Source organism: Alligator mississippiensis, chromosome 1, assembly GCF_030867095.1.
Source record: "Alligator mississippiensis isolate rAllMis1 chromosome 1, rAllMis1, whole genome shotgun sequence".
Taxonomy (NCBI): Eukaryota; Metazoa; Chordata; order Crocodylia; family Alligatoridae; genus Alligator; species Alligator mississippiensis.
Window position 1 is genome coordinate 190,673,075 of NC_081824.1, and position 144,179 is coordinate 190,817,253.

Genomic DNA, 144,179 nt, shown 5'->3' on the forward strand with positions numbered 1-144,179 from the left:
GCGGAGAAGCTGTGGCTCCTTCCACAGGGCCTGCGGCAGTGCAGGTTTTGTCCTACCCCTCACTCTCGGGGCCTGCCGGGCTGTGGTTTGCAGCTTGCAGAAGTCAATAAAATTACACTGCCACAAGGGAAGGAAGAAAAACCTGGTTTCACAGAGATCTAATAACCAGGGCAAAGGACAACATGGGTTGCTGGGCTGTGGCATAAAAATTTTGGGAACCCCTGCTCTATGCTTTGGGAATTGAAAAACTTAGCTCTTTCTTTTATTAATATACAGATTTATCTCACTTTATGCTGCATGTGTGTTCCTGCAAAACGGCTCATAACTTGAATTCGCATAAAGGGAACCCATTTTACAATGTAACAAATAAGGATACATTCCAAGACCTCAACTATACTGACCCCCAGACCCATTTGTACCACTTTTACAAGACAATTTTGGTACTCACTAACAGCAGTCAGTACACACAAGCACAGGCTGGTGGTGAATGTTACCATAATGGGGATGGCAACTACAGAAACACGTGTCGCAGACAATGAGTGAGGAGCACAGATCCACACAGGAGACTATATTTTGGTGTGCATCGCTCCCACAGCGCACTGCGTAAAGCAGTTGACTGCAGGCTTCCACCACACCGATTGCATAAGAATGAATTTACCTCATATATAACGAATTTTTGATATAAAAAGTCATTGCATAAGAGCGAATTTGCATATTCAGAACCCACATAAAGCGAGGGAAACGTATATATATAAAATTTAGGTAAAAATTATATATATATAATATATAATTTTTATATATTATATATATAATGTTTACATATTATATATATTTATTGTTTATATACACATATAAATAATAAATATTTAGAAGAAATAGTATATAAAAGAAAACACACACAAATATATATAAAAGAAAGAACTAAGTTTTTTCACATTCCCGAAGCGTAGACTTTAAGAACAACGCCAGAAATCACGAAAGCGGGCAGTACATCTGATGCAGTCGGTCCCTCAAGGTGCCGTCCCCCCCTGCCTCCTGCCAGCTCTCCCCTCACAGGGCTACCTACCTCTCTCTGCTCTTGCCCTTACAGACATCAGGGCCCCATGCTTTCCGCCGCTTGTAACTTTCCTCTTCGAGCCTTGAAGTGGCGGAGAGGCGCTTACAGCTCGGCCCCGGCCCCGGCCCCGAGGAGGCGGCGGCGGCGGCGGCTGCGGCGGCGGAGCGGGCAGCCGCGCTTTGCGGTGCCGCAGTCAGGCGGTGGCGCTGCTCGCTCAGGCATGGCCCGGCCGGCGCTGGCGCGGGTGCGGGGAGGCGCTCAGCAGAGGGCGCTGCGGGCCGGGCGCGGCGGGGCTGCGGGCGAGGGAGGCTGTGGCTGGCGGAGCTGATGCTGCAAAGGCGCGCGGGTCCTGGCGGGGAGGCGGCATGAGGTGCGGGGAGCGGGACGAGCCGGCGCCGGGCCCCGCGCAGCGCTGAGCGCCTAGCACAGCCTGCCGCAGGCATGACGATGGCCGGGGGCCGGCGGGGGCTGGTGGCCCCCCAGAACACCTTCCTGGAGAACATCGTGCGCCGCTCCAATGGTGAGAGCCGGCCGAGCGGGCAGGTGCCTGGAGTGCGATGCGCCGCGCGGGGCATGGCCCGAGTGCTGCCTGCGGGGCGTCCCGCGTGTATGGCCCCCCTGGGCCGGGCCCCTCGCTGCGGGCACCCCGCCGGGCTGCCGCCTCCCTCCGCAGCCGCACGCGGGGCTCGGGCGGGACCGCTTCGCACCGCCCGCTCCTCCCTGGCGGGGAGGCAGCGCCGGCCTCGGCTGCGCGGGGCTGTCCCCGACGGCCCCCCGGCCCCTGCTCTGGGGGCAGCCCGAGGGCTGGGCTCGGCGGCCGCAGTGCCAGGGATAAGGATAGGGATAGGGTCCTCTGAGTTAGACCGCAACAAGTCTGGGGTGTGTGTGTCTGTGTGTGGGATCTCACGGTGTCATCTCACTTTTCCTTATATCCTTAAAGCAGTGTGTGTGTGTGTGTGTGTGTATGTGTGTGTTCGTGCGTGCCCGATCTGAGTGTCATCTCACTTTCCTTTGTATGTGTATGTGTGTGTGTGCATGTGTGAGATCCCAGTGTCATCTCAGTCGCCATCTCTGGAGGTGTTCAAAAGGAGGCTGGACAAGCACCTCCTTGAGCTGTTTGAGCCCAGTTACCTCCTGCCCATGACAGAGGACTGGACTTGATGATCTTACAGGTCCCTTCTGGTCCTTTGATTCTATGATTCTGTCTCACTTTCCTGTGTGTGTGTGTGAGAGAGAGAGAGAGAGAGAGAGAGAGAGAGAGAGAGAGAGAGAGAGATCTCAGTGTCATCTCACTTCCCATTATATCATCAGCCCTGTAGCACCTGCCTGAGATTCCAACTTTTGCCGATCGCTTCTGAAATAGTCATAGCATGTCCGGGTGACAATTGGTGCTCCTATGTTCCTTGCCTGACTGTGGGTTCAGCTGAACAGCTTGAATATTTTATTCGCTTGGTCTATAACGGTGCATGCCTACCCTGCCATCTGATGTAACTGAATAGTCATTTTAAAGTCAAACACAAGAACTGATGGCTGTACTCTGGGTTGGATCCTGCCTTTATTCATCCCAGTGAGCTACAGTCATCCAAGGAATTCCCACTGATTTCAAGGGGATCCAGGGGATGTGAGAAGTCAATAGATTGCCAGGAAAACTTCTGAATAATTGTTTGTTAATGATGACATGACTCAAATTCAAGATGGTCACGAGGAGAGGGTGGGAAAAAAAGAAGAATGTGGGGAGATGAGAGGTCTGTCTATCTGGCTTGAAATTTAGGGTTGTTTTTTTTTTAAATAAAGAAAAATAGTATTTGCCATTTAGTGTGCTGAGGATGGATAATATCTTCTTTTTTGAGAGTAACCGAGTATTTCTCTTGGAAATTTGTGGCAGGGACAATGCCTTGAATGTCACAATTGCATGTGAAAATGTATCAGTGATATCCAGATTCTTTCACATAGAGGCTTGCAAGTAAAACTGCTTCCTTAACAGGGCTGCAATTGTGTAGGTATTTATGTATATGCTTGAAACTAAGCAGGTATGTTTGCAGGATCTAGGCCTAAATTTTGACATTGTTTTTTGGGGCTCCTTGAGAGACTAAGAACTTGTATAATTTATATTACATAAGATCCCCATATTAAAAGAAATACAAAATTACTGAATTATTAGAACAATAATGAACTACGTTATGATAAAGCAAAGGCAGACAGTTACACTTATTTGATCTACAGTGGGAAACTCAAATGACTCTAGGGAAGGATTTTAATTTTTTTTTAATTGGAATATCTTCTTGAGGAAATAGCCTTTTGATAAAATCTCAAAGTGAAGATACTCTTGATAACATTAATGCATCTTCATGTATAATTGTGACTGTAAATAGATCATATCTCCACACAGTATTCTTAGAGAAAGACTACTGTATTCTTGCAAGAAACCACTACCCATCTTTGTGGCAAATCTTGTTTTTTTATGTAAAGATCAATTCCTACAGTCAGCCAGGGCTTCTAATATTCCAAGCTCAATTTATTTAACTTTTTTTTTCTCTAGAGACTACTTTGAGTTTTTGAACAATTTAATCATTTGAAAGAAACAAAAGAAAACAAACCAATGTCTCAGGATAGTGTCACTGGCTGATCAAGTCGGTCACTATGGAGTGGAAATTCAGCAGAATGGAAGATTTGTTTTTGGTACCTATGTTTTGGTGCTTTATTGAATCAGTGCCTAAATAGTTCCCTTGTAATTATTATTATATGTGGTGCTTTAGGTGAGCACATGGTGTGTTATGGAGCAACTGAAAAGAACAGGACCCTGCTCTCAGTTCTCTTTAGTTCGTGAAGGCTGTTAAGTAAATAGAGAACTAGATTCAGCCTCTGCACTCGGCCTCCCATAAGGAGTGGTCACAGCTTTCCAGACTAGAAGGGTCTGGGAAGGAACAGAAAATCAGGGCTACAGTCTCATTTCTGCGATGGCCTTGCTTTTAAGAGGGAAAGATGTACTGCAGTCCTTTTCAGGGTACAGCTCTCTTCCCACTTCATGGTGCATCCACTTTCCTAAGTAGCTGTGTGTGTGCACATGTGTGCATGTGTATGTATGTGTATATATAATATATATATAAAAGCTTTCGTGATATGGAGCTCATTTTATCAGATGCCATGAAAGGACTGCAGAAAGCAGAGTATAAGAAGGAGAGAGAGAAACTAGAATATAAAATACAAGCAAGGGGAAGAGTAGGCATTTCTGGGAGAGGTAAATAAACAAGCAGGAACCTACCCTGCCTGCCACTCGACTTCAGAGTAACAGGACTAGCTTTCCTAGCCAATATGAACAAAGCATGGAGGATACCCACTCGCTGTTCTCTTTCTTCCTCCTCCTCCTCCTCACCAACCTGCTTGGAGGAAGAGTACTGGGCTGCAGACTCTGCCATGCCTTCCATGCACCTTCCATCCTCTCATGATGCAGGGAGCACAGAAATGACCTTTCCTAAGGTCTGGAGATTTCCCTTTTTCCCATCTCCTTTTTTTCCTAAGTAGCCAAACAAGGCTAGGTGGCAATGTGAGCCACTATAAAGCAACAGTGTTATCTAAGCGCTCCTTAGCTGGCAGCTGTGAGCAAGTTAAGCACTGCCTATGAATTCTGAATGGATAAATATACACAAAGGTGCACTTTGGGGAGTTTGTTTCACTGAAGGTAGTGGACTTAGTCAGAGGGCTGACTTTAATGTTAATTGGTGTGATGCATATGGATCCTGCTGTACCTGAAGAAGCAGAATAAATCCCAATCTCTGCATCGGAGGTGCAATTTAATTGAGAAGAACAGATTTGTACTGTGCGCTATGCTACCTAAAATGAAAAAAGGCCACATAACAACAAAGCAATTGTCCAAAACCCTTTTTTTGGAAATGCTAATCTAAACAGATTATCAATTATGGCATTTTACCAGGAATTTAAAATGTAATTCTTTAAGCACTAGTTCATATTAGATGCAAAGCTTGAAAGCTGACCTTTCTGCATTGCAAACAGGGTATAACCACATGGGATAATTGGTGACTTACCGGGCATGCAAGTTTATGGGTTTTCATTTAGATTTGGTATCTTGTTCAACTTTGTGGCGCAGAAACTGGAACAAGACTATTGCTGACCATTGACTTGCTGCATAAGTGAATAAAGGGGCATAAGCACCTCCCTGCCCCAATATATGTCTGGCCTGAATTGCCACTACAGGTGCAGGGAAAGAAGTGGTGTGTGAACTTGACTGAGAGGGGAGGAAGGCAATGGTTCCTCTTTCCCCGTATGCCTGCTAGAAGGGCTGAGTCAGAAGGTGTTTAAAGAACTGCAGTAAATGGCTCCTTCCCCTCCCCCCATACTGGAGTATGGAGAACCAGAAAAGTCACAATCCCACCCCTGGATTGATCCTTGCATGGCTTAGCCATGTGTTACACCATACCTCTGGTGAGATGTAAAGGGTCAGGGTAGCCCTGGGACTTTAATGGCTAGATCTGCTTTGCCTTTTTTGCAACAGCAGGTCTGTTGACTGCAATAAAAGCTAGTTATGTGAGCAAACCTCCTGTTTTTCTCTCCTTGGGGATACTTTTACTACAATTAGAAAAGAAATCTGAAAGAACTAAGATGTTGTTTACAGTTCTGCTTGTAAGCAAACTGTTGTGTGTTTAATATTTAAAAGACATATTTTTGAACTAGCCATGTACAAAGAGACAAATAGACAATGTGAAAGACATTTAATTTTGATGGACAAAAATTTATTTTGGAGAGGAGAAATAAAAGGGACAGAATGCCCAGAACACCCAGTAGAATGGATGAAAAATCAGTCCATGCTATGAAATAGTGATTCCCTACACATCGAATGAAGGCACTTATGAATACTGCTAATATCATTATAATGTTTTTCTTCAGGTGACATAATATCCAGGTGCTATATAACTCAGTAAGTTGTCATCCTTATTCATGGTCAATGCATTTAATTCAAATGGTGCAGTAAATCATAGAACCAACTTTGTGATTTTTAATGTTTTATCAATAATCTAGTAAAAATACTTTAGATCAGGGGTGTCAAAGATCCAGCCCATGGAGACCCATTACCCAGCCCCCAGTGCTGCCCCTAGATCTGAGCTGACCCATATGGTGCGCACTCTGGGATCTGTGCTGTATGTGATACCCACTCTAGCTGGCCTGGGACCCCTGTTGCATGCAGTGCTCATACAGCACAGGTCCTGAACTGGTTGGTGTGGGTACTGCATGTGGCGTGTGTCCCAGACCAGCTGGCTACAGGCGGGTGTCAGGTGAAGCACAGATCCTGGACTGCCCAGGGTATATTGTGCGGATCTCAGAGTAGTTAATACAGGCGCTGGATCCAGCTGGGAATGAGGCAGGGAGGGGGAAGGGAGTCTTTGGGCCCGATCCAGCTCATGAAGCCCACAATGCTGGATGATTTTGACACTCCTGCTTTCATTTTACAGAACTGTATGCTGTAGTCTTTTAGTCTTTACTTGGGTCTTTACTTGGGCAAAACTCTCACTGACCTCAATGAGAAATGGCTTGGAATTCAAAAGAGAATATGGTCATTGTTCAGAATTTTGACAATTAATATAAATATATCATCTAGCTATTGTCCAGAAGAGAAAATCTTACAATAGTTCATATAAAAAAAATCTTAAAAATACAAGACATGGAACTAGCCAAAGAACAGATTATACAACCCCCAGACCAGTTTGAAGAGTGATCAGTGTTTAAACCACTGATTTCCACGTGTTATGCAAAGAGCAAAGGTTGACAAGGACCTTGTGCTAAAACTAATGATATCTAAAAAATACAATCTATGTATATGCTGAAAGTTAATTACCTGAATATAAACACTATGTATTAATACCTCTGAAACTCTACAACAATAACATTTCTGTGTATGTGTTTGCAATTAATATTGTCTGTTCTTCTCTATAGTGTGACATGGAAGGTGTGGAAAGTGCTGCTCCAGAGAAAGGAATTTAGCATAGCTTAATGATTGTGCTAAGATATATCAAAGGTCCTTCCAGCCCTTTCTGCTCAGAAGCATGCTTGATCCATAGTGCAGAAAAGGAGGGGAAATAGCAGAGACCCTGAGAGTCTCTCTCAGATCCATAAATGATGGAGAATTTCCAGCTCTGAATCTTCCCAACTTCTGCTGACCAGGGGTTCAAGCAGTTCTGTGATATCATTCTCCCTCCAAAACTCAAGGAAGGCTCTGCAGGGCTGAGTTTTGTATGGAGGAGAACAGCATCCAGGTAGTGAACAAGTGATCTGTGGGTAAAGGTGGGGTTAGGTTGAACATTATACCCTTCTATCTCCTTGCAGATTCCTTGGAAAAGTAAAACAGGTAGGGACACTAATATCTCTGCTGTCGCCCTCCACCATAATCTGGCCAGAGAAAGTCCATTAGAGAAATGGCGTTAGAGAACAGCATGGACAAAGAAATGAGGTGGGCTGGCAGAAGAAAGTTTTTGGAGGAAGAGGGCCTCTGCCAATCTCTTGAGATCTACATTGATCCCTAGGGATTCATTAGGTTGGGAGTTGGGTCTATGATGCATAATGTAATGGGATCTCTATAAGTGGAGCCTCAGAGATTTTGTCCCTGTTCTCACTTTTGTGGATTAGCCCTGTGGATTATATCAGAATTGAGATAACTTTTTATGTGCTAGTGCAGCACCTCAGGTAGGTTGTGGGTGGGGGATGAGCATAGTCCAACTGAGCTGTACATGTACATCCCTCAGAAGGATCCGGACTAAATTCTTACCTCATCAATCAGATATATCTCCAAACTCGCCACCACAAAATCGTCTCAATCCTCTTCTCATCAAACATCCTAACAGATTAAAGCCTGATCAGATGTGAGCCTGAATTTAGATTTTTTTTGTACAAACATTTCTTTGTAAATCCAAAGAGCAACCAAAATGTTTCTATGATTGTATGATTAATGCAAAGGGGAGAGATCTACATGTGTGATTAATTCAAAGCAATCAACTTCGGCACATAATGCATCAGAATTTATTGCTCCTGGGCATGCTATTTGAATGTATGCCTGGGATTGCAGCACATTGAGCTGGGTCAGAGCAGCCCTGGCTGGCAGGTGGCCCAGGGGGGCAGCCAGCTTGTGAGCCGGGGGCTGCTCTGATCTGGCTCAGTGTGTTGTGGAGGGGCTGCCTGGGGTATGAGGGTGCTCCAGTGTGGAGCTAACTGGCAGGCACTCCCCAAACTGAAGCACTCTGATACCCCAGCCAGCCATGACAGCATCTATATGTGCATTGCTGCACTGAAAAAACTCTGCAGCAGGATAGTACTTGTATTTACAAGTACTAACTTCCTGCGGAGTTTATTAGTTTACTGTGCCCTAACAGGGCCATGCATGTAAGTGCTGAGACATGCACTGAAGAGCTAATTAGGCAGCTCCACAGTAAACGTCTTGTGTAGTTGCACCCAGGGAAACATTTAAGCACAAACAAATAAATGTTCTACTGCACCATCAGCTGTCCTTACCTCATAGCATTGGGCCAGTGCATCTGGCCTGTAAAAGAAATTAACCAGAAGTGGAAGTGAAATGATACTATCACTTCTCCTGTTTAAAGTGAAAGAAATGCCATGGGAAAAGAGCTAAGAACAGATTTGATTTTTAAAATTCTTTCCACTTTAATAATCTGAAGTGTTCTTAGCATCACACAGAAGCAGGGGAAAAAATCTCAATGTGACAGTTTCTTTAGCAGCAGAGCGCTGCATTGAGGTCTCGCTTTCCTAAGACTTAATTACTTCTGCAAATCATGCAGGGCATGTATGAGTCTATTATGAAGTATTTATTTAAACTGGAACTCTTTAGAGCAGGAACTGTCTTTTGTTTCTGTTTGTGCTGAACTTAGTGGAATAAGGACCCATGGCTAATGACTCCTAGGTACTACTGCAATATAAGTACATAAAAATAACAACTTTTTATATTTCCATAACTAAGCTGCAGCTGTTGAAATAAATGAACAAAGTGCATTTGGGGTGCATTGTATTGTTCTGGTTTTTTTGTTAATGGGGTATGTTTGATTTCTCCCTAATTCACAAATTTCAGTAATTTGCAATGAGTCTCCCAATCTTTAATAGATACATTTCATTCCATGCAGATAAGCAGCACAAAGCCCAGGTACCAATGATGCCATATTTTGAGGAGCTGTAATGAGTGCCTGTGCCAGGTGTTGCTTGTAAGCTTCATCATGGTGTAATCCAATGAGGTTCTGCTATGTACTGAAATACACCAAGTATCTGAGATGCATAAACTGATACAATGAACAGAGTTAACCTTTAGGTGGAAAAGCAGTGAGTTATTCACTGTGGCATGGTGAGCAGGCTATATATGCCTCTTAAAGCCCATAAAGAGGCTGGAGGCTTTAAGAAGCAGACACCCAGGACTTGATTTCCCACACTTCTGTTATCTTAATTATATTGACTTCAGTGGGATTACATCATAAAACCAATGTAAAAAGAGTGGAGAGCTAGCTGGCCCACAGAATTGTTCCTTCATCTTGCATAGAGGTCCACGTATCTTCCCCACAGAGGTCAGTGAAAAGATGGTATTGGGAGCACCAGAGTCTTCAATAATGTTTTGGTCTGGGGCTAATTCCTGAAGAGGCACAGAAAGGTGCTCTGCTAATTTATTAATAGGTGCAGTAGTTGCTGATGTATTGACAGAGGAGGTAGATTTTTACCTTTGTCCATCCCTGTGCCTACATAAGGCAACACTTACATAAGGCAAAGTGAGTTTCATCCTAAACAAATGTGCATGAACAAATTTCCTGTGTGTTAAAGGCAAATGCATTAAAATAACTAAGATGCTTAAGTGCCCAATCCTGCAAGACTCTGCTCTAAACAGTCCATTCAAAGAACTCTTTTAATTACATAAGTAAGATCTTTAAGCCTATGTGTGATGGCTGTGATTAATCAAAATATTTAAGTACAGGAGACTTCAATGCTTCAAGTACTTAAAGGTGACATGCTTACATATCTTGCTGAATTGGGAACATCAGGAGAAGAAAAATAACTTTTGTTCCCATATGATCATTTTGAAGTCAATGAAAACATTCTCTAGTAAGTCAATTGGAAACAGGACAGACCCTGAATCTGCAACTTTTTTCTTCAGCCAACAGATCAATACATCAAAAACATCTATGGTAAAATAATATTTTCCCAATCTATTTTCCTAATTTGAATACCAACAATCTTGCTAGATTTTACTACTTGTGATTTCTTTTCTTCTTATTTTGAAAGGTATACCCAGGTCTCTTTAAATTAATTATATTGATAAACAGTAAGAAAAGAGAATAAATAATAAGAATGGTGGATGCCTAGTTTTAAATTAATGTTTCATAATACACACTGAGGAATGTTTGGTGAGGCTGCAGAACTACAGAAAAAGACTTGGGGGTTACAGTGGACTGTAAGTCAAATATGAGCCAGTGATATGTTCTTGTTGCAAAATAAATTAAACAGCATTCTAGACTTATTAATAGGAGGGTCACTTGCAAATCAAGAAGAGTAATCCTTCTTTTTTATTCAGCACTGGTGAGGCTTTATCTGGAAGACTGTGTCCAGGTCCAGGCCCTATGCTTCAAGCTGTGAACAGATTGGAAAGAGTCTAGCAGAGAGTGATGCGTAAATCAGGTATTAGATAAAAGCACCAAAAAGCCCGTAGTAAAGTGCCTGATCTATACAGATGTTGGGAAAGCTGGGTCCAACTAAGATGATGCCTTTTCTGGGCATGCGCTGGGCTCGGCATGGGAGCACACTGAGTTTACAGTAAAGCACCATTTTTTTTTCCACATCTGCAAGCAACCACTCTTCCATCCCTAATTTCTATGAGTCTATAAATCCAAACATTTCCACAGTGATAATTAAAGGTGTCAGTCCATTTCTGCTTTAAAACCTAGATTAAGATCGTAAAACAAATCTTAATGAAAGGTCACTGCAGAATCTTTTAATGCGTTTTAGTATAAACAAATACTAAATGAATGCTCAGTAACCCAAGTTAGTGCTCAGTAGGCCGATGGCCACCTTTTTTGTGATCCTACTGCGCAGTAGTATCATGTAATGATTTTTGCCATGCAGTGCTACTGCACAGTAGTATTGGGCTACTGCACAGTCAGCAAGCATCTTGTGTAGACGCTGTCACTGAGTATAAAGTTAGGCCTTGTCAAATGCTTTTACAGCTCTTGATGTCTGTGCCAATAGTAAATCAAATGTGTGGTGTGTTTTTAATGTCAGAAGACCAATGTAATTGGTATAACCATAAACATTCTCTTCATTCTGGTTTCTTTTTAAGATCAGAAAGGAGAAAGGGGAAAGAATCTGATCAATTAAATGGTGACATCTCGCTTCTAAGCCTTATTTTTTAAATAGTACACTGTGTGGTTTTTGCAGGTTGGCATTGGAGGATATTTTAAATGAGTGATATACAAAAAACTAGAACTCTTGTTTCCAAAATGATAACTTTTATTAGACCAACTGGAAAATGGCAAGAAAATTGTCCTTTTCTGCAAGCTTTCAGGATCAAAGTCCCTTCATCAGGCTCTGGGAAAAGTGTAGATGGTATAAGATGGTAAAAAGTCCCCATAGGTAGGAAATAAACTTCATTTTTGCACAGAGAGAGCTGAAGTCTGTCCCTCTGGGTCCATGAGAGTGTCTTTGTGAGCTGTGTTGAGTAGGTCTTTGATATGTTGATCAGGTAGAATTCCTTCCCTGGAGGTGTCAGATGGAAGTCAGGGAGGTAAAAAAACTTCCTTGTAGTTCTGCAATGAAGTTTAAAATCCAGAATCAGCTGAAATTCAGCATCTTCCATGTTTCAGGGGTGTACTTGGTAGCCATGTTGGTCTGAGACAAGAAGACATACAAAAAACTAGAACTCTTGGTTCCAAAATTATACTTTTTATTAGACCAACTGGAAAATGGCAAGAAAATTGTTCTTTTCTGCAAGTTTTTGGGATCAAAGTCCCTTTGTCAGGCTCTGGGTGATGAGTGATAACATTTAATTTCTGAAAGTTGTGTTCTGTATATCCTTTTGCTTTAATATTTTTTTTTAACTTTCAGTATAGGCATCATCTTATGAACAGATGCAGAGTAATGCTCTGTACAATACATGTGCACTTTCTCTTCCTTTCATCTATTTTTTTTCTCCACCATTTCTGTTTAAAAAGGGGGAAATGATTTGCAAAACTTTAATTTATTGTCTCAAAAAAGTCCTTTTGGACACTTGATTTGAAACAGCTATTGTATTATCCTTCTAAAGATATGTAACTGTCCAAATGGTTAGGGTTATTACTGTTGATGAGGATGAATTGCTCTGTGCAGTTTAAATTCTTCCCATTTTAGAAGCCTACTGTCAAATGTTTACTATAGCACTGCAAAATAACAAAGGTTGGCATGGAACTATTAATCTTTATGTGAACTGATGGTTGCAAGTAGCTTTCAGTCTGTGGACTTCAAGTCACTAGAAAGTTGTTGTTTTGGTAAGTGAGAAGTATGGTGAAAGACATATTTTATAATTCTTTTCAGCATGTCCTTGTAGCATGCTCTATGTGCAAATAGCAGGCTTAGAATGCAGCCTTCAGTATGTGCTGCACTGTAATCCTGCTTGCATTGTAGCAACTCTGGAAAATTAAAAACCCTTTTTGTCCTTCTGTATTGGGTATGACAATACCCTGGGGTGTCAGGGTGCTCCTAGAGATGCCCCCCTGGGTTTGTATAAGCTTACTGGTCCCGTACTCTGCTGAATGGGTATGCCCTTGTTATTCATTTTGTCCAGAAATCGTGATTTATCACAGGCACTTTGGTAAAGTAACAAGGAAACAAATGGATTTATTACAAGGAACAACAAATGGTATGAAAAAGAAGTAACCAAATGCTTTGGCAACAGCATACAGTAAAACAAAACTGACAAAATCCTTATCCTACATTCAGACTACCCCCTAGCCCTCATAAAAATCTCTGTGCAAATCTCACTGGGTCAATCTCCTCTCAGTCACAGCTAGGGGACCTCCATTTCCCCTCTCTACCCACCCCCTAATGATCACTCCCTCCAGAACCTCCACATCATCTCCTCCCACTACCTACCTTCAGAGAAACCAGAGAGTCCTCTATAGCAGGGGTGCTCATCTCCAGCCTGTGGGCCACATCTGGCCCACAGTGCCAAGTCATCCAGCCAGTTGGACTCCCCATGGGTCTGGAAACTTGATGGTGGGGGAGTAATGGCAATACTTCCCTGATGCCAAATCTCTGGACCCATGGAGAGCCCCGAGCCCTGCATGCTGGATCCAGTGCCCGATCCCAGAGTGCAGAGAAGAGAAGGGGTGGCCCCAGTCCTGGTGAGGGGGGGCAGAGGGGGGTGGTGGTGTGTCCATGAGATGCAATACTGGCAGAAGGGAGGGGGCAGTGCCAGGCCCCCAGGACCAAATCCTAGTACTTTGGGGTGGCAGGGTGGGAGGATCCAATGCCAGGCCCCTGGAACCAAATCCTGGGGGGGCAGTAAGGGGTGGTGCTGGGTCTCAGGGCCCAATCCAGCCCACAGATAGGTCCTGTGCCACTCATCTGGCCCATGAGGCTAAAAGACTGAGCACCATTGCTCTGGAGTGTTTCTGCCTGTGAATCCATGACACTGGTTAGCTTATTATATGAACCTTAACCTGTAGACAGAATTTAACCATATCTACAAGGTTATCCAATGCATTGTTCTATCTATAGAATCAGGCTGTATTTAAAAAAAAAGAAAAGGGTATGCCTACGATGCAGAATGCAGTGCTGTGCAGAAAGATACTAGGGCTACATTCCTCTCAGAAGTGGGGTACATTAGTCTGGGTGGAGCACTGCACTGATGTGTGTGGGCATGTGCACATTTGGAATGGTTTCAAAGGGAGAGGGAGTGAGTCTTGCTCAAAACTGCACAGCAGCAACTGTGTTTTAGCAGTTTTGTGTGGACAAGCCAAGAAGAATACAAATGCAGTGACACAGCTCCATCTTTAACCCTGCTTCATGCAGAGTTACCCCTGAGTTTATGATGAGGTAAATACCTGCTCTATGGGAATAGTTAATACAAGAACTGAGCATGAACTCTGCCTGAACGTAAAATGTTGAGACAGGTATATTTGTAATGGGGTAGCTTATGTCTGTATTGTATTCCCAACCACAAACAAGCACCCCTGTCCCCCTCAGCCCCACCAGATTAAAAAATCATTATGCAGATTGTAAATTCAGTTGCTCACAAATTTGGAAATGTCAGAATTAAGGTTGTCCAGATGATTTCAATTTTGTTTCATTCTGCTTATACTTTATGATGCAGCCTTTAATGATGTGATTGGTACATAACATTTTTTTCCATGGCATTGCTTCTTATTTTCAGCAAAGCAGTTGCAGTGTTTTGTAACACACAGTATATCTCCAGGGACATGGAAAGCATGTTACACTTCTGATGCTGATTGTGACATGCCACCTGTGCGGTTCAGTGCCCTGCTAATATAACACACTAGCTAAGGGCACAGTCCTGTTTCACTTTACATAGCTAAACAGTCGTTACCCATCTGTGTAACTGCCATTTTTGTCAGTTATGCACAGTCTTTGAACCACACTTCATGGCTACTGATCATGTGCAGTAGGCTGTGCTCTGGGTAGGCAGGTACATGGCTTATGTCTATATACATGTACTGAAGCCTAAATCCTGAATCTCTGAATTTCTGGCCTGGTGATAAAGAGGAGGAAGTGGGAAACCCAGGTTCCTCTTTATAAGATCTTCTCTGACTCCCCAGTGTTGTGCTTCAATCATGAGGTCCAGATGAGGCATTATCCAGGCCTTTCCTGCCCTCATCCTGAAGCTGAACCACTGCACCTCGTATATAATGCTCATTGGATAAAATGGATGGAGAGCAGTAGGGAAGCTTCAAAATGATTGTTGGAGAGAATATTAACCTGTGGCCAGGTGGGAACGCTATGCCGGGATGTTGGTGAAACATAGGTTCAGATCCCCTCTGGGTAAAGGAGGGGGGCTCAGAATTTAGATTTTCTACTTCCTGAGTGAATGTTGAAAACACCAGCAGCTGTGGGCTAAAACATAGGAGGGTCCTCATCCATTGCTGGGTGCAGTTTTGTGACTTTGTGTAGCCCAATTATTTGCGTATGCAATCTTGTACCTGCCTGGCCAGAGCTCAGCCTACTGCATGTGCTTGGTAGCTGTGTGTATGCTTATGTGGAGTAGGATTGCAAACTGTGCCTAAGTCCCAACAAATGGCATTATGTGGCTGAGTGAAATACAGTCACACCATAGGTGTCTGCATCCCCTTTCTGGCCTTTGGATAGAAATGGAGACTGCTATTGTTATGTAATGGAGTTATGTTTCATTATATAGCAATAGTCAGATTTTGGTTTTAGTACTGAAAGTCCAAGTTCAAGCTCTTCTGAAGGTCCATGCAGGGTTGCAATAGGCCACTGTTCCTATGTAGAGATATGACATGACATTCACATACTGCCTGATAAATGCTGGTACTAGTCTATCCTCAGGTACTAGTAAATTAATTTATGTTCTGTGAGGGACTGTTGGAGGTGTTAACAGACACTGAAAGAAGTACTCTGTACTCTGTACAATGTGGTGGGTGGGCGGGCCTGATTCTTCACTCACTTTGGTGAAACTTGTGAATAGCTTCATTGGTGTGAGTTGGGGTGGCAGTTGCATCAGGCCACAGACCCAACCTTACAGATCAGCTAAAGGTCAGGGGAGACAGAGCCCATATGTTGGCTTGTAGTATTGTGGTGGGTAGGGGTGCATGAGTTGGATCATAGGGAAAGCTAGTATAGATGTGGAGTAGGAATGTGCATGTGGGGTAGGATTAGCACAGGCAGGAGTGGAGAGGAGGGGTGTCCATTCCTTGAGTTTTCTTTCTCAAGGAAGTGACTTCACTGAAGCCTTTTTATTTTTCCTCTTAAATAATTGGTAGGATCAGTTGTGAATCTTTGTGGTGCTTCTGATTCTTTGGCATATTGATCTACTGAAAATGGGGACAGTTTAAATGAGATGATGTATAGGGGCAGCAGGGTGGATCAATTCAATTGTATCAACCTGAGAGGGAGAGCTTGGTTTCTCCTGGGAGCCAGAGGCTGTAGCTGACCTTCTAAAAACTGTCCATTCCACTCACCCTTTCTTTTCCCCATGGGATCATTACTCACTGACACAGTTACTATTTGGAAAGGATTTTTTCTATGCATGGTTGCTGTGTAAATGATTTTGCCAAATACTCCTGGGGGTGGGAAAAACAAACATAAAACATTTAAATGTTTTCAAGGGATTCAAAATGCATTCTTTCTGTCCCACCCTGCCTCAAACCTATTATGACTTGGTGTATTTTAAATTAATATTTCAAAGCGGTCTCGCCTTTGTGCATATAAGAGCTGGTGCATATACTTCTTAAGTAACCAATGTCGGATTCTCCCTCCCTTCCATAAACCCAGCATGGGGTAGCATAGCAATACCATAATGGCTCATCTTCTCTTGGTCATATGCACAGGGGGCATGGCCAGCAGGGGAATAAATGCGGTTGGAGTGCTCCTTCAACCAGTTGCGTTTATGGTGCCTAACAGTGCAAATGGCACCTGCCAGGAATTACAACAGCTTGTACTGCTCTAAGATGCTCTGCAGGTTCAGCTGGATTGGTTCCCAGCCAGCTCTAGGATTAGGAATGGGGGAATGGAAGGGTGTGGTTTAAAGACCCATTTGCACGTGGCTCCAAATTTAGGCTGAGAGCTAGATTGGGATCTGACTTGTTGAAATCAGAGTGCTCCATTTAACAGACCTCACTGATGCAAAGTGCTGACTTCGTGAAGGAACATCTTGAGAAGCTGGATACCTTCAAGTCAGCCGGCCCTGACAATCTTCACCCCAGGGTACTCAAGGAGCTGGCGAGCATCATAGCCCAGCCTCTAGCGCAGATCTTTGAAAACTCTTGGCGCTCTGGTGTAGTGCCCGAAGACTGGAAGAAGGCCAATGTGGTGCCTATCTTCAAGAAAGGGAGGAAAGTGGATCCGGCTAACTATAGGCCCATCAGCCTGATTTCTATCCCGGGGAAGATCTTAGAAAAGTTTATTAAGGAGGCCATCCTTAATGGACTGGCCGACGCCAACATCTTAAGGGATAGCCAGCACGGGTTTGTTGCGGGTAGGTCTTGCTTGACCAATCTCATTTCCTTCTACGACCAGGTGACCTATCACCTGGACAAGGGAGATGAGATTGATGTCATATATCTTGACTTCAGAAAAGCCTTCGATCTGGTGTCCCATGATCGTCTCTTGGAGAAACTGGCCAATTGTTGCCTGGGGTCCTCCATGATCCACTGGCTGGAAAATTGGCTCCGGGGTCAGACCCAGAGGGTAGTAATTGATGGAAGTCACTCATCGTGGTGTCCTGTGACCAGTGGGGTCCCCCAAGGCTCTGTCCTTGGACCCATACTGTTCAACATCTTCATTAATGATGTGGACACTGGAGTCAGAAGCGGACTGGCCAAGTTTGCCGATGACACCAAACTTTGGGGCAAAGCATCCACACCAGAAGACAGGCGGATGATCCAGGCTGACCTGGACAGGCTCAGCAAGTGGGCGGATGAGAATCTGATGGTGTTCAACGCCGATAAATGCAAGGTTCTCCACTTTGGGAAAAAAAACCCGCAGCATCCTTATAGGCTCGGCAGTGCTATGTTGGTTAGCACTATGGAAGAAAGAGACTTGGGGGTCATCATTGACCACAAGATGAACATGAGCCTGCAATGCGATGCTGCGGCTAGTAAAGTGACCAAAACGCTGGCTTGCATCCATAGATGCTTCTCAAGCAAATCCCGGGACGTCATTCTCCCCCTGTACTCGGCCTTAGTGAGGCCGCAGCTGGAGTACTGTGTCCAGTTTTGGGCTCCACAATTCAAAAATTATGTGGAGAAGCTTGAGAGAGTCCAGAGAAGAGCCACGTGCATGATCAGAGGTCAGGGAAGCAGACCCTACGATGACAGGCTGAGAGCCCTGGGGCTCTTTAGCCTGGAAAAGCGCAGGCTCAGGGGTGATCTGATGGCCACCTACAAGTTTATCAGGGGTGACCACCAGTATCTGGGGGAACGTTTGTTCACCAGAGCGCCCCAAGGGATGACAAGGTCGAATGGTCACAAACTACTGCAAGATCGTTTCAGGCTGGACATAAGGAAGAATTTCTTTACTGTCCGAGCCCCCAAGGTCTGGAACAGCCTGCCACTGGAGGTTGTTCAAGCGCCTTCATTGAACACCTTCAAGATGAAACTGGATGCTTATCTTGCTGGGATCCTATGACCCCAGCTGACTTCCTGCCCTTTGGGTGGGGGGCTGGACTCGATGATCTTCCGAGGTCCCTTCCAGCCCTAATGTCTATGAAATCTATGAGATAAAAGTACTTACCCATCTCACAGACACATTGTGAGAGTGAATACTTTAAAGATTGTGAGGTACTCAACCATGAAGATTCATAGATTCATAGATGTTAGGGTCGGAAGGGACCTCAATAGATCATCGAGTCCGACCCCCTGCATAGGCAGGAAAGAGTGCTGGGTCTAGCTGACCCCAGCTAGATGCTTATCTAACCCCCTCTTGAAGACCCCCAGGGTAGGGGAGAGCACCACCTCCCTTGGGAGCCCGTTCCAGACCTTGGTCACTCTAACTGTGAAGAAGTTCTTCCTAATGTCCAATCTAAATCTGCTCTCTGCTAGCTTGTGGCCATTATTTTTTGTAACCCCCAGGGGCACCTTGGTGAATAAAAACTCACCAATTCCCTTCTGTGCCCCATGATGAACTTATATGCAGCCATAAGGTCGCCTCTCAACCTTCTCTTGCAGAGGCTGAAAAGGTCCAGTTTCTCTAGTCTCTCCTCATAGGGCTTGGTCTGCAGGCCCTTAACCATACACGTGGCCCTTCTCTGGACCCTCTCCAGGTTATCCGCATCCCTCTTGAAGTGCGGCGCCCAGAATTGCATGCAGTACTCCAACTGCGGTCTGACCAGCGCCCGATAGAGGGGAAGTATCACCTCCTTGGATCTATTCGTCATGCATCTGCTGATGCACGATAAAGTGCCATTGGCTTTTCTGATGGCTTCGTCACACTGCCGACTCATGTTCATCTTGGAGTCCACTAGGACTCCAAGATCCCTTTCCACTTCCGTGCCACCCAGCAGGTCATTCCCTAGGCTGTAGGTGTGCTGGACATTTTTCCTCCCTAGGTGCAGCACTTTGTATTTCTCCTTGTTGAACTGCATTCTGTTGTTTTCTGACTTCTTTCAATCTACGGGCATTCTTCTGATCAAAAATACATTGTGGTTGTTTAAAACAGTAATTTTTTCTTTTCTGCTATGACAATTGTGGTGGCCATATAATAATCTGTAATATATTAAGTTCTAAGAAGCATTTCTACACTAGCTGTAAGGTTTTCTGTTAATTGTATTATACTAATTAAACAAAAATATTAATTACTTAATTGTCCAAAAAGCTATCTGGCCAATTAATAAAAATTATACGGATTCCAGGGTATTGCTAACAAGATCCTAATTAAACAAGTCACTTTAAAAATCAAGGATGATGGGTGTCAGTTAAGTACTTAAAATGACTATAGAAAAGATGTTCTGTAACTGGAATCCTGAATGTACCTGGAACAGTCTGTGTTTAGATGCAAGTGGAGAGTCATCATTTAAGTTAGTAAAAGAATCCTTTGCACAGCTCAGCTCTGGGGTTAGAATTTACCTCTTGGGACAGGGTAGATGGCAGCCAATATTCATGGAAAAATCATCAAAATAATTGAGGCCAGGGCAGAACGTGACCTGAAATTTCTTCCATTGTTGCTTTTCATGTTTCTTGATGGCAAGATGGAATGCAGCATTCAAAGTAAACCAAACAACCCCTCTTCTCTTCCCTTTTCCCCAGCAAACCCTACAGGGACTTGATTCAGCAATGAAAAGAATGACTTATTTATTCATAGTGAGGGGTAAAGTATACATATTGTTTCTGGGACAAGACACTCAGACAAAAAACCATGAGACTTAAAATAGTTTGTAAGAAACAAAGCAGTTAAAATGTCTGTATGTATATAGGTAATAGCTATATTACTGGTATATTTTGCTCTGAGGGGTATATAAGGATGCTTTTCATATTGTGAGTGGGAATGTGCAGTAGAACTGGATGCCTGAAGATGTACTCTGTTTAAACCCCTTCATCCTTTCTACCAAAGATTTTGAAGAGAGCTCTTTTTGTGGCTTAAATTCTTTACAATTTATAGTTAAATAGTCTTGTTTGTGTCTTTCACTTGCAAGAATCACTGGTGAAAGCCATACATATTTGATCAGCCAGAGTGTGCAGCAAATACAGAAAATTAGCTAGCATTGTGGACTCTTACGGGGTTTGTACATGACACGGGGGTTTAATTCTCCCCATATTGAAGCAGTGGGCAGAGCAGTCCCTTAGCTGCAGGGGGGGGAAGGAAGGGAGGGAGGGGCGCTGGTGCTTCCCTCTATGGCAGCCCCCTGTCCAGGTGTCACCCACCACAGGCACCTATCTCAGGTGGTCCTGGGGGGGCACTGCAGCCGTGGAGGGAAGCACTGGGTCCCTTTGAAGCTCAGGCAGGTAGGCTCTGAGGGGAAAACAAAATGATCAGGCTTGCCACTCTCCCCCCCCCCACTGTTCTGTGGAGCCTGCCTTCCTGGGCTGCCTACAGGGGCTGCATGCACAGCCCCTGAGTTGCCTGGGGCCCGGTGCTTCCCTCCGCAGCTGTAGGGTTTAAGAACTAAAACTCCTCGGAGGTGTTTTACTTTGCAGTAACCCAAAGTCATCTGCTGTGGCCCAAAGTCATGTAAGGCGCATTATGCCACCGAAAGTGCTACAGAGGCTGAAATTAACGTGCAATATACTGCTGAATGTGCAAACAGCAATGCATTTAACCCGCTTTAAACCTGCTTTAAAGTGTTATCTACAAATGCCCTTAAAAATAACCTTCTGTATCACTGAGGGTGAAACTCAGGTGGAGGTTTTTAAATAGTTTTCAAAGAGCTGGTGGGCCTGATTCTCAGCTTCCTTGTTTATGTAATCACTTGCAGCTGTCAGAGGAGAGCCTACAATGTCAGCTATTTAGTGGCCCCATACAAGTAATAGTATTTTGTTCTCAGTCTGGATTGGTGTACCCGGCTGCACAAGATCCATGTCAGTGGAGATCCTGCCTTTGTGTGCAAGAAGCAGTAGGCTCAGTGTTTGAATGTAGTATCATTTTATGCACTAGCAATGCACAAAGTTCACGTGAGCATCAAGGCTTGAATCCTGATTGCTTTATTCTGCAGGTGGGAAATTGACCCTGCCATGGATGCACAACAGAAGGTACCATGTTCAGACCATGGGTGACAATGAGTGGGGCTCAGTGTCCTGCCTGCCATTGAAAGGGTGTTGGCAGCAGTGATGGGTGCTGAGTTTACATTAATAAAAAATAACCGATCCCCAATGTGTTCATAGATTTCATAGACATTAGGGCTGGAAGGGACCTCGGAAGATCATCGAGTCCAACCCCCTGCCCCAGGGGCAGGAAGTCAGCTAGGGTCAAAGGATACCAGCAAGATAAGCATCCAAACATTTCTTAAAAGAGTCCAGAGTAGGTGCTTGCACCACCTTTGGAGGGAGTGTTGACTGAGTGGTGCTTAGATGTTTCTGTGTAGGGCTGGATTTCAGTGGCAGGGAGGAACAGCTGTGTTAAAAACCATACTCTGGCACTAGGGTGGGACTAATTTCTTCTCCCCTGCCTTTCATTTGTATAGAGCTCCATCACTCAGGTTTTAGGTAGGGAACTCAAATTTAAATCATGTTGACTTCTTCCATAGGAATACACTGAGTAAAGTGAGCAGGCTTGGGTCCCAAAGTGGATAGAACCAGGAAGTGCAGACACAGACCTATCTAATATCTAACTGATGTGTTCTTTCAAACAGATACTAATTTTGTCTTGGGCAATGCCCAGATAGTGGATTGGCCCATTGTGTACAGCAATGATGGATTTTGCAAGCTATCAGGCTATCACAGAGCAGAAGTTATGCAAAAGAGCAGCACCTGCAGGTATTTGAGAGCGGATTTACTTTCTACTAAATAACTTGTAATAGTATGTTGTTGCTTGAAGAGGGTGGGGGAGGTTGAGAATCCAATCTGTTTATTCCAGTTTTCTCTTTAATCTCCCCAGGCTGTATCTGTCAGTTATGCTTAGCAGGTGAAACAATATGACAAAATCTGACAAGGGCAATTTTTGGTTAAACCTTTTTCACACTGTAAACAAATGGCTTAGTTTATTCCTCCAGTATCTTACTTGAATTCTTTGGTTTGTTTGCAGTTTTATGTATGGAGAGCTGACAGACAAAGATACAATTGACAAGGTCCGGCAAACATTTGAAAACTACGAGATGAACTCCTTTGAAATCTTGATGTACAAAAAAAACAGTAAGTTGCATCTTTAAAAAAAAATGTACATGTTACATATGCTTCCAGTTTGTCAGCCTGAGAGATGGCAGTCCTTGCTTTAATATTAAGCCTCAGTCCTGCACCTTGATCCATAAGAGCAGACACTTGTGTCCTATGAAGACCCACTGATGTTGTGGACACAGGAGTCTGCCCATATGCATCAGACTGCAAAAGTGAAGACTTCTTGCTTTAAAAGTCTTTAAAAGACTTTAGCACAAATAATCCTCCACTTATTATTTTGCCTTTTGAATTCCAACTCAATTCCAATTCAGGTGTTGTACTGAGTGAATATTATTACATGGATTAATATATTATACAGTTGCCAAACTGAAAAAAAAACATAAATCATTTTGGGTTGACAGAAAATGAAATATTTTTCAGTTTTTCCTCATTGTGACAGGGTGCTTGGTGCACCAGTCACTTTAAGAGCAGAGGCTGCCTGAGAAGCAGCTTGCAGGTGGCAGGGAGGCAGGGACTGATTAGGGGGTCAGCTGGGCTTGAGGTACATAAGCCCTGACTGGTGCTGTGAGAAGAGGTCCTGGCAGTAGGGCTCTTGATAACTGCTGAGCTGCAGTTAAGCAGCACTGAGCCTAGCAACAGACTGGGCCTGGGACTAGGAGCATGTGAGCCCATAGCATGAAGAGGGATGGCAGAGAGTGGAGGACCAGGGTGCCCAAAGCTCAGGTAACAAAGAGCAGCACCTGAAAAGGGCAAACCGGTCCTTGGAACAGATAGGCCAGAGGACAGGGACAGTGGCACGAGAGGGCTGGTGGTGAATAACTCCTGGTGGTTGTAGAAGGTACGGAGGTCCCGACTGGCCCAGCAAGAGAGAGAAGTCAGAAGAATAGAGGGCCTGAGCCCATTGGAGGGCAGAGTGTGGGGTCAGAACAGGCCTTGGAAGAGATAGTCCTGGGGTCCCTGGGGAGGATGGAGCCCATGAAACTCCAAAAATTTGTCCGTGTATTACTTTGTGATGGCGATACAGTTGTTCCTACATACCAACCCTCTGATGACTTCAGCTTGGTCCCAGAAGTCCCCTTTTTTTAAAAGATGAGTTTTGCAGCTTGTTTATGGATTGAACAATGCAAGCTCAAGTGAAATAGTAAAAGGAAGCAGCTCTTGGTGAAGGATCACTTGCATAGACCATCCTGATACCAGCTACTTCTCATTTAAATACAAGGGGTCCCAACCCAAGCACCTCTGCTGACTGTATTAGAAGATTACCTCTTTACTCACTGTACAGGTTGCTTCTACGTCATTTTCCTAAATGTGTCTAGCCAATTTGTCTCAGCCTTGATATTGAGGGGCCATTTCTAAAATCAGGTTTCCTAGCATATTAGGTCCTTTGTCTTCCTGCTGAGCTTGCCAAGTAGTACCAGTTGCATATGGCTATCCAAAAGAAGCAAAGACATTTCACATGGGCTACTGAAGGATAATAAAGTCTCTGCCTGTCAGTACCAATCCACAGGCCTGCTTTGTCCCTTGTTTTCAGAATATAGGCTGTTTCGGTGAAGTCAGGATACATCTCATTGGCTTTGTCCTCATTTTGAGAGAGAACATTCCTACCCCAGCTTATTTTCCTTTCTTCTGTCTCTGCTTTTATTTTGTGCATATTATAATGCAGTCTGAGGCACCATTACCTCTGAGACTGCTCTATTGCTTGGGGCTTTCCTGGAGCACAACTTTACTAATCCCTATAATGAGAAGCTGTGTACACCTCTTGAATAGCATATAGTCTCTCTGATTGCATCTCCCTGACAGTGTCTTCTGCTTCTAGTGTTTACCTGTGTCTTGCAGTTTATTACTATTACTAGTCTAATTCTACAGGGACAAATGCAACTGACCTCCATGCCTCCAAAGCCAAGTAAATAAGATGTTTTCATGGGATCTAAGGGTGGCCAGAGGAAGAAATCCTCTCAGCTAACCAGGGATTTGGCACAGCATAGCTATGCAGCTGCTACCCTGTCACTGGTAGAGCATATGGGCTGTGGTAGCATAGTTTCATAGTTTTTTAGCGGCTGGAAGGGACCTTGGGTTTCTCTGTGTCCCTCATGCATGTTTAAAGCAAAGTACTGTAAGAGGGAGCAAGGGCTCCTGTTACTTTAAAATGAAAAGGGCAGTAGGGCAAGATCTGCAATCTGGTGTAGGCAGCTGAGCAAAGGCCTGCTGCTAGAAAGTAAGCAGCCTGTAGATGACAAGGGATAGGAGCTACAAAACTGTGTGGTTATCCTGAAGTCAGCTGCCCTACAATAAGCTGTAAAGGGGCAGAACTCCAAGAAGTCAGATAAGTACAGACTGCTGAGCAGCTGGATTGGCTGCAGCAGAAGGGAGTAGGGTTATTAGTGGGCAAAGGAGAAACCCCTGTGCCTGGTTTAGAGAATCAAGTTCTGGTAGAAAGAGAGATAAGTCTAGCTCTAGGACCAGAGAAGGCAGACTGGCCCTGACCTCTTCAGAGAGAGGAGCTCCTGGGGCATGAGGCTGTTGGAGCTAGACCTATAGTCAGCCCAGAGAGCTAGAAGGAGACAGCTAAAAGGAGAGTAGGAATTGCTGTGGGATAGTGACCCAGAACAGGGTTGAAGTGTTTTAGTTTGAAACAGTTTGTTTGTGCTTCTGTTTCTGACTGGAGGTTTAGGTGTGTCTACATATGGTCAGTTGTGGGTCACAGGTTGGGTGCCTGGGAGGCATTCCCTGTTATACAGGGATGAGGCCAAGATACAGCTGTGCAAGGGTCAGGGACCTGGTGGACTAAGCCAAATGGCAGCAACAGCTCTGCATAGGTCAGAATGGAATAAGGCAGAACCTGTGAGGCATGGGTCTGGCTATGGGGGGGAAGTGAGGGCCAGGATTGGTGCCCCTCAGGTACAATTAGGGCCAGGAGGGCATGGGCAATGCTTACAAAGTGCAGAATATTTTTAAGTAGCAGACTGAGCAGCTGGTGATATAAGTAGGACCAAGGGTCTGGCTAAGGGATTTAAGTGCAACACCACCAGGGTCATCCTGGGACTCTGGGTCAGCTTCCTAAAGTAATGTAGCAATTGTGTGACAGGAAAAGCAGTGAGGGGGTACCCTTAGGAGCTGGAGTGGGCAGGTTTGAATGGGCCACCAGGAGAAGCCACAGTCACCCTCAAGGGTCTGTCCTGCTATAGGTATGTAGGCGGTGGAGAACGCTCCAGGCACTCCCCTGTCTTGAGTTGCAAGGCTCTAAGAAAAGACATTACGGAATAGAGGACCCTGAGCAAAAAAGGCCCCAAAGTTGTCATGTCATGGTCCTGTCACCTACTAGGACTTTTATATTGTAGGACAAGGACCATCCAGAGAGGAGGCAGCAACTGGTAAACAAAAAGTGATTTGTAAGCAGTTTTACCATGTGCTTAATTCTTGTGATATTAAGTAAAATACATATCTCAGTGGTCAGTCACTGGTGCTGCTTGCTCTTTATAAGCCAGTTAAATATGGTTTCTTCATGCATCTCCACTATACTCAAATGTATTATTACAAGGCTGTGCATTTTTTCAACTCACTGAAGTGTCACTATATTAGAGATACTAAAACCATTGGTGTTAGGGAGACCTTGCCTGATGATATACAATTGGAACCAAGCAATAACATAAAGGATTCTCAAGCATTTTCAAAACATCAACTGTATTCTTAAAGTGGCACCCTGTCTTTACCTTTATTGGCATGAAGACCAACCCTCTTTCTTCTCACATATGGTCCCATTGCAGTACTATGCCCAAACAAGCAACTGCTGTAACAAAGTCAATATGAGATAAAGCTGGAATAAAAGCTGGTTAAAAATGGCAAAGATTTTTCATTAAAAAGTTCAATGTTTTTTCAATCTATAGGATTCAAAAATGACCTTTAAATTTTTCATGAAGTACTTAGCTTTGAAATTTTTAATTGTTTTGGCTTCTCCCTGTTTTGTCTCTTTTTCCTTGCTTCCTTCTCCACCCCTCCCTCCCACACACTTTTTTCAAGTTAGATACTAAACTAGTAAGTGGAAGGAATAATATCAGACATAATATGAAAAACAACACAGCTTTGATTTACATTTTGCTGAATAAACAGAGCATTTTATAAAAATGAACCTTTTTGAAAAAAATGATCATCTCTGTATTTAATATAATTTTAGCAATTTTAAAATGTAAGGTATCAGGTGAGAGCAAGTGCAGGTAAACGAGACCTTCACAGTCATTGAAGGGGAACTGGAATTTAATCAGCAGGTTAACTTTCATCTTATACTTGGTAGCTTTGTGAACGGCAATCAGCCTTTTGTTAGCTATCAGTTTAGGGGGGTATTTTATGGGAGCCAGAGCAGACACACACAGTCAATAGCTGAAGTCATTTAATAACTTAACCAGAGCTGGTATACATCTTCTGATACAGTTGTCTAAACAACAGTGACCTGTTTGTTAATAGTTACTCTGCACTTTAGAAGGTCCATAATTTTACTGGTCTAGCATGTCTGAGAGTCCTAAACTGGTTTACAGCAATGACTTAGTCTGTTTTACCCTATGGAGTTGGCACACACAAGTCTACTCTAAAACATTGCAAGAGTGTTACTTTTCACAGAACTTGAAATTAAGATTCAGAGAGGAGCTCACAGAGCGGTATGTCAGCCCCTTAATTTCACAGCAGATATGTGAAGATTGCTACTGGTTATTTGAAGTATGTCTTCATAGGGCTGCAACTGCTGGAATTCTTCAGGCAAAGCAGAAGCAATTAGAATGATCAAATTTCCAGAGACCAAACAATCCCCAGAGTTTCATTGGTGGACCCCTTGACCTCAGTGAGGGTACATGAATGTCTCTGAGAGGAGACCGCAAAGAAGACTTTCCTAAATTTTGAATTTTGAGCAACACCACACAGGCTTACAGTAATTTCAAGGGAGAGCTGGAATTCCATTATTTTATTATAAGTTAATTTGCAACACTGCTAGGAATATTTTGCACAAGGAAATGTAAAGCAGTGCCAGATTGCACTGCAATCGGTGGACCTATGCCGACTTGCTCCTGCTGAGGATTTGGCCCAATATATTAAAAAAATTGCCTGTGTTCTTGGTAACACCTTAGATTATTAAAACTGACAGAGCTTTAAAAGCCTAATTTACTCCTCACTCTTTGTAGTAGTAGTTTTCTTTTTACATTTCTTATCCTGAAGAATGAAAATGAACACACAAATTACATCTGTAATATCTAGTTAGTTTTGTTTCCTTGTTCCCACTTATTAACAGTGGCATAGAGTTTCAGTTACTAACAGAGAAGAAGTGGGTTTCTTTTAAATATAGTGGCTTCTATTGCAATTGAAGCAACTATGTATGGTATTAAGTTTGTAAAAATGTGATTTTCCCAACCCTAACTCTTGTTGGAATTTGAAAAGGCAGTGTTTGCTTAAAATCTGAAAACCTTTTTTTACTTATTACACAAAGGTACCGCAGTGAAGAGATACTAAAGTAGTAAAAACTGAACCAGGCTCTAAAGAACAAAGACATAACTGCCTCCAGGCTTAAATATTGGTACTGAATGAGAGAGAGACTGTCCAACTAAAACAATAACCTTTCCGTTTCATACTGTCAGGTTCTTCAGTTGCAGCTGGACACTTCCTAGTCTTTGGCATGTGAAGGAATATGGGTGTATTACAGAAATTTATAAACAAATATTCACGTCCTCCAGCTGCACTTGGTCTCAGCAATGACATTCCACCACTGACAAATCACAGTGATGCATTTGGAAGAGTTGGATGTCTCGCAGACATAGTAGCCTCTTAGGGGAGTCTCTTAGTGAGGTTTTTGTGCCAGCCCTGGTCTGGCCAAGCGATGGGGCACAGGGTCCATGCTGATGTGATCCCAGGTGGCGTCAATGCACTGTAAAGTGGTTCAGATGAGTCACAGTTGATACTGTAGCTTGTGTAATGAAATGATGGCTGCAGAGGCTACTTCTCAGATCTACCCTGTAGCTGAGCAGCAGATTTCACTTGCTGGATTCTATGCTTTTCACTTGCATGCAGCCTGATGGCTCTGGTTGGGTACAGGTAGAGTGGATTTTTATCAGTAATGCCCATCTGCTTATTTCACTTATTGATGTTGTTTTTGCCAGCATACATCTTTCAGTGTACAAGTCTAGGCACTTAGATGGTACACCAAAGAAAGCCCATAATAGTGACCTGCAATTATACTCTCCCTATCCATTTTACTGGTCAAAATTCACTTAGGCCTTGAGCTTGCACTTTGCACATGATGAACTTCATCCATTTGATTTCTTTAAAACTACTTGTATCAACAGAAGACCATAAGAAGTGCCACACTGGGCCAGACTCATGGTCCATGTAGCCCAGTATCCTGTCCTCAGCAATGGCAGAGGTGGATGATATAGAGCAGGGGTGGGCAAAATACGGCCTACAGGCCGGATCTGGCTCATGAGACCATTCTATCTGGCCTGCGGGGCCCCCCCAAAATTTAGAAAATTAATTTTGAAGCCCTAGCAGGGCTTCTAGCCTGGAACCATGAGGCTGCACCATGCTGGAACTTCAGGTGGGGGGTAAGGGGGGGGCCGGGTGGGACCCTGGGCAGGGAAGGAGCCTGGGGAAAAGCTGAATGCAGGGAAAAGTGGCCCTTTGCCCACCCTGTGGCCTGTGCTCCCTGCTGCAGCCACTCGCAGCTGGCACGGGGTTGTTCTGAGCAGGCACGGGCAGCCCCATGCGGGCTGCGAGCGGCTACAGTGTGGGGTGCCGGGCGTGGAGTGGGCGAGGGGCCACTTTTCCTCCCTGCACTCAGCACTGGCTTGTAACCCATCCACGCAGCCAGCCTGGGCTTTGCACTGGCTCCAGGCTTGCCCATTGGGGCTGTGTGTGGTGGCAGCAGCTGCGGCCCCCCCACTTGCTGTACCAGGCAGCATTTGCTGCTGCTGCCCACCCGGAGCTTGCACGCTGGGCAGCACAGGGGCGGCAATGGCAAACATTGCCTTGCGCAGCTAGCAGGGGGGCCACAGCTGCTGCCGCCGCGCGCATCCCTGATGAGCAAGCCTGGAGCCAGCATGGGGCCCAGGCTGGCAATGGGGGCGGCTTACAAGCTGGTGCTGAGCGCGGGAGAGGAAAAGCAGCCCCTCGCCCAACCTGTGCCTGGCACCCCATGCTGCAGCCTCTCGTAGCCTGCATGGGGCTGCCTGTGCCTTCTCAAGACATCCCTGCACAGGCTGCGAGTGGCTGCAGCAATGAGCGCAGGACAGAGGGGGGGCGAGGGGCTGTTTTTCCCCAGGTTCAGCATTAGCTCATTACCTGCCTGTATCATGGGGCTGGGGGGCACTGGGAGTGAGCAGGAGCATGGGGCCTACACCGGTGTCCCAGGGCCAGCGCTGGCAGGGCCTAGAGCAGGGTGGCAGGGGTACAGGGTCCCGGGTGGCAGGGGCTCTATGGAGTCGGGCCAGCTCCCCCCTCTCCCTGATGGTGCAGCCCAGCCCGGCTCCACAGACTCCTGCCAGGCTGCGCCTCGCTCTGGGCCCCACCAGTGCTGGCCCTGGGACATTGGTCCCAAGATGGTGACCAGGGGGCAGAGCACCTGTCAAGGGGTGGGGCTAACCATGTGGTCCTCGACAGCTTGCCAAAACTGGGTAAGCGGCTGTCTGTCCAAAATAATTGCCCACCCCGATATAGAGGGAGAGCTTTGGACTGGATCTACCCGTATTCAGTGGCATGCACCATTATTGGTTTAGAGATGCCAAAGGAAACATCTTCATCCATTCTGTTCAGTAGCCATTAATAGGTCATTCATGAGTTTACCTAGTCCCTTTTTGAACCTGGCTATGCTATCTGCCTCTACTATCACCTGTGGTAATGAATTCCACAAGTTAACTACCTGTTGTGTTAAAAAAAAAAAAAGGACAAAAACTTTCTCTTGTTAATTTTAAACCTTTCAACTGCTAATTTCAGTGGATGCCTCCTACTTCTAGTATTCTGGGACTCGGCGAACAAAACAGATTATACTTGTAGTGTTTCCAAAACAGAGTTCTTACTTTCTAAATTGTTAGTACAAACCACAGTGTGAGATCAGAGGGCATAGGCACCGACTTTTTTTGCTGGTGGATGCTTGCAGGTGTAACCCCCCCCCCCCCCAAAAAAAACAAAACAAAACAAAAAACCAAAACAAAAAACTTGGTGCTTTACTTTTAATTTGGCACGTTCCCCCACAGCACCCTGCTCACACCCTGAAGAGGTAGCATGTTACTTCAACCTGACTCTGCAGCATCTGAAAAGATTGGGAGCTTTAGTGCAGCTTTTTTGGCACTTTTATCTAATAGCTGATTGAATTGGCTTTAGCTAAAGGTGCCAAAAAGCCCTGCTGAAGAGCCTGATCTTTACAGATGCTGCATGGCTGGGTTGAAGTAACCCGCTGCTTCTTTTGGTAAATGGTTGTTTGTTTGTTTGTTTGTTTGTTTTAACATCTACAAGCATGGCTCTGTGGGTGCTGAGCATCTGCTAATTTTTTTTGGTGGGTGTTTGAGTCCTGGAGCACTCATGGAGTTGGCACTTATGTTAGACGGCGGAGAAAATGAAGTTGTTAAAAGCAGAAGAACAAATCCTCAAGTGGTATATAAGGTGGTCAGGATCTTCCAGATGAAGATTTAGCCCAGTGTTTGTCTAATGAGAAACCCAACCACCTTTTCTGGTCAAATACCTATGCCTAAGTTCTGTTGGCTTCAGGAAGGCCAGACTACTACGGCTGGGTTTCATCAAACTGATAAAGCAAGTTCCTGTTGCCCTTGGTGACTTTACATGGCTTATGTATTGACAGCAGCTTATTCTTGCAAATTTCTCTAATATCATGAGTGCAAAGACTCTTTCCAATGACATCCCTTTTCTGAAGAAAGTACAAGGAAAATCTTGATTTCTGTCTTCATTCCTCCCCACCCCCCGACCACCTAATAGTACATTGAAGAACTTGATATCATATAAATCATCTCCAAATAAATGTAGTATCAGAGCAGGTTCCAAACCAATTTCTCGTCTTTTTTCACCCTTTACGATTCTAATGTGATAGAGCAACCTTTGTGTGCAGTGATTCCACCTTCAGGGCATTGTAATTGATTTTCTTTTTCTTAGTATGTAAAGGTCAGAACCTTTAGAACCGTTACCTGCTAGTGTAAAATGGCATTGACTGCTGAAAATGTGGAGACAGCAGCTTTTAAAGCACTGGAAAAGGCGTCATAAGGCCTATGAGTATTATCATTCTGTGGTGAGTGCTCCTCCATACTAAGCTGGTTTGTTCTCTGCACGCAGCACACTGAGAGGCAAAATCTATAGTAAGACTTGTGCTTTTTATGGTCAAATGTCAGAGACTCCTCTCTGGTCCTAGTTAAAAATTGAGTTGGCAATATACCCTGTCTAGCCTCTCATGATCACATCTACTTAGATTGCTAGTTAATTAGTACTGGGCAGAAAGCATGGCCTTTAAGACAGGTAGAAAAAACAGTGTAAAAATGAGTGCAGCGAAAGTGAAATATGAATGGGGAGAATGTAAAGGTTAGCTCTATTTCTTCTGTGACTGAAATGCAGCTGTCTAATTTGTTGAGTGCAGTAGGATTGATGAAGACATAACATACACTTCCATTCTTTTCATTTCCATACTGTTTGATAGTTTTACATTCAAAGTAATACCCATGGCATGACTGTTTGATTGGAACATGAGAATGTGCTAGAGTTGTGTTGTTTATACCAAAGGTACCCAGTTCAGGAACACTTTAGCACTGTTGGTTCATTTATCAAGTGAATTATTTTCACTAGGTTTTCCATGTTTATCTTTCTTCTCTTTGTGAAGAAATGCATTGATCTCTTGTATTGTTATTTTAAAATGATTTTTTTTGTGGTTAAAATGATATTGCTATATCCTTGGGTAAAAGTGCCAGGTAGGAATAAAATGCATATTTATACATCAGTAAATCCTCATGCTGTCTTTCACTTTACAGGAGAGGAAACTAAGGCAAGAAGGATCTGTGTTGTAGATGTTAGGAGAGAGAGAATTTGGAGCTCCTGGCTCATCTTTGTACTACAGTAGCTGCCTACGGTTCCATTCAAGAGCAGACCCCCCTGTGCCAAACTCTGTATATACCCATAGTAAGAGAAGGTCCTACACTAAGCATATTGCAATCAAAATAGACAAGACAGAAATTTTGGAGAAGACATTTAGGAAGATTAAATGTCTTATCCAGAAAAGAATTCAGTACAGCTACAGCTTGCCTATACCTTTCAGTGTGTCCCCCACAACCCAGATCACAGACTCCTTTTCCAGGGCAGAGCTGAGAACAGAACTTTAGATCTCTTAAGATCATGGTTAGTTCTTTGACTCTGAGACTTTCCTTCCTCTCCTGGGTCTTGTCTCAGGCCTCTAGAATTCACCCCTTTCTTAGTCTTGGATTTGCTATTCAGTTGTTATATTACAATGTAGCATGATCCCAAGGGCTATTTGTCATTATGTTTTACAATTTTCCATGTTTCTTACTAACTGTTCATAATGCTTCCTTATAAACTTAAAAATGAAATTCCTTTTCCTTTTGAAAAATGAGTCCTATTCCATTAGGCAAACACTGGATTCTTTCACTGTTGACTTCAAATTTAACAGAAGTCATGGCTCAGGAGTGTTTACTTCTTTGTTTGTGCACTAGTGTCTTCATTGATTTTTGCAAGGAAGAATGTTTTCCAACACTAAAGTAGAACATAAATGAAAGTAGTTGGGTTGTTGGAAACACTTTAAGCTGTCCATGAACAGCTGTACAGCAGTGCCTTGTGGGAAGTCTTCCTCACTTTACTCTATGAGCTCTTATATACCTCAGCATGTCTAAATTGAGGATTAAATGTTGAAAATAGCTTTTGTCATTAAACTAGGTATTTTTGAGCCTTCTGTCAGTAGTGACTGTCTGGCCAAGAGAGGACATCAGCTTTGATGCTGAGGGCATACTGGCTGCTTGTAAGAGGTTGAAATCCTAGTTTCCAGGCAGATTTATTACCAGTTTACTTTTAGAGCTTTCCTGTTTAATATTTAAATAAACTGTTTAATGTTTAAAAAGTAAAATTCTTTTGATAATTAAACTGCTGCACAGAGAAGAACTTGGAACAGCCGCAGCTTGCCAAACCTTTTAGTATATTCCCACAGCCCCAGATTCCAGACCAGCTGTGAAGTACCTCTGAGCTGCAAGAGCACTGTGGGTAATTGCATGCAAATGTGCATGATAGACATCCCATTATGTAGCATTCCTATATCCAGGACCTGTTTATCTCTAGAGACATTTAAACCAAGACTAGGCAAAGCCTATGAAATACCTAGTGAGGACCAAATTTGCACTAGCCCAGGGGGGAGGTATTGGATGATCTAATATAATTTTTGATTTGTATTATCTAAGCTTTTCCTATTCTACACACAGCTCTAAACACAGTTCATGGTTATACAGTCATGAATACAAGCTTTACTTTGTCCTGTGAGTGTGGTGTGCTGGCCTACTGGACCTACAGAAGCTATCGAAAGATTAGCTGTCACCAGAAGAGCCTTCTCTGGTTTCTGGCTAACCAGAAACTCTGGTGTTTCCTGCTGATGACCTAGCCACATATCCTCCTTGACTCTAGATAAAATGTTTATCAAGCAGTTCCAGTGGTTTGCATGCAGCGGCTTGCTTCATGAGGAGAAAGAGGTTGCTTCTTGGCCTTTTGTATGCTGAGCTTGTGTCTAGTCTACAGTCTGGATTTGTTCCCTGTTCATATCTGATTAAGGTTTTGACATAGATCTACCAAGCCTATAATAAAAGCATGCTGTCTCAAGTAATTTATTTTTTTGAGACCAGGTACCGCATCTACTTTTCCCCTGGTATGCTTCAGGTGGCAAAGTGATGATGGTGCTTTCTCAGAATAACCTTCCCTGGGCTAGAACAGCTTCTTCAAGATGACCAGAAGGAGTTCCTTCCTCTTCCCATGTTCAGATTATCCTGAAGTATTTTGTTTTAGCATAGGATTTAGGAGGAAGAAATTACAGCAGGAATTAAAACCAGGAGGGGTCTCTCTAGCCACTTGTTTTCAGTTGTCTTTATACATCATCAAGATAGTTAGGGATAGATGCTTTAGGAATGAGGGGTAGAATTGTGCAATTCAGCATAAAACCTGTAAAGCTTAAATTTTAATACAAGTCTAGCACCAAGGGAATTCCCTGCTGTGCTGCAGGGTTATATTTGGGGTGCTTCTGTGTGAAAGAACACACTAGTCAAAAAGCCAGGGGATGCTAGCTATGGGTAGCTACTCTAATTGCATGGAGAAGTAGGAGGAAAAGCTGGACCAGGATTTAAGGTTGTTGATGTGGGGTGGGATGTGACCAAGGCTGGATATGTGTGTTTTCGGTCAGCATGCAGACATCTCATACCTCAGAGCAGAAGGAAGAGAGCTGCGTGCTCAGCTGAGTATCTGACCAGGATAGGGCCATGCTAATCCTTAAAGTGGCTAAAAGATGATCAAAGGAAAGAAAGAAGAGTGTACAGAGAATAATAATTTCACCCAAGGAATTTGGTTTCTCTGCAGCTAAGGCTTCTAAGCTAGTTACTAACTTAATATTTTTGCTGGGCCAGTTATTCTGCTTTCATTTCTTGTTATTGTTTGGGTTCTTTTTCTTTTGTTGTTGGTGTTGATGTCGTTCTGAAGAATATTTAGCTCCCGTCTCAAAATGGAACTCAACATTTCCATGCTCCAGCCTCTTCCACAATGGGCTATCAGAGATTCTGTACTCATCTATTGCATTACCCTGCTTTGTGTTCTGAATCTCCATCTTTCTGTTTACTCTGCCGTTCGTAGAGATTGCTGCACATATGGTAGGGAAGCTTATCTGGGGTTTGTGACAGGATATTACAGGCACTTCCAATGAGAGATATTAAAAATTAAGTTTCCTTTATGGAATCTGTCCAAGGTCTTCTGAGCTGCTCTTATCTCCTGTGGCCTCAGAAGACTACTCCTTGCCGAGATTGGGGGCAAGGTGGATGGTGTGCTGAGACCCTTCATACATTAGGACAGAAGGGAAAAATCCCCCTTTGCTTATTTCAGCAAACCGTTTGTGAGCTGCCTGAGGTTTCTTGCTTGTTCCTTTGGTAGCACTGAGTATCAAGAGTAGTTTGTTGTGGCATTTCCAAAATGGTAGTAGTGTTGCCAGCTTTGGCCATTTTCAAGGGGCCTAGGCCAAGCTGCAGAAGTGTAGCTAATGGAGAAGGCCCCAAAGCCCATTTCAGAGTGACCATAGAATGAATCTCTGCAGATGTGACAACCAGCTTGGTCAGAAAAGTAAAGGGCTATGTCCAGGTAAACCAGTAATGGGATCCAAACAAACAAAGCACAAGGCCTGAAAGGAGATATTATTAAGGAAGACCTTAAATTAAATATTCCCAATATAATGGATCATAACTGTATCTTAAAATGTTGGTAGTAGTGATTGATGTAGCCAAATATATTAGATGTTGTTTGTCAGTGAAGACCATAAAGTAAGATGAAGAAAAAACAGGACAGTAGCAAGCAGAATTCCATAGTGGTGAAGGAAGGTGATAGAAGACCCTCCCTTCTTCTTTCCCAAGGATCAGGGTTGTCAACCAAAGAAATTTTTGTACTGACAATCTGAGAACTTTTCACTGACAAACATTTTTATTGACCATGAACTTTTTACTGGCAGTAAAATAAATGTTCTTGGGTTGGCAACCCTGTGGGGCTGCATCAGTGGTTTTACACCCTGCTGCCCCCACCACAGGGGTCCTCTACACACCTCCTACCCTAACACCTCTGACTGCACCTTGTACCATGCTGCCCCCTCAATCTTACCCCTGCTGGCCCTGCTCCCTTCCATCCCAACACGGACCTCAGAAGAAGCCTACCTATAACTCAGTAGTGTTACAGGATGAGAAGAAGCAGCACATGGCTATATGGGGTGGGGTCTACAAAGCACTGAGAAATGGCTTCTCACAGGGTGCTGCACTCCTGCTCACACAGGAGGTGGCTCTGCTCTGTTTTGTCTGTGCTTCATTCAAGTTCCAGCTGTCCAGCTTCTTTCTGAGAGAGAGCTTTCCAAAGCAGATGAAGTCTGATTGTTTTTACAGAGGGCTTATATTTATTTACAGACTTTACTAACAGACATTTTTATCCTTTTTTTAAACTTGCTGTCCATAAATTTGTAGACAGTTGGCAACCTTACGGAGGACATAAATCCCAACTAATTGACACCTTACAAGTCTACAAGAGATCTGGTTCAGCCCAGTCCCAAAAGTTTCAGTGAAACAAAAGAAATGTTAATGCAACCTATCAGGGAAAAATATTAGAATAAGCCATCTATAAATATATAGGGTATAGGATGGAAGGAAATTGGGAGAGCTCAGAAAATTCAAGAAAATCTGCTGTAGTCTGAGTGCCATTGCACCCTTCCCACCACCTCAAAGCTCTCTAGGCAGTCTGGGTAAGAATCTCTGTTGTATTGTCATTGAACAGGCTTTGGGAAAAATGTTTGTTTTTGTGCTTTGGAGCGTAAGCAATAAAAGGTTGGGCTGTAGACATGTCTCACTCTTTTATCAGTAGTGAACTCTGCAAGTTTACCTGTAATCCAGATAACACTTGCCTGTGTCACTAGCAAGAGATGCAGCTTGTTTACAGTGACCTGTGCAGGGCTGTGATTCTCCATCCCCCTTTTATACAATAATCAGTGTTATTTAAAAAAAAAATTATCTTCAACAGGGGCTTTTAATACCTGCCTGAGATGAACAGGGCATTTCAGACCTCTGAGAGAATTCCAAGCTTTCTGCAGAAATGTGCACTGGTTACATTTGGCTTGCCTCTCTGTATCTTAGTATGTACCCAGAGCAAGCAGAGACTGATTCTTTTTGAATGAAAGCTGGAACTTTGAAAAATGAGATGGTAGGTTTAGACAGCTACAGGCATGACATACGGAAACATACTACCTGTTTCTGAGCCCTCCAGACTACTGAAGTCCCCCATTCACCAAGTTTTGGCAGTTGTGGCTTCTATGAAATGAATCACCAGGGATCCTAGTTTTCTCTGATTTAAAAAAATTAAATGCCAATCGACATGTTTCCATGATTAAAATGAAACACCATTATATAGATGTATCTATATATTAGTGGTGTTTCATTTAAATCATGGAAAAATATGGATTTGGGTTTACTTTTTTTTAAACTGAAAATTGGGGATTTTTTAAATTGGAGAAAACCAGGATCCCTGATGATCAGAGTTCTGTTTCAAGTGGAGAAGGGTACGATCATTGTGACTGACAGCTTCTTGACAGCCTCAGCAGAAACAGGAATGATTAAATGGACATGGAGACTGAATTACTTTCTCTTTCCTTGAAGTGATCTGTTTAATCAGAGCTTAGTTAGAAACTTGTTTGGTTGCTGTCTATGTGGTATCTCTTATGGGAAAGAGATCTTTGATTTTCAGATCTTTTAATTTTGCAAGTTCATTATCGCCTCAGCCCTTTATGTAATTATACAGGTAAAGTGGTATGAAAGTGTAACCTACTGTCACTCACAGTCCCCAGACCCGATTTGATCACTCTTTCATAGGCGTAACTTCACTGTTCTCCATGGCCCCTGGGGAGAGCAGTTCTGTGCTCAGGTGCTGTCTGTCTGCCAACCTGGTTCTAAAGCTTTGCTGCTTCATAACAGCTGTCAAGGGACCTAACTGAACCTTCCCTTCCCTTCCCTCCCCACCCCCAATATTGGGAAGTGTGGTAGTGCAATATAACCACCGTTGTTCATTTCCTGGGCTCTGCCAGGAGGAAGGTGTGACCGTTTTTGAGGCACTGACCTTTTGTACTCAATTTGGATATGTAGGTCTCAAAGCATTTTTATAAAGGTAGGTAAAATAATCTTTAACCATTTTGCAGATGAATCACTGATGGAGTGAGAGACGCGCACAAGATTATACAGCTAATCAGTAAAGGAGCTGAGACTCTAATTCTTTTGAGAGATGCTTCATTTTTCCTATAGGATGTTTGTAGTTACGATGGCTTTTCCTGAAATCTGAATATCTAAATGAGTGCATTTAATGTTCTGTCTGCCATTGACCAACTTTTTGATATTTTTTTCCCCAGGGACACCTGTCTGGTTCTTTGTGAAAATTGCTCCTATTCGAAATGAGCAGGATAAAGTGGTTTTATTTCTTTGCACTTTCAATGACATAACAGCTTTCAAACAGCCCATTGAGGATGATTCATGCAAAGGTTGGTTTTTCTCACTGTACAGTTGCATATTTATGCTATTTTTGCTTGTTTCCTCTGAGGCAGCTGATGTCCTATAACTCCAAATGCCTAAGAATTAGCCATTAAAATAGCATGCCATAGAAGGCTTTGCCTTTACTAGTACAGCCCATGTTGTATGGCTGCAAATTTTACCTAAGCTGGAATGGTATTGGCCAGTGCCTGGAAGGACGGCCTCCATGGAAAAATCCAAGCATGGCAGAAAGTAGGCTTTTATCAACCATAGGCAGCACTCTTTCTTTTTAAGTCAGTATTGTCCAATGGCCCAGTATCAAACTGGGCATGGGGCCGTTACAAGTGTCAGCCTGTGGATGAGACCTAAACCTGAGGTGCTGACCACTTGTAAGTAGCAAAGAGTGCTGAGTTCCTCCTATGAAGCCTTCAGCCATTGTGGCTCCTTTGGAGGCTGAAACTGCTTAGCTTCTCTGAGTTGGACCAAGAACCCACAATGCTTTTTGGAACAGCTGGTGCTACCCCTCCTGTTAGAATCTTGCCCAGGTTTGGGTTATTTAATTCTACCTGCCTAAATATAGCTCTAATTACAATAGGTCTGATATTCTTGAGTCATTATCTTTACTGACATCCATGAAAAGGCTTCTAATGACTTCAGTAAGAATCAGATCGGGCCTTATCTGTACAAAATTGCTATGTATGGCCACTGCATGCTGCTTCAGTCCATTGGTGAATCCACTCAGGAAGTGATAGCACTTCATTGTAAAATATATTCAGGCCCTGATCTTGCAAACTCATGCATATGAGTGGAGCTCTGTGCCAAGGTGGAGAATAGTTTGTGAAAAGCCTTGGATCCTCTGGGGTGAAAGGTACACAAGTACAAAAATATACTCTCTGCCAAGCTACCTGTAATAAATATTTTTGATGATTGATTTTTCCATTACTTCAATAAAACTAGAAAATGTATCTTGTAATCGGAAAGGTCTGGTCAATAGAAAATGGTTTTCTACCCTGTGTGTAGTGGTATTCCTTATATTCTGACAACGACTGACAGCGGAAATAAATCTGTATTATGTACTAAAGTTTGCCCTCATTTATTTGTTGGGAATGATGGTTCTTGATTCATTTAATCAGTCACTGAAGTGGGGTTTTCTTTTAGGAACGATAACCCATAGTTTCTGTCTGTGCTGCTGCTGAGATGAACTTTCTCCTGCAGATTCTTTTAACATGGTAGTGAACTATTACTCCGTAAAAGAGACTCATTCTCACTCCTGAAGATAAGGGAATATTCAATTTTTGTAAGACGGGAAGGGAAGGAAAAGTAAACTCTAATCAGCATTTGAAAGCACTTCCTACTTTTCAGTTTGTAGAATATACTGTTTCTACAGGAATGATGATAGTGCTCAGCAGTTTCATGTCCAAAGTAATGTGGAAAAATTAAGCCCATTAAAACTTACAACAGATAGGCAGATGAAGATAAACACCAAATTTAAAAATCTGTGTGATTAAAGCTAGACACCTAAATAGGAGTGGTCTGATTTTTTCAAAGGAGTTAAGCATAACTTCCACAAACTGGCTAAAGTGACTTATCCAAGACTGCAAAGGGTAGAAACGGACATCTGATTTTTCATTTGTGCTGCCTTAAAAAGCACAAATGTGGAGCAAACTGATGTCCTTACTCTTTGTTGTGCTACATGACCCGAAAATCAGCAGTGCAACAAAAGGTAGTAGTAGACTCTGTCACCTTATTGCGGCAGGTGTCTATTACCTTGCAGCGCTGGGAGGGGGATATTCTAGCTTTCTCAGCTGCTTCAGACCCACACTGGGTTGGGGAGCACCTCAGCATTTCCTGCTGCTCCAAACCTGTGGGTTTGGGGAACTAGGAAATGCTTGGGTGTTTTCTCACCCAGCCAACTCCCTAAGGTTGGCTGAGTGTGGAAGCACTTTTTCCTGCTGCCCTAGACCCATGGTGTAGGCCTGGAGCAGCTGGGAAAGAAGGGATATCACATTGCTCCTTGTCCCATATCCTCAAGGGTGGAACAAGGGCAACTTATGTTTTGCCCAGTGAAGTGAACCAGCTGTGCCATGACGCATTGCAGCACAGCTGAATTGCTCCTTTTGGCAATGTCTGTTTCTAGCCAAACACTCTGCAAACACCAAGAGAATTTAAAAAGCATAAGTAAACCTTCATTATTGGGTCTTAATAAATGTTTGTGTGAAAAACCCAGGTCTGGGATGTCAAATTTTGGAATGTGAAAGGATTGTTATCCAAGGAGGTCCTGCTGTAGCAGGTGGAGGGACCCTGGGTTCTCCTAGTTCCCAAAGCTGTTCATGCATTTTACCCTATGACAGTTACGTTAAATAAGTCAGATACAGATGCAGGCAGCATTCCCTCTAAGCTGTGTGGTGTGCGCAGCTGCACAGGCGTGCCTGGCAGCGCTTCACAAGCACGTCTGTGTGCCGTGCACGCCACACAGCTTAGAGGGAATGCTGGATGCAGGGCTGGAGTCATGCTGTTGTTAGCTGTGGCACTGTTCTAGATTGATTTTTTTTTAAAAAAATATTATTATTTATTTTTATTTTTTTTGTAGAAGGGGGGCAGTGGGGTTGCATTGATGTCAGGGGGAAGGGATGCTGGGTGAACAGGGTGACCTGGAAACCAGTGGCTCACTGATCCATAGTATGCCCACTCTACCCTGCTGTGCAAGTGGGATGTGTCAGTGTAGAAGTATAATTTCAGGAGAGATTTGGCAGTGGAGTGAGATGCACCAGTAAAACAGGGCAGCAGAATGTTGAATATTTTACATGCCTGGGAAAGTCGAAGACCTTGATGCCTGTTACTGCTAGTCCCACCAGGCTTTCTTTTCCCTTCTCCAAACCAGACATGCACTGGTTCCTGGTAGAAATTCCAGGTAATGTTTTCCAGCAGGCTACTTCTTCATCAAGAAGTACTGAGGATGGCCACTAGGAGGCTTTCCAAATAGGTCAGTCTGGGCATCTATCCCAATAGCATGGGGAAGGGGTTCAAGCAGACACAGCACCATTTGAAGAAGCCTGCTCTCTGCCCTCAATGTTGTTCATGCAGTTTTCCTAGTGAATCTTCAGTACACGCACAGAAACAGTAAAAATGAGGGCTCACTTCCTCCCTACCTGCACTAGGGCAGCATCTGCTTCCTTAAGCCACAGTCAGTCTCCCTCCTGCTTGTTCCCTGCCTGTCCCCAGGATCATAGGCAACTGGTGCTGCCTTAGTTGGGGGGGGGGGGACGTGCCCCCCCCTGCGACCAGTCCTGCCGACCGGGCGGGTGCTCTTACAGCTAATCCTGCTGACTGGGGGGCGGGAATCCCCCCCCCACGGCCGATCTTGCTGCCCAGGGGGAACCCTGCAGCCGATTGCTGCAGCCACTTCTGGGAGTGGCTGCAGCCGCTTCTGGGAGCAGCTGCAGCTGTCAGTCAGCGCTTGTGGGGGGGGGGGGGGAGGGCACTGGCACTCCCGCCTGCCCCCCCTGCCCATCACCTAAGCGGCAAGCGTGGCCGCTCAGGGGGTGCACTGGTGTTCTCAAGGGGTGCGTGTACACCTCCGTGCATTCCCTACGTATCACCACTGCCCAGGATGCTATTCCTCTTGGCTATTCAGTAGCCTAGCCTCAACAAGGCAGGGTGGGGAGGAACCCTGAGAGCCCAGGCTGGCCCAACCTGGTTTAATGGTTAGGTTGTCTTGTAATGTAGGAGGTTAGAGGTCAAATATCCACAGAGGAAGGCAAACCTAAAACTTAGGTTTCTACTGTCCTGGATAGTGCTGTCGGTCCTAGACAAAAGTGTGCGCAGTATCAAACAGTTTCTAATTGTGATTTTTGATTAACAACAATTTCTGGGGTTACACTGCACTTCAGTGTGTCAATGTTGAAACCTGAGTTGCAGTGGAATGTAAATGGAGTTTGCTATCTCTGGTGCATTGCTGTATTGCTTCTGAGCACATTCAGTAGAGACAAAATTAGTTAGTTGCATAGGCCAGAGCTACATCTCCATAATGTATTTAGCTATGTACCTGCTATTCAGGCTGTTTTATACAAAGTAATGTAGTGACTTGTCTCACTTTACATCTCAGCAGGAAAACAGAACTCTGTCCTTTCTGTAGAACAGGGGTGAGTAATTATTTTGGCTGGAGGGCCACTTAGTGAGTTCTGGTGAATTGTCAAAGGACACAAGGATACCCTCATCCCTTGACAAGTGCCCTGCTCTCTGGTTGCCATCTTGGTACCAGAAGTCTCGCTCCCTAACCCCTGATCTTTGTCACAGGAAGTCCCTGCCCTTGCTCTGAAAGTACTCTTTTTGGGAAGGGAGTTTGCCATCTTGGAACTGGGAAAAAAAACCCAAATTATATACTAAAAATCTAACATCTACAATAACATATTTTAATTTTATTTTAAAAAAGATATTTTTGTCCTGATTTGTGTGCGTTTGCATTGTGTATATAGAGGTGATTACATAATAGCTCAAAATGAAATCTTACCCTTGAATAGTGTAGAGGGGTGCAGGGGGGGTGTATGAGTGGGTGGGTATGGGGCTTGTGGGAAGCTGTGGGTATATGTTGGGCGTGGGGCTATGTGTGGATGTGGGTGGTATGGAGGCCTTGTGTGTGGGGTGTTTCTGGGGTGTGTGTGGAGGGGGAGGATGGCTGGGTGTGTGTGGGGGTGTGTGGGTGGGTAGCAGTGAGCAGGGCTCCCCCCAGAGGCCTGGGGGTGGGGTGTGGGGAGGGGTGTGGATTGGTGTGGTGTTTGTGGGGTGTGTAAATGAGTGCAGGGGAGAAGAGGGTTTGTGGGTATGGTGAGGTGTGTATGGGAGCCCTCCCATGCACACCCCCCTAATCCAGTCAGCACCTGCCCTTGCCCTGCAACAGCCTGGAGCCCATGCGCCTTGTGATGCCTTCCCACCTCCACCAGCAGTGTGGGGCTGCTGCAGGAATCACTGGGCAGCGCTGAGGGGGAGGGGCTGCTTTTACCCTCATGCTGAGGACCCTTCTGCCCCGCCAGCACTGCTGTTGCTGCATCTGTTCAGTGTGAGCACGCGAGTCTGCAGCAGGCGTGGGGTGGGTCTGGGCTGCATGCGGGTTCCCGCCAGTACTGCGGGGCTGGGGCCAGTAGCTGTTGCCACCTGGGCTGCCTAGAAAGGCAGTTCAATGCAGAGCCCCCCAGCCTCACTGTGTGCCCGGGGGTAGCAGGATATGCCAATTTAGGATGATGCCTAGGCCAGGTGGAACCGAGGGACCTGCCGCAGGCCAGATCTGGCCCGTGGGCCATCCTGCAGAGGGCAAAGACTTCTGTCCTTCTCAATGTCTTTTCAAAGAGAAAATTACTTTTTTGACCAAAACAAAATTCACAAAAATGTTTCACTTATAATTTGTGACCAAAGGGGAAAAGCCCTGGAAAACTGAAACCAAATACTTTTACTAAAAATGCTGTTCAAGTTTCTGGGGGGTTTTTTTCTTCAGTTTATCACTAACATTTTTTTAGTTTTATTATCTTTTTCAAATTTTTGATGGGAGAAAATGGCATTGATAAACTTGTTTGTTATAACTTTGTATGCAAACAGATCTTTCAAAATGTTCAGTTAAAAGCCTGCTGGCTTATTTGCATATGAAAATGAAACATTTACATATGCAGATGTAGCTGCATATATGTTGGGGTGTGGCCATAGGTTGGGGATCTTTATAAATCAGGCTTTGCAGTTCTGCTTAAAGGAGGATGTTACTTCATGCAAAAAGAATAGCTCTCCTTTCATCTCCATCTATTGAGCGTGCTTGGTTATGGATTAAGTTATCTGCCATCAGTTGTTAATTTCAAGCTTGTTTGTAAACTGCCAGAATCATTGTGGTTTACTAAGGGATGCGTGTCTAGCACTAATGACAGGAGATTGATATGTACACAGAAATGAATAGGCACCTTTTATCTAATGATGAATCAGACGAACATGGATGGAAATGGCACAGTCCATTCATTTTATCTTTTAAAGTAATAATCACAGGTATTAGAAAGGATAAGATTTAAAAACTCTCTAAAGCCTGGTAATAGGTATGCCTTTCACTGTAGGCTCTTTTGTGATTTGGTTCATGAAATTTGTTCACTTTTAATAGCAGTATAATTCATGACTACTATGTAAATTTAGTACATTTGCATTTAAAAATAGCACACATTTTAAAGAGCTTCTTGATAAAAAGTGTGTCAGTGGAGTGAATAGTATAAAAACATTTTTAAAAAATCCTTTTTTCCCTTACCCAGATAAATTTGCCCCTTAAAAAAAATGTTGGGTACAAATCAGTCTTTCTGTATTTCCTGTCAGTTAAATCAAGTTACATAGTAACTAATCTTAGCCCATAAATATTTAATGTGGCCCTCCTGACACTTTAGAACATCTAATGCTTGAAAATAATAGTATGTTCACTTTAAATTTAGAACTTGCCAAGAAACAGATATTTAAAAATTGTCTCTAAATTTGCATGTGCAGTTCTAGGGATGCCGTAACTCAGGACTGTCCAACTTCTGAGTAGCCATGGATCCCCCCTGTTGGGTAGGGCCCCCTGGGTCATGCTGCTTCCAACGGTGGGGCAGGGACTGGAAGCTAGAGGAGGGATGGGAAGCTCTGAAATCCTAGCAGCAGCAGCAACAGCAGCAGCGAGAGCAGGAAGAGGCAAAGTCCAGCCCATGGGCCAGATCGGGCCCATGGCAGACTCCATTTCCCAGCAGCGCCTGCCTGCATCACTACAGCTGGTTTCCATGAAGATCCTAACAGCGGTGGCCGTGTGACAGTGCAGGGCCAGGGTTTCCATGGAGATTGGCCCCCGCAGCACTGGCAGGGTGCACAGCTGGGCAGGGAGTTGCTTTGGGACTGGGATCCTGTGGCGGTGATGGCATGGTCTGGAGCCAGGGAAGAGCTGCAATCTGTTGCCCACATGCCTCAGGCAGGGGCATGCAGAGGCAGTGGATCACAGCTCTGCCATTGTTCTGGACCATGATATCACCACTGCAAGATCCCAGCCTAGCTCGGGAGCAGCTTCCCACCGAGTCATGTGCTCTGTCAGTGCTGCTGGGGCTAATCTCCATGGAAACCCTGGCACCGTGCTGACACAGTGCTGGCACTGTTAGGGTCCCCGTGAAAACTGGCTGCAGTGATGCAGGCAGGGGCTGCTGGGAAATGGAATCCAGCTGCTGACTGAATCCACCGTTTTGCTTACCCCTGAGCTGGAGCAATGGTGGGAGCAGCAGCTGAATGTGCAGCCACAATTTGCAGGTTCACCTCTTGTGAGCGCCAGTTGGATATTCCTGCTGTAACTTAATTTATGCAACTAAGAGACATATGTACACACTGAGTAGTTAGACCTTCAGTAGTTTTGCGGAGTATATATCTATATTAAAAAACGTGCTCCAGTTTAGAGGATAGATTGAGGTCACTTTTGCTAATGTAGTCTTGCTGTAGCTATATTGATTTATACCAGTTCAGTAGCTCTCTCAAATCCTGCATTTTTCTTTTCATTAAATTTTTCATAACAAAAAGTGATTTTCAGTTCAACAGCAGTGAACCCTATGGGAGAATGACTCTTAGCCATTTAGCTCCTTTAATCTGCTATGGTTCTAGCAGCCATCAGATAGCATTTTCATCACAGAAGCAACTTTATTTCACTTAGTGTTTTTGTGATCTTTGGGATCAGAAGCAGGGCTATGAAGAAACAAATATTTAAATTGCCTGTTTTATTTAAATCAAGAAAACCTCAAACCCAACTTTTTTTTCACTGCGTGTTCTGGGGTTTTTTGATGTATTTTTCTGTTTTTTAAAAAACTGTGTGCACAAATGTAACTCAGTTTGAAGGTTTTCTGATTTCTGTTGGGCTGTATTTTTAATCTGTAAATGAAACCTTTAACCTTACTTAAAGGAAAGCATCCAAAGCTAGATGTTCAGGTAAAGTTGTGATAGGATCTGATGTGAAATCCACACAATTGCGCCTTCTGCTATGCCTCACATACATGACAGGAGGCATGATTGTGGGTTACAGAATCAGACACAATAACACTTCTTACTAGTGTAGGGGAAGCTTGAGATTTTGAGCCCAGGAAATGAAGTCAGGAGACTGCGGTGGCAGCTACAAAATATGTGTAATAATTTTGTGGCTTATTCTTATCATGCTTTTAATTGAATGTGTAGCCAGGTGCTCCCCTGTGGTTGGGAGTCCCATCAACTAATAGGACTGTCATCTGTAGGTGTGCACCACCTGCTGCTGCAACTGCAAGCTCCACATTTGAGAAGGCTCACAACTGGAGCCGTGTTCCCTGGCTGTGAGTCTTGTCAGCTGCAGGGCTCACACCTGAAGGAGCTTGCTACTTGCTGGTGCAAGGGGAGTCTGGGATTGGCAGAGCATGGTACACCTCTGTGATTGGGAACCCTATCAACTGATGGGGCTCCCAGGCACAGGGGAGTACCTGGCTACATGTTCATTTAATGGCATGATAAGAATGAGCCACAAAGTTATTATTTTTTTGTGGAATAACTTTATGGCTTAATCCTTGTTTTATCATGATGTTAACTGATTGAAAGTGTGGCAGGATCACAACTTAAGATGTGATTAACTGGTTAGTCATGCCATAAGTGTAATGTGTAGATGGGGCCTAAGATTCTTGTTATGCTTTGTAGGTCTAAATGGAAAATCAAGAATGTTACATTTGCCTAGAAGTTTAGAGGGGAAGAGGAATGAATACAACACTTAATGATCAAAATGGAGTGGGTGAAGTCAAGGATTGATATTGAAGAAAGGAGAGTGAGAGGAGGTGAGAACTGTTCAGAAGCTTGGTTTGAGAGAGTTTATACATTTCTGAATGGAGGTGAGGCATCCAGCAACAGAGCGCAATGTAAAGCTGACTAGGTTACCATATTTTTTAGTCTTCATAGTTTTGGACTTGCTAGACTGGTTTTTCATTCTGACTAGTAATTGTGAAAGTTGCTGATCAACACTAACATGGCAATGAGTGCTTAGTCATTTCTTTAGTACTTAGTTTATGATTTTTTGTGAGTGGTCATGATTAGGTTTGAAGGAAGTACTAGGAAACAACACAATGAGCTAAAAAAAATGAAAAATTTAAAAATGAAATTTATCTTAGGCAAATTCAAGAGGAGGTTGGATGACCACCTATCTGAGGTCTTGTGAACCCAGCATTCATTCCTGCCTGTGGCAGGGGGTCAGGCTAGATGATCTGTTCAGGTCCCTCCTGACCCTAGCTACTATGAAACTCTGAAAATGAAAATGTAAAGATTGACATGGATTGTTGAGTAGCAACTTACAAAGGACTCGAGCTCCTCTCAAAGTGCAGAATAGTTGTTTCTTCAAACTCTACAAAATGTAATGGCTTTTGGATGAAATTTTCACTTGTAAAGTAGAAGAGGGAAACATTGAGTTTGAAGATCCTGCAGATAGACCTTTTTAATGCTCTTAGGTCCTAAGGAAGCCTGAGAAAAACAGATGTTGAATTTATCCTGGGACAAGCTATGCCTGTGTGTAACCATTTTGACAGACACTGGATGGCAGAAGCAAGGGCTGGATCCAAATTTAGGGGTTTTACACCAACTTTTTCAAATTTAGCTTGAGGTCCCACCCAGAAACATAGGAAAATAACATTTTAACTGGGTTATTGTTCTGATTGTTTTAATGTGAACAACCTTCTCCACTTGGAAGCAAATGTTAAACTAAAACTGGGCTTATTGCCAGGGAAAAAAACCAGCAAACATATGACATTAAAAAGAAAACTTAACTATTTAATCTTAATTAAAACCCAAACAAGTCACAGTCATAGTTGGAGCAAATCCACTCTGGGAGCTACCACTTAGGTCAGTCGGTTGAGAAGGGAGTCTTGCTCAAGGCTGCTCTCTGGGGGCTCTACCACCTATGCCAGCTAAAGTTGCAAGTGCTGGGTAAGGAGGCCCACAGTGGAGTTGCTGCCATTCTGACTCTGGGGAGCACAGCTAGGATGCACTGCTGCAATTTGCCGCTCTAGCTGCTGGGAGATGCTGCTAGGAGGTGATGCTAGGACAGTGTCACCACCCAGTTGATCTTGATTGACTGGTCAGTCGTGGAACCTTTGACAGCCGATCTCGGTCTGTCAGAGGCTCCACGATTGGGAGCAGCAGGACACATGTGGCTGGGCTGAGCCATGCCCCCTGCCACCTGGACCAGGCTGGGTGAGTGGGGTCAGAGACCTGGCGGTTTGTCCAGGTGACGGTGGGGTGGGGGCCAGGGGCGAGGCAGGGGCGGTAGATCCTGGGGTGCCCTTTACTTACAAAAGTTGATCTTCACTATAAAAAGATTGGAGACCACTGTGCCAGGGGGAGCTGCTCCGGCCACTGCCTCCAGGTTTCACCATTGTTTCTCTGCGCAGCTCCTCCAGAGGTCTCTGCCACTCCTCCTTCAGTCTTCTTCAAGTTGCTGTGAAACTCTAGCCCTTTCAGATCCTGCCCTGGTCAGTGGTAGGTTCAGGGATTTTTTTCAGCTTTTAACTGTAGTGAGTCTCAGATTTTCCCCTTAACCCACTATAAAGTCCTGTGTTTGGCACCACATTTATTTTAAGGAGCTGATTGAAGCCATGTGTGGAGTGACTCCTGTTTCAAATCTCTCTACTCCTGTACTTTGACTTAAAACCGAGGGCCACCCCACCACAGACCTCTGCACAGGAGGCGAGGGATGACCTTCATATAACTTTGTATTGACAACATTTCTGTGCCCACAAACAGCACTGTTTTGGAAAGGAGGGCAGGTGGATACAGAATCTGATTCATCCATCCTTTACAATTGTACACTTTAACCTCCAACAGTATAACCCAAGTTCACAAACAGTGAAAACAAGTGTGAGTAGCCCCTCAAAACTATATACTAATGAGGGTATGTAGATAAAGAATACCTGAAGTTACCATTATACAATATAAGCATAGTAAACATGAAGAACATAAGCAGGGATATATATATTTGTGCTGGAACAGAAAAGTTTTGGGGTTGGTATACACATCACCCTTCTATTTGGGGTTTAGTGAGGCACTGAATGCACTGCCACTTTTCTGTCATTGATTCAATGACGGGCAACCATTTAGACACATTTTGCAATGTTCTGGGACAAGCTGCTAGCACTTTTTATCTTTTTAGGTTTAGTCCTGGGACAAAAGATGTGGATGTCTGAACAATCACCCTTTGTTCTGGGAGAACATGGTTTCTCCCAGGAAAGATGCAATGTCTGCTTGTCGTCTTATTCCTGCTAAAATACAGTCTCAATGATATTTTAAGTGTTTCTTGCAGGCATTTCATCACCTGTTTCAGCTTAGCTCTTTTTGGAAGCAATCTTTGTTCACTTTCAGGAACCCCAAAATGGACAAAGAAAGTGAAACGTGTTACTAATAAAAAGGTTTATAACCTGCCAAAAACTTTACTTGCTGTATAGCACAAAGCCAAACAATTTTAAAAAATGACTGAGATCTTCGACCTGTATCTACTCCTCCAGACAAATTTAAACTCATTGGACCAGTAACAGATGCTGCAAATGAAGAAATAGGAGGTGCAGGGGGAGGGGAGGGGAAGGGGAAGGAGGAGAGGTATGGAAATGAGAGGAAAGCTAAGAGAAATTGCATTGAGGCTAATACATGTTTGGTTGAATCAGATAAGTGACCCAGCAGTGTCAACAAGCATCCATTCAGGTAAAAATCTCCTATTCAATACTACTGATTCTATATCTGTAAAGCAAGCCATGGACTATTGTGTCCAAGTTACTGAAGATGCCCTCCAAGATTACGGAGGAAAGAATCTCTTTGCCATTTGTTGAGTCAACAAAAATATGTTGTAAAAATGAGAGGATCTCTCAAGTAAATTGTCCTACATTTCTAAGGGTGTTCAACACATTACCCAAACCGTTTCAGAGAAGGAAATAACCACCAGTGAAGACCTGAAAGGTCTGAAGCCCACACTTGATATCCAAAAAGTATTCTGCAGTCATTATTTTGCTTCAGAGTTGGCTGGCTGGAAAAAGAAACATTTTTTGGTGCTACCTGCATTTGAGTAGCATCAGTGCCTTCCTTGAGACCTGGGGCTCCACTGTGCTCTGTGCATTTACTAAGAGACAGCCCAAGTCCCCAGGAGCTGATTATTATATATTGACAAGCAACACACAGGATGCCAGTGAATAGAGCAGTAGAGAAAAGTGAAATGACTTGCCTAATGTTGTACAGCAGGTCAGCAGCAAAGCTAGGAATAAAACTCAGATCTATAGACTCAGTCTGATTTTTCTTTTTTGTTTCTCTCAGACCTTACAACCCCCTAAGAATTCAAAGGCATTTGAGACCTTTCAAGAAGAAAGTGTTTCAATCTTTGCACCTAAATACAACAGTTTATTTACATTTACACTGAGTATGTGGCATAGTTAATTAAAAATAACAATGTGTTTTGCACAGAGGGACACTTAGCTTATTTATCCACCAAATAAACTTATTTATCCACCAAAAGTGGTAAAATTTTGTTTTGCCTCAGAGTTTGAGTTGTAGCAACCTACAGGAGACTTGGCCGAAAAAAGTATAGGTTGCAGGGTAGGAGAAGAGTTTGGAGGTCTGTGAAGGCAGTCTGTGTGCACAGGGTTGGAAAATATCAGCTCTGTAAATTTTTGTACAGACAACCATTGTGGCCTTAAGGATGTAACAATTTATAATTACAGGTCCAGCAGATTATAGGGGTAGCAAACCATTTTATTCAAGGAAAGGATAGTAGTAAATTAGAAGAATGGAAAAGGGACAGGCAGTGGGATCTAGGATATCAACCAGTCCTATTATGTAATGCTGGTGTTTAAAAATGGTGCGTGTAGAAGCCTGTGTGCGCGTGGTTTTTGAAGCACAGTAGTACCACCATACTTTGAGAAATAGAGTATAAAGTATAGAGTACCACCATACTTTGACTTGAGAAATGGCAGAGAGCTTTACCTAGTACTATTACCTTTTGCTATCTCCATGAAACACGCATCCTGCTGTATTTCAGTGAACACTTTGAAAAATTATGCTTTCCACGTGCTCCTTAGAGACTTACTACATTTCAGTAATTAAATTCTCTCAATATTCTGTCTGTACAAAGAAGGTTCCAGGCTGGGGATGCTGAACAGGATTTGTCCTACATTTACTGGTTTTTGATCCGGTGGAGCCACAAGCAGAGAGACTCGTCTGTTTTCAGTGATCTCCTTGTTGATACCCAGACAGCTTGAAGAAAGAACCTGACACAACTGCAGAGTGGACAGGCTGCTGGGAAATAAGAGTGCAGTTTGAGACAAGGAATCAGAAGGAGAGGCTGGGACTTGGAGTGAGCAGGAGGGGCAGAAACTGGGACTGGCAGGTTGGAGGGAGAGAGTCTAGGGTTGTCTGTTGGTGGAGTCAGGGATTGTAGTTGTGTGAAGGTAAACTGGAGTTGAATGAGATTTGGGGCTGCCTGAGCAAGAACCTGGTGGGCAGGCTGGCATTAGGAGCCTGAGATTGGAGGAAGACTGAGTTTTGGCCAGGAGAAATAGATTGAAAATGGGGCAAGAAAAAAGGGGTGTGAAGATGAGGTGCTGTGGACCTGGGGAACAGACAAGGAGAAGAGAGAGCCAAAAGGGAGCTGGGTATATGAGAGCAGAGGGCTACTAGATCAAACTTTCCTTCAGTAGAATGGGGCTTCAGGATGTGTCTCTCTTTCTCTTCCTCTGTTGTCAGAAAATATCTGTCATACCCACTGGCCATGTTTTGCACGTCTGCCTCTAGTTGTGCTCTGTATAAAGGATGACATCCACTACTGCTACCAGCTACTGTATTTGCTCATATGGCAGAGGTCTGTACTATAGGCCTAAAGAATTCAAATACTGTTGCTGAACCATGTAGAGGTATCCATATGATTCCACGCAATGGAATTCTATGAGGGTTTTTACTTTTTTAAAACACAGGGAATTACACTAAATGCTACATTAAACGTCCATTGTGAAGGTGGTGAAATCAAGTACTCAGAAATAAGGGAACTAAGATTTGCCTGTGCAAATTCAATTTGTTCCCTTTTGAGTATACATTATGATGTAGACTTTAGTCTCATGTTCACATTCTTTTTTTCCACAGGATGTCAGCTTCATCCCATGTATGAGACAGTTAGTCTTACTTTTGGTCCTTCCTAACTTTTGAGAGCTTAACCTTTCAGGTTTAATGTTTTTAACACATGTTTGTGTACAATCCTTATGTAGAGCCTAAAAAATGCTTCCTTCAGCACCATGGCCAGCACTTATAATTAATCCTTCTCTGGAATACACACTATTCATATTGCCTTGTATACTGTAAACTCTTGCTTTTTTAATACCTTGACATTGGAAAAAAAAAGTCTCTTCCAACTGCCGTGGGTTTATGACACTGTAAATTCATTGATCCTGATTCTTCAGTCCCTCATATTAGTAGCAATGAGTAACTACTGATGTCAGCTGCCAGCTAAGTTCCTACCAAGGGAACATTTTCTGGCCTGATACTCAGTTGGCTTAAATTAGCACATCTCCATTAGCTTCAAAAGATCCATCTTGATGCAGACCAGCTGTGGACCTAGCCCTCATGGGAGACTTTTCCATTGTGCCATCTTCTCATAACATCTAATGGGCTATTCAGTAGAGGTGTGTGAAATGGGCCGTATTCGATTCAGATTCAGCCCAAATCAGGGACAGTGATTCAATTTTTTGATTCAGATCACTGTCCCCAATTTGATTTGGCTGAATCCAAATCTGAAGATTCGATGCTGATTCAGAGAATCAGCAATTCAGCCATAGACAGCTTTAAATATTTTGTCTACATACCTTGAGGTACCAGGTGTGGCTCATGAATGCTGTGATGCTGGGGTGAACAGAGAGTCCCACAGAAGCATGGGGGGCTCCCCAGCATGCTTGGCAGTAGACCCAGAAGTAGACCCAGCTCAGTGATTGGCTGTGGGGGGACCCTGGGTGCCCCCCAGACCCAGAAGGCACCAGTTTCCAAGCCGGGAGAGTGGGGTGCGGGGGAGGGCTCCCACGCGCTCCCTGGTGGACCCAGAAGTGGCAGGAAGGGATCTTCCATAGCAGAAAGGGATCTTGGAGTGATCGTTGACTCCAGGATGAACATGGGTTGCCAACGCGAGGAAGCGGTCAGTAAGGCTAACAGCACCTTGTTGTGCATCTACAGATGCATCACAAGCAGGTCCAGGGAGGTGGTCCTTCCCCTCTATGCGGCACTGGTCAGGCTGCATTTGGAGGACTGTGTCCAGTTCTGGGCACCGCACTTCAAGAGGGATGTGGCTAACCTTGAGAGGGTCCAGAGGAGGGCCACTCTCATGGTCAGGGGGCAATAGGCCAGGCCCTACAAAGAGAGGCTGAAGGGCCTGAACCTATTCAGCCTCCACAAGAGAAGGCTGAGAGGGGATCTGGTGGCCATTTACAAACTCACCAGGGGGCACCAGTGAGAATTGGGTGAGGCTCTGTTCCCCCAGGCACCACTGGGGGTTACTAGGAATAACAGCCACAAATTATCAGAGAGAAGGTTCAGGCTGGACATCAGGAGACGTTACTTTACAGTTAGGGCTGCCAGGCTCTGGAATGGACTCCCAAGGGAGGTGGTGCTCTCTCCTACCTTGGGGGTCTTCAAGAGGAGGTTGGACAGATATTTGCCTGGGGTGTTATGACCCCGGCACTCGTTCCTGCCCGGTGCAGGGGGTCAGACCTGATGGTCTATTTAGGTCTCTTCTGACCCTAAGCACTATGAAACTGTGAACTGGAAGTGCTGCTGCCCACTTCCGGTTCTGCTGCTGAGCACGCTGGGGAGCCCCCCGCACTCCTGTGGGATGCTTCATCCTCCCCAGCATCTCAGCATTCACGAGCCACCTGATACCTTGAGGTATGTAGCAAAAACATTTAAAGCTGTGTCTGTGTCCAAATCGCAGTATCTTTCCAAATCAGTTTGGAGGGTTCCAATGTGATTCGGAGAGATTAAAGGGTCTCTTGATTTGATTTGGATTCAGAGATTTGGCCGCCGAGTCTCCGCCAAATCAAATCAGGAACTGAAGCTTTGCGCAGCCATACTATTCAGAGTTGTGCTTCCAAAAGGAATGAGAACAGGTTTTAAGGTTGGGCCCATTAGTTTTAATGGGATTTCATCAGGGCACAGAGGGAAGAATATTTTCTTATAAATGTATTAATTTTTTCTCATCTGGAAAAACAAAACAACCCCCCATTATTTCTGGAGCCAGATCCCAGCTGGCACAAGCTAACATGGTTCCCTTGGATTTGTGAGAGTTGTGTTGATTGATCAACTTTGTAGCAGTGATTTGTTTCTCTAAAGAGCACTCCTCCTCCATGGGAACAAATGTTCTCCAAACAAAGGTTAGGTTTGGCCTCTTGCATGGAAATGCAGAATTTGTGTACTGCTGAATGCTGTAGGAAGTGGTCAGTTGATTTTTAGCAAGTGCTCCTTTAAAAAATGCTACTTTCAAAAGCTGTTTCCTTAGTGGTTTTGTAGGAAGTATTCTCTGCCTCAACAAGTGTTTCTTTGATCCTGCACTTTAAGTGGTTCACTTCTTTGCATATTCCTGGAAGCAATGCCATATTGGCTTTTAGATGTTGGATTTGGCAGGTTCTACTGAATAGCAAATCCTTGGAATGTACTCTACTTAGAATTTCACGTTCCAGCAAACACTTTCACAATGGCTGCCAAAATGTCCAAAGCAGTGGGCAGCATTTTAAACATTCGAATCCCAATGATTCTAATAGGGTACTTGCAGGTTAAACTCCCTTGCTGTTCTGCTGGTAATGCTTGCTCCTATTTATTTTCATAACGGAGTCCAAATGCCATGAAAGCTTTTCCCAGAGCAGGGCCCTGTTAAATCTGAGCTAGGCAGCCTTGTTTGGAGTGGGAGGTGAGGGGTGATCAGCGACCTCCTAGAAGGAGCTGAGTGTCTTGCTGGATTGGGACCTAATGCACTGATATTTTGCTTTTAGAAAGTCAGAAAAATCCAAATGCATGTTCTGGCTGGGATATTATGATTGAAAAGTGAGGATCATAAGGGTCACTGCTATAACTAGTTCTGTCAGCATTACATTAGAGGGCCTTATTTGAGGGGTTTATGAATCAGCACTAAAATGTGCTTTCGGCTAAAATTCAGCAAATTATTTTTAGTCTTAGAGGCTGAGTATTTTCCAAGAGTTGGAAAAAGAAATCCGTTTTCTTTTTCCTCCCTTCCATTTGTAGAGGATATAGAATCAGTAATGCTGCTGCTTTCACCTACTTTTTATTTGTTATGCCTTGTGCATTTTCAGCCTGCATCCACACAACTCCCAACATCTCTGAGGCTAAATTCACTACTGTTGTAAGCAGTTGCAGCTCTTCATGTGCCTGATTCCAATCTGTATAAGTCAGAAGTATCTTCTCATTGGAATGAGATCTGATGCAGATGACTGACTTAAATGAGAGGTTATTCCAGGGCAGAATATTTTCCCCAGAAAATACCCAGTGCCCATAATGGTCTCCTTTCACAGGTACTGAATACCCTCCCTCCCTGCCCCCCATTTACTACACTGATTGACTTTATCTCACATATGGTTAAATTATGTCATATTTGGGTCACTGTTGGATTTGTTCTGTCAGGTTGTTTTCAGCTAGAAGAGTCTTCATGCAATGTGAATGCAGACTGTTTCTTGTAACTGCTGTGTAATCTCTGTTTTCTCAAGGCTGGGGAAAATTTGCTCGCTTGACACGAGCCCTCACAAGTAGCCGGGGCGTCCTGCAGCAGCTTGCTCCAAGTGTGCAGAAGGGAGAGAACGTTCACAAGCATTCTCGACTTGCTGAGGTAATGTCCTATTTCCCTGAGGGAGGGTATGGGGCATGCCAGTGGTGTGTAGGTGCTAAATTAGTGAGCCTTTGTGTGGAATTGCAGCTTATTTTCAGAAGGCCATGTGTACACATCCTTACAGCTGCTATCCTCTAATGCAGTTTGTAAATGAAGAAGCCACTAATGCATTATAAACAAAGAGCTTGCTTATTTACCAAGGAGTAGTTTGAAGCAGTCTTCATTTCACTTAGATTCATTAAGGTATTGGGGGCTTTCCTCAATGGAGATAATAAAGTAGCCCTAGTTTAAAGCTGTTTGGCACAGGTCAGAGAGCAGGGTGGCAGAAATCCAACAGAAAAAAAGATTAGGCTAACCAACCAGAGAAAAGTGGTTGTAAATTACTAGCAAATTGCCCATCAAGAATGATGAGGGATGGGGGTGGGCACAGACAGAGTGCCACTACCCACCACCCTGCGCTGCTACCACCTCCCAGGAGCAGCGGGGGGGGGGGGGGGGGGGGGGCGCAGGAGGGGGTAGGAAGCTTCTACATGGTGGCTGCTGCTGTCACTCACTGCCCTGTACTGCCGCCACTCTGCGTCTGGCCTCATGCTACCCCACCCCACTGCTTCGCATCTGGCCCCATGCCACCCCCACCCTCCCCTGCCACTCTGCATCTGGCCCCACACCACCCCTTCCCCACTGCTCCACATTTGGCCCCACACCTCCCCCCGTGGGATGGCAGAGCACTGCCCTGATGGAGGGGAGTACCGCTGGCCTCACCCCTCCCCCCAGCTCCATCCCTGCTGTCTATCTGTGTGGAGCACTCTGGTTGTTTCAGTAAGCACTGTTGCTGCCAAGACAACCAATCAGAGTGCTCCAAAAGCATTACAGACACACAGACAGATGGCCTAAGCCCTTATATGTGTGTGTGTGTGTGTGTGTGTGTATATATACATATATATATAAAAATATAATGTTTGCTTGATACTGTGTAGTGGCCATCATTTTATCTGTGCACAGCCTCTGCCCTTTGCCAGAGGGGTCAAAGCTTGGTGGAAGGAAAGGGATTTCAAGAACAACTGTGCTACGCTACACATCCCTTTTCCCCTGTCCTTCCTCCCCCTTTGGATGATGTAACAATAAATTCTATCCATAAAATCCTGTGTGAACCAAGTGTGATATTGGGTTCTGCACTCTGATGGTTATCAGATAAGTCATATAATAGTAAAAATACTACCTAATATCTTTCTGGGTGGGTAGTTTTTTTTTCCTCTGAAGCTTTCAATGTTTGCTAGCATTTCAAATTGCTTTTGTGAGCATTATTCAGGTAGAAGAGGTAAGGGTGGTATCGTGAATGAGCTGGAGGAAAAAAACCATTGGCAAAGAGCTGAAAGAGTGGAGATGGTTGAGAGAATATGCAGGAGAAAATTTAATCTGAGTCTTTGTGGTCTTCAGAAGTCAGTTGTCTTCTCTTGTTGCGCTCAATCAATTCTATATTCACAAAGGGCCTTGTCATACAGGACATCTAGCACATGTTAAAGTTAGAATATGTTCTGAGCAGTCACATGGTAATGCTTACTGTGATCTTAAAACATATACAGCTTGTGCACAGTGTGAGCTGTACATGTTTTGTTTCAGTTACTGGATCCTTGTAGTGCCCTGCACTAGAGTTTCCAGTTGGCTCCCGTGTGGTTCCCAGGCTGAGACTGATAATCAGCTGATTGTTGGCCTCAGTCCAGGGACCACATGGGAGCCAGTTGGAAACTCGGGTACAGTCCCAGGGCTGGGACTGACAATCAGCTGATTCCCCCCTCCCCCCGCCCTTCTTTTTGTGGTAATTTAGGAATATATGTCACTTTGTTTGGGATCGCACATGACATTGTTTTATAATTTTTCTCACCCAGCTTTAAATTCTCAGGTGTTCACCATGCTCACTTGTTTGAATGTTTATTTTTTAAGAGTATTCAATGATTATCAACAATAATCATTAGCACTTAGATGGTGCTCTTTGTCTGTGCATCTCAAAACATTTTAAAAAGTGCAGTTGGTGGTTTTATCTGCAGTTTGTAGTCTGAGGACTGAATTACAGAGAGGTGATATGAATTGCCCAGGGTTGCCTAATGGCCAGTGGCAGAACTGGGAAGAGAACTTGGGTCTCCTCAGTCCCCGGCCATTGTCTTATTCATTAGACTGCACTGATTCTTTAACAAATGCATGGCTAAAGGGTTTTTAGCTTGTGATTTGTTCTTTGGCCCTGTTCATCACTGACTGAAATTGACATGGCCTAAATTATAGCTTTCTACTCTTATTGAAAGTCAGTTTCATTTGAAAGAATATGGTTGAAATTCTGCAGAATTAAATTCCTTAATCCCATTAAATTCTGCAATAATGTTATGACAAAAAAGAATGAGAAATCTTAGAGTATTTCAAAAGCTAGCACCCATGCTGAATACATCTCATTTATTATTATTAAAAAAAGAAACAAACCAAAAAACCCCCTTCTGCCATTGCTCTGTCCCAGATCTCTGAAGTAGTCCATGTTCCTAATTGTTATGTACTCAAGCTTCAAAACAGATACAACTCCTTTAATGCAGCTATGTGGCTGGGGGTTGTACGCCTTTAAGAACTTGACCTAACCTTCACTGAAGTCCTTTGCTTTTTTTTTTTAGTCAGGGGTTCAGTTTTACAAGCTGACTAAAAAACTCCATACAAATTACTGCTTGTGTGAACAGAACCAGCTGATGACCACAGCCAGCAAAACTGCAAGCAGTTAAGGCAAGCAATAAAGACTGTCTAGTTTAAAGCAATAGATAATAAATAGGTAGATTATAAAGCAAGGATTGGAAAGAGAAATCACAGCAGAATGGAAAAGGGAGGTGTGAGGTGGTGTTTGATAAATGCATATAGATGTGAATAGAATTTAACTTTGCAAGACCGTTTGTTTTTGCCACCTGAAGCAAGGGAACTGCTAAATTTATTAAGGTTTGTATTCTTGTGATAGCATCAGCCACTAGAGGGAGAGAGAGTCCTTGATATCCCTCAGTGCCCTCATGAGCTTTGTCTACACTAGAACTTTCTGTATCCATTGCCAACAATGGGCACTACTGGTCTGGTGTTGACAAATAGTTTAGAGAGAAACTTCTTGACATAGTATTGAAAATGATTTAGCCCAATATGCCCCAGCACAGGGTGGAGCCAATCTTTTTGGCAGGCATGCCACAAATTAGCCCTGCACCCTCTATGAGTGCCACTCTTATCCCCTTCCTCTGTCTGACCTGCTGCTCTGCTTTATACTCCTTACTCTGTGTTTACTGCCTGATCTCTGCCTCTGCTTTCTGCTTCCTGCCCTATCTGCTGCTGTGCAGCCTGTCCCCTCCCTGATTTGTCATGTGCCACATGCAGAGGCTGCCCACATCACTTGGAGGCACTTGTGCTATGCAGGTTGGCTAACCCTGTCCTAGCACTTCAATCATTGTCAGTACCAAGGAGGCTGCAGTAATGGTAACAGTGGCTACAAAACACTGCAGTGTATATAAGGTTCTTTGGGTAAATCTGATATCTTTTATTAGAGCAACTCAAATAGTTGGAAAAATCCTTCTCTACAAGCTTTGGGGTATAAATATCCTGTGCTCTAGAGCCCAGACCAACTGCAGATGCTTCCTCAGCCTAAGGGTATTTATACCCGAAAACTTGCAAAGAAGAATTTTTCCAAAGATTTGAGTTGGTTTAATAAAAGATATCAGATTTACCAAAAGAACTTTGTCTGCCTATGTCCTTACACCAACACGGCTACAACCTATACCCCTGTAGTGTATAAAAGACATTGTTGTAAATTAATCTGCCTTTGATTAATGGTCTCCGTGGCTGAATTTAGTACCTCTGATAATCTGCCTCAACATATGCCATGATCTTGGAAAAGTAGGTGAGCTCTTGACTAGTGCTTGCATTAATACCACACATTAGAATGAAATGCATTCATATACAAATAGGAGAATGCAGAACAGGGAGCTTGCTCATTTTATATTGGAGAGAGAAGTATCACTCAGCAATGAAAGAATTCAATTCTGGTTAAGAAGGATCATAGCATGAAGACAGACCTGCCTTTTTGGATCACACTGAAAGAAGTGAAAGCTTAAACTGGTACTATCTGTGCTGTACCATTATGGTTGGTACTGCTGAAATTGTCTTCATCTTCTGACAGCTTTGGTATCTTTAAATTTTGGGCCACTTCTTTCTCTTCCTGTAGCCCCCACATCTGCCTTCTTCCTTATGCTTCTCCAATGAACTTCAAGACCAAACACTTCTTTCATTTCCTTCTCTTTAAATATTTGCTTTGTAATCTATGTCCTAACCACAGAGTCAGTTTGGGGTCTTTGTTTAGCAAGGATTGGATATGAATTGCTCCTCTGGAGTCAAGTAATAGGAGTTTTTGTGGGCTGATGACACTTCAACAAGATGCGAATTAAGTCCTGAGAGAGAACTTATTATTGCAGCTTCTTGCTGGCTGATAAGATTTTGCAGAAATTCCTATTTGTGTAATTGGCAGGTTCATGACAAGTAATAAAGGACAGGGACATGGTTTACACATCTGGAATGAGGCCTTTTTTAATTTGCCAGTTGAATATTGAGCACATTATTTTAAAATGATGGCTGGTCCTGGAGTATGGTCTTAATTGCATCACTGTTTAACAGGAGCAATTGCACTGAAGTCAGGGGAGTTATCCCAGTGTAAAAGCAGAATTTGTCTAATAAAACAAAAACAAAGCTAATTTTCTTTACTTAGTTGGTGCTTAGTTTAGTCTGGTTTGGGAGTCATCTTTATTCTGTAAGTCCCTGGATAGTTTTGTACCAGAGGTTTCATAACTGCTCCGTAATATGTCTGCACATGTCTCGCTCACTCTCTCTCTTTCTCTCTCTCTCTCTCTCCCTCCCCACTTCACTAACATTTAGCCTATTTGGAGGTTTTAATCTTTTAAAACTTGTTTAAAACCCATCCTCTTTCTTTTCCTGATAGTGTCTCATGTCTGGCAGTCACTCCAAAAGTTGCTTCATTTATTGAAGTACGGTTAATGTTTTTAGTACTGGCACCCCTTGGCACCCCACTCACAGAACAGGGCCCCACTGTGAAAGGCACTGCACTAACACTGAACAGAAAGGCATTTCCTGTCCAAAAGTGCATTATCTCAAAAAAGGGACTTGATTGGCAGCTACAGATTTGTTTTTCCATAGAACAGGTGCAATGCAAGCAGTGCCAGCTTAAGGTTTTGCCCTGGCCAAAGTCAGTATGACCTGAGGAGGTATTTGTTTTCATGCCCATTCTGTTCTGGGCTTCTCTGCCAAGAGTGCCAGGTACTGCCATCTGTGAGAGGGAATGAATGTCCACATCATAAAATTATTGAGCACTAGAGATGACCATCTTTTGTCACGTGCCAGTAAATAGGTGCCAGATGATGACCGCTTAGATTTCTCTTGTCTGGTATTATATTAGTTTTAATGTGGAAAGTTTCAGGTTCTTAATGATGGGGCATGATGCAATTTTGAAGGGACACCATGAATCTGCTTTGAAATGATAAACTAACCAATGCTGTTTTGTGGTTTGACTGCTAGACAAATGATTATGAATCCCTGTCCCTAGACATTGGACACAGCATTCTCTGTACTGATGATAAAGTGAAATGTATGCTGTACCTTCGCTGTGCAGCTCTGTGTAAATAAGATTAAATTACAATTAAAGAATGCAGTCAGTATATGCAATAAAATTAGCTAAATTAAACTGGTGCTTAGTGGCACTACTTAGTAAAGGCTTGCCAGCATTTTTATTCTAAACACTGTTTTTCAGGGACATCGCTGTTGCTATTTCCAGGTGAAATTTGGTATCAAGGCGCTCAGCCTAGGAAGTTATGTATTTGTCTGTGTGTGTGTGAGAGAGAGAGCAAGAGAGAGAGAACTGCAAACTATTTGATTTTTTTTTTCCAATCAGAAAGGCCTCAAAAATAAATAAATTGTTGTGGCAATTTGCTGATGAATTTTATGTGTACTGACTGGTGACATTTAATTACCATTTCTGTAACACATCTTTGGTAAAATCTTTATTTTATGATACATTTTAAAAAATTGACACAGCCAGGCAAAGCTTTAATGAAAAGTGTCATTTATACACTCAAAATAATATTCTATTTTCTTAAGAGCTAGTTAAATATCATGCATTATTACCACAAATAATAAACACAGATAATACATCTGTAGTAGAGGGTGAGCCATAAATAACTGGGCTAATACTTCTCTTAATTATTCCCTGTAACAAATTCCCTTTTTTCTTTGATATAAATGCATAATGGGGGAAAAAGCCCATCTAAAAACAGGGCTGTTTCATTTATTTAGAAATATACTTATGACAGTAATGAAGTATTTGCTTACTACACGTGGGTTTCAGCCCAGGACATCAGTTTATAGAGCTGCTTACATTTTCTCCATAGTTATTTTCATATTAATCTTTTTTTTTTTCTTTCTCTGGGAGGAGGCATGTATTGCTACTGAATGGAATATAGTTAGTACACAGAGTTTGGTAACTACAACAGATCTTAGGGGATACTTCCCCACTGAAAGCTCTAGCTGAGATTGTGCTTCAGGGTGGTCCAGCCCTTTGCAGAGCTCAGAGAAGTGCAAGGGAAGCATTCCTGTATGCCAGCCTTTAGACTGGTACAGCATGTTCCTCTCCCTGTGTGTCGTCAGCTCCACTGCCCAGTGCAGAAGGTGTGTGGATACAGCCCTGCCTCTCTCCTCTTATCTCTTTGGAATGGCAAATGTGATGCATTTACAGAGAGATCAGCTTCTTAGAGCTGAGGGGGTTTTCCTCTTCCAGTGTTTTAAAACTGGATTTATTGCCTGTGAACAGTGCTGCTCTGTCGGCTTTGGTGAGTGACTTGCCCTCAAGACACGCAGAGGTAGTACAAGCTGAGGCACTGCTCTCCCTCCATGTCCATAGGTGAGAGGGTAGTTCATTCCAGTGGCTTTGGTTCTCTTTCTGAGAATGCCATCAAAGTACCAGAGGTAACATATGCCTCCCATTAGAGACTCAGCAAAAGCAGGGACCTTATGCTCATTTCAGACAGGTTCACAGAGCTGTCATCTGGACCAGAATGGTACAGATAACATGCAAAGTGAGTCTGATATGTGGCTGTTCATTGTGGAGGAAAACAGCATTATTTACAGGACAGAAGGGAAGTGAGGCATCCCTTGTTTTCATTTTCTATGCAGTGGTTATTGGGCCTCCAACAGAACGCTGAAGAGTAATTCTGTCTCTATATTGACAATAGTGTTTAAAAAAACCCAAATCACTAAAGCCATACATCTTCATAACAACTTTTGATGGGGAGGTCTGATTCTCTCTACATTTTCATTAGGCTCTTTGTCAGTATAACTTTATGGGCTCCTATACACATGGAGGGAGCTGGCTCTGACACACTTGAAATTCAGTGCATCAGAGTAGGCTTAATTAATGAAGTCTGCTGGAGAACGGAAATTACTGCACTCCAGCAGACTCTAGTGTCACGTGTATCGGCATCCCTGCACTGAAAAATGGTGGCGGAGTGCTTTGAACTAAAGCTTGTTTGATGTGCTTTAGATGTGCCCCACACCTCCCACAGCATGTATAAAAATGCCCTATGAGTCTACTGAAGATATTCCTGATTTACTACTGAGTAGCTGAAACCAGAATTTGGCCTCAACTTTCTAAGTTAGACAAAGCTCAATTTTTGCCTGCCTTTGTTCTTAACCTACATTTACATGTATGAATACAATTGTAAGTTTCCCAACAACCTTTTACTTATTTACATAATGCCAAGTGTTCAAAAGCACTTAGTATTGATTGGTAGGTGGAAGCTTTACCTTGACATTCAGGGAGAGCAGGGCTAGGCCAGAGCTTTTGAAAATTCCAGAGCCTATACTTTCATATATATAAAAATAATATGCCTAAGTCTGTTTGTCTGTCCATCCATAACGATTTATTTGTGCTCTGATTGGTTTTCTTGGCAGCCAATCAGAGGGCCTTACACAGGCAGGGACAGACAGCGGAGCGCCGCCATGCCCTCCGCTGGCCTCGCCCCCTCCCCTGCTCCTTGGAGGCAGAGGGGGATGATGGGGACTGGAGCACCACAATAATGGAGGGGACGGAGTGGGAGGGCGAGGCCAACAGCGCTGGTCTTGCTCCCCCAGGTCCAGTCCTTGGAGCCAGGGGCTGGTGCCCCCCCTCCCAACAACAGCCGGCAGGGAGGGGAGGTGGCAGGGAACAGGGGAGGGAAGGGAACAGGAAGTGGAAGGGGGGTTATGGCCCGAAGGAGGGGGGGGCGGGGAAAGGGGGAATGGCCCCGGCCCCGGCCCGAGGCAGGGGTGGTAGGGGAAGGGACACAGGCCTCTGTGTCCTGCCCCCCCCCCAATCATTCTTGACAGGCAATTGGCTAGTATATATATATATATATTTCCCTTCAAACTGAAAATAAGACGTTTACATTCCAGGGATTTTTGCTGCTGAGATTAACATCTATGTTTACAGATTCACAGCATTTCCGTGCATGCAACATGCCCCAGAATATCATTCGCACCTTGTTTTTGAAAGGCAGAATGAGGAAAAAAATCTTTCCTTGTCGTAAGTAACTGAGTAGTAGCAGCTAGGGAACAGAGCAATATAAAATGCACTTCAATATCCAGCAGCTTGTTTTTTGGAGAAAAACTATATGCTGCATGTGAGAAAATATGGAAGAAAGCAGTTATCAGACTGGTTCCCAAAATGTCGGATTATATTAAGGTATCAGTGTCTATGTATCTTAATGTAAATATATGCTAAACTTGGCCACTTTCATCCCTAAGGACTTTCTGATGATATAAGGAGCAACTTTAGTTTTGCGCTGCATTAAAGACATGATAGAAGCATCCTAGTGCTGCAGGGATTCATTCATCATAAACTAAAATTTATTTACTTTACCCCTAAATATATCACCTAAGTGACACTGGAGTTTACCTAAAATTGTGGGTGGCACATGTTTGTTTTTGCTAATCAGAATGTACTGATTACATTAGTCATTTTGCCCATTGGATCATATTCCAAACAAAGGATTATATCTAACTATTGCTACTTATGTGATGTTCCCCCTGAAGTCAAGGTCATCCAATTCCAGTGATCGTAAGGGACACAAATTGCCTCATGGGTAGAGCAGGAGGTATTTGTAATACTACCTTTTTATAAGGCTTTTTTCCACCTTACTATCTATGGGTGGAGCTCCAGAGTAACAGGACTGCCCATGTACCACCTTAGCCAGGGGTACCTGCCCAAGCCTCTTCTGCCAGCTATTTCTGGGGAATGCTCTGACTGCTCTAAAACTCCTGAGACAGGAGGTTGCTGCTGCCTTGCACCACTTCAAGGTTCTTCTGCCCTGAGGCATATTTTTCTGTTGCATGGAGGCATGGTTGAATCAAATCCAGGACCGCCAAAGGTCGGATTTCAATTTTTAGTGGCCATAAGCAAATCGTAGCCTTCAGTGGACAGCTTTTCATGGATCTGGAAATTAAGTAGTGCCAAAATGGCAGAGTTTGCATACACTTTCCAACCTGTTCCAAGTGCGCTTAATCTTTGGCTCGTTCAGCCTGCAAATCTCTGTAACTCTGGTCTGGTCAGTGTTGTTGCCTTCTGGAGAAGGTGTTGGGCTCTGACAGTCAAAGGCTTGATTTGGCCTTGTACCTCAGATACCTATTTCACACTTGCTTTGTACAGCTGTAAATGTTACTAAACTGATCTGGTAGTATTTTATACAACTCTGCTTGGGTGTAAATGATTGCATGAGGTGAAGAGCTGCAGAGAGTCAAGCCTCAGGCTGCTTTGTCTAAATAGGCAACAAACTGGACTAGTTTTCCAATAGGAAACTGATTAGTTTTCCTGTTTGGCTTAACCTGTTGGAGGGAGCCATCAGTTCACCAAAGATAGTTTTAACAAGGCTCAGCAAAGTCTGCAGACAGAGGTTTGCACAATCCTTGGTGACACTAAGGCTGAGGTATGGAGCATGAATGGAAGACCCTCTCCCACTACAAGTGCATTGTGGGACCTCTTCCCAAAAGCTTCAGTGATTAAATTTCCCTTTCAGATTATTCTATAGAGTAAATAATGGGGAATAAAAGAGGATGCAAAACCTAAGCAGTTTTTCTGGATGCCTTTTTGGCATTAACTCATCTTTCTCTGATGCCATCTTTGTCTTCCTTTCAACTTTTACCAGTAGTTGGTCCATAGTAAACCTTCACGTTTTCTTTATAGCTCACACTGCCTTTATACCCATGTACATCCACTGACTTAAATGGAGTAACTTCTGTCTTATGCCAGTGTGAAAGAAGCAGCCTGTTCTTGGCCTGATGCTACCATCAGGTATCCCAGTGTGTAAATTCATAGTCATTGCAGTAAATCAAATCAATCAAAGTCCCCAGTTCAGCAAAGCATGTGAGCATGTACTCAGCACAAATGTACAGTATTTTAGCATGTGCTTTAAGTTAAGCATTTGTATAAGTGATCTGCTGAATTTAGGTTCAAGGGCTAACATAAACAGATGATGATAAGCTGCAGGTATTCTGCACTCCTGATCGCTAAATTTATCTTGATGAGAAATGAAAACTAAAAGCCAGCATAACTTACTGTGGTAAGTATGGCAAAGTGTTACATTACCAACGTTGTGAGGCACCCTGATCCAGGAGTGGTAGCATTCTGTTGGGAATCATACTGACTAGTTCTGAGTTTTATGCCTGATGCAAGTCATTTTTGTCTCTAATTTCCTTCCTACGTTTTGTCTGTCTTGTCCTTTTAGGCTGTGAACATGCTGATGGCATGTTTTTACCCTGCAGCAAGTGCAAGGTATCTTATCTTGTTTTTTGCATTTGTCATGGGGTAAGAACGTACACATGGACTATTGTTGCAGAGTAGCTAATGCTCTGCTAGTTTATATCCTGGCTTACCTTCTGGTTTCTTATTTGTGTGCCTATACCCTTAGGGTGTTTATAGACATGCTCTGGGAGGCAGGAGAGCTTTAATTAGTGCAGCTCCAAGAGCCATGCTAATTGAAGTGCCCAGAGCATCATGTGTATCAGTGTCCCCACACTTGAAAAATGGAGGTGGAACACTTTGAACTAAAGCTCATTGAATGAGCTTTAGTTTAAAGTGCTCTGCTGCTATTTTTCAGTACAGGAATGCTGATGCACATGATGCTGGAGTGTGGTAATTAATCAAGTTTGCTCTGACGTGCTGTAATTACAATGCATTGGAGCAGCCTCCCTGCATGTGTATAGGCACCCTTAGACTTTAAACCTTCAGAACAAGAACTTTCTTGGGCTGTGTGCATTTTGGGTATCCACCAGAATGGTGCTTCAGTCTTCATTTTGGCATCAATGTATTGTAATAAATATAATAACTGTTAGAAATAAATTGAACAAAAAATGTATTAGCAGGGGAAAAACAGTTGCTACTAGTTTATTTAAAAGTATACTTACATTTTTTCCTTACAGCTCTACAGTGTTCAAAGGAGATAGTGCCCATTACAAAAAGCTATGTTTTTATTAAATGTTTTGCTGAGCTCAAGAATCTAAAAGTAAACAATAACTAAAAAAAATTAAACCTGTTTCCTTCTTTTCTGAAATCTCTGTCACCGCAGGTCCTCCAACTGGGCTCTGAAATCCTTCCACAGTACAAGCAAGAGGCACCAAAGACCCCACCACATATCATTTTACATTATTGTGTTTTCAAGACGACTTGGGACTGGATCATCCTGATTTTAACCTTCTACACAGCTATTTTAGTCCCTTACAATGTCTCCTTTAAAACCAAACAGAACAACGTGGCCTGGCTGGTAGTGGACAGCATTGTTGATGTCATTTTTTTGGTAGACATTGTACTTAACTTCCATACCACCTTTGTTGGACCAGCAGGAGAGGTCATCTCGGATCCTAAGTTGATCCGCATGAACTACCTGAAGACCTGGTTTGTGATTGATTTGCTTTCGTGCCTGCCATATGATGTCATCAATGCCTTTGAGAATGTTGATGAGGTCAGTATCCTAGCCTCATTTCCACTGCTTATTTTTCTCATTTTAATGTTTGCCAAAAAAGGAATACACACACATAACACACACCCATCCATATATGTATCTATGTATTAAGCCAACTTTATATATAACCAGCAGACATATATAAAGTTGGCTTAATATGTATGCATCTCTCTCCAGTGGTGCCCCCACATATATAAAGGTCTGCTGCTTATTCATAGCTAAAAAGTTTCATATTTAGCTCCAGTGATAGGGGCCTGTGGTTTGGTTGTTGACACTGAAGGTCCTTTTGTGTTATCTTTCCTTGTACATTCTCAAAGCTCTGCAATAGAGGCTAGAACAGCCGTTCCCAAACTCTGACAAATTGTGCACCATCAATTTAAAATGATACAACTTTAAGTACCACCAGGTGCGGTGTAGGTGTGTGTGTATGGTAGGGTATGTGGGAGGTTTGTGAGGGGACGTGGCTGTGTGTGTGGGAGAGCATAGGGTATGTTGGTGGGTGTTGGAGACAGGGTGCGTGTGTGGGGTTTGTGGGGTGTGGGGACCCCTGCACTCTGCTCATGGCACAGCTGCAGGAGGGGGTGCTCAGGGTACCCAGTGAGGCATGGCTTCGGCCAGCACTGCACATCGCAGCAAGAGGTGTATCCTCCGCCAGGCAGTCTGTATTGCTGGTGCTCCCTGTACTTGCTGGGCATGGGAGGGAAGCCCCATGTGCTGGAGCTGGCTGCCTTCCCCACCCCTCAGGGGAAGGTGTCTGGCGCTTACTTCCTGTGCCTGATGAGTGTGAGAGCTGTATGTGTGCACAGGGAGTGCTGGTGATACAGATGGCCTGGCAGAGGATGCACCCTTTGCTGTGAAGTGCAGTGCTGGCCAGAGCTGCTCCCCACCAGGTGCCTGCACTGGGCACAAGTGCCCTGAGCACTCCTGCCTGCTGCTGCCGTGTACCACTGACAGGTTGTCTGCGTACCATTGGTGGTACATGTACCATAAATTGGGAACCGCTAGGCTACAAAGTGGAAAGACAAATCTGTCACAGAGAAACCTGCCTAAAACCAATTTACAGTGATGGAACAGGCTAGATACTACCTACTTTGAAGACCCTAAGTTATTATCTTAAAGATAGTCTTCTGGGCCAGGGATTCTCTAGCTCCTTTGTAGTATAAACCACAGCTTACAGCAGCGATGCCAACTAATGTGGAAAACAAGCATCAGGAAAAGCATTCTGTATTTTTTTCAGTAGTCTATAATGCAGTATTGCAGCTGGAAAGGAGAATATGGCAGCATAGGGCTCTCTGGACCACCAGTCAGCGCTTTGAAAACCAGTCAGTGCAGTATGGTTTGGGAACTGCTGTTATAGGGGCTTTGAACATACATGTTATTTGAAGCTGTCATGTTAAAGCTTGTCTAACTTTTCATACAAGGAGAAGTTAGAAAGGCCAAAGCTACCATGGAGCTTGGGATGGCATCCCAAGTTGAGGATAACAAAAAATTGTTTTTCAGATATATAGGGAGTAAAAGGAAGGCCCAGGGCGGTATAGGACCACTACTGAATGGGCAAAAGCAATTGGTGACAGACTGGGGGAACAAGGCTGAACTCCTCAATGAGTTCTTTGCCTCAGTGTTCCTAAATGAGAGGCAAGACAAGTCTCTCACTGGGATTGTAGAGAGGCAACAGCAGGGCACCAGACTACCAAGCATTGACCCTGGGATGTTGCAGAGTCACTTGGAAGGACTGGATGTGTTTAAGTTGGCAGGCCCGGATGAGCTCCATCTGAGGGTACTGAAGGCACTGGCTGACGTCATTGAACAGCCACCGGCAAGACTATTTCAGCACTTGTGGCGCACGGGCCAGGTCCCAGAGGACTGGAAAAGGGCCAATGTGGTCCTTATTTTCAAGAAGGGGAGGAAGGAGGATCCAGGCAACTGTAGGCCAGTCAGTCTCACTTCCATCCTTGGCAAAGTCTTTGAAAAGATGGTTAAAACTCATATATGTGAGAGTCCAGCAGGAAAAATTATTCTGAGGGGAAACCAGCACAGGTTCGTAGCAGGTAGATCATGCCTGACTAATCTAGCCTCTTTTTATGACCAGGTTACAAAACACCTGGACGCAGGAGTAGGGGTTGACATCGTTTACTTAGACTTCAGAAAGGCCTTTGATACAGTATCCCACCCCATACTGGTGAACAAATTAAGAGACTGTGACTTGGATGATTACACAGTCTGGTGGGTGGCAAATTGGCTAGAGGGTCGTACCTAGAGAGTGGTGGTGGATGGGTCGGTGTTGACCTGGAAGGGCGTGGGCAGTGGGGTCCCGCAGGGCTCGGTCCTTAGACCAATGCTCTTCAATGTCTTCATCAGTGACTTGGACGAGGGAGTGAAGTGTACACTGTCCAAGTTTGCGGATGATACAAAACTGTGGGGAGAAGTGGACACACCGGAGGGCAGGGAACAACTACAAGCAGTCCTGGACAGGTTGGACAAATGGGCAGAAAACAATAGAATTCAATTTAACGAGAAATGCAAAGTGCTGCACCTAGGAAGGAAAAATGCCCAGCACACCTACTGCCTAGAAAATGGCCTGCTTGGCAGCACGGAAGTGGAAAGGGATCTCGGAGTCCTAGTGGACTCCAAGATGAACATGAGTCATTAGTGTGATGAAGTCATCAGCAAAGCTAACTGCACTTTATCATGCATCAGCAGATGCATGACAAACAGAACCAAGGAGGTGACACTTCCCCTCTATCAGGTGCTGGTCAGACCGCAGTTGGAATACTGTGCGCAGTTTTGGGCGCCGCACTTCAAGAGGGATGTGGATAACCTGGAGAGGGTCCAGAGAAGGTCCACTCATATGGTTAAGGGCTTGGTGGCCAAGCCCTACGAGGAGAGACTAGGGTACCTGGACCTCTTCAGCCTCCGCAAGAGAAAGTTGAGAGGCGACCTTGTGGCTGCCTATAAATTCATCATGGGAGCGCAGAAGGGAATTGGTGAGGCTCTACTCACCAAGGTGCCCTGGGGGTCACAAGAAATAATGGCTATAAGGTAGCAGAGAACAGATTTAGACTGGACATTAGGAGGAACTTCTTCACAGTTAGAGTGGCAAAAATCTGGAATGGGCTCCCAAGGGAGGTAGTGCTCTCCCCTACCCTGGAGGTTAGATAGGCATCTGGCTGGGGTCATCTGAACCCAGCACTCTTTCCTGCCTATGCAGGGGGTCAGACTCGATGATCTATTGAGGTCCCTTCTGTCCCTAACATCTATGAATCTATGAGAAGGGCAGAAGAGGGAAAATAGAGCCTGCCCTCCCTGCTTGTTGACCTTCATAGGAGCCAGCCACAAGCCCTGAGGAAGCATATATGAGCTATTGCTACCAAGAACTTAAAGCCACAACATGTAGCCCCTAGTAAAATGCCTTTACAGTTATAACCATTTAGATTAGAATGCACAAAAAATATTTTTGGTAACATTTAAGTTTCATTTTACATGGGATTAATACATAATTAATGGATGTTTAAATAATTGGTTAATCAGTTACTAGTCCAAAAGGTTGTTTAAAACCTTCTAGTGGTATTTATAACTATCCATGGCACATAGTATGCATGCCTTCAACATACTTATAACCATTATGAATATCTAACTTTTATTAACCCTTTAAATACAACTTCAGTATAAAGTGTGATTTCTGACCATCCCTGCCCCACCTCCCTTCCAAATCAAGATATTCTTTAAAGCATTGTCTAGTGACATAGCTGGATAACAGCACAAAATCATTCTATTTCCTGTATTGATGCAATCAACAGGCTCTGGGAATAAATCATTATTCATCTCATTAGATCCATTTTGACTTGGGGATAGGTAGGCAAACTATTGAGGGCAGTGAAGCAAATGTAACATTATTTGATTTTTAATTCCCTGGAGATGTTTTTGTTTTATATCATGCTTTAGACTGAAATACCACAAGTGAAATCACCCAAAAATAACCCATAGAAATCCTGTCCTTAAATATTTGTTTGTCAGAGATTTCCCCAGCCCTGTAGACTACTCTGCAGGGATCTGACATTTTTGCTCTTGTAGATAATCATAGTACTGCTAGCTAGACCTTTAATTGCTTTAGGTAGTCAACAGCTGGAATTTATATGCGAACAATAATAGTGTTTAAATTTTAAAAAGTGAGAAGTAGACACAGTACCCAGCACACCAAACAATTTTAGTGAACTTTCTTCACATTCCCAGAACATATTGTTACTGATTCTCCTAGAGGGACCTTGGTAATCTTCTGATTCTTCCAGGGTGATGCGCAGAACATACACTAATGTGAATGTCTGTGCTACAGGCCATCACACTGCCCTTGAAATGGTATACAGAGATATGGTCCCTTCCAGTGATAACTTTATAAAGAGATTACTATTGGGGCACTTTGAGCATTTCTTCAGCTTCTTAGGCTTAATGTTGTTGGTTAGATGACAAACAACTGATTTGTCCTGTCACTGTGGCTCTTCATCAGTTTCCCTAATCAAACAAGTATCACGGTGTTATTTCTGGTTATTCTCACTATCATATTCAAGTAAAGAAAATACAGGATCTGCTTTCTTCTGTAAAGACAGGCTGCATTGTGCCAACCACCATGCTGTGCAGTACAAATTAGAGTAGATGACTTAAAGAATGATTGGGGAAAAAAGTTGAAATGATCCACAGACCTAAAGAACTTGGCATGAAAGAACTTGGTATGTAATGTTTGTTTAACATGTATTTCATTAACTGAAAAATTTGGTTTTATGTATAGGTTTTGGTCCTAGTTAGTTCAGATATTTGACTTGACTCTTTACTGTCCCTTGTTTATTCTGCTGTTTTACTGCTGAATATTACTTAAGGGCCACTCTTCAGATGCTGTAAATCATAGTAGATTCATCAGTGCAGATTCGCACTTGAGGTACATGTCACATCCATTAAGATCCATGGCTCTATGACAATTTTTACATCAGCTTTGGATCCTGCTACACTGATTTTCTGAATATCTAGCCCCATATGTGCTGTCTTGGAACTATGAACTACTTCAGAAAAGAGAGAAAAATATAGCTTGTTTCATTAAGGAGGAAAAATGGGTCACACCTGGGGAGTCTGAGAATCTATAAGGCCTTGGACACATGCTACTTTTGTAGCACCATGTGTGTCCTTACAGTGCTACAAAAAGCGAGTGTCCATGCATGCACACCATTTGTAATATTATAAAGATGATAGATCCACCACGAAAAGCTCCTGTTTCAAACAGGAATTTCTTTGTAGCACTACATGTAGTGTACACACACTTACATGTAGTGCTCCTGGAGGGAGGGTGGGAATCTCAGGCTCCTAGCCTCACAGGGTGCTCTGTTCTCCACCCCCCTCCAAGGAGGAGCTACTGATACCTGGCTGAACTATTCAGCAGAGCAAGGCAGCCATAGTTGTCAAGCACAGCCCCCTGCCACCCAGTCAGCCATTGCTGCCATGGGTGGTTTGTAGCTAGCCCCATTAGCCATTGTCACAGTGACAAGAGCTGATATGGTGGGCCTGTCACTGAGCCTGTTGAGATGGACTCCCCTGGAGTTGGCAGGGGGGAACTAAAGAGCAGTCCTGTATGGTCCATTAGCTGGAAAGCATGCGTTTGAAATGACTTCCTTCTGCTCCAGCACTCTAGTTTTGCACTTTGTAGCACTACAAATGAACATTGTGTTCAAGGCCTTAGAGCAAGCTGTTCAACTGTCCAACTGATGGTCTGTGGGCTGCATGCAGCCCTCAAGAGGTTAACCTGTGCCCTTGGATTCCTGATCTGGGCACCATGCCCCCCATATAACTCTTCCGTTGCTTCCACTGGAGTCTCCAAGCTTCCTCTCCCTCCTCTGGCTTTCACTTTCTGGCCTCCAGCCCTGGGGATGGGATGGCATGGCTTGCAGGGATGAGATAACCTGCAGCTTTTGTCCTTTGGGGAAATCAGGACCCTGAAAAGCATGGGGGCACTGGTGTCTTAGTGGGGGTCAGGGCGAGGGGCCTGTGCAGTGTGGTGTGGTGCAGCATGGGAGGCCCCAGCTGCCTACAATGTAAGAGTGTTATCGTGGTGCAGTGAGGGGGTTGCCTATGGCATGGGGGCTGTGGGCGGTGGTGTTGCAGTATGTGCTGGCAGGGTGTGGAGGTGATGCAGTATGTGTTGGCGGAGCGTAGGCTGCGATTCACACAGCATGTGTGCCTGTGGCCCCCAGCCCCTCAAAAGCTGAACAGGCCTACCTTAGAGAGTCTTAACTAGTGTAGTTCACACCTGTTTCATGTACTTTCGGTACCATGTATCTTACACCAACTCCAGTTTCCTTAGATTTGTTGACTTAGACTTCGATTTGACACTGTGTTACTTCAGTTTTACAGAGCAACTCTGCAATCTAAAGCTCCAGGGTCTGGAGAGCTCTGGCTGCTTTGAAGAAATAGTTTTTACATTGGAAATTTTGAGGAGTTGGGGGGTGGGTTAGCTTGACGATCAACTCTTTTTATTAAAAATAAATAAATAAATAAATAAATAAAAATATATTATAGCTAGAAGGACTTGATAATGGTTTCAATACTAATGATAAAATGAGGTAAATTCTGTAAATTTTGGTTCTTCATCGTATCCTTATGGTGATTTCATCAAGACAGAACAATACTGATTTTGCTGCTCATTGTACAGGAACATCACAGTAGGTGAAAACTAAGTAATCCTTCTGTCTCTTTGATCATTCTTTGTACAGAAAGATGGGTGTCAGTGAAGAGCTAACTTGACAAGTCAATTTGTTCTTAAAGCTACCATAAATCATGTGACATACTTGAGGGACTCCTTTGTACAAGGTTTGACATCTGGTTCTAATGGGAAAGAGAATCTTAGTGGATACCGTTCTGCAAACTGACTGGTTCTCTCTTCAGTAGTTTATGGAACTGCAAGTCAGTTATCTCTTCAATCTTCTTATGTAGGAACACTAAGGAGAAAGATCAGGTTTCCATGGACATATAAGCAGTAAAAGCATTTGGTGTATTCAGGTGTTTTAGTTTTCTACAAAGTGTGTGTTAATTATACATTGAGAGAGAAGTGTGAAAGGTGCTGTCTCATTTTTTCTTTATATTTAGTTTTTTTTTGTTATAAGTAAACTACTGATATTTTTTACACTCTGGAATTTGTGCAGCTTTATTCTCTGATGTCCTTGTGACCCCCACAGCACTAGAATGATAAAGAAAGGGTCACTGGGTAAAATTTTATAGAACGTGTTACATGAGAGATCAAATTAAATGAGCTTATCATCTCTTCTGACTTTGAAATGTATAAATCTAGGGACAGCCTGTGGCATCATGAGTGGCACCAAGACACACAAAACAACAAGATTGGCGGTGGATAATAGTGTTAGATTTTGCCTACTACTAATAAAGCCAGACAACATAAATAAATACTGGTTTATTCCTAATAACTTTTTTTGGATAAAATATTTTTAGTATTAATTTATCTTTCCATGCCCCAGCATAGAAGATATCGTCACATTCCTTTAATTTGGAGGAGGACAGTGGTCCACCAAACGATTATTAAATTATGACAAAATTTATAATCAGAGCTGACTGAAATTTTTTGACCAAACTGACTTTTTTTTAGGGAAAAAGAAGAAATAAGATGGTTTAATAAGCTTGGAACACTCTGCTTGGACCTTGTTGGAATGGAACTTTTCATTTTTTAAATTTGGAACCAATTTTTTATTTCATATTAAATCTCATATCATAACATAAAATGTTGATTGACCTGTGAGATATAAAGGGATTTAAGTAATGAAACAAAAATATTTTGAAAATGTTTTGTAGGCTGTTTCAAAAGTCTGACTTCTGTTCCCAATTTGAACAGAGCTACAATTTTGAAATCACAGAATATTTTCCTGAAGTTGTAATTCTATTTCCCACCAAGCTGTACTTAGAACCTGTTGTCCCTAAAGTATTCTTCAGCCATCAGTTGGTATGAAATCCCTGAGAGGCAGGCCAGTCTTACTAGCCACATTTAGAGTTAGAGGAGAGAGGGAAAGAAGTTAGTGCTTTGCCCAAGGTCACAGAATCAAGAACGTGATTAGACAACTGTTACTCAGCTGGTGGGTTGTGATCCAGAAGTGGGTCACACGAATATTTGAAAGGGTCACAAGCAAGTCCCAGAAAAACAGGCAAAAGCATGGGTTTCCCCTTGCAGGCTGGCAGTATTCCAGCCTGCAAGGGGCTGCTTGGGATGATTGGAGGCAGCGGGCGTACAGCGAGGCCGGGTCATGGGAGCAGCCTCAGCCACTGGACACAGGTAAGTGTATGGGGAGCAGGGGATGGAGGGGACTGTCTGGAGGGTGGGTATGTGTGTATGTGTGCCCGCTGGCGCTGGGGAAGATTTCTGGGTGCAGGTCTGTGGCAGGGCAGGGGAAGCAGGTGGGGGGGAAGGGGGGAGGAGAAGGTGCCTGGCCCTTCAGTGAGGGAAGGGCGCTGGGGCAGTCCTTCGGTGGGGAGCTGCATGCCTGGGCCAGCGGCATGGGGCTGGTGCCCATACATGCAGGGGCCCGCACTCACTGCTCGGGGGCTGGGGGCAGCACTTGCTGCTTGTGCTCCATCCCAAGTGGGTTGGGGGGCAGCTGGGGGCCCCTTCTGGCAGGGCTGGTGAGGGCAGGGGGCTGCAGGTTGGGAGTGGGATTAGGCATCAGCAGGGCCATGGGGGTATGGGTGGGGACAAGCCATCAATCTTCACAAATGGGTCCCGGTACAAAAAGTTTGAGAACCATTGACTTAGATCATACTAAGTGCACTTAAAATATGAGTGTCTTCATGTTAAAGTCTGTTAACTCAGGGTAAGTGCCCTCTGAGCATCTCAAAGCTATGCTACTTCAGGTGAGGGTTAACTCTGGGCTGTGCTATCTAGCCTATGTTAAGGTAACTTCAGTCTGCTCCACAGAGATAAAACAAGCAATTTGCAGTCCTTCAGCATCCTGGGATGCACTGCTCCCAGGCCCTCCCCACCCAGAGCAGGGTCATAGAGCCCAGGTGTCCTGGCTCCTAGCCATTCCCCTGTTCACCAGCCCTCTAGTGGTAAATCAGAGCAGTGCAGGCAAGAAATGGTATTAAATGTGTGACTGCTCACACCAGGTTCTAACTTCAACGCTGCTAGGTGTAACCTGTAACTTCACCCTGGATTTGCTACCTTCAAGTCCTGTGCTCAAGCACTGTAACAATTCATGCTTCTCAGACTGCTTCCCAGTATTAACAAAGTGACAGAGTCCAAAAAAGAAAGTATGTGTTTCAAGTTTCTCCCACATAGAATGAACATTCAAGAACTTTTCTCCAGGCTTTTCCATGCTGAGAAGCTACTTTTATACAGTAAAAAATATATAAAATTAAAAAAAAGCCCTTCCTTTATCTGGAAAGGAACTTCAAATAATGGGCATCTTCCATTGACTACTGAATCAACATGGTATTAGGCTTAGACCTGGAACAAATGGTACAGTGTATTGAATGTAGTTTACCAAGAATGAGGCATTGGACTGAAATTTCCTCCACCTTTTAAAAGCTGTAGTTTTAATCTTTTTTGAGATTTGAAATTAAGTATCATCTGAGAGTATTCATTTCTCCACACCAAAAAACTACATATTTATGTAGAAGGCAGGCCAAGTGGCAGACTAAGTGGTTCAGAGAGGCATAAGCTTCCATAGGTGACTACTTTGTCAAATGCATATTTGGGTATGATGTTCAATTACCACAGTTAACTAAAATGGAAATATGTGACTTAAAAGAGATCCCTTGATGTTTGTTAAGACCAGTGTAGTATAAGAGCTTGAATGCAAAAGCCACACTCAAGCATATCTTTACAGTGGTAAGATGAACAATTTCATGCTATTTTTTTTTTGTCCAGTAAGAATTTTGGTCCATAATGCTGTAAATTAGGCTGGAAAATGACTTGTAAACCTAGTAATGTGATACTGTCCAAATGAAATCTAAAGGCAGGAATGGAATCCAGTCATGTCACCACCATGTAAATCTCTGCAATATACTGTTCTAGAATGTCTCATTGTGATCAGTTGTCGGCTAGCATTAGCTAAATTGAGATTCAGCCATCAGTTTTGTTACTTGAGGTGGCAGATATGCATACTGAAAGATCATATTAGAAGAATTAGAGAAAAGTCTCTAGCATTCAGGCAACAGACCTAGGTTTCAAGCAAGGTATTTACAATAATGAAGAAACAACAGAAAAACACAATCCAAGAATAATAGAAGTAAGTTAAAATACTTAGCATACATAAGCATAGTGTAGCCTGAAACCTAAACAGCAAGTTGAGAATGAAAAACTGAATGCATTGCTGAACAGGTAATTGCAAAATTACTGTTTTACAGAGCTGGCAATATATTCATTTAGGCCTTATTAGTTGAATAATCTCTCATTTTAAAGGCAGTTGGCTTTCATGGAGTTATAGGAGCATTAGTGCATCACCTCAGGGTTTTTTTATTTTCTTTTTTAACAAGATAAGGGAGTAAATGGTGATGAAAACCATGATGTATAGAATGAGTCCTAACAGAAGCCAGGTAAGAAGAGATTTTGTATGAGATTGGAAAAGGAATGCTGCTAACTTTCAAAGATAGCTGCAAAAGACTAAACACAACCCAAAGCTCATAAGGAAGCTGGAAGTTATCTACAATAGTGTATAAACAGGTTCCTAATTCACTACTCTATCTGTTCTATCTAGTTCCTTCCTATTTAAGAAATAACAAATGTTACTTTGGATGTGATTTCTTCAGAGGCATAACTAGCAGGGTTTGTGTCCTAGGCAAACCCAGCTGGAGCAGGGAAGGGGGACATAAGTCTTACCTGCTCTGGGGACTCGCAAATGTCTCTGGCTGCTGCCGCTGCTGTGACATGATCTGCCTGCTGTGGTTGTTGTTGCTACAGCAGTAGCATGGTGGTGGGTCACTCAGCTGCTGCTGCAACACTAGGGGTGTAGGGCTCTACTATTGCCATGGCACAGAATCCTTTGGTTGGATTCCCATTCTGGTACCCTCATTAAGTCAGTGCCTCAGGCTGGTGCCCTGCTCACCCCTCCCAAGTTATGCTACCAGTTTTCTTGATGACTGTGGTGAAGAAATGAACGATTTTCTGGGTGTGTGGCTAAACTGGGTGAACAAAAAACAATTCCTAGCCCAATTTCAATGTATTCAGGCTTTACCACAGTACCCTGATTACATATAGCATAACCAAGGCACAGAGAAAATATCTGGATTGCATAAAATGTCAGAATGGTGACAGATTGTTTTAAGCATAGGAAGGGTTGGGGGAAAGGGGTGTGGTCCTGTGTGATCTGAGAGCTTGTTCTTTTTGTGTGATGGTGCTTCCAGATATTTTATACATTCCTCATGGAATACACAGTCAGTATAGGGAAGCTGCTGTTGTGTCACTGAAAATGTAGTTCTTATTCCTTTTGTATCCTGCCTTTGCTGGTTATGTCATTAAGCTAATATGTACCTTTTTCTGGAACATGCTAAAACACCTTGGCATGATAAAGTGCTATATGAGAAGAAGCTGCTACTGCCTAAGGATCTCAAGTCAAAGCAATAACATGGTTCGCTAGTTTTTTACTTGGTTTAGTATGCCTGGGGACAAAGCAACAGGTCAAGGCGTCTAACTAAGTCAACCAGCAGCAACTTCTCAAAACAAATTGAAGGATTCTAGTGGAAGCAACCGAATTTCCATTGGGGTGCTTTAAACTGGATTCCTCTACAAATTGTTTGTCTCTTTTACAGTCCCACTTTTACCCTTTTATCAGCCCAAATTCTGAGATTCTTGCTCAGGTGAATTCTCATTGGGAGAGTGAAACTTGAATTGGGGCTCAGGTTTAGGTCCTGTTACTGGAATGCTATCCAGTTCCTCTCTACATGCTGCACTGTGTAGGGGCATTATCTGTGTATGGTGCAGTTCAGTGCAGCACAGCAGGGGGAGTGTTTGCAAATGGTGCAGTGCAGCACAGCTAGGATGGGGGGAGAGCTTTCACACGTGTGTAACAGCAGGTAGTGTTGGCTACAAATGTCCAACTTGGGATCCTTAAAATTCTGGTTTATTAGGCGGATTGAAACACTGTAATGAGTTAAATCATAAACCTTGGGGCTGGTCCTTCCACACGCACATACACAGTAGCAAGCTACAAGAGTCAGGTATACCTATCCTGCAAGTGCTGGAGTCTGTCGTTGAGGCTTCTTTCAGCGTGGTGTTATCTTCCAGAAGGGGGTCGCTGGCTGGTCCTTCTGGCTGGACAGGTCGGGTGCTGGTCAATTTGGAGATCAAGAGGGCGGCACTGAGGGTCACTTTTCACTGCTTTTTATCTGTCCTTGGCAGACTTTGGTGACTCCCCAGTTTTCAGGTTTGCCCAATCCAGGGGTCGTTGACCCTCGTGGGACTTCCCCCCTCTGTGGCTGCTGGATGGCATCTGTCAGCCCCAGGGGCCGTCCGCATGTATGTGCAGGTTTGGGAGTCCGTTGATGAATTTTGAATAGGGCTCTGGGAGCGGTTGATCTGGAGATATTCAGCCCAAAAGTTGGTCCCCGGCGTTGATTAACTCAGGCCAGGGCTTCTAGCCCTTGATCAGTGATGTTTAGAGATTTCCTGGTTGTTACATTGTCTTCTATTGAGTTCTTCAGTTGGTTGATCTGCAGTTTCCCAGGTGTTAATTGCTGCCTGCTACCATGTTACACATTCAATCACTGATTCACTCACTCTTTCAGGGGCCAGCCTGATACAGGGAAGGGCAGTTTGATTCCTGCCCTTGTTAACATTGTTACAATGTATAACTTACTTATGAAACTAAACGCATTTAGTTGAAAGGTGAGGAGTATAAGATATAAGATACAAATGCCATGGCACAAAATAGATAAAAATACCAAAATACAAAGGGAGATACAAAATGCACACACACAAATTTTAAGACACAATTCCTTATCTTAAAGTGAAAGAAAGAGGAAGGAAGAAAAGGTAGAAAAAGAGAAACATATCCAAAGAGGGGAGAGCAAATGCAGGCAAGAGGAAAAGGGGGCTTTCTGCTACAGTGGAACCAGGGCAGGATGCAGAGCTATGATGTTTGTTCATTTGGACTGCAACTCCCAGAAACCCTCAGGGGCTGGGGGGCAAGGGAAAAAGGAAGAAGAAGCTTGAGACTGGAATAAGGGGAAGAGAGAGCGGCATGCATATGGGACTTGGTCAGCCCTGCACAAAGGAGTGGAACTGGAGATCTCACTGGCTTGGTCAGCCAGGAATGTGGACTGAAGGAGCTGGATGCAAACCTGGGGCAGCTGCAGGCTGCTGTTTGAGGGCTCTAATTTACAGTTTCACTGACTGCCTTTCTTGCATGCATACCAGCCTCTGGCTTCTTTACTATTCATTTCATCCAGGAAGAGCACACACCAACTGCAGATGCTTCCTCTGCCTGACAAAGGTTTTTTATACCTGAAAGCTTGCAAAGAAGAATTTTTCCAACTATTTGAGTTGATCTAATAAAATACATCAGATTTACCCAAAGAACCTTGTCTGCCTAGGGGCTAAAGGCTTATTTAGGGACATCTTTGGGTGGGGGAGGGGTGGGGGGGTGGAATTTAAAGTGCTGTGTATATGTCGCCATAGTGCTGATGTTTCTTTACCTTTTAACTGTTCCCTCCCTTTGGCCTGTTGGTTTGTAACCCCAACCCTTATGATTTTTTGTATAAAAGTAGAAAGTCCCCTTTGCTTCTTGTGCTACGTTCTGAGGCTGCAGGGTTGGAACAAATTGCTGGTAGTGGGATTCTGAAGGGGGCCCATGCTACAAGTCAGGCAAATGGGGATTGGTGGTCACAAGCCATAAGGCACAGGGCAAACTGCTGCAGTGCTTGTATAGGTTTTACTTGTTTTGTGAGCATTTGTTCAGAGAAGATGAGTACCACAGAGGAGGTGGTACCCGCACTGGGAGGGGAAAACACACATACCACATCTAGCGTCTCAAGGCCTGTATTTAATTCAGTGCCCTATATTGGGGAGCAACAAAAATGGGGTGACCGAATGAACAATTTGAAATGGCAGCTGAGTTAAATTGGTGGAATGAGGCTACTACACTAAATTCCTGAGCCTCTTGTTCACAGGGGAGGCCAGGGAGGTCTACTGTGGGTTCAGCAGTGAAGCCAAACAAGATTGTAAGAACCTGACAGGGGTCCTTAGGAATGCTTTGGAACCAGGTACGGGTCCTGACTGGGACCATGCAGCTCTTTTAATCATAAAAAGACTTCAGTAGAGTTGGTGCAAAAATTTAGCATTGTCCTTAGATGATAAGCTGTAAAGGCCTTCTCACAAGTCAGCCCAGAGATACAGGACCTGCTGGCCTGTGATCTGTTCATCAGCAATGCCTTTAGTAGGGAGAAGTGGATCCAGCTTCAGTTGGGGAGGCCCCATAGCCTGGATGATGCCATAAATCTAGAGATGGAAGTGGTGAAAAAAAGTGGAGGTTCTAGATATCCAAGGCATTGAGGCAAGGATGCTTGTGCATGCCAAGGAGGAGAAGTCAGGAACAAACACTCCAACCCCAGAGTCATCAGCCTTGCAAACAGTGATGGAGACATTGAGAGAGATCTGAGGTGAACTGGACCAGCTCAACAAGAGTATGGAAAGCCAGTTCCAGAGTAGACATGCAAGGGGAGATCCTCCTTAACTACAGCAGCTGAGGTGTTGTCAGGAAAATGCTGATGGATGCTGGCACTGTGGCAGCTGTGATCACTTCTGGAGGGAATGCGCAGAGAGAAGGGGCATTCAGGTCAGGAAAACTGAGGTGGGCAGTGGAGAGGGGCCCATCCACTGCTGGCAGGCACAGAGACCTGCAGCACAAGGTGGTGATTGTTGGTGTCACACAGTTGAGATACTGCCTGAAGGGAAAGCCAGGAGAAGTTCCTTGCCAGTTCCTCCTAGATTCAGGTGCCCAAATAGTTGGGTATGGGAGCAGAGACAGAAAGAAGCCTTCAACCATGTAGGTTAGTGGTCAAGGTAGCTGTGCGCGCCGGGTCTGACCCCGGGTTGCTTACGTCGCTCTGCACGCGGGCTGTGGCCAGCAGCCCAGGCAGGCCGGATCGGAGAGGGCGGGCGCCGAGCTAGAATTAGGCACAGACACGTAACGGTTGATTTTAAGATTATTTTACTTACACCGAGATGGTCGTGGTGTAGGCTGAGAACTTGCTTGAGTTGCAGTTACAACAAAAAACACGAACACACGTGGAGGTTGCAAGGCTCCACGCAGACAGAACACGACAAACTCCGGATGTCCAGGACAAGCACGCATTAAACTCGTCGTTACGTCTTATAGTAGGCTCCGTTCGAAGACGGGAAGAGGTGGGCGGTGGATCAGGCCGCCAAACTCCTCTGAGCGACACACAGGGTTTCTATTACCCTGCCGCGCACACCCAGAGTCCCCACGAGATGGATGCGGAGTCCTCTTCGGCTTGGGCGGAAACTGCTCAAGCCTCTTATATGGCTAGCAGGCCAATCGCTAGCCGCCACGTATGAATAATTTAGAGCTAGCCAATTGCGGGACGCGAATTTGCATACGACGAGCGGGAAACCTTTGCACTGTGCATTTCTGTGCTGCAAAGGAAATGCACCCTGCAAAGATCGCTGCAAAGTGGCGGGAACACTTCCCTGCACGTGGGTTCTCTGCGCAGCAGAACTCCTCCGTGCAACGAAGCTGTATACCCACGGGGATAATTCTTAGTGCCGAAGCACACACAAAAAAAATCAGACCTTTGGGTCATGACATCCCCCCTTGCCGAAGGCACAATAGAATTATACTTCAAACCTATCATCCGGGTTATTCATAGCTCTGTCAATGGTTCGCGAAACTAAACGAGCAAAAACAAAATCAGTCAACAATAAAAGTTCGTCCTCAAGGGATCGAATCAAATAATAGCCGGCACACACACATATACATAAAATCACATTCATAACAAAAAACTGAACGATCATGACTTCAGTGGGCGTCATGGTGGAATCGCGCGTCAGGCCTTTGTTCCTTTCGGTGATGTTGTCCCTCTCGGGGCCTCTCTCCACCACGCACTCCAAATCCCAGATCTGTAAAAGAACTCTCTTAAAATGGTTATTCAATACTATCTATAAAATCACACTGGACCGCACGATAATGCAGTCAATTAAACTTATCAGTACTATTAAATACACATACATAAACACGATTTTATACTGGACAGCTCTCTTCTCTTTTCTGACTCAGCAACTGGACGAAATCATCGATGAGTCATCGTCGCCTTCTTCTAGATAATGAAAACCTAATTCGTAGGCTAGCTGCCATTGTCCCGCGTCTCCTAAAATCTGAAGCTGTCTCTTATTAAGTCCAGAATGCTGCAGGAGGTATCCAAACATATATCTCTCCTCCTGTGTTCTCTGGTGTAATACTGGACGCTCGGATTCGCGGTGTTTCGTGTTCTGAGCCTCAGTCGGGCGTTGACACTCCCGATCACTGGATAGTCTTGGCTCCATTAGGACACGCAATCTTGACAACTGATGAAGGAGACTACTCACAGGATGATCGACCAGTGGGTTCAGCACAATTCGCAGAACCACGATGTTTCTTTGCCCGTAAACTTTAAGGCAACTATCTATGCTGTCGAGAGTCACTGGAACGGTTCCAGGGTCTCGCAGGTGACGATGAGGCCACGGTCGCATTCGTTGGAGCGGTGTTAGTCCCAACGTGCATTCTCTTGGGTTCCAGGTGCAGTACGAAACTCCGATAATAGCCAGTACAAGCTGTTCTGCGCCGGTGTGCTCTGGTTGGTTGTCATGCCATGTGTGGGCCTTCTGTTCAATCACTCCTGCCACAAGCGCTGGAATCGGAATAGGCCAGTGGACGCTAAACGCCACCATGTCGATGTCGGTGACATGTCCCCTACTCCACGAAGCTTGTCTCACCAAGAAGCTTGCTTCTTCCTGGTCCAGGAGGTCGGACCCAAGTTCCATGACCAGACGTCCCAACCACACAGCCAGAGTTTCGTCGGATCGTATCCTGGATTCCCTACACAAATTCTGCAGTTTGGCTCTGGAACGAGCGTAATAGGTGGTAGCTTGAACTGCATTCTGCGGACTGATGACTGGGCTGCTTGATACTGCAGGCTGATCAATTTTTTCGCGAGTTGTCGTTGCTGTTGCTGTTTCTGCCGGAGCTGCAGTCATTGTTACAGTGGGAGTCGTTGCTGTCTCAGGCGGGAGGGGCGGATGCACTCCTCCACTTGACTCCCCCTCCCTTCGGCAGAGGGGCGTGGTCGGCGGAACCGACACTGCGTCGCTGGGCGGAGTTACTGGCCGAACCCTCGCGGGCTCTCCCGAAGCTCCATCCCTCACTTCCGGCTCCTCCACGCGGTCTTCCCTCTGCTCGGCGCCATCTTGTTGGGGCTTTTCAAGATCCCTTTTCCCAGCCGCCTCTCCGACCGCTCGAACGGCCATATGCAGCTGGGTCTTTAAACTTAAAGTTTCAGTCATTAAATCAGCCATAGTTTGAAAGGCTGTGTTCAGCTTTCCCCCCTTGTCATACCGTAGGACCACTCTCTCATCTACGGCGCGATCCTCCGTCTCTGGGTCTTCACGGAGCTTGGACGGACGCTCACGACCCCTCAGTCTAGGCACCACCATACACGGGGAAAACCAGCCGATTGGCATCGTCTCTCCCATCTCTCGGGCACACCGTGAGCAACAGACACACTCCCGGGTGGGGGTCGGGCTTACTGCGCTCGCCTGATCGACTTCGGCAAGGGTCACAGCTTTGAGGGGCCTATACAGGACCCGCTCATCACCCATGATACACCCGAACGCCGCGGGGTGAAGATATATCTCTTTCCCTTCCAGGGCTCCGACTTCTGCAGTTCCCTCTTCTCCCCGTAACGAAAGGTGTCCATGGACACATCTCCAGCCCGTTCCGCCCGCCTGGTGGTACGCGAGGTGTGCCTCCAGTTCTCCAATGCTTGCTACGCTGCGTCTCCCACTTCTCCAAGGGCAGTTCTCAACTAATTCTAACTCTAGCGAGCCCTCTCCTGATCCCATCGGCATGTGCCGCGGTGATCCCGATCCCATCATGGGTCGCGGTGATCCCGATCCCATCCTCGTTGCCATGTGCATGCCGGGTCTGACCCCGGGTCACTTACGTTGCTCTGCACGTAGGCTGTGGCCAGCAGCCCGGGCAGGCCGGATCGGAGAGGGCGGGCGCCGAGCTAGAATTAGGCACAGACACGTAATGGTTGATTTTAAGATTATTTTACTTACACCGAGATGGTCGTGGTGTAGGCTGAGAACTTGCTTGAGTTGTGGTTACAACAAAAAACATGAACACACGTGGAGGTTGCAAGGCTCCATGCAGACAGAACACGAACAATCACGTGGAGGTTGCTAGGCTCCACGCAGACAAACTCCGGATGTCCAGGACAAGCGCGCATTAAACTCGTCGTTACGTCTTATAGTAGGCTCCGTTCGAAGACGGGAAGAGGTGGGCGGTGGATCAGGCTGCCAAACCCCTCTGAGCGACACACAGGGTTTCTATTACCCTGCCGCGCACACCCAGAGTCCCCACGAGATGGATACGGAGTCCTCTTCGGCTTGGGCGGAAACTGCTCAAGCCTCTTATACGGCTAGCAGGCCAATTGCTAGCCGCCACGTATGAATAATTTAGAACTAGCCAATTGCTGGACGCGAATTTGCATACGACGAGCGGGAAACCTTTGCACCGTGCATTTCTGTGCTGCAAAGGAAATGCACCCTGCAAAGATCGCTGCAAAGTGGCGGGAACACTTCCCTGCACGCAGGTTCTCTGCGCAGCAGAACTCCTCCGTGCAACGAAGCTGTATACCCACGGGGATAATTCTTAGTGCCGAAGCACACAAAAAAAATCAGACCTTTGGGTCATGACAGTAGCCAATAGAGAATCACTTCCAATTCTGGGATAGTGAAGTACAGCCATCAACTTCAAGGTCTACAGCTGCCATGTAGCAAAGAATGTCAGTCAAGATGCCTTGTTAGGCACTGAGTTCCCAAAAAATTATCAGGTCACTATGAATTTTGCAGATTGTTCATATTCCTTTCTGGAGAGGCATTTCCCCTTGTATACCACGGATAGGCAAGTGAGAGCATGCAAAGTGGTAGTGGAGAAAAATCTAACAATGCACGTACTCCTCACTTAACATCGTCTCAGTTAAAGTTGTTTCGTTATTACGTCGCTGATCTATTAGGGAACACGTTCATTTAAAGTTGCTCAGTGTTCGGTTATAACATTGTTTGAATGCCTCCTGCTAGTAGGTAACTACTGTGACGTAACTGGATTCATTTAACATTGTTTTGCTTAAAGTTGCATTTTTCAAGAATGTAACTACGATGTTAAGTGAGGGGTAGCTGTACCTCCTAGAAGTGAAATGATGATCACTGGCAAACTGAAGAGGTGATGCCTTGAAAAAGAGGAGATAAGTTCATTGATGAATTGGGATTCCTAGTGGGAAATGCAATGGGTAAGAGCCACAGGAATGAAATTCCAGTGTGTGTTGGTATCACATTAACAGAATCACAGGTCACATATCAGGGCACTGTAACTGGGATGTTTGAGATGGGCGTGGCTGTCCTGCAGGAGGACCCTGCATCAGAGTGGTTGATTGCTGTAAGAGTACTGAGGTCAGACAAGAGCCAGAGTCTTAGAGCCAGGCAGTAACCTTCACTGGAATGCAGGAAAATTGGAATGCAAGTTCAAGTTAAGTCATCATGGCCTTGAGCCTGATCAAGTAGGGGCAGTGCAAGTAGTTCTTTTGAAGTATGCAGATGTACTCAGCCTTGGAGACCAGGACCTAGGGCATACAGGCTTAACAAAGCATCAGTTTAATATTGGCAATGCCAGACCTGTCAAACAGAGGCATAGAAGAGTAGCCATCCATTTCCAGTAGGGAGTTTGATCAGCATCAGCAAGAGATGGAGGAAAGAGGCATCATCAGGCTGTCTTTCAATCCATGGGCTGCCCCTGTGGTGTTGGAGAAAAAATGGGGAGGTATGCAGGTCTGAAAGATGTGATTTATGTGTGATTTATCATAGACTGTATGATGTTACTGTTAAGGATGCCTACCCCTTCCCTTGAATTGATGACGTACTAGACCTCCTGGCCAAATCTCGATGGTTCTCCACCCTTGATCTGGCTAGTAGGTACTGCAAGTAGAAGTGCACCCAGAGGACAGAGCTAAGACAGATTTCTGCACTAAGAAGGGATTTTTTTTTAAATTTAATGTTATGCCTTTTGGTTTATATAATATTCCCAGTACATTTCAGAGACAGATGGATATTGTATTAGTGGATTTGCAAGGGACATCCTGCCTAGTGTATCTGGATGATATCATTGTGATAGGCAAAACCTTTCAGGAGCACTTGCAGAAACTGAAAGCACTGTTTAAGAAGCTGAAGGAAGCCCACTTAAACATTAAATCTGCCAAATGTCAGCTTTTCTGCAGGGAAGTGAGCTTTTTGGGACGTGATCTCCATGGAGGGGATAGGCTCAGATCCAGAGAAGTTGGAGGCTATAAAGGCCTGGCCAGTACCTCAAAATGTAACAGAACTGCACAACTTCTTGGGTTTAGCCTCCTATTATAGAAGGTTTCTGGCAGATTCTGCTACCATTGCAAGACCCTTGCATAAGCTGTCTGATAAGGTGAAGTTCATGTGGACCAAGGAATGTCAAGATGTCTTTATAGAGCTAAAGCAGCGGTTGATGTCATCCCTTATCTTAGCATATCCCAATCCTCAGTTACTCTTCTTGTTGGACACTGATGCAACCGATATTGGCATTGGAGCTGTTTTGCCACGAGTTGAAGGAGGCCAGGAAAAGGTACTAGCCTATGCAAGCTGACCCTTAAAATAGCTGAGTGCCAGCATGCAACTATAAGAAAGGAATTGCTTATTTTGGTGGCCTTAACCAAATATTGTTGACATTTCCTCCTGGGGAGATGCTTCACATTAAGAATAGACATCACAGCTCTGCAGACTGCCCTGTGGTTCCACCTGCTGTTACACACATTATATTCACATTACGCATACACAACATGGTGTAAGGTGGGGGTGCCAAAACAACTTAAACGGGATCTAGACCATCAAGATAAAGAGACAGCCCCCCCCCCCCCCCGCCCTGAAAACAACATCCCATCCTTGTTTTGTCTAGTAAGTGCCTGCCCAAAGAGAAGTTCTTACAGCACTTCTGAAAGATGTCTAGGCTCGGGTTCTGGTGAGCTTCAATATGCAATAGGCCATAAAGCAACCCTTTAACTACTTGAATATCCTTTGCCATCTGATCTGCTTCAGATCAATAAAAACACTCCAAAATGAAGAAAACACAGCAACTAATTCTAGTCTTCCCTTCTAAGCAGTAACCTTCAAAGGACTATTTACAATTTAAGAAGGTCTGGTACTTAGGGTGGCTATTGGACTTATTTTATACTGGACTATCCTGTTTTTAAATCCTTTGTCCCCTGGCCATTTTTGAATGAAGAACAGAAAGCAAAACATCCTGCTCCTCAGTTAATTGGTGGAAATACATGTCAATCATTTGTCCTTGTGATTTTGTTGGCTGTGCCTAGAGGTAGGCTGGTGCACAACCAGGAGGAGAGGGGTTCTGAGCCAGTCAGGGAGAGAGGGAGGTGGTGGCCCAACCTCTTGCTGTTGATTGGCCAAGGGGCCCATTGACCCCTCCACCCCTTACTGCTGATTGGCTGAGGCAGTGACCCTGCCCCTCATCACTGACTGGCTGAGGGTGCCCACTCCTCACCAAAGGTCTGTCCTGTATTCTGGGGATGCATTAGTGGCCACCTTACTGGTACTATATATCAAAAGTAGCTCTGACACCAGATCGATCTTGGATGTTTGTGTGCATTAAAAATGAAGAAAACTTCTGGAGGTGACTGCTATGCGCTAGTATAATTGAATCAAAGGCAACTGGATACATTAATTTAGGTACGACTTCTTAGATGGTAGTATGAAAGGTAACAAAGTATCAGGTTATTAATAGATTTTCTTTATCCCTATGTCATACTCTTAGGATTAATTTTTAATGAATGTATGCACCTTTATTCTTGAACCTGTCAGCCTTTAATCTGTATTAAATCTATCCTTTTTCATGTATTCTTGTTTTGTTCTTTTTTTCTAGTTCTGTTATCCTGCCTGTCTTGTTAACTAGAATAAACTGGATGTTGATAAACTAGAATCAGAGTACACAAAACAAATTTCATGGATGCAAGGTGTCCAATTTTTCCCTTACTGTGAGTCCTGTCAGTAACCAGAGGGTATAGATATTTAACTACAGCTTGTGCATATAATGTTATCTTGGCTGCTCTCTCTACTCTAACCTGTAGGAATGGTTGTGATTACAGATAACTGGAAAGAGAAAAATTCTAACTACCACCTGCAGTCAGGATTATCCTGATATTGCATGCATCTAGAACCAGGCAGTAACTAAATCCAAAATCAAATGTAAAGAAAAGGAGTATCACTGGTTTTAATCAGTGTTTCCCTATTTAGGCCAGTGATGAATGTGACCTACTGTGTGGTGTATTATCCAGCTTGATTTTTTAAAATCCTTTTAGTGGCTTGCTTTCTGGTTTCCTTATCTATTCCCCTCTAGCTTAGCTCTTGTACATGACAGGCAACATTTTGAAAAGGGCTCCTGTGTACTATTGAAACTAGTGGGAGTAAAGCCAGGCCAACATGGTTTCCAAGCATATAACATTTTAAAATCAACGTGAAGTGTATTATCGCTTCTTTAGCTATGTAACACTGAAAAGTAGACTGCGACTGTATAAATATGACATATTGGTCATCTTTGATTTAGCTGTCCTAATGTGTTAAATATCTTTACTCTTTCACTATAGTTCATGTGAAAATAATTTGCAAATTAAAATGATTCTGTTGTTCAACTGGACCTCTGTTTTTAGTGACTTACAATCTATTTAATTTTGAATGATAAAGTGTCACTCCCACATGAACAACAACAATGGTTATGCATTTGTACAGCAGCTAGCACAGAGGTCTATGCTTAGGGTGGCTAGGTGCACCAGCAGTGCTAATAACTACTGTTTTTCTCTTCCACTGCTCCGAAGATTGCTGATGTTGGTACAAAGCCTTTGACAGAAGCTAGAACTCATAAGAAGAACCTTGACAGGATTTCCTTCAGAGAATGCAGATTCGTCAGAAGCAAATGCTTTGTGTGAAAATGTATTTCGTTTGAAATTTCTTTCAACAGAAATGTCCCAACAATGCTGTTTATTTCTTTTGGACACTTGGAAGAAAATGTTCTGACTTCTCATTTTGATTTAGACTCACCTTTTAAATATAAGAACATGTATAAGAACGTGAAGGGGGGGCAGGGGAAGGATGGTTCAGTCTGTCTTAAACAAAAAATCGCTCTCTGGAATTTAACTAGCAACAAAGCTAAAGTTCAAAATCTTGAAACTCTTCCTGGGACAGGAGCTTCTTGGGAACTTCTGTCCCAACCACAACTATATATAGTATCACCATGCTGAAGCCTTATTTAACTACATGTAGGCTACATGTAGTTATGTAGGCTACATGTACCTACATAGATGTCAGAGGTTGTAAGCTCTTCTAGTGAGGCACTTAACCCAGAGTAATACACCTGTCTTTTCATTTGGACTGTTTAGCACAGTATCCCACCCAGGCTAATGTGCCTAGACTGCTTCTGCAACCTGATCTAGTAATTCTAGTACCAAGGCAATTGAGGCATCTTTGGTTGTCTCTGCACAGTTCTGTGTTGTGTCATGCAGATAAGCACTTATTTGTGGGTTAATTTGAACAAACTGTTTTGGATCTGAATCAAATGGCAGGAAAATGTGGTAGAATCTAAGCGTCTGTTTGCTTACAGTTGCATTTAAGGTAGCTAGGAGTTCAAATCTGACCAGTTGTAACTGCACTTTTTTGGGGGGGAATAAAATTGAAAACAAAGGACTATGTCTCACCCCCTTTTAAATGTCTTTGACAGTCAAAGCCCATCTGTACACTTTCAGACAGGTGTTTAAATCTTCAGAATAAGGAAAAGGGTTTGCAAATAACTCTTTGGGTTTGCATGTGTGCAGTTATTCACCTATTAGTGTGTATTGCCTTTTTGATACTGTATTGGCAACTGCTAGCTCTTCTTTTCTTTTCTTTTTTTAATTAGGTCTTATATGCCTTGTACACACTTAAAACTTTGCACTTCAAGCATAGGCTTGGTGTTAGTGAAGTAGAGAATAATATGACACAAATTAAGAAAGAAGCTAATGTGTCCATAAGGTGAAAAGACACTGCACTCATGTGGATTTTCATCTTTCATGGTGGTTGTTAGTAAATATGAAGGAAACTTGTCCCCTTGGGCTACTATTGCTTTTCTCTAAAAATTATTCTGTTTTAGAGAAACACCATTTCCCCCTCTCCCCTCTGAACATGTTTATTTGAACAGAATTAACAAGAGTCTCTTGAGGTTGGCTTCTGTCGCTAAAGCATCCAACAGTAACAAATGACATACATCTTCTAGGAACAAGTAAATGCGATTATGACAGATTCATGAAATAAAGGGAAAATGCATTGCTCCAGTCACCGAAAACATATGTTAATATGTACAACATATTATTAACTAAATCACATTTTCCACTGCATTAAACAAGCCTAAACTAAAAAATTGAAGCCAATGATATTCAAGCATGACTTAACAAACTTTCATTTAAACATTATGACCAGAAGTATGTAATTATGCATTTCCAGAATTACTCATTAAAACAGAAGCTGCTTATAATTTGATCTTAGCTTTTTGCTTAACAACAACAAAAAACAAAAGCATAACTCACCAAAACCCCTTTTTAATAGGAGACAATTTCTGTAAAAAAACTTTCAGATATATTGGTCCCCCTCAATGTGTGGATTTTTAATTTTCTTCTTGAATCCTTTTCGGCATGCTATGCTGTAAAGTTGGGTGATAGTATATGCCACTAAAGCAATACAAGTTGTGGGGGTTGGCCCAGTTCTGCCTTCATTGAAGACCATGAGTTCCAATGCAATAATACTTACCATGTCAACTGCAAAGATGTCATGAAGAACAATTACTCAGTTTTTAAAAAGAGCTTAGTGATTAGAGGTACCTTGAGTGCTAATGTGAGAAACTCCAAACCAGCCTTATTTTGAATCCTCACAGGTATTCAGGCTCCAGTAAAATTTTTAGAAAAGCACTATGAAACTTGAGGAATTCAAAATGACTTGTTATTATAAAAAAGTTGTTTGTTCTATTTGTTTTTATTGGGCCATACAGTCAATGAGCATTTAAACTTGCTACTAAATCCTGAGGGTCAATGCCTACACCAAACTGGGCTTGCAAATCAGATTGTATTCACACAAGCCCCCTTTTATGTCTAGATTGATCAGCTGTCCTGCAAAATGTCCATTGACATGAGAAATTCTAAGAGCAACCCCATGGCATCTGCATGTAAGTGAAACAACACAGATGAAAGTTTGTGTGTACCTTGGTAACAGGCCACTGAACTTCTTAAAATTCATAATAGTGTTCTTTTGCAGATGCCATCTGATGAGCAGGCATCATTGTCAAGCTAAAACCCTTTCTTTGCAAGCCCAGATGATGACTAATATTGGGTAAAACATTAAATAATTTAATGATGAATTCTAATAGCCCACTGTGCTTTATTCTTCTAGGGAATCAGTAGCTTGTTCAGCTCACTTAAAGTAGTCAGACTACTTCGGCTGGGTCGTGTGGCTCGGAAGTTGGATCATTACATTGAATATGGAGCAGCAGTCTTGGTTCTGCTGGTGTGCGTTTTTGGTCTTGCAGCTCACTGGTTGGCCTGCATTTGGTACAGCATAGGAGATTACGAAGTTATTAATGAGGATACAAACACAATCCGAACGGAAAGCTGGCTTTACCAGCTAGGGGATTCCATAGGAACGCCTTACCGATTCAACGTGTCATTTGGAAAATGGGAAGGAGGGCCGAGCAAGGATTCTGTTTATATTTCCTCGTTGTACTTCACAATGACTAGCCTCACCAGTGTTGGATTTGGGAATATTGCTCCAACTACAGATGGAGAGAAGATCTTTGCTGTTGCTATGATGATGATTGGCTGTAAGTATCAGAGATTCCATTTTCTATACACAATGGCCTGTAGTCAGAGTCTTGCTGTAAATGTTAGGCAGCATGTCAACTGTTCCTAACCAAGTTTTAAAAATTAGCCTTGGAGGCAAATCTAAATGTTATTATGCAGACTGCTTTCTGATAAGAAATGTTACCAGGATGTGTGAAATTGTCTTATGTTGCAGAATATTACAATGACTTGTTTCTGCACCAAAACATAGTTGAATTTCTGCTTACATTTAAATGATTCAATATAACAGAATCTACACACTCTAGACTAATTTACAAGATACCATAGCTTGCTTTTTTCCCCGCTAGATGATTTTACAGAGCTTACACCAAAGTAGTAAAGTCCTGCTTGATGCCACAGATTAGTTTCACAGTGTACTGAGAGGGGGAAGGGGGAATATGTAGAAGTATTTATTTACTTAAACATAAGATGACCCTGGTTATAAGATGACCACCTCCCAATAGTTAGATTAGATATATGGAAAAGTTGTGAACTTATTATAATTGCCCAGGTATAGAATCTAATTATTGGAGGTTGGCCTTGAATTTGTCCCCCACCCACTGCTACAGCAGGAAAAATAAATCGGGGGGGTCAGGTAGCCCCCTTGCCTTCTGCTTCCCCCCCCAGCTTCCTTTCCCTGCAGCCCATTTCCCTCTTTACTGTCAAATCCTGCTCTCCCTGAGCACATGGAAGAGAGAAGCAAATTTGAAAACACTGACCTTGAAATGAAGTGTAGCTGTAGCAATTTGCACATAGTACCCTTAGACTTAGTTCATCCAGAATGGATGCATTTTACCTTTTTTTAAAACTGCTGCAAGTTTTAGCACAGGTCCTATATAAACATACTCTTAAGAAGCATTGTGGCACCTACTTATATGTAGAACAAATACATATGATATATATATATATAGAACAAACCCATGTCCAAAGCCAAAATGTTCAGAATTTACCATATAGTTAATGGGGCTGGGTCTCACCAGTCAACAGCAGTTCAAGCCATGGTGACCCTACAGCTCAGCACTGCTGTGTGTGTGTACTCCAGATACCGCCCCCCCCCCCCAAAAAAAAAAAAAAAAAGGATCCACAGGCTAATTAGCTGGATGTTCTTGTCATGAGCCATGAGATGTTCCAAAAATGTATGTGCTGGTGAGACACAGGGCAACCTGGTCTGGGTCCACCTCATGGAGGGTGGAGCCACATGAATCATGTATGACAGGCTGAGAGAGGTGGCAACATAGGGATTCTGGGTGAACTGTTTGGGGCCTCATTTGGTGATGTTTGCCAGATGTTTAAGACTGATGAAGAAACAGGAATGATTGGAAATGGAAAAGAAAGGCACAGCTCAACTGTGGGAGTGAGGAGGAAGCTGAACTGTATTCAATGTGGTGGCTCATCATGACTTGAAAAAATTCAGAGCTAAAGGGGACTGAGTAATGGGCACTACTGTATATCTTGTTTAGATGGACTGCACTGACCCATCTTTGTGGCGGGTTCCCATTGGTATCTTGATCTTTTTGGTTGAGATCAAATGTAGAAGAAGGGGAGGGTGTTAGAGCTGGCCCTGGCCCTGGCCCTCTCGGTGCTGGCCTGGTATTGTAGCACCTCCAGACCTGGTGCCAGTTCCATGTGAAGGGAACACCTGCCTGTTTTTTTTAAGGGGCATACACACACATAAAAGGTTCCCATCAACATACAAATAAAAGTTTCTCATCAGCATATCAAATATAGCAATTTTGGCAACAAGGGGAGGGTTTTGGGGCTGGCTCTGGTCCTCTCAGTATCGGGCTGGTTTTGTAGTATCTACCTCTAGTCCTGGTGCCAGTTCCCTGTGGAGGGAACACCTGCCCATTGTTTTAAGGGAAAAATTTAAAAACAGGTTCCCATCAGCATTTTTGGCACTGGGGGAAGGTGTCAGAGCTGGCTCTAGTTTTTTTGAATGCTGGTCTGGTATTGCAGTACCTCCAGGCCTGATGCTTGTTCCCTCTTGGGGGAGGAACTGCCTGGTTTTTTGTTTGTTTGTTTGTTTGTTTTTTTAATTAAGGGCCACACACACAAAAAAATCGGTATGTTTGCTCATTATGAGCATATGATTTGTAGTCATACTCAGTGTTGGCTGCATTTTAATTCTCTTAATAGTTGATTTCTATTACTGTGTACGTGCTGCTTTTGGCAGCAGTTGAATGATTGATAATGTATTTAATGTGGTTTCCTTGATGCAACTGTAAGATGAGGAGCTTTTTCTACCCATACTGATTTGTGGGGGAAGAACCTTGTTTTATATTCAAATAAATTACAGCGAGGAAGGAAAGGAAAGATGTGGAAATGAAATTAAGTAAAAATAAACTAAACACATCACATCACCATATGCAGATTTTGCATGTATGGAACTTTGCCTGACTTCAGTGAGTCTTTGTATGGAAAATTATTCTTGGAAGTGTTTGTAGGCTAAGGAGAAGTGCAGACTAGAAAAGACATCTTCTAGATTTTGGGTTTTTTGGGGGGCTTTGGGTCTTTTTTTTTCCGGCTGTAAAAATTGCTCACTTCCTTTTATCCTCAACTGCTTTTCTCATAGTTAAAGCTCATGCTGTTCTGATCTAACAAACTGGTAGCAGCGGTGGAATTTAAATAAAACCTGAGAAGTGATGCAGCTGCTTAATGTTGGCTACATGTTTTCAGTGTAATAAACAGTACAAGATAAAGTGTTGCTCCAAACATTTGTCCTGACCAAATGTACTTGTTTAATATACAAACGTTATGACCTTTTGTCTCTGTTTATAATGGTCTTAAACTGATGGGTCTAGCAAAACATTTACTACCTGACAGTGAACTAACATCACCTTCCTAACATCATACATTTTAAGAAGGATAATTAAGAGATGGTGTTTGCCTCAAATTATTCACTGAAGGCATGGTGAAAAGAATTAAATCATGGAAGTTAATATAACCAGATAATTGCTCTGAAATCTAAAATGAACCTTAATAGTTCAGCAATTAGTGGCAAGATATAAAAAGTAAAAACTAAATGTAATTTTGTAATTTAAAGCTTTCTATGTGATTTAAGTTGGTTTAAAATGAATGTCTTTTTCTTGCATTTGAGGATTCTCAGAAATCAAACTACGATCCCTGTAAACATCTATAAGTTCAAATAACTATATGCTCAGAGACGTCAGACTAATTTAATCTGTAAAAGTTTTGTGGGGGGAGGAGGGGAAGCAGGTAGGAAAATATATTTTCCAATCCACTACTATTACAGTACCTCAGATCACTTGTAGAAATCTTGGATTCAGTGTTGGAAATCTTTCCTCTACACTTGTAGAAATCAGTGAAATTGCCAGGAGAGATTATTATAGGGAGATCTTGGTGTTACTCATATATTTAGATTCATATACTTAGATTTATATATGTATATATATGTATGTGTGTGTGTATAACCTAGGATATATATAGTTATATTTCTTAGATATTTATATTATACTCTTATACTTAGTTTGCCATATATATGTGATATATCCTAGATTATACACACTTAGACTCATGCACTTACATACACATACATATATGTAAGTGTGAGTGCATATGTATGTAAATATATGAGTCTAAGTGTGTATGTGTATATTTAAGTATGTGAATGTGTGTGTATGTCTATGTAAGTATATGAGTCTAAGTGTGTGTGTTGGTGTATAATCTACATGTGCACACCCTCCCCCCCCATATTAACTTGATTAGAAAACAGTATCCTTCCCCATTTAACATAGGGGGGAAAGCCCCTTGCCTTACAATTAAGCGTGAGTCAGGGGTGGGGGTGAGCAGGCAGCTACTGTAGCTCTGGCCCTAACCCAGGGTTATGGGTGGGGCTCATGCTGGAGCTGGAGCCAGAGCCACAGCTGCCTCCTGCCACACTCTTCCTTACTTTTGTTCAGTGCTGGCAGGCTCCATCACTGCTGCAACTTGGGGCATGGAAAGTCTGCTGAATGCTAGGTATTAGAACCTTGAAGAAATATTTATATTATACTCCTATACTTAAGCTGCCACACACACACACACACACACACTCTTAGACTTGCGTATATATGCACCCGTGTGTGTGCACATGTGTGTGTGTGTGGCAACCTAAGTATAGGAGTATAATATAAATATTTCTTCAAGGTTCTTATACATATAGCATTCAGCAGACTTTCTAAATTCATTAGGGAGAGAATTTTGGGGCTGGAAAACTGCTTTTTCCGTGTCACAAAGAATTCATTCAAGTTTAGCTGAACTATCAAATCCTAAGACATTGCCTTTCCCATTTGTTGTCTGTTGACATTTTGGGAGAATGCTAAAATAACCACCTGACCATGAATGCATTTTTAAAAGAGGTTCATGCTACTACAAAAGCTGAAGAAGCACAAACAGCAGCAGAAATCCTGGGAACAGACATTCTCTGAAAGCATAAGACAGCTGTCCAGGTGCCTCAGGACAACTTACCTTGGAACCCACAGGTGACCTCATTAGTATCTGCAACCTTGCCCTGCAGAAGCATTGTACTGGATACAGATCTTTTACCTCTGAGCAACTGGGGCGGGGGGAGACAGGGGAGGGTTCAGCTGCACCAAGTGCTACCCAGATTGCCCTGAGGTCAAGCACATAGTGCCAGTGACCACAGAGTTTAGAATAAGGATCAGCTGCTCCTTTCTGGTGTCTACTGTAGTTATTCACACAGCACTTATAGGAATGTGGTGAACATCAGGGTTTGAGCCCTGATGACTGCAGGGAAGAAGTGGAAGAGAGAACAGAATGAGATTGTTAATGCAAGTAATAACATTTAGTGTTGCCTTTTTTCTTAAATAATAATTAAAACCTACATTAAAAGTTTCAACTTGTAAAATCAAACACTCAAGTTAGGAAATCCTGAATCAAGGTTGTCTACATAGTTTGAAATCTGCTCTCATGTACATGCAACATTCTCTTTAATTACATGGTCACAGACCATTTGTTCCACAGGTACTCCCTTGTCATTTTGTGTATGGGATGGGCCTGCTCTGGGGATGAAGGCAGCTGCTGAAGGCATCCATAACTCATCTGTTGCAAAATTGGTGTGTAGCAAACAAAGAGAGGGGTGACAAGTTGAGAGATGCTGACCTCATGGTTAAAGCTGTTGGATATCACACAAGGTATAGATATAGATATAGATTTTCTGTGCAATGCTGAGGCAATCATTTAAGTCAAAATTAGTGGCCAGCTGTCAAATGTTACATTCCTCATTTTCTGAGCTCCCAAAGTATAAGAGACTTAGGGTCTAACTTGCAGAATTAGATTGCTCATATGTGCAGTTGAGGTCAGTGGGAACTATAGAAGTTCCATACTCCAGAAATGTGGTCTGAAGGAATGAACAAGGGAGTCTTTGTACCCCAAGTAGTAATTGTGGCCCTGCCACCAGGATGTATTAAAGCCTAAGCTTTATCACAGTCTTTGAAGCTTTAAACAAGGAGACTGCGTGAAGACTCACAGTTATGAGGCACTACAACTATAGTAAATGCTCTAGGATAAGAGAGAGGGGTAGTTATAGGGTGGTTAATGGTCCTATTTTATATCAGACCATCCTGTTTTTAAACTGTTTGTCCCCTGTCTTTTCTATGCAAAGTCCTGTTTTTCAGTTCGTTGGTGGAAATACATGTCAGTCACTTGTCCTCATGATTCTGTTGGCTGTGTCTAGAGCCAGGGTGGTACACAGCCAGGTTCCCAGCCAAGAAAGGAGGGAAGGTGGGAGGCAGTCTTTTTGTGGTGGCCCTGCCCCTTGCTGCTGATTGGCCAAGGGGCCCAGTGGCCTCACCCTTTGCTGCTGAGGAAGCAGTGGCCCCACGCCCCACTGCTGATTGACTGAGAGGGCCCACAACTCATCAAGGGGATGTCCTGTATTCTGGGGGTGCATCAGTTGCAACCCTAGGTAGTTAACCATCTCAGTCTGAAGTCTGGCAGAAGGCAGGGTAGCTTTGCACCTAGTAGGAATAACTAAATTGGAGGTGCCTACGCTTTCATAAGCAGTGGCATACTTCATCGGACACTGTGAAGGGACTGCAGGAGGCAGAGTATCTAAATGGAAAGCAGTGATTAGAATACAAAGTGCAGGGGGAGAAGAAGGGGTACTGCTGGGGGAGGCAAGGTGGGTGAGAGAGAAACAAAGCAGTTAATGATTGCATCATAAGGCATGTGTGTGAGGGGGCTGAACTAAGGTGACATGGAAAATGTTAGAAAAAAACCCAAAAAACATTGCAGTGTTTATGTTAGTGGGTCAGAAATGAGCCTGGCACTCGTGGTGAACTGTGTGGCGTGCTTTGGGTGAAAACAGTGATGGGTCACCCTCAGCTGGTGGAGAACCAGCACAACTCTCCTGTTTTATATGAAAGTATATCATTTAATAGCTTCTGAGAAGGTCTCCTGCTATGTTTGGAGATGTTCAGCTATAAAGTAAACATTCTTTCATTCACTAATGTTGCTGTAGACTATGGCCTCTTTACTTGCCATTTTTTCAGTCTGGTAATTCCACTGGAGTCAATGAGACAGCATATAAAATTTAAAGGTTCATGATCTAGCCTTTGGTATGTTTATACATTCATGCTGCATTTATTTAATTCTATCTCTATGGGTTTTTAGTTGTACAGAAACTAATAATATGAGATGTAAAGGTTTGGGAGCAATGCTTGAACCAGTTAGACACTGAAATATTGCTAACCAATTGTGTTACAGATTGGAAAGAATGCGTGACGCCATCTGGAATCAATATGGCAAAGAAAACAAGTGGAACCTGATGCTATGTGTTAATACCCGATGTATATAATACATCACTTTAAATATTTAGGGAAAAGTGGCTTAAGTAAATAGGCTTCTGGCAAAAGGTGACTTGAATCACAAAGCACCTGACTTAAGGAGACAGAAGAACAATTTCCTTCACAGCTAATTTCTCAAATATCTTTTATCTTGATACTTTGATTATGTGAGTGGCCAAGAAGACAGAAGAATGAAAGCTAGTGGATATTCAAGGGATCATAGGAAAGTAAGGCTGGAAGAAACCTCACAAGATTGTCTGTTCCAGCCCCCTGCTCAAGGCAAGATCCCAGACTGAATTATCCCAGCCAACTGAATGTGTGTAAAAAGAAATCTTTTCTGGAGACATAGCTGTTGGGCTGTGTCCTGCAAGATGTTGAGCATGCCCTAAGATAATGGCAAGTTACCAGATCAGATGATACATCCTTAATGGAAAGAAAGAGCACTTAAATGGAGGCTAAGGAAATGTGCCTGTTGGGGTCACACTAAGTCTTATTTCTCTGTCCCTTAATTACTCCTCAGAACAATGTTCTGATGGTGTAAAAATGTAAAAGATGTTTTGTGAAGTGTTTAATTCTCCAAGCCATGCTTTCTCCTTCTGGTAAAGGGAAAGGTTTATCCAAAACTCCTGGTTTATCCAAAACTCTGAAGTCAGTGGGACATGCAAAGAGTGTAGAATTGGACCTTGCATTTACTATTTTTCCCCCTTCTAAAACAGTTTTTTCAGGCTGTGTGAATTAATCTCATTCTTGCCATTGGTGGGTGGGGAAGTCTCTGGTAAGTCTTCAACTTTATGACATTGAGCATTGAGGAGTAGGTTCTTCTTGCTTTGAATTTGCATGTGTTAATGGTTTGTGTGGGTATTGCTAACAGGTCCTGGCCACATCATGATGTTGTGATATCTGAGGATATTTGTAGAAATTGTAGCATGGTAATGATACAAGCTGTGCTTGATCACTCCTTACATGTGCTAAAGAGATGAGTACTAGCTCATTGTATCATAAATACTGACATAGATTAAGGAGACATTTGAAATTAGGGTCAGAAATGGTCTCTCATTCTACTTTTGATTGTAACTTTCATAATGATGGGTTGGATATGCATCTGTCTTAAATGTATTATGCCAAATTAGGCAGACAAGGTTCCTTGGGTGAATTTGATATCTTTTATTAGACCAACCCAAATAGTTGGAGAATAGTTATTAAGCAAGCTTTCGAGTTCAAAAACCCTTCATCAGGCTAAGGAGGTTTCAGCAGTTGGTGTGTGGTCTTCCTGAGGAGTCAGCTGCCAGGCAGATAGACATTGGATTTTTGATACATTACAATGTTTAGTCCATGATCTCTAGTATCCAGCAGGTTGATGAAATGGAGCTCATAGGCTCATCTCTGGGAAGTGTTGTATAAGTTTCCCTTGAGGATCAGGACTGAGAGATTGGAGAGAGAGTGGCCCTCCTGTGGGAAATGTGCCAAATTAGTTATTTTAGGCTGTCTTAACTGAGGTTTATTACTCTTTATATGTGACCCACTGGCATTTTTCACATTTTAAATGTCCCAGGCCAAGCTTGTGAACAGATTGAGGATTACTGAGGTTCCATCTAGTCTAAGGTTTCCAAATTTTGTTTTTTGTTTCTCTAAATGCGCCAAAAATCTAATAATTCAAGGCACGCTAGTTAGTTTTGGTGAAGCACTCAGTTTTGGCGATTGTTGTGCTGGTGCATGGAGTTTTTGAAGTAAACCAAGCATTCTCTTATTAGATGATTTTGGACAATGTGCAACTGCCAATCAAATAGTATCCTTGTGGTAACTTCAGTCTTTCCTAAATTCATTAAGAGATGGCTAAATACAAATCCTCCCAATAATACCACAAATTAAAAAAAAGGAGTCAGTCCCACATGCCTAGAAAGAACTCCACAGACCACTGCCAATTACCCTGTGCAGTACTTCTGAGTGATGGACAATGGTCTGGGAACCAGTGAGTTCACAGATCTTATATTGGAAGTGATGCAGCAAATGCTGAACAAAGTATGAAGATCTCTCTTGGACTGTTAAGAGGCCACCTCTTTGTTGGCTGAACCAGAGATGCGGAGTTAGTTCATTAGAGTCCTCAAAACTGAGGATGGTTTGAGAGTCTGATTCACTCTGCAATGTAACAAGAATGTACTGAATAACCTAGATGGCCTGGGAGGTGTCAGTGTTTTAAGTGATTATATAAGTGACTATTCCATGTCTGATCAATCAGGGTGTAGCTTCCTGGCTGACTTGGAAGCTGACAAAATAGCCAAGGAATGTTGAAAGAGACTAAAATGGTGTTGTGCAAATATGCGAGGGAAAGGAATCATGTCTGTCTGTGTGTGCATGCCTATGCATGTGATCAGATGGACCAAAGAATAATGTTTGTATGATGATGTATGTTTTTAGGAGAGTTTTGAATTTGTGTACCCTGGCAGTTGTAACACTCCAGAGAAAGAGAGAGATTTTTGTCTGTGTTGCAGGGAACCCTTGCCCTGTTACCAGTGAGGCCAGAGTGGGTAGACAAATAAAGGTAGCAGTGCAAGTGGGCTGAGCTGGGCACTGATGAGAGCAGTGGATTAATGAGTGACCAGCTGCACCTGGCTGGTGGGGGAAGCAGGCCTGGCCAGGTGACTGGAAGTAGTAGGATAGGTTAGGGGGGTTAAAACCCAGCTCAGGGTTTTAAGGGAGTGGTATGAGGGAGTGGAGTGGTATATGTGTATGTTGCAGAGGCAAATGGGTGTTTAAGCTACCATGGGGAACTGGGAGAGAAAGCCCAGGCAGGTAAGACCTGTGGGCTGCTTTAACAAAGGGGGAAGAGGTTTATTTTGCGGAGCAGGCAGCTTGTACCTTTTGGTTTATTGTTTGTTTTGATATGGACTTGTGAACCAGGAGGAGGCCACAGATAGGGGGTTGGGGTACATCCTCCACATTTATTTTGACAAAGGGACTAAAGAAAAACCCAAATCCGAGGGCCAGACTTGAGCTCATAGAGATGGACCTCTACAGTGGTGTGAGATAGCTGTTGAGGCCAGGTCTAGAGCCTAGAAGCTGAGGCCCTTACTAATGGGCTAAGGTGGATATGGCTGGAGAGAAAAAAGGGCCTAGGCTTTAACAGCTGGAACCCTGGCAAGCCCCCAGGAAATGCATAGGAAGTGGGAAACCCCTGCATGGGTGTGCAGGGGCAGAAAGACCTGAGTAAGGTGACAAATCTGATGGAGATGGCCAGGTGGCCAGAGGAGCTGCTGCCGGTCCTAGGACTTCCTTACACCTCCCAATATCCAGTAACATCAAAATTGTGGCAGGTGAGTAATGGAGACATAGGCAGCCGGGAGAGGGTAGTAGCAGAACAGCATGAGCTCTACTTACCATTACAGTCTGAAACACTGAAAGCACAGCTAGAAATTGCTCCAGAAATATCCTCTGCATATTAAGCTATAGTTGTGGGTTTATTAAATGGTGCATCCATCTGCATAGGCAGTAAGGGATGCCTGGGCTGCTTAATGAGACACAGTCATTGATTACCAGCCAACTTGAGTGACCCTGCAGTTAAACTTGTGTGGAGGACCTGAATAAGCGCAATTTTTTGAATGACCCAGTGACTTGGTGGTTTTCCTTTCTTTAGCAGCAGCCTCCCATCTTGCTTCCCTTTTTTAAAACATCAGGTCCTATCTTCTAGTGAGAGAAGGGCTGGAGTTGGCTCAATCATGGTAACATCCTTTTTTATGGCCAAAATAAGGCTGGAGACTAGCTTTATTAGAGCTTGGAAGGCCTGTACCTCACTAGCAATAAATAATGCCATGACAATATGTGAGGAAGAGGGTATGTGGCAACTCCTCCCTTTTTCAGTCTCTGATACAAAATTGCACTTGTTTTCTAATTCTGTTTCCTTATCAAATACGGTACTTGTGAATGAGAACATTAATGCACCAATATAATAATCCCTCTGTAATACATATTTATGCCCCATGCTTGTAGGTTCTATTCCTACTGTTCCCACTGGATCAGTGATGTCAGGCAAGACACTTAACCCTTCTGTGCCTTGCATTATACATTTATAATGAGGCTGGGAAAGATACCTATAGCTGTCCATGATCAAGATGCTCATCAGCCTTCCCTTGGCTTACAAATACCTGTATGTGGGAAGGGGTTTGGGTTGTAGCCATGCCTGGCAACTGACTCCCCAGCTCAGCCCAGCCCAGCCCAGCCCCTGGCTTGTTTACTTTTCATTCCATCCAGGAAGAGCACACAGCAACTACTGCAGCATCCTTAGCCTGACGAAGGGTTTTTGAACCCGAAAGCTTGCTTAATAACTATTCTCCAACCATTTGGGTTGTTCTAATAAAAGATATCAAATTCACCCAAGGAACCTTGTCCTCCTGTACATGGGAAGAGTTTTCTGATCACTGGGTAATCTAGCAGGCATTACAACCAGAGGAAGTGATAGCTGATGTTAATCACAATCTTGCTAAAAATAGACATTCTAACAGTGAAGGTTACCACCACCGCCAGTTCATTCACTTATGAAACGCACTTGGGGACAGATCTGATCCTCTGTCACTTGCCATCTTTAAAGATTATCTTTAAAGAGGTGCTTCACCTCAAGCAGAAGTTATTGACTTGATGCTGAAGTTCTGCAGTGGAGTTGTTTGGCCCACAGTATGCAGGAGAGCAGACTAGGCTATCTTAATGGCTGGCTTTATTTAAAAAAAAAAAAAAAGGAAAAAGTGTCTTCACAAAATCATTATAATCTGTAAAACAGGTGGGATATGGGTCTCCATATAAGCACAAATGTAAACTTTAGGAAAAATATTTAGACTATTAGAGCAAATCTTTGGTACATCTATCTCTCCTATTCAAATTATACAGAGCAATCTGCAGTGCCTTTTCTCAGACATCCTGTCATTTAAGGAGAGATTAAACATAAAGACAATTAAAGCAAGTGGTATGTTAGGTAAAGTGTGGTTTTTGGTGGGTTGGTTTGTTTGTTTCACACATGCCACTTTGGTCTAACCAGTAGAAGATGCTTTAGGGAATAGACAGTTGCTGTGTAATGAAAAAATCTAACAGTTGCACTCTATGCAGACTGGAAATCTGTTATATATGGTTGGGTTTTGGGTTTTTTTTGGGGGGGGGTGGCAGTTAACATCCCAGCACCTTGTTATAAGTTGGTTTGGGAGCTTGTTTTTACTCAATAGCTTTGCCAAAAGGTCTGCCTTGCATTTGTGGGAATACTTGAGAATGGCACCACCTCCCTTAATGTACTTGCTCAAAAAATCCCTGACAACAGGTAAATCCATTTTATGCAGTAGAAAGTCTGCTTTTAAACACACTCAAACAAAATCCAGGTGGCATAGTGGTCTTTGGCGGTTGTATGATGCTGGAATGCTGTAGTCACGGTGCACTGTTTCCTTACTGTTGTTGATGGCCCTACTGTTTCAGCATCCTCTTCTCGTCTCTTTTCATTCTGTTTATGCTTAGCGCTTTCCATGTGTTCTACGGTCATCTGCTTTCAAACGCGATCTACAGCCTTGGTGCATGCAATGCAGAACAGTACAATATTGTCAGTGTAAAATTTATCCCTGCCAAACTGAGCGACACGGTCTTTAGGGGTGACTTTTGCTCTCTTTGGCATCTTTTCTAGACTTGAATGTGATATTCAGAGGCTGAAGTAAAATCTGAGAGATATCAAAACACAAGCCCTTGTATGCAGGGACTGACTCAATTAGCAATGCAATTTTTCATGGAGAGCAGGATATCAAGCATCTTCCATGGGGGTGGAAGGGGGAAGCAAGTAAGCCCTGCGATTTTTGTTGGCGCTGGGGGGAAATAAAGGACTTCCCAGTTCCAAGCAGAAAAGGTGGGAAGCCTTCCTACCCTAGAGCAAACTGCAGGAAGCCCTACTGGAGCGTTGGAACATGGGGGCAATACAGGACTGCCAGGTGGCAGCTGGCACTGCCTGTGGGGCTCGCCCCAGTGCAACCTCCCAGCAACTGCTGTGATATCCCAGGCAAAGGCCATGCCTGTGCTGCAGAGGAAGGTAATATCCCTTCCCACCCCCCAATCTGTACCAATCTCACCAGGAGAAAATTCATTCCTGACCCCAATGCAATGTTGGTGTGACCTTAAGCCAGAGGGTCAAGACCCTGTAGCTAGGATCCTCTGGGACTGAGTCTAAGCAGGAGCACTGGCACATCCATGACTGGTGGTAGATCAACCTCTTTTTGGACACCTCCATTGCTAGAGAGTTCACAGCTTCCCTGAGTGTCTGTTCCACTGCATGCTGCTCTAACTGGGAGTTGGTAACAGCAGCCTCCCAGCTGCTGCTGGCTTTGTCCCTTGGCCCCTTGGGGAGAAAGAAAAAATGAAATAAAAGCAGTAATAGTAGCCTCCCAGCTGCTGCTGGCTTTCTCCTCTGGCTTTTGAGAGAGAAGAAGGGGGAAAAAAAAAGAAAACCCAGCACCCTCTCACCACGTGCTTCTCACCTGGCCTTTGGGGGAGAGAAGAACACAGCAGCCTCCCAGCCCTGCTTTCCCTAGCCTATGTGGTGCCCATGCACTATCCTCATTGGCCCAATTGGGCTGGGGTGGCTGGGTATAGCAAGAGTGGAAAGGAGTCTGGGGGTCATGGCAAACCCACAAAATTAAGCCTTGGGCTTTGTAAATTAAGCCTGTCCCTACTGACCACCTGGCTCAGGAGACCTGAGCTGGGCAGTAGGATCTTGGAGGGTTTCTGCTGCTGGCATGTGTTTTGTTTCTCTCCCCCCGCCTCCATTGTGGCCCAAGCTGCCCATCTGTGCCCCCCACCTCCCAGCCTGGGCAGCGTGACCCACACCCAACCCACAGTCGTCCCCCCTCCCCCCCCCCCCAGTCCTGCTGGTGTTCCTTATTCCTGATCTGCAGCTTCTGCCCCTGCCAGCCCTGCTGGAGGGGGCCCCCAGCCTCCCAGGCCCTACTTACCTCAAAGGCTGCAGGGGCTACAGTGAGTCTGAGCCAGGCCTGGCTGGTTTCAGATTCTCAGGCCTCACCCCCCCCCTCCCCCCCCCCCCGGACAAGGCTTAGGATTTCACAACCTTTTTGAAAGCAGCTTATTGCTGGATGGAGCTCTGCCAGCCTACAGAGAACTGCTTGCAAAAGGGGAAAATACATGGTTTTCTCCATCAGAGGTAAAAAGCTGTGTTTTTTCTGCCTGAAAGGCAAAACCCAGATCACTGCTGTTAAGATAAAGGGACTTGGTCACATTCTGCATTGAGGTGTCTTTGCAGGTGCCAACTTAGTTTATTACTTGAAATATTTGTTCAGGTCCTTTTAGAAGAAATGGGATAAAACCAGTAAGGATGGATTTGTAATGAGAACATTGTCAAAAAACTAAGATGGCTTAAAAAAATAAATAAAAGTGACCAAATACAGCCATGACCACAGCTTTACTGATCAGAGTGAGACAGTTCCAAAGTTTTGATCCTGACTTAAGGGCTGAGGTATTTGTGGAGAAGAGGCTGTGTTGTGTGTATGGGAAAATGCCTGCAACCGTGCATGGTTATCCTTGTATGTGCAGGCTGGCTCTATGTGCAAACAAGCAGATTCAGGTACATGTATATCTGCAGCAGATTCCCATGTGTCTGCTTCAGAAAATATAACAGCCGTGCCTTGCCACCGCCAGGTCTCCCCGCAGCTTTCTCTCAGATAAAGGTGCTCTCCTTTAAACAGGGAGAAGAGATCTTTATTTTTGTGTATGTGCAAGTTGCATCCTTCTGCCTTTATAATTGAAGAGAAATTAAGTATCTATTAAATAATAATAAAAAATCTTCCATACTGAAATATGCAGAAATAATGTCAAATCTTTATGGAAAACTCTGTGTGGGGGGGGGGGGGGAGGCTTTTTCCCCTCATAAAATTTAAAAAATCTGATTTATTTTATTTACTTTGTAGCTAAGCAAAGTTTGTTCCCCCACCCCAATTATAGAAGATACATTTGTTAAAGTTTTTTACACAATGCTTGCTGTTATGACAGACACTACTAGGTGGCACTCTTATGCATAGTCTTCCAATTGTCTCCCCCCCATCTACTATTCGGTCTTGGAAGGTTTTCTGTGATAGTCAATACACTAAAACACATGGCTTGTTTGTCTGTGGGTGGTGTTTTTTATTTCTTTCTTCCTTCTTTAAACTTAAATAAGGATATCTATATTATGATGTAACTTTTAAACAATCATCTTTCATTCTCCACAGGTCAAAACCCCTGTGCTTTTCTGCATGACTGCTCAGATATATTTTTCTCCTCATTGGCTCCTTCTAGATAGCAATCCTCTAAATGAAAACTAATTTTCTATTTGAGCTAATCAGTCTTTGTAGACTAATTGCTATTCACAATAGCCAATTAGTTTGTAAAGCCATATAGCACATGCTGTAACTTCAAAAATAACTTTGTAGAACACTATCTTATATTTTTCTTTTGTGTTCTGTGCACAAATGCACATGCCAATAAGTCAGTGTTAATTTACTGTCAGACTTACATTTTGTCCTTCCCCCTGCCCCCTTTTGTAAGACCCATAGACCAGAGAAATGCTTCAGACATAATAGTTAGAAAACACGTTTCAATGTCAGCTTGAAGCCAGTGGAGGGTTGGAGGGCTTTTTTCCTCAGTCAAAAAATTTAGGAGTTGACTCTATAAAAAATTCATACAGTAGTAGTAAGTAGCAGTTAAGACGGGTATGTAGAGAAAGTTTAAGCAGTTATAAATACATGATTAAGAGGAATTACTAGGCACAGAAGTAGATATGTATAGGATTGGATCCATCTTTCAGATATTCTCTCTCATACTCTGTATTGGGAATATTTATTTGAGTTCCTGACCTTCTGATACCAGCTCATAAGTGTTCTAAAGGCACTCTGTGTCTGTAGAATAAGCAGGGATCCTGTTTTTTTCTGATAATCAGAGAATTTGCAATTTTTTATGACCCCCAAATCCATGATTAAAATGAAAGGCCACTATATATAGAGGGATCAGTTGAACACCATGTTTTATTGATATATTTACAATTTCAGAGCAGTTTGGAAGCCTACCAGTGCCTCAATCATTATAATAAAATAAACGATAAATACCTATATACCTTGGCATTTCATTTTGGGTTTTCCATCATGGAAAGAGATCCTGCTGAGACTAGTCTGTATACCCCAGGAAATTGTGTACAGAAAAATTCAAAATTATGCAAAATTAATTACTTTAATTATTTTTTACTAATTAAACTAAATATAACACTATTTGAACCTTCTTTATAAATATATGCAGGTACTTTGTATGGTTGGAGGCTGGGTGCGGGTGTGTGTGTGGGGATTTGTGGAAGTGTGTGGATATTGGGGGGTTGTGTGGAGTTTGTGGGTGGCGGGGTTGTGGGTATGGGAGTATGTGGGGCTTGTGGATGGGTGTGGGGTTTGTGGCACATAGCTCCCACCACCGGCAGATCAGCAGCAGCAGGCAGAGGGCCCTTGGGGTGCTCATTAGGCCTGTGCAAAGCAGCTAGTATTTTCTTCGGATTTGCATTCAGCTGATTCAGGGAACAGTGATTCAATTTGGTGATTCAAATCGCTGTCCCGAATCAATTCGACCAAATCTGATTTGGAGGTTCAGCTGCCACCGAATCTTTAATCAAAGAGGCCCCACCCCCCACCTGCTCTCTCAGCCCTGTCAGTAGCTTCCCCACCCGGTCCCAGGTCCCAGCTCTTAAAAGAAAAAAAAAAAAGAAAAAAAAGCCCTGCACTCACCAGCTGCTGCCAGGCTGGTGGGGGGGTGATCCCCGCTGGCCCCCCCCCCACTGCCCTGTGCTGCGTGGGGGGCTCTGTTCATAGCTTATAGCTTCCAGAGGCCCCAATGGCTGCTACAGTAGCCAGTGAGTGTGGGGCTTTTTTAATAGATTTTATAGACACTAGGGGCTGGAAGGGACCTTGTGAGATCATTAAGTCCAGCCCCCCTGCCATAGTCAGGAAGTTAGCTGGGATCAAGTGATCCCAGCAAGAAAAATATCCAGATATTTTTTGAAAGAGTCCATAGTAGGTGCTTGGATCACCTCTGTGGGGAGTCTGTTCCAGACCCTGTGCACTCGCACCATAAAGAACTTTTATTATGTCTAGTCTAAATTGGCTTTCCTGGAATTTATGGCCGTTAGACCTTGTTATCCCTTGGGGAGCTCTGGTGAACAACTGTTCTCCCAGGTCCTGATGTACCCCTCTTACAATTGTAGGTTCCTACCAAGTCCCCCCTGAGCCTTCTTTTTTCCAGACTGAAGAATCTCAAATCCCTCAGCCTTTCCTTGTACGGCCTGCCCTCCAGGCCTTGGATCATATGAGTGGCTCTCCTCTGGACTCTCTCAAGCTTTCCCACATCCCTTCTGAAGTAGGGAGCCCAAAACTGAATGCAGTACTCCAGATGCGGCCTCACCAAGGCCAAGTAAACTAGGAGGATGACATCCCTAGTTTTGCTTGAGATGCATCGGTAGATGTATGCCAGAGCTTGGTTTACTGTGTCAGCCACAGCATCGCATTTTTGACTCATTTTCGTCTTGTGGTCAATCAGGACCCCCAAGTCTCTTTTGGTTGTGATGCTACCAAGCGTAGCACTGCCAAGCTTGTAAGTATGTTTCTATGGAGGTGCAGCATCTTTCACTTCTTAACATTGAAGGTCATCCGGTTTTGGTCAGCCCACCTTGAGAGCATGTCCAAGTCGGCCTGTATCCCCGGCCTGTCCTGCATGTGACCGCTCTCCCCCATAATTTGGTGTCATCCGCAAACTTTGCCAGTTTGCATCTGACTTCTGACTCCAGATTGTTAATGAAGATGTTAAAGAGTACCGGGAAAGAGCCGGGATGCTGGGGATGGGCAGGGAGTTGGGGGCACTCAGGGAGGCTGGGAGAGTAGGCAGGGGATGGGGCCTGGTGGGGGTCCCCCCATGGTCACGTTCCGCCCCCCCCCCCACTTACTGGCACAGAGTCTGGGTCCAGCTCCCTGCTGTAGCAAGTGGGGACTGCCTGAATCTCCGAATTGATTTGGACCTTTGTATTGGTCTCCCAATTCGATTTGAATTCAGAGATTCGGTCGCTGAATCAGGCTGAATCTCCTCTGAATTGAATCAGCACCCGAAGCTTCACACAGTCCTAGTGCTCGTGGTCGTGGCAGGCAGAGTCCCTGGCAGCATATACCTCTGTCTGAGGCACAGGGCCTGCATGCTGCAGGCAGGGATATGGTCTGGCCTGCAGGTGCATGCCTTCAAACCAGACCACCTGGCTCCATGCCAGCATGTGCAAATTTTGGGATGGGCAGGCTCTGTGCCTCCACATGGGGCTTCCAGCACTCCAGTGGGAAGCTGCACATGGATGCAAGGAGGAGCCTAGCTGGCCTGATGGTGCATGACTCCCTACCTCCATGTGCAGCTTCCCTCCATCTGGGGCTTCCTGTGAACTTCTCCCCACTCCCTCAGCCCCCACCCAGACACCCCTGCCTTGCCCCCCCCCACCTGTCCTGGTGGTTCTTCCCACAGCCCCCAAACCTCCCCAGGCCTAGCAGTCACCTGCACCTGCCCCTGCCCCTGCCCCACAGGGCCCCCCCTCAGCCTTAGCCAGCCCTGCTGGAGGATCCCCCAGTTGGTTCCCAGCCCTCTGCATGCCCCACTTACCTCAAAGAAAGTGAGCCTGAGCCAAGTCCCAGTTGACTGAGAGTCTCAGGCCTCACCCTTTCCCCCTTTCCCTCCCCCTCAGGACAGGGTTTAGGGTTTGTTGTCCTTTTTGCAAGAAGCTCTTGCAGGCTGGAACTCTGAGAGCAGAGAGCAAAAGTGGAAAATCTTTGGGTATCTCTGTTTAAATGAAAATTCCACTTTTTTGCTCTGTTAAAAGGGAAAATGAACATTTTTTTCGTGTTTCCGTGGGAAATGGAAAACCCAGATCCCTGAGAATAAGACGCTGAATCCACAGTGGTACAGTAGTCAATCCTGAGATTGAGAGTTCTTTAAAACACAGTTTCTTTACATTTGTCCATAAACTGACCTTCATAGGTTCATTGTACAATATATTTACTGAAATATGCATTGACAAATATGAAAGTTATCAGTAAATATAAAATCAATTGGCCAACTTCTCAGCATCACTATTGTGGCAGGGCACTGTGTGTGCCTGCCACTTTAAGGGCCTGGAGCTGGTAGCTACCAGGTGGCTGACGAGGGCAGCCATTTTGGAGTCAGGGGCTGTCTATATAAACAGGGCAGTTTGGCTGCTGGAGGCCAGGCAACAACATCGCCTGGCCAGAGGGCTGCTAAGATCTATATCTGGAGGTAAGGGAGGATCTGTAGGGGATGGTCATGAGGCTCCTGGTCCTGTGCATGACCTAAAACTGCACCCTGACGGGAGTGGGTGACCTGATGGGGCTCTCAGTGGTGCGGGAGCCCCCAGGAAATGCCAGGCCTGTTACCACCCTGGTGAAAGGTGGGTTGGGGCGCTCTAACCCCTAGCCCCCACCACTGGGTGGGTAACCTCTGCATTTGTAGGGCCCAGAGGGCAGACCCCCCAGGAGAGAGAGAAGGGCTAGAGACTCAACCTGATCGAGAGAGTACCCTCAACTGGCCCATGCTGGTGCCAGGACCAGGACGGTCAAAAGGGCCAGGGGCCCACCGCAAGGGATGCCCAAGACCCGGGGGCCTGGGGTCCCGACTGGCCTGGAGGTGGGCCAGGGCTGGTAGCCGAAGGTCCTGGGGGGATCACACCCGAGAGGGGAAAATAGTTTCAGGGGGCTAGGTAGCCTGAATGAAGGCAGGGTAGGCTGCCTGAATGGAGGGATCACGGAGGGGTCCTGTTAAGAGGATTCTGGGGCCCAGCACGGGGGCAGGTGATTTATGTGAACATCAAGATGCCATCTGCAAGGCTTGGGCTGCGGTATAGGGGAGGAAAAGAGCTGCAGAGAGTGCCTCCTGGCATCGGGGCAGCAAAGTGGGCAGCCTCCCGCTTAATTGACATCTATTAATTAATCAATTAACAGCAAAGCGTGGCGGGTGAGAAGGCGGGTGGTTGGCCCAAGAACAGGTGGGTGGGCCACGGAGATCGGCACCAAGCAGGCCCCCTGTTACAACTATAAAGAAAACCAAAATTTAACCTGTCCTTTTGTACAGACAGGCACTAATTTGCTACTTGTTCCAGAGCAGCTGAAGCAATGTAGAAGCTATCCCACTGTAAAACAAGCAGATTTAAATCAGCTCCATGTTTGGCAAAGTTCCCTTTCTATTTTTGATACTGGGGAAAAATATGTCATTTCATATTTTAGTCCTTTCCCTATGGAGATGCACACTTTTGGAAGTAGTTTTAATATATTTAGTTCAGTGAAGTTGCTAATTATGGGGCTTTTTCTGCAGAGACTGCATTTTTTCTAGCCAATAAACATGGAAATAAGATTACCTTTTCTACTTTCTTCACAGCTGGGGATTACCTTGTAAGTCCTTTCCATATGCAGGTGGCAGGGGTCTGGCGTACAGTTCTTAGAATTCAGAATATTGTCTTCATCTGAGCGATAAAATATTGGATGGATACTTTCAATAATGCCTTATAATCTGGATTTTGAGCATCTGAAGCCAAAATGCATTTTTTCTTTTCCTGGATCAGTTGTAGTCAGAAGCCCAATTCTGCTGTTCAGGCAGGAAGTGGGAGTCAGGGCCCTCTATTCCTCCAAGGTACAAGCTACATTGCAGGAAGGACAAGGCACATATCTGAATACTAAGCTAAAAACAAATTTCAGTTCCATCAAAATAATTATTTCAGACAGTGAGACAGAGAGGCTAGAAATAAAATGAAAGTGGAAGCTGAAAGGTCAGGTTCATGGAAATACATGCTTACATGCTGTAATAATAGTTTTTAGTCACTGAGCCTATCAACCAAAACTGGCAAGTGACTAAAAATATCTTTTCTAATTGGCCTCCTACAACAATAGCATAATACAGACCCTCTAGCTCATTACATGATGCCTCTGAGAGAGGCTGCTTAGGTCGTGGGACAGAAGAATAATAATTCATATCCAGTGCTCAATTTGTCTCTGTGTAGACTGAAAATCTTAATCAAACCGTTTTCTATACAATAATCAAAGGTACAGAGATATCCCAAGTCACAGAATGAAAGCTCTGGCTTGTGAGGGAATTCTTGGCTGGTGTAATGATTTATAGCCTTCTGTCACTCCTTCAGAGCCTCCCAAGTACTCCAATGACTCTACCACTATACGGGTTTGCCTGGAGGTTGTTTGAGGATTGAATAGCAGAAAATGGACTTCAGCCTTGGAGAGCTGCAAATGGCTCTTTTTATAGCTAGCAAGCTCTCCACTCACGTGCCCACATAAGTCTCCCCACCCTTGTTTTTTATTGTAGTCATGGATGATGTCCAGCTTTCTTCACTCTCCACCCACTGACAGGTCATAGTGCATGCTTGACAGCAACAGCGTAATTTTGGACTTCTTTGGAACATAGGAAACTACTATGAGTTCCCCATCAAAAGCAAAAATGGATGAAAAGGTTTCCCTTCTTTAATTTGCTTGCATTTGGTTTGGGGTATTGGCCTTGTTTTTCCGAATCATACCCACATAGGTCAAGTCCTGCTGTAGCAGTCTTTCTGCCAGGTCAATACTTGTGAAATAATTGTCACCTACAGTATTCCTTCCCATCTTGTACCAGGGATGAACAGTTTTTTTCAATGACCTGGGTACTAAGATTACCTTGGCGTGGAGCTTCTGGTTGCTTGCCCAGGTAGATGTCTCCAGACAGGGGGTATGATGTTGCTGCATCACAGCACCACCAAATTTTCAAGCCATATTTGGCGGGCTTGCTGGGCATATACTGTCTAAAGGGACAGTGACCTCTGAATGCAATGAGCTGTTCATCAACCGTCAGGTGTATTCCTGGAATATACCATTTCCTGAGCTGGTCCACAAATTGTGTCCAAATATCTCTGAAGGCAGCAAACTTGTCCACAACTCTCCTTTCGTCATGTGTCAGTTTGTTCTCAAATCTCGGGTAGTTGGTGATTTTACAGAATCATTTTAAACTCATGGTGGCACGGAAGCAAGGACGCCTGGTGCATTGCTCCCACAACTCCTCCACTGCCTCCTGGTCACAGAAGCCAAAGATCAGCATCCACTCTTGGCAAGCCAAATGTGGTTGGATGCTGTTTGGAAACCACACATGCAGGGGCTTATTGAGAGCAGGTAAAAGGGGCATGGGGGTGTCAAGCCCTTACCATTAAAGGGGACTCCATAGTGTACGCTGTATTGAAATATGATGTTGTTTTGTTTCTTCTCTGCTGTCCTTTTGCTGCTTGTTCTCACTTCCAACAGAGGCAGGGCAAACTAGCTTGTATGTTATGAAAGGGGCAGGTGAGGTGGCGTTTTGCCATGAGAGGAGAGCAGAGGTGGATTTGGGTGTGACAAAAGATGGTGTTTGTTTGCTTGTTTTTGGCAAAGGGCAGGGTGTTTTGATGACCTTGCAGCCTGCAAACAAAGTGGTTATCAAAAGGGATTACCACATCTTCTGCAAAAGCAGAGTGGAGGATGGCCATCCATTAGTTACCATGGCTACCTGAAGTGGACATGAATGAGGTGTGAATGAATGCTGACCTTCAGATGCATCCACCCAAAGTGGCCAAACAGGTCTAGGCCTTTCATTTATACAGAAATTGCACTGGGGTAACAAGTTATCCCAATACGTTAACATGGGTTTGGGGTAAAGTGTTACCCCATATGAAAAAACACATTCACACCTAGGGTAACATGTTACCCTGGGCAGTTTTTCATCCACAGAGAGCAAACCATTCATGTAAGCTGGGTGTTCTTTGGGGATATTGTACACTGTGGTGCCAGTGACAATGTCCTAACATTTTTTTTTTATTTATTTTTTTTTAGAATCAATTAACTTTAAGATACTGCACAAAATATGCGTCTGGGGTATGAAATTACCCCATGGGAATGTATGAAGGTTAAAAACACATATGAGCATGTGCACATACACACATGTGCGCACACACTCTACTTTTTTGCTGTGCTCAAAGGGCACTAAGAGGAGAATCCAGCTAGGACTTCCTACATCAGTATCTGAGTTTGAAGGGAGTGCTGGAATAAAGCATAGGATTTGTTGCATCTCATGGGCCTGAGGTTGCAGAGCAGCAGTGCGGGGTAGGGCTGTGCGAGGCTTCGGACAGAGCTTTGGATCTGGAGAAGCTTTGGATGCTTTGGGGTCCAAAGCTGCACATCCGGGTCAAAGTGCTGGCCTTGTTAGGCTTCCCGAAGTGGTTCAGAGCTCCTGAAGAGCTTTGGAGCCGCCTCGGCGATCTGGCCATAGGGTATAATGGGGAAACAATAAAATATCTATAGCTTGGTTATTTTTTGTCTGATTTGGATGAAATTTTCAGAGGTGGTAGACTCTGCAGAGGGGATGAAGCCTGCCAAGTTTCAAGAAGATTGGTTTAAGGGTTTGGGGGGAACAGCACCCCAAATTCTTGACAGCAAAACTCATGTCACATCTAGGCATTACAACATAGCAGGGTGAAAACTGCAGGGGTGGTAGCTCTTAATGAGGCCACAAAGCCTGCCAAGTTTCAAGAAGATTGGTGCAGGGGTTTGGGGGGAACTGCACAAAACCAGGCTAAGGAGAGGAAAGACTCAATTCAGACAATCAACTGCCCCAAGACAGACACAGTTTCATAGTAGCTAGGGTCAGGAGGGACCTGAACTGATCATCTAGCCTGACCCCCTGCCACAGGCAGGAATGAATGCCGGGTTCACAAGACCCCAGACAGGTGATCGTCCAACCTCCTCTTGAATTTGCCCAAGGTAGGGTCAAGGATCACTTCCCTGAGAAGTTGGTTCCAGATTTTGGCCACCCTAAATGTAAAATATCGCCTTCTAATCTCTAACCTAAACCTGTTCTCCATCAGCTTATTACCATTGTTCCTTGTCACCCCAGGTGGTGCTGGGGAGAAAAGGGCTCTGCCTATTTGCTGTTGATCTCCCCTGATGAGTTTGTAGGCAGCCACCAGGTCTCCCCTCAGCCTTCTCTTGCTGAGGCTGAACAGGTTCAGGTCCTTCAGTCTCTCCTCGTAGGGCCTGTCCTGCTGCTCTCTCACCAAGGGGTGGCCCTCCTCTGAACCCTCTCCAGGCTGGCCACATCCCTTTTGAAGTGAGGTACCCAGTACTGGACGCAGTACTCCAACTGTGGCCTGACCAAAGTCACATAGAGGGGGAGTATCACTTCTCTGGACCGGCTTGAGATGCACCTTTGGATGTATGACAAGGTATGGCTGGTCTTGCTGGCTGCGGTCTGGCATTGGCGGCTCATGTTCATCTTGGAGTCAATAATGACTCCAAGATCCCTTTCCACCTCTGTGATTTCAAGAGGGGAACTCCCCAGCCTGTATGTATGCTGTGGATTCCTCCTCCCAAGGTGCAGCACCCTGCATTTTTCTCCATTGAACCCCATCCTGTTCTCATCTGCCCACTTTTGTAGTCTGTCTAAATCTATTTGCAGCCTCTCTCTTCCTTCAAGTGTGCCCACCTCGCCCCACACGTTAGTGTCATCAGCAAACTTGGACAGCATGCTTTCCACCCCCTCATCCAAGTCGCTGATGAAGATGTTAAACAGTGTGGGTCTGAGGACCAAGCCCTGGGGTACCCCACTGCTCACATCTTGCCAGGTTGAATACAGCCCTTCCACCACCACTCTCTGGGTGTGCCCCATCAGCCAATTTTTTACCCATCCAACTGTGCAGGCATCAATGCCGCAGTCACTTAATTCATTGATGAAGATGGGGTGAGAGACAGTGTCAAAGACAGTATTGGTATGAGTTTTGTCTGTCAGCAGCTAGAGGTGCAGGGCCCCAGAACCCCCCTGCAACGATCTCCTCGACAGCTGGCAGGCATCTGGCCTGAGCAGGGGCCACAATCCTTGCAGGTGTCTCCCCGCTGCGCCTTAACACGCGCAGTGTCACCCATGGCACAAGTTTTGCTTGTCCACAGTTTGAGCTGCAGTTCCCCCCAAACCCCTGCACCAATATTCTTGAAACTTGGCAGGTTTCATGCTCTCAGCAGAGGCTACCATCCCTGCAAGTTTCATCCAAATTGGACAAGAAACAACAAAGTTATAGATATTTTATTGATTCCCCATTATATCCTATGGCTGGATCGGGTCGCTGCTGACTCACACAGGCCTAGTGTGGGGTATGAAGGTTATGTTTGCTGAACATGTATGGTGACCCCTACCCTGCCCCTAAACATGCTATTTCAGGTACACAGACATCTCTGCCTAATCCCCTCTCCTGCCCCCCCACCTCACCCCTATCACTGGCCCACAGTGCCTGTGTTCATGGATCCTGAAGGTCCTTAGCCTTTGTCATCATAGTCCCAATCTGATTCACCTCTAGTTGGCAGTGTACTTCTAAATATGAGAGCTGATAACTCCTGCAGCAGTTATCTTTGATTCTTTTATGGACAACCACCTTCATGCTTGCAGGTGTACTTACTTAGATCAGATCTGTAGCCTGGGTTTGCAGCAACAGTCATCATGAAGGAAGCCCTTTTATGGGAAATGACCAGTATTGCTCTGCTGGACTGACTTGGTTTACCATGGACATCCTATTAAGAACAACCACAGCTGTGCAAAACTGCAGACTCCTGTCTAGCTACTGAAGTTAAGATCCAACTTACACTTGCTTAATATTCAAATCATTAGCCTGCCCTTTTTACACTGATGGGTTTGAATTGCATTGCACCCTTTCCTGTTGCAGCATCAGTTTGCAGGGGTGGACTTGTGTGGGCAATTTCAAGATGAAGATGCTGAAACCTGGAATAATTCCCTCCCCCCCGCCCCAAATTGTTGGAAGTATCAGAAGCTGAAGGCTTGTTCTCTTGTTATATCTTATAGTATACTTCCCTGCTTGTCTGTTGACAGCTGTCAGGATGTCTGAAGAAGTATTGCAGTATTCAGCATAAGTGCTGATGAACCGTCTGAGATTTCTGAATGTCATTTTCCCTTGATGCCTCATTTGTTATCTTTAATCATTTGGTTCACTGTACATCATGGGCCAGATTCTTTGCCACGCCAAGTTCCAGCCTTATAAAGCAAAAATGGGAGGGCCATACTAGAGCCTGGAAATATTCCTGAGTTCTCCTCCTCCCACCCCACCATCTCCCCAGCCCCTGTCCTCAGCACAAATCAGAACAGCTTTGAAAATAGAGCTACTTAGGAAAGAGGGAAAGATATATATTAGGGAAGGATTTGGTCTAGCTATTATTTAAAACGAAACCGAGGCAAACTTTTCTATATAATGAGGAATTTAAAATAGATCTTTCCTTACTTTTTTTAGTATGATGGTCTGTGTGCCATCCCCTGCTCCCCCACACTAACTACCACATTGCTCCAGCAGCTGTTGCTACTCAAGTCTCTGGGCTCCCCTCTCTGCTCCAGATTCCACTGCCTGCCTCTGTCCCCTGAAATGGCTCCAAGGAAAGCTGCAGCCAGGTTGCTGGGACGGGACCCAGGAACCACATGCATTGCAGTGGGCACTGGCATGGTTCAGTAGAGTGCCTGCTGGATAACATGGGTGGGACCCGTGTGGCATGTTGTGCAGGATATGACAGAACTAGGACAGCATAGCGGAGGGGTGGGGGCCTGCGTGCAGCAGTGTGGGAGGTGTGCAGTCCACTTGGAAGTTTGACAGCCCTGACTTCATTGATGTACATTACAGACAAGGAGGCACAACGCACAATACTCTTTGAAATTCCTCTTTAAAATTACAGCTACGCAGCAGGGTTCTCTCTTTCTTATTCACTTATCCTTCAACATAGAAAATTGCCATACCACTTGTTTTCAGATCTCATAAATAACCAGCTCCTATCCAGATCATCGTTCCCAGGCAGAGCAGTTCTGTATGAAGTTTCAGTCTCTAGTGACTTCTTGTGACATGGCTAGAAACTCTAGGAATGTTTTTTAGACCAGAAGTGGTGATGCCATGGTAACTTGTTGTGTAGATGAAGACTGCCATGTCAGTAGTATCTTTATTCAGAATATGCAGTGCAGATCATTAGCAATGTGCCCAAACTGCTTTGAAGCAGCCATAGATTTTTTTCTATGTTGTTATATATTTAGTAGAATTTTGTTCACATATATTTTCTTTGGGAATATAAATTAAGTTTGGGAAATGAATTTTTTTTATGCTGCACTAAATTGGATAACAAATGTCCCATGGCATTTGAAGAGTCTTTTCTGCTGGAGTAATTTGGCAAATAACATGTCTGAAAATGTGGTTTGTGTCATCCTGAAACTGTTCAGAAGATTTGAATGGGGAAAAAATATTGGGTGCTCAACTTTAACAAAACTATGGTGGAAACATCTCCTCTAACCCAGTACTTCTCAAAGTGGTGGTCCGTGGACCGGTGCTGGTCCACGAGCCACCGATCGCTGGTCTGCAGCAAGTTGCCAGGAAAGAAAGAAATATATTTTCAGAAGAACAACATTGATATGTCATAGCACCACAGTTTGTACGTTCCAACACTCCAGGTGACGTCACGTCGTGCGAGGTGAGGAAAGAGAAATAAACAGCTGGTTGTGCATTTGTGTAGCGCTGTTGCACGCAGTTGCTGCCACCGGCTGAACCGTGCACTGGTCCCTGGCCCACTGGAAAAAAAATTGCCGGTCTGCCACAGCAGATAGTTCGATAAGCACTGCTCTAACCCATTAACATATTCCTGGGCCCCAGGCAGATACTTGTTTAAGGGTGCAATAGATCGGATGTGTGATTCCCAACATTTGTGCCTCCTGCTATCCTACATGTGCATGACAGGAGGAGTGAATGTGGGATCTGGGATCAGATCCCAATTGTGCCATGTTGCTGGTGCAGGGAGAGCCCAGGATCATGATCTTGGGTTTCCCCTGCACTAGCAGGTAGGAAGCCAGATCCCCACTCCCAGCCTCAGGAGCATATTGGGGTCAAGGGCTTCAATGTGTCCCCAAGGCTAGGAGTACCAGTCAGCTGACTTCTACTCCCATTCCTGAGGGCACAGCGGAGCCCTGGACTGCAACCTACCCCTGAAGCTGGGAGCCACGATCAGCTGCCGCTCCCAGCCTCTGGGGTACACTACAGTCAAGAGCTCCAATGTGCTGCTAGGGCTGTGAGTGGCAAGTGATTGTGGCTCCCAGCCTTTGGTGGGGGGGTACATTGGAGTCCTTGACTCTGATGCACCCCCCCCAGTTGGGAGTAGCCGTTAGCCATCTGCTCATCAGCCATCCCAGTGTCAGGGGTGCATGGGAGTTAAAGGCTCCTGTGTACTCCCAAGGGTGGGAGCCCTGATCACCTGATTCCTGGCCACATGTGCAATGGGAATCATCCACATATTTTTCTGGAATAACTTTGTGACTTCATTATTATTTTTTCACTCCATTAATGTGTGGCTGGGTTAATGTGTAACTGGTTAATCACATCTTAAGTGTAAGATGCCAGGGGCCTCAAGTATGTAGACTTTGGGTTCAATACTCTTCCAGACGGGTTCAGTACTCTTCCAGACTGATAGGATTAGAGCCTACATCTCCCTCCTCCCAAGAGAGGTAAACGGCCCATAACACAAAGCTCACTATAAGTAGTGTACCTAATAGGGCTGCCAGATTCAGACAGTGTTGAAATTAAACCATGTATTATACAAATAAATACAAAGATGCGAATGTACCTCAGTTCTCTGAGCTTCTGAAAGCTTTGTCACCTGAAGAATTTCACTTTAATCTACCAAAGATCAACAGCTGTTTTCCCATTTAAAGTGATCACTTTCATTAATATGAAGTTAAATGAAAGCAGTTGTTCTAACTGATATTTAGCTCAGGCTATACCTCTATTCCACAGATCAGAGGATCTCTCCCAACTATAAAGATGGTCCAACAAAAGATACTACCTCACCTCATGAATCTTGTTTCTCATTTCATTTACTAGTTGGTGGACAATATTAAATGGGACAATTATTCAAAATAAAACTTCAGTAATGTTCTCTTTCTTCCTCCTTTTGAGCTTATCTGCACTGAGCGCCTGGTTTTGCTGTGTTTGGTATGAAAGTAGATGGACATCAATGTTTGGTATTACAGTAACCCGGGGAAAAATGATGGATAACAAAAACAGAATAAGCAGTTAAGTTTTAAAAACTGTTGCCCTGAATGCTTTTGGTAGTAATGAGAGAAAATTACAAATATTAAATAAATGCAAGGAGAACTCTAGAGTATTGTGCTGTGTCCGTTCAGAGTCCTGGGCAATGATGCAAAGCCATAATTCTCTTCTGCTGTAAAGGCAAAGCCATTAGAATAGATGGGGATAATCGGATTCCTGCCCTAATGGGTGTAGACATCCAGTTCATAACTCTGCCTTTCTTCTTTAAGTCCTGCCTGAATGGTTTAAACTAACACAGGGCTTTGCCTTCGCTCATGTCATGGTAAAAAAAATTGTCATTTACCACAAACAAGTCCAAGACACTAAAACATGTCAACTCTTTTCAAAATGTAGTCAGCAAGTGCAGCCAAGTCCCTTTGACTCATCAAATATTGAAGGAGCAGCCCTGTCATTGCTTGTGTGTGATGCATCCAAAAGATATGCTTGAGGGAGGAGGTATAAAAGATAAGGAGGTCTATTTCAGGCAGATAACCAGAGAGTAACATTGGAGCCTAGAGAGTTTAAAATGAAAATGGCCTCCTGTTAGAACCTGGGCTTGATCTTGCTGTCCCCACTTGGACAGTATTTCCTCAAGGATCTACTAGTATTTAAACACATACAGCAGGGCTTTCCAGCTTCTGGATGATGGCGGGCTGCAAGCCTCCAGGCTCACATAGCAGGGGCCATATGCTGTTGGGAGAGTCCTTCTGAGGTTCCCCCCACCCCTCTGCCACACAAGTAACCTGTCCCCCCTCTCACCACACCTACAGACAGGCAGCCTGGCTCTTCCTCCAGCTAACTCCTCCCTGGCAGAGCTCAGAAGAAAGGCAGAACAGTCCTGGCCCCCCTCCCTGTGTCACCCAGCCCCCAGGAGTAGGAGAAGGAAGCAGAGGAGAGAGGGGGAGCCTGGAGACATCAGGTGTCATATCAGCAGGAGCAATGACAGGAGGGATGACTGGCTGGGAGCCTGTGGGTGCATATTAGCTCTTTGTGGGCCACGTGCAGCCTGCAGGCCTCCAGTGGGACAGCTCTGTCCTACAGCATGAGTTTTCTGTCATGGGTGCTTCAGTGATGTTTAAGCCTTGAGGTGCCTTGTCTGAGGCAGGCAGCATAGGGGGGGTTAAGTTTGTGATTCCTATTTTAAAATTGCCTCTTCTCATTATATTTTTTAATGAGTTTGGTCAGGGTCTGCATTCTGTGTCACCGGAAGAAGTCTACAATGACTTATGCAAAAGAAAAAAGATGCTGGGTAGGAAGGGGAAAATTGTTCTGTGGTTTTAAATGAAATAAAACACAGCTAGTGGGCCTTCTTTCACTTATCTGCTCTGTGGAACATGATAACCTGAAACATCTTCCAACTGTCTTTTTTTTTTTATTATTTCTAAGTGAGCTTCTGAACAGTCTCATTATTTTGCTGTCTAATTCTTACCGGACTTAGTCAGGCCTGCTAGCGGCTACAACATGTCAAGGAATAGAAATAGCTTTTAGTACTGTAATATTTAATTAAGCGGCCTATAGATCATGACGAGACATCCCTTAACTACTCTGATGCAATATCAGCATGCTGTACATCTAATTCAAGAATGAATAAGGATTAGTTGTGCTTGCCAGATTAGTGATTTTCAGTGCATTTGGCTGCTTTCATATTTTAAAGAGAGATTTGTCAGTTTATTAAAAAGTTAAATAATGCCCTAGAGAACTTGGATGCTGTTGTGTGTCAGGTGCAGAGCTGAGAGCTCCAAAAATTCCTAAAACCTAAGTTAAGTCATTTTCTGAAGAAATATTTTGACTTCAACTGCAGACTGATGGCAGAAGCTCTGTTCTCTTGAGGAAGTATGGAACGTACATGAAAATGTCAATACCTAGCAGCTTGCCTTTTATGCACAGTCCAGTGGTTTCCATTGCAACTGACATGAAAAATCTGCAGGGAAAGAAGTAACTCTTTTGCTAGGATCCAAGTGAAAAATGTATTCCTCTTATCTTGGAGGGTAAGACAGCCATCAGGTTTGAAAATGCTAAGTGCCCTGCAATAAGTACTGAAATATTGGCATTAAAGCACCAGGGCCTGACTTTTTTTTCCCTTCTCTCTCCGACTTCTACCAGGATGGATTGGGGAGCCTGCCAAAAGCAAAGCCATCATTACAGCTGTAAACTCAGAGGGGAATTTTCTTCAAATCAATTTAATGGCTATGTGAAAGCATTCAGCCTTAGTCAAAAAGCAGACTTAAGGAATTTGATTAAATTAGGTAAATGGGGTAATTCATAATCACTGGTCATGTTAGCTTAGTATACTTGGCTTAGCAGAGATGGCGTAAATGTATAGGCAACAGGCAACTACCTAGTGTGGCAAAAACATGGTTGCCCTGTGCTGTGTGCCAGACCTAGGCAGATGGAGGCAGCCGGGAGCAGGGAGATGTTTGGTGGCTGGTGCCTGGGGTGGTGCTGTCAGGCTTCAACCTGCAGGTCTGTACTGGGTCCGGCCATGCCCTGGCTGGGGCTGCACTGACAGGGAAGTCTTCAGGGGATTATTTCCCTCTGTCTCTGCAAGGCAGGGTGCAGCCAGGAGTGGGAACCCTGTTGGTAAAGGGGCTCAACTCCCCTAACCAGGACTGGCAGGGCCTGACTGGGCCAGTGCTCCATGCAAGTGGTGGTTGGTCCTAGGGTGGTAGCCTGCATACTGCACATGATGGGGGCTGCAGGTAAGGTGTCCACTGATGCATCCCCAGAATATAGGACATCCCACAGGGGCAAGGGCGGGGCAGGCTCGGCCAATCAGCAGTAAGGGGCAGGGCCACTACAAAAAAAGCAACCTTCCTTCTTCCCTCCCTCCCGTGGCGGCATGGTTGTGCAGTGCTCTACCTCGAGGCACAGCCAATAGAATCACAAGGACAAATGATTGACATGTATTGCCACCAGTGAACCAAAAAATTACTTTTTGCAGTCCATTTTGCAGACTCATTTAGAAACAGGTACAAAGGGTTTCAGGTCACCTTGGGGAGAATTTTCTAAAATGCCTAGGTGAAAGTCACTTGACCTTAAATTCCTGCTTGTCTAATTATCTTTAAAATGAGCGTCCTTTTTTTTTTTTTTTAATTGGCTGTTTTGAAAAAATTTACCACCTTTTAAGTTTTTAGAACTCATAAATCTCATTATCCCCCACCTTTTTATTCATAGACTGGAAGAAAATAATGAGCTTTCCTGCTTTTTCAATTCTCAAACTATTTCTCAGCTTTGAATGAATGAGTCCAAATGACAAAAATATTATTTCTGTACCTGCAGAAGAGGCTACTGCTGGTAAAAGCTGGTTTAGCACTTCAACAAACCCTGGTTTCAGGTGCTTTGCTAGTGACCAGTTTGACAGTGCAACTTTCTTTAAGATATCCTCAGTAGACTGCTTGAATGGTTCACCTCTAACCCCGAAATTTATGGTTGGCAGGATTGATGGGGGATTAGTAGATATCCATGTCATAGAAGAATTTTCCTCTTTAACATTTAGGTATCTACCCTGGTACTTTGTGTTAAGAATATTGGCAAGAATAATAGGTGGAGTAAGTACTTGATCCATCTGCATTTTTACTGCCTGCAATTTAACTTTGCTGTTGGGCATTTCTTGCTTTAATGTTTCTTGAAGTTCTTTCCAAATTTCAACAGCATCTGCAATACAGTAGCAATCTTTCGGTTGTTTGTCCACAGCTATGGAAACAGATATTAGTGTATTCAGCATATCTTCTACATTTCTCTTTGGTCCAGTGTGGACTACTCTAGCTGTAGTAGCTCCATTAATTGTGTCACCATTTTCTTCACAGATGGTCCTTGGAATATGCCAGGTCTTAATAAATAGCTCAAAGCAGTTCACCGCTGAATTCCATTGTACATCTTGGGGGAATATTAGCTCGGATCCCCTAGCACTCTTCAGTGAGGCTGAAGCAAACTGGTTGTTACAGCAGTTTGTCCAGTTCCAACAACCTTTCCCTTTATTCCTGGAGTACTTAAATCTTTGGCCAAAAGAGATATCAGATGAGCATTGAACCCCTATAAGCTTCAGGTTTGCTTCCTTATCTTCTAAGTTTCTTCTCATCTTTTTTTACATTTGTAGCATTATCTGGGACAGGGCTATGAACATGATGTGATTTTTTGCTCACAGTTTGTTATAGCTTTCTCAGCTACTTATTTTAAATATTCTGCAGTATGGGCATTGTTTCTTTCAGATAAACAATCCCATCTTCTGTTGTCACACAAGCGCATGTTACTGGATTGTTGTATACTGTGAGGGCCGGGAGCGATCCGGGACCTTTTTCGCGCTGCGCAGGCTGTGGCCAGCAGCCCGGGCACACTGGGTCGGAGAAAGCAGGTGACACGCTAGAATTAGGCACGGACGCTTAATGGTTGATTTAAGATTATTTTACTTACACCGAAGATGGTCGCGGTGCAGGCAGGAAAACTTGCTTGAGTTACAGTTACAGATAGAAAAGAAGAGAGGCGGACTAGAGTTCCTTCCTGTGAACATTCTTCTAGCCCATCCGGTTGGAGGCTCTAAACCGCGAGCCCATCGCGCCAACCGAAGAAAGTACTCGAAGTGAAGAGCTCTGAATAGACTCACACGAAGTTTGCTAGGCTTCGTGGATCTTTTTGTGCGCAGGGAAGAGGGATACGTCGAGGATTGCACTCGGTGACGGGGAGAGGCGAGAGGCTGACGATCAGACCCCTGTAGCCTGCTTGATATTTACGCTGGGTTCAATAGGCTCTGCAGCGCTTAGAGATCTTCACAAAACGTGAAGTCTCCTCCTCCTGATGTTCGTGGAATCCTCCAACTTGGGCAGAAACCACTCAAGCCTCTTATACAGCTAGCAAGCCAATCACTAGCCGCCACGTAGGAATAATTTAGAACTGGCCAATAGCGGGACACAAATTTAAATACAAATGGCAGGAACTCCTTGCAATGGTGCATCTCCTCTCTGCAGCTAAGAAATGCACCCTGCAAAGAAAGCTACAAACGGTGGGAAAATAATTTAGCAGTGCCAAAGCACACACAAACAAAAAATCACACCCTTGGGTTGTGACATATACATTGCTCCATCCATGAAGACTCAGATTAACACTTTTCCTTTCAGTGTTTTTTACACACTGTTCAATTTCCTTCTCATACACTGTATCCCAAAGCCTTCCAGCAGTTTCTGTTCTGTTGGATGGAGTGCAACCTGGTCATAATGATTGAAACATGTCAGTGAAATGTTTGTTTTGAACAAGAGGAAAGGGAGAATTTGTTGTATAAATTACCTGAGCAATATTTTCATCTATATTGTATTGCTGGACTTTTCTGGTCCTGATTATGAACTCATTTGTAGTTTTACTTGATAGTGAAGAAGAGGCTCTTTTTGGATATAGGTAATTTACTCTATGAGGTATGTTTAGTTGTAGTACAACTTGGTGGTACCAGTACATGATCTGAAGTTGCAGACATTACAGACGATATTCTTAATTTCTTGAACTGGACCCTGAAACAAAATACTTAGTCACTCATACTATTACTCAGTATATTACTTAGAGAGAGAGAGAGAGATTGTAAATGAAAGATCCTTCCTACAGCACAAGTTTTTAAGCCATTGTTTACATTATATACTTTTTCCAAACACAGTTCTATGGGGAAAATATTCAATAAATCATAAGGTTTATCTTCTATTTAAATTTTTTCTTTATCAATATAAAACAGCTTGAATTTTTTTTATCTTAAAATTTATAGATTGCTGTTAAAACTTTATTTAGCACATGATATCTGCACCTAGGGCCTCTATATTTGTTTACACCTAGCAACAAAATTCATTTAATAAGTGCAGGGGGTAACATTAAAAATGTATAATTGATAAATATTCACACAAACTAACACATCTGGTAGATTTTGAACAAACATTTTGAGATTCATAAGTAATCCACCCAAAATAACTAACATTATTGCCATACATTTCTCTTTGATTAGCACTGCAAGTTATCAGTGGTGCCCAACCTTTTCTCCTTAGGGGCCAGATAGGTGACGCTAGGTCAATCTGCAGGCCAGATTCAGCTGGTAGGCTAGATCCAGCAGACAGGGCTGGTATGGTAGAGCTGTGATCCAGCAGCAGGGGGCAGGACAGGGTGTATATCCCTACCTTGACCCTGGTCCAACCACCCAGGAGGGCAGGGAGTGTCCTAGTCCCGATCCTGATTTGGGGGGAAGGGGTAGACCGGCCCTGATCTGGTCATGGAGGTGGAAGGGTCAAGGGGAGGCAGTATCCCAGCCCTGATCCAAATACATGGAGGAGGGAGCAAGGAGCAGCCTAGTTCAATTTAGAGGAGTGGGCCTTTCCCTGATGCCGCTGCATTGCAATAGCCTGGGCAGGGCTGAATCCAACCACTCGGAGTCTCCACTTATCCCCTGTCACCAAATTTCCTGATTGGGGAACATGGCTCTACAGCCCAGATTTGGCCTACAGGCTGCGGGTTGAGCACCCCTGCAATATATGGTAGACAGTCCAGAAGAATGGTTAAAAAATAAATAGTAAGTTTACTATTCAGTTGCTCCAGGTGGCTCAGACCTGTCCAAATCACCATCTTCAAGTTCATTGCTTTCTGAGAAGCATTTTTCATAATGTTACTTCATTCAGCCTCGCATCCCTTTCGTGCATTATTTCCATTTGTCATGTGTTCTCTTTGTCCCAGTGGCACAGGAATGTCTTGGAAATATTTCCAAGTAAGGAATTTGTAGGCATGGCAGTTTTTTCCTCCAGTTTCCAGGTGTTGAAATCAAGACTAGTCTATGCTCGACAGGCTGTTGTTCCTTTCAAGCTGGCTTGAGCCTAATGTTAGTCCTTTCTGTTGCGCATGCTTCTCTGTACTCTAATCCTTCTCCCTCCTCCACACAAGAAATGAACAGCAAACTAAAACACCCTCTCCCTGTGACATAACCTACTTCACCCTTCCCTTTCTCCATCCCCCTCACCCCCCCCCCCACCAAACAAACAATAAAAAAACCTTCCTTCTAATAATCCAGGATTTCTACTTTCTGCTATTGTAACCCCCGGCCTTGTTTCATTGTGTCGTAGTTGTTAGGGTCAGAAGGGACCTCAATAGATCATTGACTCTGACCCCCTGCCTTGGGCAGGAAAGAGCACTGGGGTCATATGACCCCAGCTAGGTGCTGCAACATTTTTGTTTAGAGACATGAACAGAGCACTTGAGAAGTTAATGTTTTAAAGAGAGCAAGAAAGGCCATCTAACTGAAGTACCCAGAACCATTCAGAAGTAGGGGATTGGGAGTTACTGAGCAGATGGTTGTTTTTCCCTGAGCTGGAGAGTAAGCTGCCACTATGAGTGTAGATTCATAAATATTCATGATTTGAGAGCTGAACTAATCAAAGCTCAGGTAGAGAAGATAAAACAGGAGTTTGATACCATCCAGGTGGGCTTAGTGGATAACCCTGATCAAGGAGTACACTTGATGGTGCCTGCTGGAGGCAGAGGCCAGGTTCCAACACCTGTGATGACTTTGCTGATTCTTTGCATCTGGTATTATAGACCCTGCATCCCTTGCAGGGTTAAGCCCCTAATGAATGAAATATTGTGTCATATTTAAACTTGACCTCAAAAGTTAGATGTTTCCCCCCTCATTCTTATATAGAAGAAAATCAGCCTCTAACTCCAGAGTTTTTAGTAAGGCTCATTGATACAATATGCTATTTAATTTAACTTACTTTAATAAATTATATTAAATGTATACCTTAGCCTATGCTGTATTAAATTCAGCTTTCTTTTTTAAGCTGGCTTGTTTTTTGAAAAAAATGCAATTATAATTTAAATGAAAAACAAAAGTATCTGATTTATTTTTTTTAATAACAAAAAAAAAAATCATTGATTTTTATCCAACTGGTTCCTCAGCTAATCCTGGTGTGTTCTGTTCTGGCTGATGAACCTGTGTGAAGGCCTTGCTGCTGGTCTTCATCTTGGTGAGGTTAGGAGTCACAGGGCATGTTTACATGTTCATTAATGTGCCTTATATGCTGTCAGATATCCAGGTTGTAGCTGTATTGTTCTAGAGACAAAAAGAATCAAAACTCTTGGCAGAATAAAATAATTTTAGATATCACCTTTGCCACAAGTTTTGATTCCTTAGATACTGCGTATTTAGTTTAGTACTTGCTTGATAAAGTGCTACCTAATGTACAGTACCTAGAGTTACTGCGCAGGGGTGCTGGCACATGGTTTAGTGATGCTTCCTGCACACTGGCTTAATAACACTGCACAGTAGACTATTAGCACAGTTTGTGCGGTGGTGCACTACTATGCAGTGTTATTAGGCTAATGCGCAGGACGCGTCTCATGTAGATGCACCCACAGTGTAATAGGATCATTTCTGCCCTGGCTTTCCTCAGCTGTGGACCCATTTTGACTTTGCACGTGTCAACCTCTGTCCACCTCCTCATTCCCAATAGTGGAACTTTCCTTCCATGTCAACTATTTTCTTTACACTCCTCCATCATGATCCCCAGAGCTCCTTCTGACCAACCTGATTGCTTTCTATGTTGAGATAACTGGCTTTGTGAGTGCAGGGAAAGCAGTGGATATACCCTGACTATAGCAAAGCTTTTGATATGGTCTGCCACAGCATTCTTGTAAGCAAACTGAGGAAGTGTAGGTTGGATGAATGGACTGTAAGGTGGATAGAAAACTGGCTGTATCATCGGGATCAATAGGTAGTGATCAATGGCTTGAGGTCTAGTTGGCAGGCAGTATCGAGTGGAGTGCTCCAGGGGTTGGTCTTGGGGCCACTTTTGTTCAATATCTTCATTAACAATCTGGAAGATGGGATGGAGTGCACCCTCAGCAAGTCTGTGGATGACACCAAGCTGGGGGGGTGTGATAGATATGCTGGAGGTTAGGGCTAGGATTCAGAGAGACCTAGACAAATTGGAGGATTGTGTCGAAAGAATTCTCATGAGGCTCAGCAAGGACCATTGCAAAGTCCTGCATTTGGGAGAGAAGAATCCCATGTACTTCTATAGACCTGGGACCAACTGGCTAAGCTCTAGCTCTGCAGCAAAGGACCTGGGGATGACCGCAGACAATAAGCTGAATATGAGCCAACACTATGCCCTTGTTGCCAAGAAGGCTAACAGCATACAGGGCTACATTAGTAGGAGTGTTGCCAGCAGAGCGAGGGAAGTAATTATTCCCCTCTATTCTGCACCAGTGAGGCCACATCTGGAGTACTGTGTCCAGTTTTGGCCTCCCATTATAGAAAGGATGTGGGCAAGTTAGAGAGAGTCCAGCACAGGGTAATGAAAATGGTGAAGGGACTGAGACACATGACTTCTGTGGAGAGGCTGAGGGAAAATGGGCTTATTTAATCTACAGAAGAGAAGATGGAGGGGGGATTTGATAGTAACCTTTAACTACCTGAAGGGGGTTCCAAAGAGGATGGAGCTAGACTGTTTTTAGTGGTGACAGATGACAGAACAAGGAGCAATGGTCTCAAGTTGCAGCAATGGAGGTTTAGGTTGGATATTAGTATAAACTTTCTCACTAGGAGGGTGGTGAAGCCCTGAAACAAGTTACCTAGAGAATTCTTCTCCCTTAAACATTTTTAAGGCCTGGCTTGACAAAGCCCTGGCTGGAATGATCTAGTTGGGGATGGTCTTGCTTTGAGCAAGGGGTTGGACTAGATGACCTCCTGAGGTCCCTTCTATCCTTAATTTTTTATGATTCTGCTTCTGGTTTCCAGTAGTCCTCACTTGCATAGCCCACTGCCTGATTCCCTGCAGAAATCTGTCATACCCACCACAGGTAGGAAGCTTGCCACTAGATATTGTCCTCTTCTGCCTGAACTTTGTCCAGTCAGGAAAGGGCAAGATCTCCTGCTCACTTCTGCACAGGGAAAATTACACAGCAAAGAAGAGCAAGAAGAGAAACTAAACTTTGCCTATTTATGTCATGTTCTGTTCTTCTGGCTTTGGTTTAATGATGTTACTATGAGTTAAATCTTGCTCCTTGGATAGCAGTTCCAAAGATGCCCAAGCAATTTCGGAGAACAAGTCCCATGGACTTTCATTAGAACTGGTGCTCTGAAGGTGCTTTGGAAAATGGTGCAGCACTCAAAGAATATTGCCTGAATAAGTGAAATCACAGCTAAAATCTTCAAGATTTGCCCCTACAGCTGCAAAGCTTGCAGCTATACAGCAGATTTAATTTCTCTTTCCTTCTCGAGCTGCCATCAGATTGTAAGGTATACACAACTCTCTTGTTCTCTCTCAATTCTACAGACTCCTGGTCCATGCCTTTTATAAATGCTTTTTATCCCCTGGTTGGTGGAAATGGTAAACTTAATAGTTACAAAAAGTAAGATAGTATCTGCTAAATTTCTAGAAAGCAGATTGCCATATTCCTTGTGGTAAGTGTACCATAAACAAGTAATTTATTCGCTGTGACAGAACGGAGGATGAGGAATTGATGAGCATAAGCCACATAGAATTAGATACCTCCTGTGAAAATTACAGAGGAATTAACAAAAAAGGAAATTACTCTGAGCAAGCCACTACTTCATTTAGGTACCAGTATGAATGCCAGAGGCTAAAGCAGGGGAGAGGTAGGAAGAATACAGATCCACCTTTTCTTTGGCTTATTATGCTATTTTGACTGGTTTTGTGTTGAAAGGGAAATACTGATTCTAACTGTTCCTTGTATAATAATTTCAAGTGACAGGACATTGTGTGAGAAGCTGCCTGGAGTGGCAGCAAGATCCAGTTGCCAGGGCCCTGTACAGTGACACAGGAGACCTGAATTCTAAGTTATGTTTTTAACCTGCTGTGTGCCCTTAGGCAAGTTATTTTCCCTTCTCGGCCTCTGTCTGTCTCTCATCTGCTCTAAGCTGTAAGCTCCTCAGGAGTGTGTATATGTGTGTGTTCATTACCTAGCACAGTGTAGTCCCAGTCTTTTTTTGGGCCTGAAATCCAATACCAATAAGAAGGCCTAATGCTTTCCCCTGTGCTCTCCCTCTTAGAGATCTGACCAGCGAACTTGCTTCTTTGCCTATCCCAAGGGTGTTTGGCCTAATTATTAAGGGGATTGTTAAACCTCCATAGCTTTCAGTTGTCTAAAGTTTCAACAAAGTCATTCTTTAGACTTTGTCTTGTCCCATGGTGGGCAGGGGGATTGCCTGGATCTGCTGGGGATGCTTTGCAGAAGCTCTGCGACCCACCAGAGTAAGGTGGTGTTTTTGTGCAGTGGGCTCCCTTGCTGTGCATGACAGCACAGCCTCTTCAGGATGGGACATGTGCTATTGCAGGCTCTGTATCTGCCACAGGCTTGCAAACAAGTTGAAAGGCACAGAGCAGGATTCTATCCAAGATAGTGATAGAAGATTAGGATTTTCTTGTGCAGGGGAATCCTTCCAGTTTTGCAAACTAAATGCTGTCCATTCTTGTTCAGCCTTGCTTCAAAATCCTAGAACCAAGGTGCCTGGATGCTGAAGGATTTCTCTCTCAGACTCATTTGCTCTGTTTGGGGGGGGAGGAGAGAAAATAGGACCAGCTATCTAAAATTTATGGATACACATGATTGTATTGAAACATACTGACTATTTAGTAGCACACCCTGGAGGGTAAGATAGAGGAAAACAGTTATATCTGTATCTTGGATTGCATAAAGAAAATAGTGTTCTAAGCATAAAAGTTGTGCCAGGCATATGAATCGAAACACTTCTATTTCTGTTGAGAAATGTAGAAACAGTGGCTCCCGCTTGGCAGAGATGTGCAATACAATTGTCAAGACTCTTCTAGTGACATGGTTTGATGCTGCCAGGCAGCCAGCTGCTGTTACCTTCTATGGGAGGGACAAGCAGGTCTTACTTTCAGAACTGTGCAGCTTGTGGGCTTCTGCTGATTCATTAGTGAACATGCTGAAGGGTACTGGGTGAAAGGAGGAAGCAACTTGTGCTTGCATCTCACATCACTTGCCTTTTAAAATATGAATATAAATATAAAATCAAGCCTGCAGAAACGGCCCAAAATTGAAACGTACCTTCTTTTTTTTATTGAACTCAACAACTTTTAGAAGAATGCTATCCAGTGTAAAGCAAGATGAAACCATTTTTTGGCTGCTTCTGCTCATTAGGGCCCAATAGAAAAATAATGTTTCTGGTGTTAACACTTGGCATTTCTGGGGGTGGGGGGGGAAGGGGTGTTTTGGAGTTTTTGCCTCTCAGTTCCAAAAGGAACTGTGTTTTGACAGGGGAACATAGGGGATCACTTCACGTGGGAAGCAAATGCTTTGACAGTAGGCTGTTTTGTTCAAATGCCTGCAAAGGCATTCTCAGTATCAAATGTCATCTTACCTAATGCAGGCAAGATTCTTACTGTAGGAATGCCAACATAAAGCCAAGGTAACTCTGACTTTAGTGGAAGTTAAGAAAAGTTTTATAATAGCATAACTGGAAATAATGAGTGAAGATGGAAATGGGAAAGGAGGAGGGTGCTGGTGTTAAGATCACATGGTATCTTGCTTAGTTGATCGTTCTCGACACGAGTTGATAGTCCTACAGTATCCGAACCACAGATCCCAGTGGAATGTTTTGGCATCTTAAAGAGCCTGGAAGATAGGGAAATTGTGAGACTTTGAATACAACCCTGCCTTTCAAATTGTTCACTAAAGTTTTCTATCTACAAAGAGTAGCGACTTCAGGAGGAGATATCTTCATGACATGGTATTGCTAGGCCTGCGGAGGAGTAGAAAAGGGTGAGCACTTTATATAATGTTGGGGACTATATTGATGTCACTGTATATCTAACCCTGTAGAAATATTCACTAGTGCCCTTCTCACAGTTGATTTTTGGGATGGTTGAATCTTGCTGTGACCGTGTTCTCAGCAGAGATTTGAAATATGATTTAAGGTCAGAGAGGTGGAAATGTTAGAAGCCTGTTCCTAATGGTTGAGATGGCAGAGGAGAAGGCTTTCACCCCAAGAGTAATAAGAATGTTTGCATGAGGAGTTGGTTTAAGTGCAGAGAATGAAGGAGAAAGCAATGAGAGGAAAAGGCTAGTTTAAAAGAGCTGAAAGTAATGTCAAGCAGGAGAGTTGCTTGAGGGTAGGAAACTAAGAGGGAACACCAAGTAAGTCCTTTCATGCATGAAAGACGTTGCTCCATTGTCCTTCTCATCATGCTGGCATTCAGAGCACTGAGATTTGGGGAGGGGTCCTAGAGAAAGATATTGCAGCATTCAGGGGGAGTGGCAGGAGGTGTGATTGTGGGATTAAGAGTCAGATCCCAGCATCCCATCATGTCATTAATTGGTTGAATATGCCACTGGGTGACCACTAAAGGTATGATTAACTCGTTAATCATGCCATAAGCGTAACCTGTAAATTGGGCCAAAGAGCCTTTCCTCTTTAGTGTACTGTGAGTAATAGCTGCTTAGCAATCTGCAACTGAGGCATGAATGGCCACATTCCCCAATTGTTCACGGAAACGTTCTACTCTTTAATAGTTAGCTGGCATTTGACTACCCAGCAGTGTTCTGCTTCTGTTTTAACAGGCCTGTGGGAGCTTGCTGTCTAAGTCTTTGGTGTGGTAGGCCAACTGCTGTTCAGCTAAGCAGGACTACTTTTCTTTTCCATTCCTCTAATCACTCACTGTTTGAAATACCTACTAGTTGAGGTCATTTTAAATGCTACAGGAGTTCATACTTCTTATAAGTCAACTGAATGTAGCTACATGTAAAGGAGATAACTTACTTCCTGTAATTGTAGCTGGAAAGCAGCAGATTGCTTGCTTAGTTTCTCCAGTGCTTGGCTACTAGTTTCAATAGAAAAAGAAGGTTGCTGTTTGGTGCTTCAGTTCTGAAACTCACCCTGGTTAAACTAGAGGCCTGAACAACTGCCGCTTTTTCACAACTTTAACCTGCCTTTACAGTAGTGTAAAATAAGAAATGGATGTGCAATATAAAACTTTGCACCAGCATAAAACCACTGTAGAGTAACTCAAGGAAAAGACAGCAGTAAAAATACAGCAATTTAAGTTGCACTGCTTTGTGTGTCTCCTGTTATCCCAGGGTAGTTGTTTTCTCAGTGTAGACAGACTGCTATATGTTCTCCTGGCACTTAGGGGTCAGATGCTGTTATAGCCCCTACTTCAGCAGCTACCATGCAGTAACTGGTCACCCGTCTGCTACAGATCCTGGCCTAACTTACATTACTTTACAAAACTGATGTAAATTGCACTGGCATTGATCTGTTGTGTGCCTTCATTTTATGTAACCTACTCCTGACCAACTGCTGTATCAGCAAAGGCAGATTCACCAAATGAAGGGAGGTGATTTGATGCTGAGTCAAAAAAAAGTTATATTACCTGCACCCAATTGTCCTCTGGTATCCATTTTTACTGTAGTGATTTCAGTGCGGCCACTCCTGGTTTTTACATTGGTGTTAGTAATAGCTGTTATAGATCATAGAATAATAGAAAATGCGGGTTGGAAAGGATCTCAGGAGGTCATCTAGTCCAGTCTCCTGCTCAAAGCAGGACCATACCCAACTACATCATCCCAGCCAAAGCTTTGTCTAGCTGAGTCTTAAACTTCCAAGGATGGAGATTCCACAGTTTCTCTGGGTAACCTGTTCCAGTGTGTTTACTACCCTCCTAGACAATCCCCCCCCCCCCCAAAATCTATCTTAAACTTCCCTTGCTGCAACTTGAGACCATTGCAGGGATTAAGATCCATGGGGATTTGCCAGTAGGATCTGTTCTTTCTCCAGCTGTTTAATTACAAGAGGACAAAAAAGATTGGGTCTTTTCCAAGTGGTTTGTTTCAGAGTTCAAATTTGCAAGCATACTTTTCTTCCTCTCACTGAACACCAGGGGCACATTCTCAAATTAAAACGTGAAGGTTTGCATGCTCCACATGTGGTTTTTTTCTCTGGCAGTCAGGAGACCATTCTATAGCCTGACACAGTTTTTCTTTTGTGACTCAAAAATTTTTTGCCAAAAATACTTAAAAATTAAAACAATCACTTCTGTGCATAAGGCTACTTCTCTTATTGACTGATGCTTCCAGGACCAAAACCCTCATTGATTTGGTGTTCCTTAGTTTTGGGCTTTCCCATTTGGAACTTGATTTTTCAGAGTTGCTGAACATGTGCTACTCCCACTGACATCAGATGGAGTAACGTGCTTGTGGCACTTGTAAAAATCAGGCCCTTGGTATCTCAAGCTAGGTACCAACATATGAAGTAGCTTTAAAAAAACAAAAAAGCCAGTGGCTGCTGTAGAAAACTTGGCCTTGGAGGAGAGGAATGAGGCATGTGGTATTAAAAATGCCACATGATTATCCAGGTTAAATATGCACATGGCTTGAAGTCAATGAAAATGCTGAATAGAGACTTAAATGTAGTAAATAGCTGGGTAGGTCTGTAAGAAATTAAAATGTAAATGGGCAAACAAATTAACAGGAAAACGTAGTAATGGAAAGCTGATTCTCCCAGTAAACAGCCTCCAGTCATCTCTGAAAGCAACTGAACTTTTAATGCTGACATACAATTAATTCTGTCTGGTCTAGTCAGAGGAGACTCACAAGTACCAAAAATATGGTCTCTTTGGTGAAGGCAATGAATGTATCTCCCCAGTATCAGCTAAGAGTTTTTAGTACTATTATCTGTACAACAACAAAACAGTACTCTGCTTCTGTATTCCTGGGGTGATCTCTCTGCTGTTTTTATGTCTTATCACTGTGTCATGAATACACTGGTGCACTGTAATTCAGGCTTTGGGCTTTTAAAATTGCAATCAGATAAGTAAAGAGAGCATAAAAAACTATGATCATCAATTCAAAACAGCTTGATTGGACCAGTGTCTTCCCATTATATAGCTTTTTCCATCAATAAAAATTCATTGTTTTTATGTCTGGCCTCTTTCACAGACTGACAGCATGCATTTTATGCGACTGTTTGTATTAGTTCTTCCTACCGCATGTGATATTTTTTTTTTACTACCATTATTTTTCTGTGCCATCCTGGTGGCATAATAGCTGGAGGATTTGCAGCACTATAATTAAGGTTGCCTATACATTTTTATTGTACATTACTTCTTACAGTTGCTTGTAGCTTTCTGAATCCTTTACCTTGCAAGCTGAAATGGTCTAGGTCTGACTCTGTTTTTAGGTGAATTATACATATTTTTTCTTTTTTATGTTTGAACAAATGGTTCAACTAGTTTTTGAGAAAGAAGATAGTGTAGGAAGGAATACATTTTATAAAGTGGAAAAGCAGAGGTTGATTTTAATCTCTCTAGTGTCAGGTCAATTGTACTAGAAAATTGAAATTTGGTAGCAAGAGAATTATTGGGGAAGAGAGCTTTATCTCTCTCTTCTTTATTTTTGTGGCCTACTTGCTAGAGTTTAAGGAGGGGACAAATACTTCTGTGATCAACTCCTGGGACTGTATTCTCCATTGTTTCATGACTGAATGTGCTGCTGCTTGCTTTATTACTTGCTTACTCCTCTCTCCTCCCTCCAGTTGTTTTCATTTGTTTTTAAACATCCTGCAAAATTTGTAATGGCCATTAATAAAGTTACAAGATGGATCAAAGTTATCATAACAAAGGTATTGGCCCTGGAAGAATCAGTCAATAAGGTAGGCAGCCTTATGCACAAGAATGATTGCCTCATTATTTCTGTGACTCCATCTTGTCAGTTTTTATCTTTTTCTGTTTCCCTTTTTTTAATGTAGATTTTTTCCAGTTTTGTCACAAACATTGCTCATTTTCAGGAGGTCATTCTTGGCATCAAACAATGTAGAACTATCATTATCTATGTTCTGAATAGATGCTGCTAGGGGTTCAAGCAGTGAAATGGAATTTGAATTTTTGGAACCCAAAGAGTGTCATCAAGAATGTCAGTGCAGATTACTCAGGAGCAATGTGCATCTGCCCGACTTCAACAGCAGCTGGTTGAAATATTACCATGTATATTGGAAGATCTTTGAGAGAAATAATAAATTGAGTATGATGAGGCTTACTCAGTATATGCAACTGAATGCTGTTCTAAATGAGGCTGAAACATGTACTGGTACTGTTTTTGCTTTTGTTTTAAACTCATCAAAAGCAGAAAGCTTTGTCATGTGATGAGACAGTTGTCAGATCTTCAACATCTCCATGGAGGGAAGCATTGTATGGGCATAATAGCCAATCTACAAAGAAGGTGAAAGTACTTGTTCATCAGCAAAATGCAGGTGGCTTCTGTGTAGGCCATGGTGTCAGTCACAACTCAAAGTAATCTTCTGGGGGCCCAATTCATTGATTTTTTTTTTTTAAATGTGTGAACAGTATTGGACTGCATGGTAATATTCAGTTGTGCATTAGAATGTGTATATCACTGCTTATCATCATGTTAATAACTCTCATTGTGAAGACTGCCCATTCATCAGGCACTAGATATGAATAGGGAGCTTGGGCAAGTAAAGCACCAGTTCTCCCTCTTGTATCTTTTCCCTCAGCATTTGAAAGACTACTTTACAAGCTGTTTCCTACTTGGAACTTTGTAAGTTATATGTAATTTATTTTTTAAAATGTGAGCATATAAGGATTTTTCATCAATATGAAGTTGTGTATTGCTGGTAGAAATGACTGCTGGCCAACATAGTGAAGCTACTTTTTTCCTGGTCATTGGATATTGAATCCAAAACTCTGTCTCCAATTTGGTGAACATCTGAAGACTTTCCAGGAGAAGGAATTTTTGATGTTGAAAGTACTTGGAGAAACAAAATTATTATTGGAGATAAATAGTGTCCATAGCACTTATGGGAAAAGGAAGAAGTGAGGTGGGCCTTTTTTGTTATCTCAGACATCTTCATCACAAGACTTGATGTCTTGTGGTATGAGGAAAGAGGAGAATTCAAAGAAGAAAACAAGTGTAGGTGCCTGACCAGTTTTCCCTTTCTGTTTCACTATACTAATCTAACTTTGACAGTAACTGGACATACATCACAAGAATTCAGTGCATCTTTCTCCATTCTGTCTACATGTGTCACATACTCAAAAAAATAAAATATGCACTTAGCTTTTAAGAATATTTCCCTGTTAATTTCTAGTAAAAGCAGTCAATAAAAGTAATTATTTTCCCCTACTTCCATAATTTGTTACTTTCATTCTCTAAAATGTATCTTAAGTATGAAATATCTTTTGTACTTCAATTGACCAGTAATTATTCAGTTCTTTTTCTCAGTTCTACAGTTCCTGAAGACTCTAGCCAATAATGTTTTGAAGGATGCTGCCTCCTGTCCCTTAGGATCTTTACAGACCCCCAGATCTTGTGGAAAAAGGAGGGGGCAGGTAACTCTTCAACCCTGCACCAGGTACAGTGGGTTCACAGGATTGGTCCTGGGCCCAAGTAACCTATGCCATTTCAGGGGCTCCTCCTGTTGTATCTGATGTTGTAGCTGATGGCCAATTGGGAGCAAGAAATCCAGCAAACTGAGACCCACACAGCTTCCTGGGGTAGATGACAGGTGTCCCCCACCGTACTTGAGCTCCTGCCACCTCCTGTCGCTAAAATGCAGGGAGGAGGCTATATTATGGCTCTGATGGAGAAGGGCGTCTAATATACAGGGCTGAAAGTACTTAATCAGGATGTTGGAAGACCTAGTTTAATTCCTTCCTCCTGGCTGAGGGGATTTAAACCCATATCTCCCACCACTGTGGCCACTCTGAAGAGTGTCCAATCCACTAGACTAGAATGAGGAGAGGAGGGCTGGTAGAATACTCAGCCCCTCGTGTTGATGCTGTTCCACTTCACTTGTACAGGTTTCCCTCGATTTTATGCGGGTTCTTCATATGCAAATGCACTCTTATGTGATGAACATATTTAGACCCATAATTCGTTATATGCGAGGTAAATTCACTCTTATGTGATCAGCACAGATGTCCTGTCTCCTGCCCCCCCCACCCCCCCCTCCCCAGCAGGTAAGTTTGTGGGGGGAGAGGAAAGGGCCGTGGCCCCACTTGCCCAAGCCCTGGCCACAGTGGCCCTGGGAGCAGCTGACACCAGCTGCCTGCAGCCGCTGGGCTGCACCGTGCTCTGCCTGTCCCCCCCACACCTAAGCTCACCCCAGCTTCTGGGCTGCACCATGCCGTGGTGCAGGCCACTGGCACTGGTCACTCCCGGGACTGCTGCAACTGAGGCTGTTGTGAGTACCACTCTGTTCCCTCTGCTTTGCTGCCTTGTGCAGCCTCAGGAACGGCACCCCTCCCCCCACTCCTTCCCTAGTCCCAGCCTCCCTCCCTCACTGCCATGGGAACCCATCCCTATTTGTTACATTGTAAAGTGGGTTCGCTTTATGTGTATTCGATTTATGTGCTCTTCTCCAGGAACACACATACCGCATAAATCGTGGGAAACCTGTAATAACAAAAGATCCACTGGGGGTGGAGAGTGAGGGAGAAAGGGAGAATGTGTGTACACTGATACTAGAATCCATTTCTTAGGGCCCCACATTGAACTGCCTTAACCTTGATGATCTCCTCTCTTCCTGCAGTTCACTGCCTTATTCTTTGCTTCTGACTTTCCCAACAAATGACATGGTGTTAGCACGGCCTCAGAGCAATGTGGAAAAAAAAATTATCATGTAATTAAAGGCTGTAGCATAGTGTATATGCACAAGGGGGCTGATTTAATAGTGCATAGCAAGACTGATTCTAGAATTTCCTAAGTTTTGAGCAATACATGCAAGAGGTTAAATAGCTTAATGCTTATTGGCTGCCACTTCCTCCATCTCTGGATGGGAGTCAGTGTGTGTGCATAGTAAAGTCAATATTGTCAATACGTCAACACTGGGGAGGTGGGGCAGGGTTGCATTTTTCAAGAGACAGCCCTAATGGGGTTATGCAGACCATCATATAAGAAGAGCAGACATGACCACATCTTGGGCACTCTTGGGAGTGTTTGTTCACCCAGGCAGTGCCCTAAATGAAAAATCACTATAACCACCAACATGGGACACAGCATGCTGGTTTTTTTTTTTTCTAGCCTTGGAATCCAGATCCATCTATTTACCTTCTTCACAGGCCATAGAAAGAACAGGATCTCATGCCTATTCACAATATGCTGATAACACTTATAGTTCTGGAGTAAGACAGTGATCATAATAACATAAGTAGCTGATTGTACTGCTGCTATCAGCACTACAGCAGCTGGCACTGCCCAGGGTGTGGGGCTGTCTGGCTATGCTTCTGCTGCACTTACATT

General features: G+C 43.8%; 1 protein-coding gene across 1 annotated transcript; it reads left to right on the forward strand.

Annotated features, from left to right (window-relative positions):
* Nucleotides 1-1,406: 1,406 nt before the first annotated feature.
* Nucleotides 1,407-93,692, forward strand: LOC102565928 (potassium voltage-gated channel subfamily H member 1). The gene is made up of 7 exons (XM_059718163.1): nucleotides 1,407-1,577; nucleotides 22,062-22,185; nucleotides 22,454-22,560; nucleotides 38,684-38,812; nucleotides 56,555-56,673; nucleotides 68,337-68,729; nucleotides 91,887-93,692. Exons 1-7 carry the CDS (start codon nucleotides 1,499-1,501, stop codon nucleotides 91,995-91,997), a joined length of 1,062 nt encoding a protein of 353 aa, XP_059574146.1. The 5' UTR covers nucleotides 1,407-1,498; the 3' UTR covers nucleotides 91,998-93,692.
* Nucleotides 93,693-144,179: the final 50,487 nt, after the last annotated feature.

Excerpts from the sequence above, each read along its gene's own strand:
- LOC102565928 (XM_059718163.1), top strand. The coding sequence starts at position 1,499 with ATGACGATGGCCGGGGGCCGGCGGGGGCTGGTGGCCCCCCAGAACACC. Across the intron at positions 38,813-56,554 it reads TGAGGATGATTCATGCAAAG|GCTGGGGAAAATTTGCTCGC; the intron begins GTTGGTTTTTCT and ends TGTTTTCTCAAG. Across the intron at positions 68,730-91,886 it reads CCTTTGAGAATGTTGATGAG|ATTGCTGATGTTGGTACAAA; the intron begins GTCAGTATCCTA and ends ACTGCTCCGAAG.